At 42.9% G+C, this 144179-nt stretch overlaps 1 protein-coding gene and 1 pseudogene across 1 annotated transcript; one reads left to right on the plus strand and one right to left on the minus strand.

Moving 5' to 3' along the window:
• Positions 1–13858: 13858 nt before the first annotated feature.
• LOC124619692 lies at positions 13859–87496 on the plus strand. The gene is made up of 8 exons (XM_047146243.1): positions 13859–13946; positions 28232–28515; positions 34900–35043; positions 46581–47077; positions 61566–61665; positions 72907–73020; positions 81676–81831; positions 87014–87496. The coding sequence occupies exons 2-8, from the start codon at positions 28261–28263 to the stop codon at positions 87071–87073; spliced, it is 1326 nt and encodes a 441-aa protein (XP_047002199.1). The 5' UTR covers positions 13859–13946; positions 28232–28260; the 3' UTR covers positions 87074–87496.
• Positions 74611–74728, minus strand: LOC124620599 (annotated as a pseudogene).
• Positions 87497–144179: the final 56683 nt, after the last annotated feature.

Raw genomic sequence — 144179 nt, forward strand, 5'->3', positions numbered from 1 at the left:
TAAGTGTATGAAAAAATGTGACGTCTGTGCGAATGTATGTTTGTGTCCGATACTGGTATTCGTTATTTAGAAAATAACGAAGATGTTTCCGACCTGATCGTCTCAGTTCAACAAGAAAATAATCATCAACGGTTTATTATGCTCTCAACAAACATAACGTGGGGATTAGGAGTCTGGTGCATGTGGTTAGCAAACGCTGTACGTTGTCATTCTTTTTAACCTTCCAGGCCGAATTCAGAGGTATACTGTACGTCCACTGGGGGAAGTGGATATCTTCGAACTGCATTCTGGAAGTCAGACAGCTTGAGCTGTCTTTAGTGACACCATATTTCGACAGTCTTTCTTTTCCACACAGACAGAAAAAGAAGTAGCGTAACATGAATCACCTCGAAGGGAACGATCTATTGATACGTAATCAGCATGGTTTCAGAAAACATCGTTCTTGTGTAACGCAGCTAGCTCTTTATTCGCACGAAGTAATGGACGCTATCGACAGGGGATCTAGAGTTGATTCCATATTTCTAGATTTCCGGAAGGCTTTTGACACCGTTCCTCACAAGCGACTTCTAATCAAGCTGCGGGCCTATGGGGTATCGTCTCAGTTGTGCGACTGGATTCGTGATTTCCTGTCAGGAAGGTCGCAGTTCGTAGTAATAGACGCAAATCATCGAGTAAAATTGAAGTGATATCAGGTGTTCCCCAGGGAAGGGTCCTGGGACCTCTGCTGCTCCTTATCTATATAAATGACCTGGGTGACAATCTGAGCAGTTCTCTTAGGTTGTTCGCAGAGATGCTGTAATTTACCGTCTAGTAGGGTCAACCGAAGACCAGTATCAGTTGCAAAGCGATTTAGAAAAGATTACTGTATGGTATGGCAGGTCCAGTTGACGCTAAATAACGAAAAGTGTGAGGTGATCCACATGAGTTCCAAAAGAAATCCGCTGGAATTCGATTTATCGATAAATAATACAATTCTCAAGGCTGTCAATTCAACTAAATACCTGGGTGTTAAAATTACGAACAACCTCAGTTGGAAACACCACATAGATAATATTGTGGGGAAGGCGAGCCAAAAGTTGCGTTTCATTGACAGGACACTTAGAAGATGCAAAAAGTCCACTAAAGAGACAGCTTACACTACACTCGTTCGTCCTCTGTTAGAATATTGCTGCGCGGTGTGGGATCCTTACTAGGTGGGATTGACGGAGGACATCGAAAGGGTGCAAAAAGGGCAACTCGTTTAGTATTATCACGTAATAGGGGAGAGAGTGTGGCAGATATGATACGCGAGTTGGGATGGAAGTCATTAAAGCAAAGACGTTTTTCGTCACGGCGAGATCTATTTACGAAATTTCAGTCACCAATTTTCTCTTCCGAGTGCAAAAATATTTCGTTGAGCCCAAACTACATAGGTAGGAATGACCATCAAAATAAAATAAGAGAAATCAGAGCTCGAACAGAAAGGTTTAGGTGTTCGTTTTTCCCGCGCGCTGTTCGGGAGTGGAATGGTAGAGAGATAGTATGATTGTGGTTCGATGAACCCTCTGCCAAGCACTTAAATGTGAATTGCAGAGTAATCATGTAGATGTCATTACGCAGCTTAAGAAGATGCAACGACTTGAGCTTTGACGCAGCCTATTTCAGTCACTGATTACTGGTGATCTAGCACACATAGCTTGAAGTAAGAGTTGCTTAAGCTAAGGATAACTTGGTTTGTACAGCGCTCCTGCACATGTTATTCACCTTCACTAGATATCAGAGTGTTTTCCATGATATCAGTACAAAATTTCCTTGTTGGTAGGCAATGCGCAATCCCACAAAAAGTCCTGTTGAAAGATGGTGTCGTGTCACGAAACGAAATCAGCAGAAGCGAGGGCTAAAATGATGAAGACTGACCCGTTTTCACATTTGGGGGTCATGGACCCTGGTACATGTGCTGGCTGGTTCAAGTCGACAAGAATGACATCCTGATGGTGACAGCATTTTGGGTACTTACGTTTTGATGGTAACATGTTGGCACTGATGGCTGGACAAAGTTACCCCTCAGATGCAAACCTGAGAACTAAGTCGACGTTTCCATCTCGTTCAAGCGAAGAGACGATGAACAGGCCACTCGTTGGATGGGCACGAGGTATGAGCAAGAAGTGGGCTGCGTTTTCAGTGACAATAAATGTACGTTTAACATGGAAAAAAATTACCGTGATAGTAGTAAATAACATTGTTAAGAACTAAAGCAAGGGTTGAGTGTTGTCCCTGTTAATTTTAATTGTGAACTCGTAACGTTTCTCTCTAGGGATCCATGGGCAATCATCAAGAAAGTTAACTGACGAGAACAAACGATGTGTACCATCTCATTCGCGATCAGACGTAACAATGTTTCTGAATGCAAGCAGGTAGCGAAGATTCAGTCTCCCGTGCGGTGTAAAGGCCAATATGGCCGGTAAAACGTGCGGCAATTACGTCGCGTTGCTCCATATTTGAACAATGTGGATTATCATTGTGGTCGTATTTCAGTATCGTGGAAAGAATGAATGTTTCATCAGGCAAATTCTTCTTGGTGGAAACTAACATAGGCGCTGAAATGTAAAAAGCTAAAATGAGCTGTCATTGTTATCGCGAGGTCCTTATTTGAGGCCACGTAAAAAGTACCTTCTATTTAGAATTAACAGTGACACCAAACAAGGCAGTGATGAATTCCCTCTTTACGAGTGCACACAATACAGGAGAAACACCTGATAAAAGCAAAGGAAACAAGGTTTTGATTCAGTGGGATTTAAACTGTGTAGCAGAAATCGAAGCAAAAAACGATCGCCATAAAGAAAGCAGAACTGGGGAGGAAGACGCAGCTACATTTTACAGTCGGTAACAAAAGTCTGGCGTAGCCTGCTATCATTATGGGTGCAGTCACAACTTTCGCAAGCATTGTAAAGTCAGCAGAGTATCAGAAAGGCAGGAAACAAGAAAGAATGAATCGGGGGGAAGTGAGTTACGAGCGGACGGAACAAATTCGCCGTTTAAATAAGCCAGCGGCCCACAAAATCTGAGAGTAATATTAATGTAACACGGAAGCATGGGCGATAATTCGAGGTATAGGCTTCCTCGATGCTTTGTAAAATTGCCTCGTGATGTAAGTCAGATTCCAACAAAAACTTTCACTTGTGAGTAAGACTGAAGATGGTCGAAACGGTTGCCATTATGAATACCACACTATCTAGTTTAGTCGACAAATAGCAACTATGTACGGCTGAGAGAAGTTTTCCAAATGATTTTAAGAAATAAACGCACTTATGTTACCAATAACGTGAAATTTATACATTTGAAGAAATAGAAAATAAAATAATGTTCAATATGGTTAGAAAGTGCTGAATTTTGTCGTTCGGTTCGACATAAAAACTATTCGTTCTAACACCTTACTCCCTGAGGCACATTCACACTGTAAGGATTGCTTTATAGTTAGCAAAAATAATTACAGCAGTCGAGCTTGAAGGGGATATAGTAGGACGTTTGCGCTTCTATACATTAGCAAAGCTAACGTGTGACAGATGGATTCACTCACGAAGCTGATGAACACCACTATGAAGAGTTACAGTACAACACAGCTATCAATAATCAACATTAGGCCTAGCCAGCAGTATGTAGATCAGACGGAACCAGCCGTAAGACTGACGGATCATTAATGTAAAACTTGAACTGACACCATAAATAAATTTCCTGGATGTGTCTCTTAGTGCTCAAAAACTCATGATAATGATGTTTGGTTTGTGGGCCTTCAACTGCGTAGCTACGAGCGCCCGTAGAAATTCCCATACTTTTCACTGTCCAGTAACGATATATTTCCGAATGATGATGAAATGACGAGGACAATACAAACACTGAGGCCTCTGGTGGAGAAAATCCCTGACCCGGTTGGGAATCGAACCTGGGGCCCCGTGATTCAGAGACAGCAATGCTAACCACTTCTTTTTGCGATCTCATTTTGTTCCTTTACGTCCGTTGGATTTGTTCGGAGCGGACGTCCCATGACACCCGATGAAGTTCATGGATGATCCATTAACTCAGTTTTTTTATTATTACAGAGGGCAGCTAACCCTCTGACCGAACACGCTGAGCTACCGTGCCGGCGACCGCAAACCACTAGGTGTGGACTCAAAAACTTTGTGTTTTCCATGTGTTGCTTTCTTCACCTATTGTGTGGAGAACTTCTTCATTTCGTTTTCGTACCAATCCAACAAACTGTCAACGTCCTTCCATAGCAGCACATGTAAAAGCTCGGTTTTCTAGTTTTCTGGTTTTGCCACAATCTATGATTCACTACGACACAATTCTGTGTTTCAAACTTACATTCTCAGGAATTTCATCATGAGATTAAGTCCGACGGTGATACTAAAAGACTTCTCACGACCGGGAATATCCTCGTTGCATCTGCTAATCTGTTATTTTAGAGTGTTGCAAGTTTAATAGTGATAACCATTTATTTCCAACTTATAAAAAAGAGATGTATGTTTCAAAGTAAACTTTTATTCAAAGCGGTCACCAGCGTTGTGAATAACTCGTTTCCAGCGACATATAAGTCGTAGGATAACATTAGCAACTAAAATGTGTTGATAGTTCGAATAAAGCTGTCTGTTGCCCGACGAATCTCTGCAGCACTGCTGAAGCGAATGCCATGTGTGCTTCCCCTTAGTAATGAAACAATGAGGAGTGTGGTGAGTGGTACAACACTTCCCAGCCCAACAGATCGAATAAATCAGTCACAAATTGCATCATATGCGCCCGAGCACTGTGATGCAGATGGATGTCCTTATCTATGTCTACGTCATACTCCGCAAGCAACCTAATAGGGTGAGAGGGGGGGGGGAGGGTACTTTCCGTACCACTAACTGAGCCCTCCAACACTGTTACACTGTCGATCAGCGTGCGGGTTGAATGACTGTCGGTAAGCCTCTGTATTGTCTCTAATATCTCGAATTTTCTCCGCATGGTCATTACGTGAGACTTATGTGGGGGGGAAGTAATATGTTGTCCGACTCTTCCCAGAAAGTGCTCTCTCGAAATTTTAATAGTAAATCTCTTCATGATGCTTAACATCTCTCTTGTTACGTCTGCCAATTGAGTTTGTTGAGCATCTCCGAAACGCTCTCGCGACAGTTAAACCGTCCCTTGACGAAACGTGCCGTTCTTCGTTGGATCTTCTCTGTCTCTTGTATCATACCTACATGGTAGGGATTCGAGACTGTTGAAGAATACTCAAGAATCGGCCGAACAAGCGCCTTATAAGCCACAGGTTCATTTCCTTAAAATTCTTCCTATGAATATGAGTCTGGCATCTTATTTTCCCACTACTTGTTTTATGTGCTTATTCCACTTAATGTCGCTGCGGATAGCTACTCCTAGATATTTTACGGTAGATACTATTTCCAGCTGTTTGTCATCAATAGCTGTACACTAGTGGATTCCTTTTGCTATGTAAGCGCAATATTTTATATTTATTTACGTTCAGGGTTAACTGCCAGAGCCTGTACCATTAGTCATTTCTCTGGAGGACATTCTGCAAATCGTCACTGTGTCCTGGCGTTTGTTGTATGCAACCGCATCATTTGCGAACAGCCTTAAAGAGCATCCCACGCTTTCTACCGGATCATCTATATCTCTATTGCAAATAGTAACGGTCCTATCACACTTCCCTGGGGTACTCCGGAAATTACATTTACATCTGCCAATTTTATTCCGTTAAGAGCAGCGTGTTGAGTTCTACTGCACCTGCAAGGAAGTCTTGAATCCAATCGAATATCTGCTCCGACCCTAGGTAAGCTCGAATTTTTGTCACTAAACAGCAGTGCGGGACTGTGCCAAATGCCTTCCTGAAGTCAAAGAACACGGCATAAACCTGAGCACCATTGTCTACGGCACTGTGGAACACATGGAGGAACAGAGTGAACTCACTTTCATGTTGATCTTTGTAGAAGAGATTTTTATTCTCAAAAAAGTCCTATTTTTTTAACAAAAAACATGTTCCATAGTTCTACAAGATATTGACATTAATGTTTTAGGTCTATAATTGTGTGCATCTCTCCTGCTGCACTTCTTGAAAACGAGAATGACCTGCGCTTTTTTCCAGTCGTTAGGTATCTACCGTTGATCAAGCGATCTACGATAAATTACTGCTAGAAGAGGAGCAAGTTCTTTCACATAATCTTTTTAGAATCTTATAGGTATCTCATCCGCTGCTGACTCCTTTCCACTACTAAGCGATTGTAGTTGCACTTCTGTCCTGGCCGTTGTGGCCGAGCGGTTCTAGGCGCTTCAGTCCGGAACCGCGGTGCTTCTACGGTCGCAGGTGCGAATGTTCGAATCCTGCCTCGGGCATGGATGTGTGTAATGTCCTTAGGTTAGTCAGGTTTAAGTAGTTCTAAGTGTAGGGGACTGACGACCTCAGATGTTAAGTCCCATAGTGCGTAGAGCCATTTGAAACATTTTGCATTTCTGTTCCACGGTCGGATATTCAACATCTGCCATTTCGACGTTAGTACGACGAATGAAAGGAGGGACCGTGTTATGATCTGTGGTGATACAATTTCGGTAGACCGAATTCAGTATTTCGGCCTCCTCTCTTTTATCTTCCATTTCGGCCCCAGTATGGTCACTGAGTGAATTAATAGATGATTTTGAACCTCTTACTGATTTTCCTTACGACCAAAACCTCTTGTAACACGTCTGTTAAGCCATAGTATGAGATCCGGGCCTTAGAGTGGACGAGGAAGAGCACTTCCATGAGGTTAACGAGCCCCTCTTGCGTGCGCAGACTTGCGTGAGACCATGCATTATTACGGTGAAGGAGGTGTTCGTTTGCATTTTGATGGCGACGAACACACCGCAGGAACTACAGCTGCTTGTGGCAGGTAGTCATGGAGGGGATCGACATGTTGGCGTGACCTTTTTACGGTGATGACAGACCGCCTCGTGCAACAACTCAACGTCCTTTTCTTGACTGCCAGGTCTCCGCTGGCATTCTGCAAGAGCCTATGACTATCTGCGATGCTCTGGTTTTCCCCCAAAAGAAACTCAATGACAGATGTCTTCTTGGACCGCATCTCCCATACAGACGACATCTTGAAGCCTACATATAGCGCAGCCATCTATTAGAACTTCATGAAACTATTGGGACTGAAGTGGGAATATTCCACCATGTCTCACAACGAATTCAAAATTTTTTAAACAGAAACTAGCACAGAAAGAAGTATTTTGTATTGCTTACTGAACGACCCTCTCACTATAAAAGTGTATGTACGTATGCTCCACATCACCTTCTAAAACACTGGTCGATTTCAACCACCCGTGGTACACATACCACTTACTGCCCGGAAAGAACCGCGTTGGGAGTAAGAACCATCTGCCTATCTGCCTGTCTCAAGGGTGGATGGGGGGGGTGGTGAGGGGGTGCGAAAGAAGAGTAGCCCTCGACGAGTGAATACCCTGAATTTATTACTCCAGTATTTGAGAAAAAGAGTTTTTTGTGACTTACAACAACATTTACACACGACTTTTGTTCTTTCTGACAACCTCCACAAAATGATGGAAGGGAAGGAGTCATCGCTTGCTGCATTTTCGCTGTTCATAAAGTAAAACTGACTCATGAAGCATGATGTTTTAATTGTTTACTATTAACTCTATTCGTGTCACTTACTGGAGACAGAATTCAAGCACACCACTTAATGTACCTGCAAAATTATATCATTGTAAGCCACATAGTTTAGGAGGTATGGCGTCATAAGCACTGAGATGTGTGAAAATCAGGGTGCATGACGTTTAGATGTTTTCTGTCTTTACTAGTAGTTCTATTCGCAACACATTTCGCATACAGTACCCACATATGCCCCTGAATGTATCTACAAAATTATATCATTGTACGACACATAGTTCAGAAGATATGTCTGAATAAATATTTAGCCGCTTGTAAACGAAACTGCAAACCGAAATTCGCTACAGAGACACTTGAAACATGTGTGAAATATGTGTGAAATAAATTAAATACATGTGAACAATACATGACATGTGCACATGCGAGCAAATTTACGGGGTAAGAACCAGCAATCTTCTATTGTGCCGCGCGGGGTTAGCCGAGCGGTCTGGGGCGCTGCAGTCATGAACTGTGCGGCTGATCCCGGCGGAAGTTCGAGTCCTCCCTCGGGCATAGGTGTGTGTGTTTGTCCTAACGATAATTTAGGTTAAGTAGTGTGTAAGCTTAGGGACTGATGACCTTAGCAGTTAAGTCCCATAAGGTTTCAAAATGCATTTTAACATTTGAACTTCTATTGTGGTGGCGGTGATAAAACAGAGAGAAAAAGGGACTGGAAGACACGACACGTAAAACTGAGGCAGCCCGACGCATTACAACACATTTAACAAAAGCGGACGATGGCTGCAATTTACAAAACTAATGGAGTTTCACAAACTGTTTAATCATTTGTGGGGGTTTTTACTCTGTCTGTCGCAGTCACACTACACGTTCAGTTCTACATCTACATTTTCATCTACATACCGCAGGGAGCCTAATGTTGTAAAGAAATAAGTACCTTGAGCAACAGTGATATTTCACAAATTTCCCACTCCAAACCACCCCCCCCCCCCCCCCCCCCCCCCCCCCCCCCCCCCCCCCCCCCCCCCCCGCGGGCACCAGAGAGAACGACTGCAGCAAACCCCTGTGCAGGCCCCACATCTCCGTGATTATCCCGATGGGCTTTCCGGAAAGCAACATATTGACTGCTTTAGGAACGTACGGTGCAAAATGCCTCTCTTGCAGAATCTACCAGTGACGCCTTACTAAATGAACCTATAACGAAAGGTAGATTCTTTGCATCTTCTCTACTTCTTGCCACTGAGGCTTGTGGCCAAATTTTGGGTGAATACTAAAGACCTAGTAAAACATCACTATCATTCGATATAATACCTTTTATAATGCATCAGTTGAAAAGTATCGCGTATAAAAATATATATGTGTAGAGATAAAGGCTTCCAATACGAAGATGTAGGGATACTTTTTCGTGTCCCTACGTGTCAGTCTCACACACAGCAGCGCAGAGACGGATCCATTTATTATGGAGTACGAAAAGTCTAATTTGCACCACGAAAAGAGGAAGAATGTGCCACAATACGAGACTTCCAGTTCCTTTGTAGAATGATTCTCATCTTACATTAATGATTCTCATCGTACATTGGTCTGAAGAGTAGTGGTATCAGGTAGTGTCGCAGAAATATCGATGAGGCAGACCAGATGGGTGATGGTTGCCTCTTGGTGTGGAGAGTTACATGGAGCTTCACACTTTCGTTAGTGGTCAAAGATATATCTCCAACAGAGTTGACGAAGTACAGCATGTGCGGCTTTTCAGAAATTAAATTATGCCAGACGTCCTCCACATGTACGACAATATTCGTCTGACGCAGGTTGACCTCCACCGTATGTGCAGGAAGTGCGTAATGTAATTCGAAGACGGAAGTCTGCCAGCTTTCTGCCGTTGACTGCTACGTCGCTGGCGTGTATGTCCAGTAGGGAAAATCGCATCCTTTCAGAACTATTTTTTCTTCTATTGGAGAGTTTCCAGGATTGTTGCTTTGCTCTTTAAAAGGATTATTTATGATTCCAGATACATTTAGGCTGAATGCTTTGGAACCTATGAATGGCTTTTGATTGAGCTACATCTTGATGTCTATCGTTTCTGAGCTCCCTGTTCAAGAAACACGCTTTTATATGTTTAACTCTTGGAACGTAGCTTGACAAATTATGAAGAGTATGAAACAGAGAAGCTGTGTGAGTGTTCGAGATCTTAAAAGTAAACCTCCACTCGTAGTTCTTTAAAGAATCGGATTCCTTGTATACAACGTCATATCTTGCGAACTATGTCTTGAATAACGATAGAATTTTGAAGGTGCATTTAGTTGTATATGTAGATGCTGACTGAAAAATGTATAGCGAATACAGATAGTAACAAAGAAGTAATGTATTAAAACGTCGTGCCTGATGCTCGAGCTTTACTGCACGAACAGCGAAAACAGAGTAAGCGATGTTCTTCATTCATTTGGGTGCAATATAAGCGAGAAAAATTTTCGAAACATTTAAAATTACGTGTAAATTTTGTTGGATGACAATAAGTTCTGTAATTCTCAAAAGCTGGACGACTCATCAAAGACTAATGAATGAAGAGTAATGAAATGTGTCTTGAAAGGAGGATATAAGATGAACATCAACGAAAGCAAAACGAGGATAATGGAACGTAGTCGAATTAAGTCGGGTGATGCTGAGGGAATTAGATTAGGAAATGAGACACGTAGAGTAGTAAATAAGTTTTGCTATTTGGGGAGCAAAATAACTGATGATGGTCGAAGCAGAGAGGATATAAAATGTAGACTGGCAATAGCAAGGAAAGCGTTTCTGAAGAAGATAAATTTGTTAACATCGAGTATAGATTTAAGTGTCAGGAAGTCTTTTCTGAACGTATTTGTATGGAGTGTAGCCATGTATGGAAGTGAAACGTGGACGATAAATAGTTTAGACAAAAAGAGAATAGAAGCTTTCTAAATGTGGTGTTACAGAAGAATGCCGAAGGTTATATGGATAGATCACATAACTAATGAGGAGGTATTGAATAGAATTGGAGAGAAGAGAAATTTGTGTCACAACTTGACTACAAGAAGAGATCGGTTGGTAGGACACATTCTGAGACATCAAAGGATCACCAGTTTAATACTGGGGGAAACTGTGGGTGGAAAAAATCGTAGAGGGGGAGATGAAGAGATGAATACAGCAAGCAGATTCAGAAGGATGTAGGCTACAGTAGTTATTCGGAGATGAAGACACTTTCACAGGATAGAGTAACATGGAGAGCTGCATCAAACCAGTCTCTGGACTGTAGACCATGTCTGGCAAACATATTTAAGTTCTTAAGAATGCAAATTCACAGGTTAATGTAAGCGCTAGATAAGCCATTGAAAATGTGAAATGCTGGAGCATTTATAAACGGAGTAACCGCCAGAATGTCGAATGCAAGCATGAAAACGTTCATGCCGGATGTCAGTTTTTGGGACGGAGTTCCATGCCTGTTGCACTTGGTCGCTCAATACAGGAACGGCTAATGCTGGTTGTGGATGACGCTGGAGTTGTCGTCGGATGATGCGGCATGGATGCTCGATTGGAGACAGATTTGCTCTTCGAGGAGGCCAAGGCAATATGTCGACACTCTATAGAGCATACTGGATTACAACAGCGGTATGTGGGGTAGCGTTATTCTGATGGACAGTACCTTCCGAAGGACTGTTCGTAATTGGCAGCAAAACAGGTTGAATCACAAGTCTGGTGTTTAGTTTTGGAGTCACGGTGTACGGGATAACGACGAGACCGCTCCTGTGGTACCCCAGACCATAACTCCAGACGCAGGTCCAATGTAGCTAGCACACAGACTGCTTGGTTGCAGGTCCTAAACTAGCCTCCTTCTAACCAACAAACTGCCATCACTGGCATCGAGGCAGAATCAGATTTCATCTAAAAGCACAACAGATATCCACCCTGCCCTCCATTAAGCTCCCGCTTGACACCACCGAGGTAGCAAAAGGCGTTACAAAAAGTAGTTCGCCACCGGCAATGGAGTGTGAACCTTTGACAATGCCAGCCACACGTGCTGGCAAAACGTCAGTAAAATCATTAGATGAACGTCGGCCGAAAAACCAGAGACAGAAGCAAATATGCAGTTTGTCAAAAGGTGTTAGTTTGGGGTCAGTGGGATGAACGCTACAGGGCTTCTTGCAGGGTGCTGTCCTTCGAGTAACCGATTTATAACAGTTCATCGTGTCACTGTAGTGACAACTGCTGCTCAAATTCCTGTTACAAATGCAATACGATGCAACGGAACCAGACGCCGACCACGATGGTCTTCCCTTTCGGTAGTGCCTCGTGGCCATCCGGGTTCCGGTCTTCTTGCATCTGTACAGTCTCGCGAACATGCTTGCCAACCGTCACATACAGTGGCCGCATTCCTGCCATGCCTTTCTGCAATATTTTGGAAGGAAAACCCAGTTTCTCGTAGTCCTATTACATGACCTCGTTCCAATTCAGTGAGGTGTTGATAACGGCGTCTTTGTCGCCTTGAAGGCGCTCCTGAGTAACATCACTCACCATGTCTAATCTCAAGGATGATGATGATGTTCGGTTTGTGGGACGCTCAACTGCTTGGTCATCAGCGCTAAACATAATCTCAATTTTTACACAGTCTAATTTTTCACGCAATCCAATCGAGCCACTGTCACGAATGATGATGATGATGATGATAGAATGATGAGGACAACACAAACACCCAGTCCCCCGGCAGAGAAAATACCCAACCCGGCCGGGAATCGAACTCGGGATCCATTGATCCAGAGGCAGCAACGCTAGCCACTAGCCCACGAGCTGCAGACATTACTAGGATAACTGACGCGCACGACTGATACAATGTTAAAGCAAACCTGATTTGCATCCTCATAGTTGTGGCACTAGCGATACTCTTAAGCAACAGGCGAGGAACTGGAACAGACATCACGTTTCAGACGTTGAAACACCTACCAACTTTCGTTAAAGTCGCACAGCTCCTCGGTGTTGCGCTTTTTTCCCATCAGTGTATACGCATATTTGGGCAATGGCCTTGCCGCAGTGGATACACCGGTTCACGTCAGATCACAGAAGTTAAACGCTGTCGGGCGTGGCCGGCACTTGGATGGGTGACCATCCGGGCCGTCATGCGCTGTTGCCATTTTACGGGGTGCACAGCCTCGTGATGCCAATTGAGGAGCTACTCGACCGAATAGTAGCGGCTCCGGTCATGGAAAACCATCGTAACGACCGGGAGAGCTGTGTGCTGACCACACGCCCCTCCTAACCGCATCCTTAGCTGAGGATGACACGGCGGACGGATGGTCCCGATGGGCCAATTGTGGGCTGAAGACGGATTGCTATACACATATTTAGTAAACATAATACTTGTCTTCCTGTGCTGAACTTTACATAAGATTATACCTCATAATGAGTACACCATGACAGCATTTTAAACCTTTAAATTCAGTCAATAACTATACGAACCTTTGAACATTAAATTTTTGCTTATCTGGTATCCGCTAGATATGCATCCTGCAACTGGCACCGTGTACCGAGTTAACCATTTGGTCAAAAAACCCTAATTCAGAATGACCCACATCATCAGAGTCAAAATCGTATAGACGGTACATGTGGGATAATTCTAAACAGAGATGGAGTGCTCCGTAATGAGCGTTTCAGGCTGGCCAGAGTCTTTAATGAGTAATGCGTGCGTGCGTGAAACTGTAGCTGCAGAAAGAGAGGAAGAGAGATTCTTTTGACACAAAAAGAAGTCAGAAACAGGGAAATGTGAACGCGATAAACCAGTAGCTCCTCACAGTTGTAAATATTAATAGCACCAATTACGGGAGATCATAATGAAGACTGCTTGTTACGAGACAGAACCCACAATAAACGTAATTGCTGTTTAAAAGTTAACGTGGAACTACTTAATAAGTATAGCCGAAACTCCAGTGTTTACTCCGAAAATTAATGCTGTCCGTCACTGGAAACAGAAACGAGCAGACTAGTGGCTCAGAAATGCTCAATAATAAGAGTCATTCGATATTTGAATGACGTTTCCCTGAACTCTCCGCTTGTCAGCCATTAATACAGCACAGTACTTTGCAAGTTCTTAGCTGGGACGTGTTCATTTGTCATACATCTGTGGAATGACAACACGGAATTATTTAGACCAGCACTTAATGGGAGAAGGCACACCAACGCAGACATTTGTAGGTGTGTTACCCCTGGCCACAGATACCTCGCTCGGTCGTACGTCGACTGACATCAGCGAGCAGTAGCGCCCATCCATCGTACGTTAACATCTTCGAGCTGCAGCACTTGAAAGGTACGACGATTTTTTTGCGATACCTGTCGCTATTGTTTTCTGACATACGTCTAATTCTATATTAGAAAATGAAATTCACTTATATCCATTTTCAATTGAAATTACAAATTATTAGAATCATTTATAACATACTGACATTCTTCTTCAGTTTTGCAGGATTTAATCTTCCGTCATTACACTGATTTATCTAGATTATTAAGGCATGTATAGTTGAATGTACGACTTTTCAATAATCTGTGGCAATGTCTGGTAGCAGGAAACAAAAAGCAAAGCACAGTTTTAGGAGAAGGTTTAACATGGAAGATGCTGATTTCATATACAAAAAGTTGTCGTTTTCTTCTCTTATGCTAGTAGACAGTGCCACAGAGTTTCATATGTCGTACAAACAGTATTTGCATGCCTCGTTGATGCACACAGATCATTTGGTCGTGGAAGTTGAGCGCTCCAAAATGCTTAGAAAATATATTGTGACTGGTTACAGTAATTTGTAGTTTCCATTACTGTCCATAAAAGACACAGTAATGCTTAACCTAAGATTCAAAATAACCATTTCCTCTTACTACCTGATAATATTACTTTCCGCTTCGATATTTATTGTAGACAAAAGTTAGAGAACGCGTTTTTAAGCTCGAAAGGTTGCAGCCATACAACGTTCAGCATGATAGTCTAAATATTAGGTTACTCATGCTACCACGATATTACAATCCGAAATAATTTTACTAATTTCGACTTATAATAATGGTATTATTATTATTTAACACAACAAATATTAAATTTGTGATTTTCAGGTAATTTTATCCGTACATTTAGTCCATGAGCATAATTGAGCGTAGAAAGCATCAGAAATCCACTGATTTTTATTTTTAGTTATCTTCAGTGCTTGAAAAATTTTGCTCATGATTTCATTTTAAAATTAATAAGCCTACAAATGTTTGCACTTGTCAGGGCATTTATTACTTCTATTTCCATTCAATTATACCAACACCGTTTGAAATAATATTTTTATATATTCACTAATCAAAACTGAATGCTGCATGCTGAAAAACATTATCTAGAGCGTTCTGAAAGTAATAAATTCTGTTGCCGGCTAACTTAAATTACTAACTGGCACAACTGCTGCATGTTACTGCCGACGTGAACTTCAGTTGGCAGGAGTAACCACAGTGATATACATAAGGAAATGCTATTTCAGTATTATACAGTATCATCAAAATGTTAATAAAATTTAAGTTATAATTCAATTTCATGATTCTACAAAAGTCCAGGTACAGAGTGAAGCTTTACTAAATACAGAGATATGTTTTAAATAGGAATTAGGCTAAATATGTCTTTTACATAAAGTTTTGGAAAATAAAATGATCAACAATTAATTCCAAAAGACATTTATGTTTCACTATTTGCAACACTAATTTAAATGATAACATAGTGATGCCTAACTCAGATAACTTTCTGGTGACAAAAGAATGAAAACTCGTCTCTACATACTACTGTCGGCTCTGTAGCAATCTGATTACATCCCATTCCATCAGTAAAGGAAACTTCTCAGGATCAATATTCAAAACAAGAAAAGCTAGCAGTCACAAGCAATGAAACAGATCAGTTCTAGTGGAAACAATAAAGTTCTTTTTCTTTCTAAGCGATCTAAAAACCTTAGTCCGTTATGTGATAAAGCTGCCTTCTGTTAATAACACCTGCTTTTTATGTATTGCGCACTCTACTTCTGTACTAAATAGCTACACTGGCCTTCAAAAGTCGGAAACTGTTGCTGAACCACCGCACACGCGCACAGCAACTTAATTTAGAGTTCATTATATTATTATTGTAACCAAAACATCACTTCTTCATTCTCCATGGACGACAAAAGTGTAGTGAAACCGAGATTTTGCAGAAATTAACCACTACGCTGTGCGTCTTTCTGAACGTTAAGACCTCTCTTATAGCCTATATTCGCGCGTATGTGTGTGCGTGCGTGCGTGCGTGCGTGTGTGTGTGTGTGTGTGTGTGTGTGTGTGTGAGGGAGATGATGAGGGTAAGGGAGAAAGAGGGGGGAGGGTGGCAGAGAGAGAGAGAGAGAGAGAGAGAGAGAGAGAGAGAGAGAGAGAAAGAGGGAGATGGTAAGGAAGAAGTGAGGGAGATGACAAAGAATACGAAGAAGGTTGTAACCACAAAACACAATAATGAAAAAACATTACCACAAGGAAGAAGTACTGCGCCGTAACACGCTCTTTCGCAAATCGACGGCGCTTCTGCAACTTTTTTTTTTTTTTTTTTTTTTTTGTGGTTTTAGGGCGCACAACTTCAACGGTCATTAGCGCCCAGACTACGTTAGGAATGCACCGCGAGTCACAAGTTTAAAACAGCAACGAAACGGAAAACACGATAAAAGACAGACTGACATGCATAGGATTAAAAAAAAGAAAACAGCATAATCAAATGTCCTTTGAGAGGGTTGTCAAATTGATAAAATGAAGAACGCGAGCAGCTGCTCGTGGGTCGTCCGCTAAAATGGTTTCTACAGTACACGGCAGGCCAAGATCAAGACGCAGGGTGCTAAAATCCGGACAGGACGTTAAAATGTGGCGGACCGTCAGCAATTGCCCACATGGGCAGAACGGCGCCGGCGCAGCCGTCAGCAGATGGCGATGGCTGAACCGGCAGTGTCCAATTCGTAACCGGGCCAAAACTACCTCCTCCCGCCGAGAAGGGCGTGAGGAGGACGTCCAAGCCACGGGAAGAGGTTTCAAGGCCCGAAGCTTGTTGTCTGTAAGTGCAGCCCAATCGGCATGCCACAGCGATAAAATGCGCCGACAAATGACCCTGCTACAATCTGACGAAGGGACACAACAAGAAGCTGTCCAAGGCCGCAGGACAGCAGCCTTGGCCGCGGCATCTGCAGCTTCGTTCCCAGGGATACCGACATGGCCAGGAACCCACATAAAGCTAACCGGAGAACCGACGTCCACCAGCTGCTGAAGAGAGCGTTGGATCCGGTGCACGAAAGGGTGAACCGGATACGGATCACTGAGGCTCTGGATAGCGCTCAGGGAATCGGAGCAGATGACATATGCAGAATGTCGGTGGCGGCAGATGTAGAGAACAGCCTGGTAGAGGGCAAAGAGCTCAGCTGTGAAGACCGAACAATGGCCATGGAGCCGGTATTTGAAACTTTGTGCCCCGACAATAAAAGAACACCCGACCCCGTCATTGGTCTTAGAGCCATCTGTATAAATGAAGGTCATATTAATGAACTTCGAAGAAGATCGACAAAACGGGAGTGGTAGACTGAACCGGGGGTAACCTCCTTCGGGAGCGAGCAGAGGTCAAGGTGGACGCGAACCTGAGCCTGGAGCCAAGGTGGCGTGTGGCTCTCGCCCACTCGAAAGGTTGCAGGGAGTGAAAAATTAAGGTGTTGAAGGAGGCGACGAAAGCGAACTCCAGGGGGTAGCAGGGCAGAGACATACAACCCGTATTGACTGTCGACAGAGTCATCAAAAAAGGAACGATAAGACGGGTGGTCGGGCATTGCCAGTAGCCGACAGGCATACCGACAAAGCAGTATATCGCGCCGGTAGGTGAGTGGCAACTCACCAGTGTCAGCATGAAGACTCTCGACGGGACTAGTATAAAACGCTTCGATCGCAAGTTGTAAACCCCGATGTTGTATGGAGTTGAGGCGGCGTAAGATGGATGGCCGTGCAGAGGAGTATACGAAGCTCCCATAATCCAGCTTGGAGCGGACGATCGACCGATATAGGCGAAGTAGGACGGTTCGATCCGCTCCCCACGACATACCACTGAGAACACGGAGGACATTTAGAGAACGGGTACAACGGGCAGCCAAATATGACACATGTGGAGACCAACTAAGTTTCCTGTCAAATGTAAGACCTAAAAATTTTGTTGTCTCCACGAATGGGAGAGCAATGGGACCGAGTCGTAAGAACGGTGGGAGAAACTCTTTGTAGCGCCAGAAGTTAATACAGACCGTCTTCTCGGCAGAAAAACGGAAGCCATTGGCGACACTCCAGGAGTAAAGACGGTCAAGAGAACGCTGAAGACAGCGCTCCAGGAAACACGTACGCTGCGCGCTGCAATAGATGGTAAAATCGTCCACGAAAAGGGAGCCTGATACATCAGCTGGGAGGCAATCCATTATTGGATTGTTCGCTATGGCGAAGAGAGCGACGCTCAAAACTGAGCCCTGTGGCACCCCATTCTCCTGGCGAAAGGTGTCTGACAGGACAGAACCCACACGTACCCTGAACTGTTGATTCATTAAAAAGGAACAAATAAAAAGAGGGAGGCGACCGCGAAGGCCCCATGTATGCATGGTGCGGAGAATGCCCGCCCTCCAACAGGTGTCGTAAGCCTTCTCCAAATCAAAGAACACAGCCGCGGTCGGGCGCTTCCGCAAGAAGTTATTCATAATGAAGGTCGAGAAGGTAACCAGATAGTCAACAGCAGAGCGGCGCCTACGAAATCCACATTGTACATTGGTAAGTAGGCGTCGAGACTCGAGCAGCCAAACCAATCGAGAGTTAACCATTCGCTCCATCACTTTACAGACACAGCTGGTAAGCGAGCTGGGTCGATAACTGGAAGGCAAGTGCTTGTCCTTCCCCGGCTTAGGAATCGGGACAACAATAGACTCACGCCAGCATGCGTGAACATGTCCCTCAATCCAGATGCGATTGTAAGTACGAAAAAGAAAACCTTTACCCGCAGGAGAAAGGTTCTTCAGCATCTGAATATGAATAGAATCAGGCCCTGGAGCGGAGGACCGTGATCGGCCAAGTGCGCTTTCGAGTTCCCGCATGGTGAATGGGGCATTATAACTTTCACGATTCGAGGAGCGGAAGTTAGGTGGCCAGCCTCCTCTGCCTGTTTGCGGGGGAGGAAGGCAGGGTGGTAATGAGCGGTGCTCGAAACCTCTGCGAAAAAGCGGCCGAAGGCATTGGAGACAGCCTCAGGGGCCACAAGGACGTCATTCGCGACCGTCAAGCCAGAAACTGGTGAGTGGACCTTAGTGGCAGATAGCCGGCGCAGGCTACCCCAGACAACAGAAGAAGGAGCAAAACTGTTGTAGGTGCTTGTGAAAGCAGCCCAGCTGGCTTTCTTGCTTTCTTTAACAATACGACGACACTGTGCACGTAATCGTTTATAATTGATACAATTCGCCACTGTAGGGTGGCGTTTAAAGGTGCGTAAAGCGCGTCGACGAGCACGTAAAGCGTCTCTACATGCTGCGGTCCACCAGGGGACCGGTACGCGACGTGGAGAGGAAGTAGGGTGAGGGATGGAATATTCAGCAGCAGTGAGAATGACTTCCGTGAGGTGTGCGACCCGACTATCGCAGCTTGTGAAGGTTTGATCCGGAAAGGTCGCCCTGGAAGAGAAGAGCCCCCAGTCTGCTTTGGAGATGGTCCAACTAGATGAGCACGGAGTGGGGGTATGCTGCAGGAGATGGATAACACACGGGAAGTAGTCGCTCGAATATGTATCAGAAAGTGCATACCACTCAAACCGGTGTGCAAGTTGGGGAGTACATATAGTGAGGTCTAAATGGGAATAGGTGTGAGATGTGTCCGAAAGAAAATAGGGGCGCCAGTATTGAGGCAGACAAGATTGAGCTGGTTGAAAAGGTCTGCTAACAGGGAGCCCCTCGGGCAGGATGCTGGAGAGCCCCAAAGGGGATGGTGAGCATTGAAGTCTCCAGTTAACAAAAATGGTGCAGGTAGCTGAGCAATAAGTTGCATCATGTCTGCCCTGGTAACGGCAGACGACGACGGAGTGTAAACGGTACAAATGGAAAATGTAAAAGTGGGGAGAGTAATGCGGATGGCAACTGCCTGCAGGCCGGTGTGCAACGTGATGGGATCGTAGTAAATATCATCCCGGACCAGCAACATAACCCCTCCATGAGCCGGGATACCTACCACAGGGGGTAGGTCAAAACGCACAGAGGTGTAGTGTGCCAAGGCAATTTGATCGCATGGGCGTAGCTTCGTTTCCTGGAGGGCTACGACGAGCGGACGGTGCAAGCGGAGCAGCAACTTCAAGCCCTCTCGGTTGGAGCGAACGCTGCGAATATTCCAGTGAATAAGTGCCATCGTAAGAAAAAAAGGAAGATGAAAGAAGGGGTCACCTTGAAGGCCGCTGAGGGCCTGGCTTCGAGTGAGCACTGCCTCCGCTATCAGTAGGCAGACAGTCATCGTCCATTGGGTCTATAGGTTCATCGGCCATCTTGGGAAGATGGCCGGGAGGGGGAGCTTCCTCCGCCGGTGAACGGGCAGATGTTCGGCTACCAGCGGTGCGGCCAGACGAAACGGATGACGGCCTGGGGCGGCAACCGCTGGGTGGCGCAGGAGAAGAAATGCGCCGTGGCGGAGAACTGTGGTTCCTATGAGCCTTCTTGGAAGGTCGTTTGGTGGAAGTACCGGTCGAAGGCTGGGAGGTCGAGGTACGTAGGAAGTCTGCACGGGACGGTTCCTTCTTGAAGGCCCGTGCATCTGACTTCGGGGTCTTCGTCTTAGCAGAAGCTGATGAAGGGGCTGGTGGCCCGAAGCAGTTTTTGTGCCTGAAAGGCGCTCTCAGTTTCTAGTAATAAGGTACCGTTACACAACCTGGTACAAGATTTGACAGATCCGGCTATGGCATCTACGCCCTTCTGGATAACGAAAGGGTTGACAGACGAAAAATCCTTTCCGTCCTCAGATCGAGAAACGACGAGGAACTGTGGGGCAGGCGGTAGTACTTTTGTCACTGGTGGCTGGTCAAGTTTCCGATTTTGGGCAGAAGTCGAGAGAGATGGAGTGAAATCCATTGCGGAGGAATCCCCCATGATTGCCAGCGTCTCTGATGGCGCGCTCTTTCCTTGTGGGGACCCTCTCAGAGGGCACTCCCGCCTTAGGTGAATGTTTACACCACAGGTCACACCTCCCGAGAAACAGACGGAGGGACCAATCGGCATGGTCAGAAGGTATCAGCTCAGGCAATCACCCCTCCCTGGGCCTGGCCTTTACCAGGGGGTACATGCGAGCCTTACTGTCTACCCAGGGCGGGGAATTACGCGTTACCCCGTCACCGGCTACGCGTGCGAACGCGTGGGTCGGCCTTCAGGCACGCACAGGGCGGAAGGAAGAAGAGGAAAAAGATGAGAGAGAGGGAGAGAGAGGACAGGCTGTCTCAAACGCCGAGGCGGAGACCAGAGAAGGCAAGGAGAAGAAGGCAATGAGAAGGCAAGGCAAGGAGAAGAAGGCAATGAGAAGGCAAGGAGAAGAAGGCAATGAGAAGGCAAGGAGAAGAAGGCAATGAGAAGGCAAGGAGAAGAAGGCAAAGAGATGGCAAGGAGAAGAAGACAAGGGAAAGAGTAAGGAAGACAGTGAGGTGGAGAAGAGCAAACCAAAGGAAGGAAGAAACGAGAAGTGAAAAAGCAAAATGACCGCAAATAGAGATCGTGGAACCGTCCGTCTCCGGACGCAGGCGCTAACTACCCCCTTGAGGGGGAGGGACTCCTTTTAGTCGCCTCTTACGACAGGCAGGAATACCTCGGGCCTATTCTAATCCCCGGACCCGCATGGGGAGGTTCTGCAACATGTGTTGTCCAACTACTGCTGCAGATCTGCACACGTAACCCCTGACTGCATCTACTTAAGAGATCTCAGAAAAGCAGTGGTGAAGAAACTAAGATTTCATAACTACACGTCGTAGGCCGCTATAAGTATAAAAAACTGAAAATAGTCTTGTGAACTCAAAAGAATAAATCGGAAATGGGTTGCTGTTCAAATTTCTAAGTTCAAAGGTCCTTTTAAACTTGCATTAGGATTTTTTTAATTGCTATTAACCAAGATCATCAGGCAACGTGTTTAAATCATTAAAGTTCCTGTTCACAGACCTCATCACACACAAACAGCCAGAGCTTTTCCTATCCAATTCCGAAATCATTTACTTTGGCACTCGGCATTCAGTGGTGGTCTTTAAATAAAGTTGTAGCTCGCCATAAACACTCAGTAAACAAAAATTTACTTAGTACCGCCACACTTTTAGTCCAAAGCTTACACACGCGATTTTCTCCAGAGCAAAGTATCTCTCGACTCTTTAAATTTCGCAAATAGTTAATGGTAAACACCAGCTACCTTTACCACAGTACCGAAACGCCGAAGACACAATGTCACTTCATTTTACACATAATGCGTTCGGACACTTTCAGCAGGACCGGCTCCTTCGAAAGCTAGTCCACCGGCTCCTCCTCCTCTCTACCTCTGCAAGCCCCTCTATCTCAAGCGTTAGGTGGCAAACCGTCTCACCTCTTATTGGCTGTGCAGAATTACGGACAATCAGAACTGACTTTCAGGGCACGGCTCGCGCCAAAATCTAGCAAGAACCAACCACTGCTCTCAGCTCATTGACGCCATTAAAATAAGCAACTCAAAACTCTCTTGTTAAACCAATAAAATGAAATAAACCTTAAGCTGTACTTTACGTCTGGAATTTAACTATATATTCGCGAACATTCTGGCTGTCTCTTACATATTCAAACATACTTGGACATCCGTCTCCACTAGTAAGAGAACCACTGGTGGATTCGTTCCCACGATACAAAGCTGGAACACTTGCAAGTTCCTATAGAGATTTACAAACTGAAAATCTCTGATATTTGCGAATGTCCCACATACACTCACACAAGTACTCTCTTTCACACTCACCCTAACACATAATTACGAAAGGATTTCTAAAATGAGAACTTTACAAATTTGAATCTAAACACTGAAGGTGTTAACATATCTTTTCAAATAGTCACAGTTGGTGAACTATTAACATATATATATATATATATATATATATATATATATATATATATTGATTTAGTTTTTTAAGTGTCGTGGATAGTCACGTTTTTTACTGACTTTTCCTTTTTTTTTTGTAACTTCCAAATTATGACAGTTATTGTCTTCAGATTTTGAAAGATTGTTCCTTTACACAACAGAAGGTTATGTACCTAATATGAAGTTCCTCACGCTATTTCTAGATCAGTGATTAATTTTTATAGTTCCAGAGAATGTAACTACTCTGTAACCGCTTCTCCGCTACTTTCACACGCTGCAGTCACGCCATATGGTCATGACGCATGTCTGCAGGACACAGCTCGCCCGTTTCAGATCGAATAAGATTCTGACTGCTTACACTGGAGCTCACATACATTCATACAAGAAAGCTTTCATAGACTAATTCGCAATCGCGCCCTAGCTGTGACACCTCAGTATGTCATAGCTCCATTTATGATTGGGAGAAAAGGATACAAGGCGTGAAAGTTTTGAGAACGAAGAGTGAGTTATGAAACAGACCATTTAAAATTGGACTATTTCGTAGATTTCGGGATTAATGACAGAGAACGAAAGTAAAAGAGTGGAAAGAGAGGGAGATTGCTAATTAAGAGGAAAAGGGTAATCTAAACGAAATCCACTTGATATTTTTTATTAGTTTTGGGAGGGCAGAGTTAAAGGGAGAAACAGAGAGAGAGAGAGAGAGAGAGAGAGAGAAAGAAAGAGAGAGAGAGAGAGAGAGAGAGAGTGGGGTGGCAAAGGGGGGGGGGGGGAGGGGGGTAAAGAGGAGGAACTAAAGTTCGGTTCCTTCTTTTGAGAATCACTATCCCAACATTTATTTTCTTGGTAATTTGAGAATCATTCCCCGATAAATTTATTTTAGCGGTTCGAAATCTCTTCTGACGAAGTATCTTTCGCTATTTTTTGAAATGCGGAACTATTCGAATAACAGGGTAGGCTACATGCAGTAAGGCTAGCTATTTCGTTACTCTCAAGCCTGTTAGTGGGGGTAAACATTCTTCTAAATACTATGGTCGTTTTCTTTCTGGTGAATTGGTTCGTTGGTAATATAAAAAAGGTTGCTTATTCGGATCACCACACCACACAAAAAACTAATATATGTCGAGAAAATTGACGAGAGAGTGCTCCCGATGATGGTATGAATCCATATACCTGCGGCTGGCAACTTTCTAGCATCAATCTGCATTTAAAAACTTGTAAACCTATGATTTCATTTTGCAAAAGACGAACATTTTAGCAAAAAACTTCTGCATGGAATATGACTTTCATTTGCAGCTATTTTGTATTAAACAGTTAAACAAAAGCCGTTTTATTGCCTTCGTGCTTCATATACAGACTGTAATGGGTATACGTGCAGAAATTCCTATTGGTGACTCACGACGGTGTGCTGAACACCAGAACTTCAGAATAATCTTTCTGGCTATTATAAGTCTTTGTTTTTTAGATTGGGTAGTACCCCCAACTACATGTGGCAAGAGAACGCCATTAATAATTATTTTCCCCTGGGCGGCAAGTCAGATGTTAAAGTGTGGACGCGTGGAAGAAAAACGGTTAGTCTATACTGACAATGGTAGTTAACTTAGTGATTCCGTTATGACCGTGAAGAAAAAATCACGTAGTAAATTATGTGGCTTGTTCCCGGGAAGACGGTTCGACGCAGAGGAAAAACAACCAACACACGTATTAGGGTTCCACATAAAAAAATATCTGCGCGTTACCAGTTACAAAAAAGTAGTTCAAATGGCTCTGAGCACTATGGGACTTAACTTCTGAGGTCATCAGTCCCCTAGAACTTTGAACTACCTAAAACTAACTAACCTAAGGACATCGCACACATCCATGCCTGAAGCAGGATTCGAACCTGCGACCGCAGTGGTCGCGCGGTTCCAGACTGAAGCGCCTAGAACCGCTCGGCCACTCCAGACAGCATACCAGTTACAGCCTGTGTCTTGATATCCAGCTGCTGTCGCCGCTTTTCGAACCATCAGTCTGATGCACAATCTGTCTCATAGGCAGCAGGCGTACTAGGGCGTACTTTCCCAGAAACTAAACAATCCTGAGACCTGGGGCATAGGAAGTTTCAGAGTGAACGTCAGCTATGTCACATTTCATAATTATATGCCTCGTTTCCTCTGACTTCAAACCCAGGATCAGATTTTCTGCTGCCGTTGCCAAATGGTCTGAATTTTCTGCCGTTTCATCTACAGTGGCCCTATCCCTTTGCTGTCGAGTGTAAAGTGCAACTTTATTTCAGTGAAATAAGGTTTTTAGAATATGAGTGTATTTCATAACTTGCGGGACGTTATTGGAAGCTCCTTTGCTACCTACACATTTACCATTTTAAGGTGCTTTCTCTAACTCGCTCTAGGCAAATGCAAGGTTGGTTTCTCTGAAACAGTACAGTCGATTTCCTTCCCCGTCCTTCCATCCTTGACACAATCCGAGCTTGTATTCCGTCTCGTACGACGTCCATAGCCAAAGGGCCTTCCTTCCTTCCTTCGTTACCACTTTAAAGTGTAACCTATTCCAGTGTCGACAGTTAGTGATAGCAGTTCAAAGGTTTTCAAAGACATTAGCTGCAGTGGGCATTGAAATGAGTGAATGGTAACAGGTAAAAATACATGCCAGACCAGGACTCAAACCCGGATCTCCCACATACTACGAGTGGTCACCGCCTCGGTCATCCGAGCATGCTTCCCATCCGTCCGAAATATGCACTGGATATACACGTCATATATTAGTGACTGAAGCCTATGTACCACAGATAGGTGGACTCGCATCTGTGGACTCGCATAACCTATGCGATGCGCCTGTTAGTCATCAGTGAACATACGGGGCATGAGGTGCATTGGCTTCGTAATGCGGCATGTACGTTTATAGACAACACAACAAAAGGCGCTAAGTGTTGGTATAGAGTGTTACCTTATATGGAAATTGAACAAATAGAGTAAAGACAAGAAAAGAATAGATGCTTATGAAACGCAGTGCCACAGAGGAATGCTGCAGATTGAATTGGTAGATGCAATGAAGATGCACCGACTCGAACTGAGGAGAAAAGTTGTCATAGGCTCCCTATAATGGGGCACATGCTAACAGGACGCATCCCGAAGCAATAAGAAACACTTCGCTAAAGGAGGAAAGAGTGGAATGTGAAAACTGTAAAGGGAGACCTAGACTTTATCATAGCAAGGCGGTCCGAGGAAGTAACGGAACCCAGCATGTTGTCCTCGATGCCGAGTATTCATCAGAGACAAGATTATCGTTAGGCGCTCCCCAGGAAAAAGCTATAGGACACTTATTATTTTCGATATGAACAAGTGATGTGGTGGACAGGGTGGGCAGTAATATGCAGTTGTTTGCTGATGATGTTATGATGTATGGGAAGGGCTCAAAGTTGGGTGACTGTATGAGGATTCAAGATCACTCAGACAAAACCTCTAGTCATTGTGCTGAATGGTAGCTAGCTCTAAATGTAGAAAGATGTAAGTTAATGCGAATGAGAAGAAAAAACAAACCTCTAATGTTCGGATACAGCATTAGAAGTGTGCTTCTTGATACAGTCACTTCGTTTAGATATCTGGGTGTAACGTTACAAAACGATTTGAAATGGAACGAGCATGTAAGAATTGTGATAGGGAAGGCAAATAGTCGACTTCGAGTTACTGAGAGAAATTCGGGAAAGCGTGGTTCATCTGTAAAGAAGGCTGCGTATACTGCGATCTATCCTTGACCACTGTGCGAGTGTTTGAGATCCGCACGAGGACGGATTAAACAAAGACGTAGAAGCAATTCACAGGCGGGATACTAGATTCGTTAGCGGAAGTTTCGCACAACACCCAGGTATTACGTAGATCCATTGGAAACTTAAATGGGAATGGCTGGAGGCAAGGCGACATTCTTTTCGAGGAACACTATTAAGAAAATTTAGAGAACCTCCATTAGAAGCCGATGCGGAAGTTTTCTACTGCTACCATCATACATTTCACGTAAGGATCGCGTGGATTAGATACGAGAAATTAGAGCTTGTACGGTGACAAATAGGCAGCCGTTTTTCCCTCGTTGTATTTGCAACTGGAACAGGAAATGAAATGACTAGTACCGTTAGGCGTTATCCTCCGTCACGCACCGCACGGTAGCGTGCGGATTATATTTTTAAATACATGTGAAGTGTGGAGCAAATATGAAGAGTTGGTAAGTCAGACCCAGGAAAGAGTGTAGAGCTGCATCATACACTGCAACAGGTATAGACATGCGTATTCAAATACAGAGATGGGCAAACAGTCAACGTCTTCATAAGACAACAAGTGTCTGGCGCAGTTGTTAGATGGTTACTGTTGCTACAATGGAAGGTTATCAAGATTTAAATGAGTTTTAACTTGGTATTATAGTCGGCGCACAAGCGATGGACACAGCATTTCCGAGGTAGCGATGAGGAGGGAATTTTCCCGTACGACCATTTTACGAGTGTTCCGTGAATACCAGGAATCTGGTAAAATATCAAACCTCCGACATCACTGCGGCCAGGAAAAAATCATGCAAGAACGGGACCAATGACGCCTGAAGGGACTCGTTCAACGTGGCAAGAGCGCAACCCTTCCGCTGCAGATTTCAATGCTGGACCATCAACAAGTGTCAGCGTGCGAACCATTCAACGAAACATCATCGATATGGGGTTTCGGGCCAAAGTCCAATTCGTGTATACTTGATGACTACACGACACAAAGCTTTACGCCTCGCCTGGGCCCGTCAACACCAACATTGGACTGTTGATGACTGCCTGCTCGGAGGGGTCTCGTTTCAAATTGTATCGAGCTGATGGAGTGTACGGGTATGATGACAACCTCATGAATCTATGGAGCCTGCATATCAGCAGAGCGCTCTTCAAGCTTATGGATGCTCTGTAATGGTGTTGGGTGTGTGCAGCTGGAGTGATATGGGACCCTTGATACGTCTAGATACACGGCACTGACAAGTGACACAGTACGTAAGCATCCTGTCTGATAAACTGTATCCATTCATGTCCATTGTGCATTCCAACAGAGTTGGGAAATTCCAGCAAGACAGTAAGACACCCTGCACGACCAGAATTGCTACAGAGTCGCTCCAAGAACACTCTTCTGAGTTTAAACACTTGTGCTGGTCACCAAACCACCTAGACATGAACATTATTCAGCATATCCATTTAACGTGCTGTTCAGAAGAGACCTCCACCCTCTTGTACTCTTACAGATTTATGGACAGCACTGCAGGATTCATGGTGTCAGTTTCCTCCAGCACTACTTCAGACATTAGCCGAGTCCATTGGATGCTCGCGGTGCTCTACTCGATATTAGGCAGGAGTACAACTTTCTTTGGCTCTTCAGAGTGTAAGTTAGTGTATAAACTACAACAGTGATTACGGCGTTTCGTCTGTCACTTTACGGCACCCCTGTTCCATTGTAGATCCGTTGGCGGCCCTACTGGTGCTTGGGATGGCGGACACGGCTCGCCAGAGCCAAGAGCTGCTCGGTCCCAGCTCGGTGGCGCTGTCGTGGATTGGGGTCTGGATGCCCCCTGGCGGACGCAGGCCGGGCTTCCGGCTTCTGGGCGCCATCTTCATCGTCACCACCGAAATCGTCATCAGCTCGCTCACTGCCGTCCAGATGCTCATCGACACGCCGACTGACCCCGAAGTCTTCCGTGAGGTTTTCTTCATCTGCACCTGTGGCTTCTCGTGGTTTGTGAAGGTGAGCCAACCTAAGGGTATCTGCGCGCCAACTAATTTCCAACCTGCTGATCGCAGTGTGTTGTGTATTGTTGCACATTTTTTGTCCCTAGCTGAACACGCGTGCAGCCAAGTGAGACGTGAGTAGGAGGTAGTGCGAAACTTTGTGAGCACCTCCCTCGTCGACCACAGATGGCAAGATGCATAGAGAACACAGTTAGCTTACGTTGGCAAAACGAGACTGCACAGGAGTCGGAGAAGCTGATGGAACAACGGAGCTGTAGGAATGCAATGGTCAGCGTTGGGTGTGGGCGGATGCCACACAGATATCGTTTTGCTGGGGCATCCAAAATAAATGGGTCCTGGCATCCAGGCAGGACTAGTGCAAGGGGGTTTCGATTATGACGATTCTAAAGCAGGGCATAAGAGTGATTTGTGCCATTCAGTGTCCCCAGAACTGCATTTGTGCTGGCATTTATTACGTCTGCCACAGACGGCCCCTGCCAGGCAGACTACACTCAGGACCCCTATGTACCATAAAACATACACAAGCACTGGCAGGCGCAACCAAGAGGAAAGCAATTCTTCAAAACAAACAGAACTTGCTAGAGAGTAATGCGAACTTTTTTCTACAGAGGTCGCCTCACAGATACAGGGAAAGTTGGAGTACTCCGCCGACCTCCGCCGACTATAAGGCCAGCGCAGCAGCAGTACAGCCAGTTCCTCGCCGAGCTAGGACCAGCTCTGACAGACCTCACCGACACAGTTGATTAATGGTCGTCTACATATTATTTTGCTTTTTTGTGTATGTAGAGATTGTTCGAGAAGTGTAGTTCAGTTTCAATAAACGACATTATGCTGAATGTTCTACAATACTGAGTATTCTACAGCATTAGTGTGTGAGAAGGATGGGAACTGTCAAAACACTGTGGTACCATGTTGCACATGTATTGGTACAGGAGTACTCAAATAGCAGTACTTGATTTGAATAGGCTTGATGACACTGTGGTGTGGTCTGATTGTGTTACAACTCCAACTGAATCGAAAAGACACAGTGATGGGACATAGAGATAGGTTTTGTAATAGTATATCCTTGACTGTATGCTAGCTTGTTGTGTCAGTGTAGAATGTTTTATTTACATGTGTTGACTGCCCGGTGTGTGCTTAAGGCTTCGGTTGTAGTTGGTTGTGATCGTATTTCCTGATAAGCTAGCATTGTGGTCCAGCATTATTTTTTCTCAGGGATAAATGCAGGGTTATTGTCAATAATACATATAAGTTACTTGAATAGTAAGGCAAAGAGAGCATGGCCTGACATTGCAGGTTGCCTACATCAGGAGCAAATATACATTCAGGGGCAAACCTGTTATTCTTTTTTGACTGACAGGACCTTCACCTACTGTTCTGCTAAGTGGGTTATGACCACATGGAGAAAATCCGTCTTTCTGATTGACAGGTCCTTAGCCTATTGTTGGATTAATTGGTTTTCCATGTCACACCCCTCTCCTCCCCCCCCCCTGCCCATCCTCCTCAGAATACTGCTTCCCCACCCCTTTGGGAACTCCCCTCGTCGATACTAGCACATTATACATATCAATTTGATTGTCTAATTAATTAAATCGATCAATTAATTAGCTCCTGCCACTCTGGAGAACCTCCCAGACCTCCCCCTCCTCCTCCCCCACCTTGACATATGTGGGATGAAGACTCAGATCACTGGTGATTTTGTGGTAGACCGACTGCAGTGTATAGCATATTGTTTACAAACAGTTTATAAAATACAAGGCGGTGCCTGGAATATAGTTTATTTAGGGAACTTGTCTGGAAATAGATCGCTGTGTGTTGAGTATTTAAACAATTTCGGCGCTTTTTCCATTCCGATCGGGTAAGGAACACGTAAATACACTGTCACAGACCGCCTAAACGTATCTGCACCAGTGTTGTTCGCGCTGTAAGAGGCCATTTGCAAGGCTCGTAGCGCATGTGATCCCAAAATCGCCTCACTGCAGCTGAAACCAGTTAAATCTTGTTGATTCACCTGTAAAATTTCATAAATGGGTGTTCGAGTGGTCAACAGAATCTCTGTCCACAATAATAGAGATCCTCCTCGATATCGGTCTCTTTCCACAATGTTTGTGTCCTGAAATCGTGTTCCCCGTGCCCTCCAGATGCGAATCCAGCATGAATCGCTCTCCAGACCAAGTAGGGACTCATCTGTGAAAAGAACATTGACGCACTGTTCAGTCGTCCACGAGGCAAGCTGACGTCTCCCCTCTATACGTTCTCTTCTGTGAAGACACGTTAGAGGCACACATACAGCATATCGCCGTTAATAAAGGCCAGTCGGTCGATGCCTTTTCTACACCATTTGCTCGATACAACACGTCCAGAGGATGCTGCGAGGTCAGATAACAGTTGCAGTGCAGTACTAAGGCGGTACCGTCGTGCCCTTACAGCCAAATAGCGGTCCACTCCTTCTGACGTCACATGAAGTCGGCCCTGTCCTGGTCTCCAGGATACAGTTTCGGTCTCTATAAACTGTAGCCTCATCCGAGAAACAACAGAACGATTCACATTAAGCCATCCGGCCACATCAGTTTGCGACTCTCCTGTTTTCATTTTTCTTACGTCCCTTCACAGCAAACAGCCTGTAGGCTTCTTCTCTCTGTCATACTGCATTGTCTGTGACTGTACGCAGCGATTGTGGGTGTGGGACTAACCTGCAAACATTACCCGCTTGATATGTGCCCTGACGTAACTGTTGGCGTGGTTGTCCGTTGATCGGAATGCCATCTTCCGTGCAGAACACGATTGTAACGACATCTGTTGACAGTTTGTAAGGTTATATCATGAATTGGACACAGGACGGGGAAATAGCAGTTTGTTGCTTTGGTTTTGGACCCCTGTGTGAATGTACACTACTGGCCACTAAAATTTCTACACCGCGAAGATGACGTGCTACAGACGCGAAATTTAGCCGACAGGAAGAACAAGCTGTGATATGCAGATGGGTAGCTCTTCAGAGCATTCACACAAGGTTGACGCCGGTGGCGACACCTACAACGTGCTGACATGAGGAAAGTTTCCAACCGATTTCTCATACACAAAGAGCAGCTGACCGGCGTTGCCTGGTGAAACGTTGTTGTGCTGCCTCGTGTAAGGAGGACAAATGCGTACCATCACGTTTCCGACTTTGATAAAGATCGGATTGTAGCCTATCGCGATTGCTGTTTATCGTATCGCGTTGGACGAGATCCAATGACTGTTAGCAGAATATGGAATCTGTGGGTTCAGGAGGGTAATACGGAACGCTGTGCTGGATCCCAGCGGCATTTCATCACTAAAAGTCGAGATGACAGGCATCTTATCCGCATGGCTGTAACGGATCGTGCAGCCACGCTTCGATCCCTGAGGCAACAGATGGGGACGTTTTCAAGACAACAACCATCTGCACGAACAGTTCGACGACGTTTTCAGCAGCATGGACTATCAGTTCGGAGACCATGGCTGCGGTTACCCTTAACGCTGCATCACAGACAGGAGCTCCTGCGATGGTGTACTCAACGACGAACCTGGGTGCACGAATGGCAAAACGTCATTTTTTCGGATGAATCCAGGTTCTGTTTACAGTATCATGATGGTCGCATCCGTATTTGGCGACATCGCGGTGAACGCACATTGGAAGCGTGTATTTGTCATCGCCATACTGGCGTATCAGCTTGCGTGATGGTATGGGGTGCCATTGGTTACACGTTTCGGTCACCTCTTGTTCGCATTGTCGGCACTTTGAACATTGGACGGTACATTTCAGATGTGTTACGACCCATGGCCCTACCCTACATTCGATCCCTGCGAAACCCTACATTTCAGCAGGATAATGCACGACCGCATGTTGCAGGTCCTGTACGCGCCTTTCTGGATACAGAAAATGTTCGACTGCTGTCCTGGCCAGCACGTTCTCCAGATCTCTCACCAATTCAAAAGGTCTGGTCAATGGTGGCCGAGCAACTGGCTCGTCACAATACGCCAGTCACTACTTTTGATGAACTGTGGTATCGTGTTGAAGCTGCATGGGCAGCTGTACCTGCACACGCCATCCAAGCTCTGTTTGACTCAAAGCCGAGGCGTATCAAGGTCGTTATTACGGCCAGAGGTGATTGTTCTGGGTACTGATTTGTAAGGATATATGCACCCAAATTGTGTGAAAATATAATCACATCTCAGTTCTAGTATAATATATTTGTCCAATGAATACCCGTTTATCATCTGCATTTCTTCTTGGTGTAGCAATTTTAATGGCCAGTAGTGTATAATGTGTGGATCCTGTCATTCTATGGAACCAGCCCGGTTCGAAACTGGGACATCTGTTAGTGTTTTTACTTTGCGTTAAGAACTTACCTTGGAAAAGACGTCGTTATCCAGCCTTTAGTTACATGTCCGTGTGGTTGTCGTCCTCCTCTGGGACTGATCCACTGGGAACCCTGGATCGTAACTTTGTGTTTTTAATTTGTGTAACGAACCTGTCTTTGTACTTCACACTTTTATCGTTGCTCTATTGTGAAAACTGCTCTGACGTTATTTTGGTACTGTTATAGCTACTGGTGGTTGTCTGTAATTGTCTGGTGTTACTCTTTTAGTGTTTTTATTTTATAATGTATTTCAGTATACGCGCTCGTGGTAGCGTTTAAGATGTTAATTTTTATTTTTAAACGGCTGCTTTCGATCTTGTAAGAAATCACCTTCAGATCTTACATCCTGTGGAGTAGAATATAACTTAATGACTTAGTTACAATCGGAACGGGCACTAAAATAGAATAATGTAGTCACGAAGTGCATCTGGTACGCCCTTGATGACTGCAGGAACCGTTGGCGTGGAGCAGGTCCATCTGTGCAGGCGTCGAGAATATTGCTAAATACCGCTCGCCTGCCGGAGGTTAAAATGGCTGTAGCCACGCCTATTGTCTCTTGGATAACGTTACTGGTAAGCAGTGGCCGTGAGAACTGTTTATATTGTAGGAAGAACATGTAGTAAGAGTCTAGTCCTTGAGAAAACACCGAAGAAATTTGATGTTAAAAGACGACGAAATAAACAGTCAGCACCCAATGACAGTGCTCGTTTAAACGTGAGCTGCCTTCTGGTAAACGTAAATGTGCCAAAGACAGTCGGTTGGTCATCAGCTTGATAACTAAGGAGACGATATACGTTACACCATTACTCAAAGATATTATGAATTTCCATGGCAAGAGGGACACCAGCTACTAACTAAGGCAATGCCGTGGAATCCGTAAGTACCGTCAGCTGTCAACACGGGTGCGTGCGTACTGAAATAAATTGTAATATGTTCCTGAAGTTCGCTGTCAAAAATTGGCAACTGCATTCGGATTAACACAAAATATTTATAATAAGAAACGGCGTTCTAATTTCAGTAAACTAGGGCATAATAGCACTGTAATAATACCTGATTGTGTTTACGGAGCAGAAACTTTAATTTGAAACAGAAAGAGGGATACTGAAGAAATTCAAAAGAAAGAAAGATTATTAGGAAAATATTAGACCCCAAAATTACCGATGAAGAAACTTATAGGCCGAGAAGCAATAAGGAAATAGAAGAATGCACTGTCATACATGGTGACATGAGAAAATGAAGACTTACATTTTATGGGAACATTAAAAGAATGGCACCCATTAGGTTGACAAAACAAACAGCAGAATTCTACAAAGGCAGACCTAGCCAATTAAATGGATCGCTGAAATTAACGATGATCTTAAAATAGCCGGCTTTCGTAGATTCAGACAAAAGATATGTGTCTGGATAGTTGGTCAGAGGGAAATTACAAAACGGATTAGAGCACCGTGGTCTGATGAGACAAAGAGACTTCATTCTGAAAGGATGAAACAAATTTGGACACTAAGAAAGGCAAGCCATCAAACACGACATCTATTGATTGTACCTCGCGTGGTCCTTCCTGTTGGGCCCATACGTCAATAGTATTGATAATATTCCCGGAACAACACCCCGAAAAAAGTTTGTATTTTATATTAAGAACTTACATTTGTACATCGAACCACTTTTGTTATTTTACTGTGGAAATTGTAACTACATTAATATGGCACTATTCGTTACCCAAAGCCACAAATAAAAAACTTTAAATTTTTTAAATGAAAAAAAAAAAATCACAACGGCGTCTAGACAAACGGCCGTGTGCTCAAACAAAACCCAGTCCCGAGCCACCTCGGAGCTCTTTTCAGTCTGTCGTGTCACACACTGGACACACTTAGACCCTTATTGCTTCTAGCTAACGCATCATATTTGAAGACTGGTTGAATTCTATCATCTATTTATTGCAGACTGGTTATAATTGATAGTGTTTAGATATTATCTAATACGCCGTATTATGTTGGCAGTTGGTGTCGTTCGTGGCGCAGTGGAGGCGACTGCAGCGAATGGTGTTGAGTCTGCTGGATGCGAAGATACGGTTTCCCGACAATGGAACAGGCGTCCGGGAGAGATACGCCAGGACCGCCTACAGAGTCTGGATGTGGTGGCAGGTCAGTGCTCTCAAACGTTAGTAGTCAGTATCCGTCCAGAGGCGCGACAGCACTATCAGATGATAGCGGTGTGCCCACACACAGATGGTAGCTGTATCGCGGACACAAGGTATAAAAGGGAAACACATGGGCGGAGCTATCATTTGCACTTATGTGATTAATGTAAAAAGGTCTCCTACATGATTATGGGAGCAAGACCGGAATTAACAGGCTTAACGTGGAATGCTAGTTGGAGCTAAACCCAGGGGACATTCCATTTCGGAATTCGTTAGGTAATTCAATATTCCAAGATCCACAGTGTCAAGAGTACAGTGTCTCGAGAATACTAAATTTCAGGCTTTACCTCTGACAACGGACAACGCGGTGACTGGGGTCCTTGACTTAAGGACGGAGTGCAGAGATGTTTGAGTAGTTGTCAGTGCTAACAGACAAACAGCTCTGAGTGACACAACCACAGAAATCAATGTGGGACATAGAATGAACGTATCCCTTAGGACAGTGCATCGGAATTCGGTCTTAATGAGCTGTGGCAGTAGACGACTGGCTCGAGTACATTTGCTAGCAGCACTACATTGCCTGTAGTGCCTATCCTGGTCTCGTGGTCATATCGGCTCGACCATAGACGACTGGAAAACCGTGATATGATCAGATTAGTCCCGACTTCAGTTGGTAAGAGCTGGTGGTATGGTTCGAATGTGGCGCAGTCCCCACAAAGTCATGGACCAAAATTGTCAACAAGTCACTGTGCAAGCTGATGGTGGCTCCATAATGTTGTGGTATGGTGTGAACCGATCATTGAATGGAAATGGTTGTTTTCGGCTACTTGGAGACAATATGCAGCCATTCATGGATTTCGCTTTCCCAAACAGCGATGGAATTTTTATGGATGACATTGCCACATGCCACTGGACCTCAACTGTTAGCAATTGACTTGAAGAACGTTCTGGACGATTCGAGCTACTGATTTGGTCATCCACATCGCCCGACATGAGTCCCATTGAACATTTATGGAACATAATCAAGAGATCAGTTTGTGCACAAAATTCTGCACTGGAAACGTTTAGCAGTTATGGACGGCTATAGAGGCAGAACGGCTCATTATTTCTGTAGAGGGCTTCCAACGACTTGTCGAGTCCCTGTCATGTCGAATTGCTGCGCTACAATGGGGAATCGGAGGTCTGAAACGAGATTCGGAGGGACCCCGTGACTTCCGTCACCTCACTGTACCACTACAATCGTAGACGAATACACGAAAACAGCAACACATCTCGATTCCTCACTGTGTCATTCTGCTTTTTGCGGGAGTCCAAGTAATGATGCGAGCCATATATGATAAATTTAGTGGACTACGATGTCGACAGTGTGAAATAGGGAACTTCGTGTTGGACCATGGATCGCATGCGGATGGCCGAAGTGATTATGATTACAGCTCACTATAAGCTGGACATCAGGGTTCGAGTCCCAGTACAGCATAAATTTTCCTGTGTCACTGTAGGGTCATGGATCTATGAGGTGCGACGATAAAGTAATGAGACTGATTTTCTTTGCAAGATGTGGCAACCCTGCAGGCTTGCGTAGGCACAATATCTTTGACCTTGGTCTATAAGCTGCTTCCAGTCCAAGCGGCACATCGATGCAACTACTCAGTCATGCTGTGATAAGTTAACACGAGTTTGTGTCTCTAGTAACGGAAATGGTACCGCATAATATTGCGCAACGGTATGCCATTTCCTTTTGTGTTAAACTGGGTAAAAACGTGACGACAACTTACGGTAAGCTTCAGAAGGCTTTTGGAGAGGAGGTTACGTCAAGAGCTCAAGTCTTTCGTTGGCATAAAATGTTTAACGAAGGCAGAACGAATGTTGGAGATGAAGACTGCAGTGGACGACCATCAACCTCACGGACGGATGTCAACTTGGCCAGGATGCGTGAACTCGTACAATCTGATCAAAGATTATCCGTGAAAATGATTGCAGAAGAACTGAACACCAATCAAGAAATGGTTCGTCTAATAATATCTGGAGATTTTGGTATGAGAATGTGCCATCCCATACTGCTCTGTCAGTATAGTAATTTTTCACATCAAAACAAATTTCAGTACTACCACAGCCAGCTTATTCACCAGATATCGCCCTGTGCGACTTTTCTCTATTTCAAAGAGTCAAAATGGCGGCCTAGGGACACCATTTTCAAGATGTCCAAAAAGCTGTAACGAGGGTCTTGGAGGATATTACAGAAGATGACTTTCAGAAATGTTGACATCAATGGCAGAATCGCTGGAAAAAGTGTGTGCAATCAGAAGGGAAATACATTGAAGGAGATAACACTAAACTTGACTAAAACGGTAAGCAACATTTTTTTCACATCAGTCGCATTACTTCATTGTCGCACCTCGTATACCTATACAGCTGACGGCGAGGAATTCACTGTCAGCGAATTAACTTCGAAGTGTTTCTTATAGCGGTGGATCCTCAACAGTGTCACCACTTTGAGACATGCATATCAGTCTCTTAGACAAAGGCAGGCTCATGACGATAACAGACCCCTAGATTCTTAGGTATCTCGTTATCCCTAATGTGGGAATCCAAGTGATATACCGAGCATTGGGTGCATTTTAAAGATGTACACTGTGTGACCACGAGACCAGGATAGGCACTACAGGCAATGTAGTGCTGCTAGCAAATGTACTCGAGCCAGTCGTCTACTTCCACAGCTCATTAAGACCGAATTCCGATGCACTGTCCTAAGGGATGCGTTCATTCTATGTCCTATATTGATTTCTGTGGTTGTGTCATTCAGAGCTGTTTGTCTGTTAGCACTGTGTGACATATGGAAGTTTGGGTTGGTCCTCGGAACATGTACGGATAACTGTAGTGGTAAGTGGGAAATCCGGGTTTGAGTCCCGCTACGTCACAACTTTTCAAATTTCACTACTGGGTAATAGATCTATACGTAATACAGTTGATGTCAAGGAATCGCAGACAGTGTCTTAATTTAAAAAAAAATCTTTTTCACATAGCAGGGCAGCTGCTTCTCGCGGCATTCCGAGGTGTTTGTCTTCAACTGACTGCCTTTCACACAGAATTTCCATAAGGCGAGTTATCGGCGAAAAAGAAAGTTCCCTTGAGGTTTGTTTGGCTCGGGGCCCATACTCGTTAAATTTGCGGCCGCCTGCCGAGAAAACGTTTTCGTCACGCCACGTTATTTCTAGGAATCCTGTCCAGGGTGTGCGTATCTCAGAGCGCGTAACATTGTGTGACACTGGCAGGAAGGCACCTGGCCATTGCCGGTATTGAAAACAGCAGTGAAGGCGCCAACCACCCGCCTTTAGCATCGCTCCAGCTTGCGGTGTTTCCTATAAAAGTCGTCCTAGAGCCCCCAAGGCGGTCTTCTTAACATTGGGTAACTGATTATGCTCATGTGGCTTGGCTCTTCATACACTCTTCTAAGCAAAAGAGAAAATTACACTACTGGCCATTAAAATTGCTACACCAAGAAGAAATGCAGATGATAAACGGATATTCATTGGACAAATATATTGTACTAGAACTGACATGTGATTACCTTTTCACGCAATTTGGGTGCATAGATACTGAGAAATGAGTACCCAGAACAACCACCTCTGGCCGTAAGAACGGCCTTGATACGCCGGGGCATTGTGTCAAACAGAGCTTGGATGGTGTGTACATGTACAGCTGCCCATGCAGCTTCAACTCGATACCACAGTTCATCAAGAGTAGTGACTAGCGTATTGTGATGAGCCAGTTGCTCGGCCACCACTGACCAGATGTTTTCAGTTGGTGAGAGATCTGGAGAATGTGCTGGCCAGGGCAGCAGTCGAACATTTTATGTATCCAGAAAGGACCCTAAAGGACCTGCAACATGCGTTCACCGCGATGTCGCCAAACACGGATGTGAACATCATGATACTGTAAACAGAACCTGGATTCATCGAAAAAACGACGTTTTGCCATTCGTGCACCCAGGTTCCTCGTTGAGTACACCATCGCAGGCGCTCCTCTCTATGATGCAGCGTCAAGGGCAACCGCAGCCATGATTTCCGAGATGATAGCCCATGCTGCTGTATAGGTCGTCGAACTGTTTGTGTAGATGGTTGTTGTCTTGTAAACGTCCCCATCTGTTGACTGAGGGATCGAGAAGCGGCTGCACGATCCGTTACAGCCACGCGGATAAGATGTCTGTCATCTCGACTGCGAGTGACACGAGGCCGTTGGGACCCAACGTGGCGTTCCATATTACCCTCCTGACCTACCTATTCCAAGTTCTGCTGACAGTCATTGGATCTCGACCAACGCGAGCAGTAATGTCGCGATACGATAAACCGCAATCGCGATAGGCTAGAATCCGACCTTTATCAAAGTGGAAACATGATGGTACGCATTTCTCCTCCTTACACGAAGCATCACAACAACGTGTCACGAGGCAACGCCGGTCAACTGCTGTTTGTATATGAGAAATCGGTTGGAAACTTTCCTCATGTCAGCACGTTGTAGGTGTCGCCACCGGCGCCAACCTTGTGTGAATGCTCTGAAGAACTAATCATTTGCATATCACAGCATGTTCTTCCTGTCGGTAAAATTTCGCGTCTGTAGCACGTCATCTTCGTTGTGTAGCAATTTTAATGGCCAGTAGTGTACAAGCAAAACCTCCACCATTAAAGAGAAGTAATTAATATAGAGGTAGATTTATTTCTGACAATCGCCGGTGTTATTCACTGCAGCCATTTATTAAATGACGGGAATTAAATTCACACAGTAATGAATGCAAATCATATTATGATTAGCACATGAGCCGCACCTGCACGGCAACAGACTGCAGTTTATCAATATGTTCATTCTTTCGCGTGGTAAGAATGATTGTTCGGAAACTTCCGTTTTAGGTCTAATTTCCCGTTGCGGTCGTTTTGCGAGATGTAAATGATAATAAACATGTTGCCTGACACGTAATGTCTCTAATTTTCAACTGTAAACCTCCGTAACACACAACGCCTCTCACAGCACCTGCTACAAAAAATGGCTCTGAGCACTATGGAACTTAACTGCTGAAGTCACCAGTCCCCTAGAACTTAGAACTACTTAAACCTAACTAACCCAAGGACATGCCACACACCCATGCCCGAGTCAGTATTCGAACCTGCGTCGGTAGCGGTCGCGCGGTTCCAGACTGTAGCGCCTAGAACCGTTCGGCTACTCCGGCCAGCGCACCTGCTACAGGAGATGCTCTGAGTAACCGATTATGTGCATATCACTAGCTTTGAATCTTCCATTAACGTAGCCTTGTTACGCGCCCACGCTGCAGAGCAATATTCGCAAAGAAGTCGGTCGAACAAGTGCTTCCTTCGTGGATGGAATATATTTTCTTAAGATTCATCCAAACGAATACGGCCCCTTGGCATATGAATTTCGTTTATGAAGTCCTTCCACTTTCAATCGCTCCTGAGGATACTCCTAGAAATTCAATACTGTTACTGTTTCCACTAGTAGCGTTAATCATACAGTACAGGATTTGTTCTCCTTTGTATATGCAGTACGCTATATTTGTTCACACTAAGCCTCTGTAACAATCGCGTATCCTCTGGAATTCGCTACGGTCTTCTGGTGTTACTATCACCTTGGGGATACCGGCATCGACCACGAACATCCTGCATCTGCATCTTAACAGACACTCCGCAAGCCACTGAACAGTGTATGGCGGAGGGTACATCGGAACAGTATCAATGAATTGTTTTCTTATTCCATTCGCAGGTACTGATAGAGTGAAAAATGACTGCCCATATGCCTCTGCAAGTGCCATAACCTCTCTTATCTCATTCTTCGAAACGCTGCGTCAGGTATACGATGATGGAGGCATAATGTTATCACAGAATTCGTTTAAAGTAGATGATGTTGTGGTCTTCAGTCCTGAGACTGGTTTGATGCAGCTCTCCATGCTACTCTATCCTGTGCAAGCTTCTTCATCTTCCAGTACTTACTGCAACCTACATCCTTCTGAATCTGCTTAGTGTATTCATCTCTTGGTCTCCATCTACGATTTTTACCCTCCACGCTGCCCTCCAATATTAAATTTGCGATCCCTTGATGCCTCAGAAGAGGACCTACCAACCGGTCCCTTCTTCTTGTCAATTTGTGCCACAAACTCCTCCCCTATTCTACTCAATACCTCCTCATTAGTTACGTGATCTACCCATTTAATCTTCAGCATTCTTCTGTAGCACCACATTTCGAAAGCTTCTATCCTCTTCTTGTCCTAACTACTTATCGTCCATGTTTCACATCAATACATGGCTACACTCCATACAAATACTTTCAGAAACGACTTCCTGACACTTAAATCAATACTCGATGTCAACAAATTCCTCTTCTTCAGAAACGCTTTCCTTGCCGTTGCCAGTGTACATTTTATATCCTCTCTATTTCGACCATCATCAGTTATTTTGCTCCCCAAATAGCAAAACTCCTTAACTACTTTAAGTGTCTCATTTCCTGATCTAATTCCCTCACCATCACCTGACTTTATTCGACTACATTCCATTATCCTCGTTTTGCTTTTGTTGATGTTCATCTTATATCCTCCTTTCAAGACACTGTCCATTCCGTTCAACTGCTCTTCCAAGTCCTTTGCTGTCTCTGACAGAATTACAATGTCATCGGCGAACCTCAAAGTTTTTATTTCTTCTCCATGGATTTTAATATCTACTCCGAATTTTTCTTTTGTTTCCTTCACTGCTTGCTCAATATACAGATTGAATAACATCGGGGAGAGGCTACAGCCCTGTCTCACTCCCTTTCCAACTACTGCTTCCCTTTGATGCCCCTCGACTCTTATAACTGCCATCTGGTTTCTGTACAAATTGTAAATAACCTTTCGCTCCTTGTATTTTATCCCTGCCACCTTTAGAAATTGAAAGTGAGTATTCCAGTCAACATTGTCAAAAGCTTTCTCTAAGTCCACAAATGCTAGAAACGTAGGTTTGTCTTTCCTTAATCTTTCTTCTAAGATAAGGCGTAAGGTCAGTATTGCCTCACGTGTTCCGATATTTCTACGGAATCCAAACTGATCCTCCCCGAGGTCGGCATCTACCAGTTTTCCCATTCGTCTCTAAAGAATTCACGTTAGTATTTTGCAGCTTTGACTTATTAAACTGATAGTTCGGTAATTTTCACATCTGTCAACACCTTTTTTGGGATTGGAATTATTATATTCTTCTTGAAGTCTGAGGATATTTCGCCTGTCTCATACATCTTGCTCACCAGATGGTAGAGTTTTGTCAGGACTGGCTCTCCCAAGGCAGTTAGTAGTTCTAATGGAGTGTTGTCTACTCCGGGGGCCTCGTTTCGACTCAGGTCTTTCAGTGCTGTGTCAAACTCTTCACGCAGTATTGTATCTCGCATTTCATCTTCATCTACATCCTCTTCCATTTCCATAATATTGTCCTCAAGTACATTGCCCTTGTATAGACCTCCTATATACTCCTTCCACGTTTCTGCTTTCCCTTCTTTGCTTAGAATTGGGTATCCACCTGAGCTCTTGATGTTCATACAAGTGGCTCTCTTTTCTCCAAAGGTCTCTTTAATTTTCCTGTAGGCAGTATCTATCGTGCCCCTAGTGAGATAAGCCTCTACATCCTTACGTTTGTCCACTAACCACCCTGCTTAGACATTTTGCACTTCCTGTCGATCTAATTTTTGAGATGTTTGTATTGCTTTTTGCCTGCTTCATTTACTGCATTTTTATATTTTCTACTTTCATCAATTAAACTCAATATTTCTTCTGTTACCCACGGATTTCTACTAGCCCTCGTCTCTTTACTTACTTGATTGTCTGCTGCCTTCACTACTTCATCCCTCAGAGCTACCCATTCTTCTTCTACTGTATTTCTCTCCCCCATTCCTGTCAATTGTTCCCTTATTCTGTATTAAAGTACTTTCTTTAAATTTACCCTCTAGTGTTTCGAGAGAAATACGTCGGATTTTTTTACAGGGATTCCCCAAGCTTCTCTGTTAAATTTTTCGAGTGGGGTGTACCAACTTTATATGACCCTTTCTGTATTAGGGCGCTTCCAGCACTATCCAGTGGATCACTTACATCGATGCAGCTACTTCGCAGGCCAAACAAGACCATCCGCAGCAAAGCGATTTCATCAGTAGTAGTGTTTCGTAAACTACATCTTTTTCGTAGCAGTTATAATTCCTAAAGTGTCCGACTACGAGTAAAAGTGCGGAATCTGCTTTTCTTACATTCTGTTATGTAGTCATTCCTCATTAGACAGTTACTGTTTGCAGTGATTTCTCTGCAACAATGTAACAGAAGAGTACTGGATTTATTCTTCAATGTATGCACTATGCTACATTTATTTACATCCAGTGTCAACTTCCAGTCTCTCTGCCAATCTTCGATCCTCTGCAATTCGCTACAGTCAGCCGGTACTCTATTTCGCTTATCTGTGACCAGCCTTAGCATACTACAATGAGCAACCTGCATGTGTCTTGTAGACATACCATTACTTTCGTATAGATAGAAATTGCTTTCAAAACATTACTAAAGGTATAAATGTCGTGTGACTAGGGCCTCCCGTTGGGTAGACCGTTAGCCGGGTACAAGTCTTGCGATTTTACGCCACTTCGGCGACTTGCGCGTCAATGGGGATGAAATGATGATGATGACGACAACACAACACCCAATCCCTGAGCGAAGAAACTCTCCAACCCAGCAGGGAATCGAACCCGGGCCCTTAGGATTGACATTCTGTCGCGCTGACCACTCAGCTACCGGGGGCGGACATTACCGCTTTACGTGATTGGTTGTGGCTGCCATGCAAGCAGCTGCATTCACGTAAGTGATCCACTGGATAGTCTTTATAGCTCCATGATGCTGTGAGGCTCATATCAGATAGATAGATTCATTTCTTAAAAGTGACAGAAAAGCTCGTGGAATTGCTGGAAAAAAAGATTTCTGCAAATACCTATTCGGTGGATTTAAATAAACTGCTTTAAAGGAAGACTGTGATAGCATTGTGCCACCACCGTCGTATGTCTGACGTACCATTCTTGAGAATGAGATAAGAGTGGTTAAAGCATGTAGAGAGACATACAGACAACTATTTTCTTCCTGTACCAGTACATGAGAGTGGAATATCAGAAAAAAACCATTACACTTTTGTTACGTACCCTCTGCCATACACCGTACACCGTGGAGTATGTGATTAGTTTTGTAGTTGTAGGCTGTTCGTGGACGGTGTTGTTTCCTATAAGGGGATAACAGCATCAGAAAACTGTAGTGAGGTGCAGAGGATCAACGACTGGTGCCGAGACTGAATGTAAACAAATGTGAAGTACTGCACATAGGGAGAAGAAGACATCCTGCACTGTACGACTCACAATATGGTTGAAACAATGACTGCCACATTATGCGTAAGGGCAATCGTCAGGAGCGATCTAAAGTGGACTGACTTTATAAGCGAAAAGCCTATGCCATGGGCTCAGATTCGTTTGGTTGAATCATAATGAAATATAATCCATTCACGAAAGAACAGGGTTACAGAACACTTGTTCAACCGACTTCTTTGCGAAAATTGCTTGTCTGCTTGGAACCATTATCAGGTCACCTTAATAGACCCAAAGTTAACGACATACACACAATTATGTATTCAGGGGGTCTCCTGTAGTAGATTCTGCGAGAGAAGCGTTCTGCATCATGGAGACGACTTACTTTTGAAAATCCGATAGAGTATGTTCCAAGCAACACAGTACTTCCTCCCACATGCATCCCACACCAGGAAATAAGAGCTGCTAATACGGAGGTTTACCTCATATCATTCCTTCCACGCAAAGGGAGTGTGGGCACGTGGTTGTGTGGCTGTGTGACGCAGGTACCCTCAAACACATATTGTAAGGAGGTATGCGGGTGTTACACATCTGATTTTCGGTACAACCTTTGTATAGACACTAGAATCGACAAGAGAATGCTTTATGGAGCTTCCAGTGTTACAATATGCACATTTGTTTAGTTCCTAACTACTGCAAAAGTAAAGAATTATTTTGTGACTCCGTGTTATCTTTTACACATAAGTTGTAAATATAATCCTTTCTTCCATGTTTCTTGAGGAATAACGTACAGTTAATATGATTTGTAATGAAATCTCCTATTGCGTGCACGTGCACTGTCAGAGGAGATGTACGCTACTGTATCTGAAATCCGATATAAAAGGAAATCATATAGACCATTCCGCTACAAAAATGGCTCAAATGGCTCTGAGGACTATGGGACTTAGCTTCTGAGGTCATCAGTCCCCTAGAACTAAGAACTACTTAAACCTAACTAACCTAAGGACATCACACAGATCCATGCCCGGGGCAGAATTCGAACCTGCGACCGTAGCGGTCGCAGATTCCAGACTGTAGCGCCTAGAACCGCTCGGCCACCATTCCGCTACCAAACAGCACATGAACAAAATGTATATATTAAAACCGTAAATCTTTACATACTGTTAAAGCATCTTTGCACTGTGTGTGAAGAACCTCGTAAGAAGATACTTTAAGACTAAGTAATGCTCATCTCAGATGTTATACTAACCAATGTCTATTTATTAGTAACCTAAATTTCTGTACAATCCCCTATTAACTACAGGATATGCTCTAAATAGAATTGTGTAATTTCTTTTATAGATCTCATTCAGTTTTGTACCCCGTCACCCTCTGCCGGTCAGACAATGCAATAACAATTATTATTACAGTTTAAAAATGTCTGTATGCGTCTGTGCAGAAGAAACTTGGTGGGTTTACTGCCGTGCAACTGCTAGTTGTAATATGTAAGCCTGTGAGGACAATGCTACAGATTCATTGTGCTTAAATAATGTGTAAACATAACACTACATGACGTAAGAACATTTTGTCAAAGAGGATTATGTTCCGTTGTAAGTGGGAGATGACACCATTTATTTGTACTTTGAGAGAGACATTCTACGAGCATTGTGATTTCTACACTCAGATACATCGCAGAAGTCGATCATACACAAGAAAGTAGACGTTTACTGTGCAAGTATTTCATCCTCTTACCGTTTGTGACTGAAATGTGTGTAATTCTTTGTACAGGGATACAGGGATACTGAGTCATAAATTTTATATCAATGACATAAATATAGAGACACTCATGTTTTGATTGCAGCTTACATCCTGGTTTAATGAACTGTCACCATTATGGGACATAGATTTCTAGCCATTAAGATTGAAAATCTGGCAGCCATGCTGGCTGGGTCACTACCTGCAGTATCATCATTCGTACGTCACTCCAGTGCTGTAGAAGATGGGGGCACGTTGAATCCTTGATCCTGTCTATTTGGGATTTCTGGCAGACATGCAGTCTGTGCCAGCTTGTACTGCGTCCCCATACGACAGATTGGGTACATTTCGAGAGCTGGCACTAGACGTTAGGTTTACAAAAGAGTGGAGAATTCGACAGAACTATGTCAGACTTCTTGTACTGGATCTGAAGTTGAAAAGCGAACCTCTGTGTTTCAGTCAATGCCAGCGGTGACGGTGATGCTGTGGATGGCAGACCCATTCATACAGAACCTCACGTCGCCACCAGCCGAGAACGGCACCAGGCCGCTCATCTTCTGGATTCCCGTAGAAGTGCAACATTCGCCTGCCTACGAAATAACCTACGCCATCGAGGCGTTTTGCATAGGATCTGCTACGGAGACGAGCATCCTGATAGACATAATTCTGATAGTTCTCTTAGTCTATGCAGCAGGTGAAATAGCTGTTCTGAATGAGAATATCGCTGGAATGAGGCTTTCGAACACTCGTGAGCGAGAAAAAGTAGAGCCAGACAAGGGGCTACAAGCTCTGGAAAGGAGTATTGATGAAGTGAGCATATCACAAACAGCCTACGTGTTCAGCGAGTACAGTTCAGACAGTAAGCGCAATCTTTTCGTTCTGGATAGACATGACACGTACTGGAAACTACACAGCAGTTTAGTGAAGAACATACAACATCATGAAGTTATTCTAACGTAAGTATCTGTTTCATTTAAGGTCTAAAATATATTCTAACATTTGTGACAACTCACTCATATAAACCATATAAAATGTCTGAAAACCAGTTATGTCACATGCATAATTGTAAACATGTCTGGTGCCGGCCGGAGTGGCCGTGCGGTTCTAGGCGCTACAGTCTGGAACCGCAAGACCGCTACGGTCGCAGGTTCGAATCCTGCCTCGGGCATGGATGTGTGTGATGTCCTTAGGTTAGTTAGGTTTAAGTAGTTCTAAGTTCTAGGGGACTGATGACCTCAGAAGTTGAGTCCCATTGTACTCAGAGCCAAACATATCTGGAGGGGGGGGGAGAAGAAGGTGGGGGGACGAGCAGTGCTGAAAATATGAGCCTTCTTAAAATCACGAGTATTTAATGCTTAAATGCTGTCTATCAGGTATTCGAGATGTTGCTTCTCAACCCTGTTCCGATGTTCGAAGTGGCTCTCCTAAGGTCATCAAGTGTGCGATGATGCTTTCTGCAAGCAAGTGTTAACCGGTCACAAGCTGGATCAATCTGGCTGTTATCTGCAGAGGTCACAGCCCACTCCATTTAGTGGGTTACTTCCTTTTTGTGGAAAGCATTCGCTTGGTGAGCATGGTGTGCTTTATCGTGTTTTATCGCCTAAATATGGTCTGCAGGACTGGACAAATGCATACAGAATCATGTTGTGATACTGTACTGCATCTTAAAATACCCCCAACATCCTACAAGGTTGGCTCCGTATTCTACGACTACGATCCGGCGACACGTAAACCTTGCATTCTCCAGTGGTGAGAACCCAACGCCATCAATCCAGCTTATATTTCCAGGGTTTTCTTGTCCACCTTTTATACGAACGATGGTTCTGTGGATTCGCAAAGACACCTAGGAACCCAATTGACCGTGGAGCCTGCTGGGTACTGGCTGGCGCGTTACAGCCCGAGAAAACTAACCAGTAATTCTGTCACATTCTGTTGGGGTTACCTGCGAGTATTAGTCGGCGGGTAGCAAACAACTACTGACAAGCACTACTAGACACGTACATAGCGTTGTTGCAGCGTGTGCAAATTTTGTATTTGCGTCCTCTTCTCGTTCCAAATGATCTGTTAACACTCTAAAAGCGAGCCATTCGGTCAGTATATGCAGGACAGGGATTTCAGCCATATGGGGGCTTTCCCACATAGGTAGCCATAGGCTGCACAAACTAGAACCGGAACAAAAATGGTACAGAAAATTGAGACGTGTATCACTGTCATTTGCTGGTCGTACCTACTGAGAACTACTGTATTTATTGAAATATTTTGCCATGCAATTGTACACCCCTTATGTGCTGCTGTAAACTGGTCTAGAGAACTGAAGGGGTAAGAGATTGAAGGTGTTGTGCAGGAACTTCAAGCTCTGAGCAGGTATAAAGTGCTAAATAAACTGGTATAGGCATGCATATTTAATTTCAGAATATGTAAACAGGCGGAAAATGGTGCTGCGGTCGGCAACGTCTATATAAAACGACAAATCTCTGGCGCTGCTGTTAAATCGGTTACTGCTGCTGGTGTTATAGTCGGCGCACGAGCGATGGGACACAGCATTTCTGAGGTAGCGATGAAGTGGGGATTTTCCCGTACGACCACTTCGAGAGTGTACCGTGAATATGAGGAATTCGGTAAAATATGAAATCTCCAACATCGCTGCGGCCGGAAAAGGATCCTGCAAGTACAGGACCAACGACAACTGAAGATAATCGTTCAACGTAACAGAAGTGCAACCCTTCCGCAAATTGCTACAGATTTAAATGCTGGACCACCAACAGATGTCAGCGTGCGAACCATTCAGCGGAACATCATCGACATGGGCCTTCGGAGCCGAAGACCTACTGGTGTACCGAAGATGACTACACGACACAAAGCTTTAGGCCTAGCCTGGGTCTGTGAACATCGACATTGGCCTGTTCATGACTGGAATCGTATTGCCTGGCCGGACGAGTGCCATTTCAAACTGTATCGAGCGGAAGGACGTGTACGGGTACGAAGACAACCTCATGAATCCATGGACCCTGCATGTCCGCAGGGGACTGTTCAAACTGGTGGAGGTTCTGCAATGGTGTGGGGCGAGTCCAGTTGGAGTGGTACGGGACCCCTGATACGTCTCGATACGATTCTGACAGGTGACACGTACGTAAGCATCCTGTCTGATCACCTGCATCCATTCATCTCAACTGTGCATTCCGAGGGACGTGGGCAATTCCAGCAGGACAACACGACACTCCACAGGTTCAGAATTGCTACAAAGTGGCTCCAGAAACACTCTTCTGTGTTTAAACTCTTCCGCTGGCCACCAAACTCCCCAGGCATGAACATTATTGAGCATAGCTAGGATGCCTTACAACGTGTTCTTCAGAAGAGACCTACGCCCCCTCGTTCTCTTACGGATTTACGGAATTCGTGGCGTCAGTTCCCTCCATCACTACTTCAGACATTAGTCAAGTCCATGTCACGTCGTGTTGCGTGCTCGCGAGGGGCCCTACACGATATTAGGTGGATGTACGAGTTTCTTTGGCTCTTGAGTGTACTTACAAAAGCCTTGTTGGGAAGGTACAGCAGTGAATGTATCGGGCTCAGTACTGCTGTTATAGATGCTTGAAGCCGTAAACATGGCCCCAAAATCTTACCAGTTGTCAGTATTCTCCTACCTTGCAGGTCCAAAGGTTCTGCAGCCTTAGATCGCCTTTGCCCTTAGAATTCATGATAACTGCCACCTAATCGTATACTGAGTACAACCAGTGTGTATCTGCCTTTTAGACATATGGTATGGTGCGAGGATGTCCTGCTGACATCCCTCCGCTGTGGCCCCTGCATTTCACACAGCGCTGTGGAACTCTCGATCGTCCTAGTTAGCGTTACACACTATTCTACGTGCCATTGTTCTTGCAGATATGGTTACGATATTCCCTTCCTAAATCAGTATACCATTAATTGCAACATACATTTCATCACTTTTGTTGCTGTTGTTGGTACTGTTGTGATTATCATTCCGAAGAGTGGTTTAATCAAGTTTTCCTTACTGCTTTAACCTGTAACAGCCTCATCATCTCCGAATAACTACTGCAACCTACATCATTCTGACTCTGCTTACTAAAGGCATCTCTTGGCCTCCCTCTACGGTTTTTACCCCCCACACTTCCCTCTAACACTAAATTGGTGATCCCTTGAGATCTCATATTGTGTCCTGTCATCCGATACCTTCTTGTAGTCAGGTTGTACCACAAATTTCTTTTCTCACCAATTCTATTCAGTATTACCTAATCAGTCGTGTGACCTATCCATGAAATCATCACCATTTTTCTGTAGCAGCACATTTCGGAAGCTTCTATTCTCTTTTTGTCTAAACTGTTTCACTTTTATGCATGGCTACACTCCATTCAAATAGGTTCCGTAAGGCAATCCCGATACTTAATTCTATATTCGATTTCAGTCAAGTTTTATTCTTCTGAAACGCTTTTCTTACCATTTTCAGTCTGCATTACATATACTCTCTACTTCAGCCATAATCTGTTAATATCGGTGTCCAAGTAACAAAACTCATCTACTCCTTAACTGTCTCGCTTCCTAATGTAATTCCTTCAGCGTCGCCTGATTTAATTCGGCTGTACTTGATTATTCCTGTTTTGCTTTTATTGATGTTCATATTACATGCTCCTTTCAAGACATTGTCCATTCCTTTCAACTACTTTTCATGGTCCTTTGCTGTCTCTTACAGGATTACAATGCCAGCAGCAAAGCCCATAATTTTCATTTCTTCTTCCTGATCTTTAATTCCTACTGTAGGTTTTTATTTTTCCGTATACTTTTCATTTTTCCAAATACTTTGTAAATATATTCTTTCCTCTTTATTTGCTGCTTTCGCAAAATAAAGATGTTGTTTCCACAGCTGTGACCACAGTCATACCACCAGAAAACACTCGACGCCTTACTACACCACATTCATACGATAAGGTAAATAAAAAACACATAATCTTCAACACACTGCGAATCTAAACAAAACAAATCCACACCTCACTGCACTACCAAGACAAATCTGTAAAGTATTGTTGTTCATCATCTCCTCAGAAACTACTCTATGGATTTCAGCCAAACTTGGTATACACATCATTTGCTATCTGGAAAGAAGTGTGAGAGTAATAACCATCTATCTCTCAAAGGGGCGGGTGTAAGGCTGATAAGACCGTGTAACGCAATGCGCGCAAATACGCATCATATATTCATCCCGTCTTTGAGAATGAGAACACTTAGCGACTTTGCACATTATTTGAAAGCTTAATGGAACTTTTCCTCGCTGACACATATCAGAAAATGAAGAAACAAAGGAAGTTTGTCGCTTACTACGTTATCGCCGTTCGTGCAGTAAAACTGCCCATCGCGCACGACGTTTCAATTTTTACTTAATTTACTGCTAAGTCAATTGGCAACACATTTTGCAGAAACTATCCACTCTACCACGGAATGTACCTACAATATTATTTCACTGTCCGTCACATAGTTCAGGGGATATGATGTCGTAAACACTGAGATGCGTGAGAAACAGCCGCATTATACATGACGGTCTGTTTCTTTCTTACAACTAACTCTGTTCGCAACATATTTCGAAGACAGTATCCACACAGACACCTGAATTTTTAGATATTTATTCGCTGAATGATAACCACTTGAAGTCGGCTGTTTGGGTATACATCCACTAGCCAGTAGTGAAAGTTGAAAATTTGTACCAGATCGCGACTCTAGTCCGGATTTCCCGCTTATGACCATCGGTCGCCTTAACAACTTTGGCCATCAGCACCAGAGTTCCATGTGTCAAATTTTCTATGTAGTCCTTTGCATCGACTGCCTCCAACCAGCGCAGCGCCGCAAAACAATATCAAGCAGGCACTGACCGCGCGCCAATGGGAAGAGCGAGCAGCGTCACGCCAGTCCACGCTGGTGTTTGTGAAAAAGGCCCTAAAATATCCACTAAAATCATCTGAAAAGGGTTACTGGCAACCGGTAGCCTTTGCAGTGGAATATGCTGATCGTTTTTGACATCCCATCAGTGGGTACATTCCTCAATGACACTGTGTCCTAATTGCTCATCAGTGTACTGCTCCATCAGTAGCTGTAGTTGATGGGGCACCTGATGTAGCTTGTGGCATAATGGTCATTCATTCATTCAGAGTTGTGATTCTGTGTTGCATCACCAGGGTAGCTGGTAAATACCCATGAGGACTAAATAACCCCTTAAACTCTATTAATGATTAGTCCATCACTGTTTCCTCTGTTCATTACGAGTGCTTCACTTTCTGAAGTTATACTGGTGGCTTGCTTATAGTTAGGGTCCAAATTGATCCTACCAAGATCACCTTTATCTAGAACATTTAAATTAGCGACCGACAATCTTTAGAGAAATCCATGCCCTTGGTCCCAAAACTATCAACACCGACTGGTACTAACCAGTCACTGCCTGCCATCCATAGAAGTAAAATGCTCTGGTGGAAAAAATAAAATCCTGCTTTATGTAATTCGTGTTTTTCTCCCAGTGGCACAACTACACACACTACCTTATAGGGTACTTTGTTACTACGCTAATCCTTGCAGTTTCCATGTATCCTGCAGTACTGTATTACGCAAAGTGAACCTTAGTGTGCTTGGATACAGCCTAATTGGTTCATCTTTTAAGATAGGTGAACCTTGTTGTAATGTGTCACTGATGACTGTTTTCCCCGGATGGAACAATGTCCCACGAAGTCCTGTGACACGCTTCCCAAGTTCAATTTAAGTCATAAAGAAAATGTAACTTCAAGATGGCGCAGTCACCTATGTGAGATAAAATTTCAATACATTCGTAGAACATTTTGCCCCCAACTGAAAACATAATATTGTGAAACCTAGCGAATGTGCACCGTACCCACAACGCCACATAACATATACTGAAGAGGGTTTAACTGGCTCTTGCCCACGACGTCCCAACCTACCACAAACACGTGTGCATCTGTTTGTATTAAAAACTTCCATCCACTATGCCAATCAAGCAAGATTCCGTTTCTGCATACACTACAGTCACGTTAAAAATTACTAGGAGCACCGATCAGCGCTTCTGGCGTTATCATTGTTGTTCAACAACTGATTATTCCTAATAAGTCCTACCATATTATGCCCTTCACTTTGTCTACAGCCCCATTCTCCATGTCCAACTTTCCCACAATTCTTACAGATGGCCGGCCGGTGTGGTCGAGCGGTTCTAGGCGCCTCAGTCTGCAACTGTGCGACCGCTGCGGTCGCAGGTTCGAATCCTGCCTCGGGCAAGGATGTGTGTGATGTCCCTAGGTTAGTTAAGTTTAGGTAGTTCTAAGTTTTAGGGAATTGATGACGTCAGCTGTTAAGTCCCATAGTGCTCAGAGCCATTTGAACCATCTTACAGTTTCGCTGTACGTCAGGGAAAAATATTTTTCTCCTATCACGGACTCGAGTTACCGCCACTATTTCTCCTAAAACCGTTGCTGTGCCTATGGCCCCAGCTAACTATTTCGGAATTTCCGCCTGCAGTTTGCTTGACAAAAATATGTTCAATTGTGTGAATTCCTTGGGAACCAAACTGCTGAGGTCAGCGGTTCCGCAGCTTACACACTAAACTTTAACTTACGCTAACAAGGGAACCTCCCCATCGCACCCCCCTCAGATTTAGTTATAAGTTGGCACAGTGGATAGGTCTTGAAAAACTGAACACAGATCAATCGATAAAACAGGAAGAAGTTGTGTGGAACTATGAAAAAAATAAGCAAAATATATAAACTGAGTAGTCGATGGGCAACATAAGCAACATCACAGGTACCAGTGAGCCCAGGAGCGCCGTGGTCCCGTGGTTAGCGTGAGCGGCTGGAGAACGAGAGGTCCTTGGTTCAATTCTACCCTCGAGTGACAAGATTAATTTTTAATTTTCAGACAATTACCAAAGTTCAGGCATTCACACATAATCAACTTCGCTCTCCAAAACTCCAGGACATGTTCAGATTTGCTTGGACATATGCAGGATTTGACGGTCTACGCACGGAAAAATTTGAAAACGTTAAAAACATGTGTTTTGACAGAACACAGGGAAAACAGTGCGACTGTGAAACTGTTGCATTCATTTGTTGCAATTTATGTGACAAACTCTTATGTTTTCATCACTTTTTTGGGAGTGATTGTCACATCCACAAGAAAACCTAAATCGGGCAAGGTAGAAGGATCTTTTTACCCATTCGGCAAGTGTACAAGTTAGGTGGGTCGATAAAATATTCCTGTCATGTGACGCACATACCGCCAACAGTGTCGTATAGAATATATCAGACGTGTTTTACTGTGGAGGAATCGGTTGACCTATGACCCTGCGATCAAATGCTAATCGCACGGTTTTGCGGTGCGGTCGCAAAACACATACACTAAACTTATTACAGTGTACAGAGACGTCAATGAACGAACGGCAGATCATAACTTTGCGAAAATAAAGAAAGAAAAATTTTTCACTGAAGTGAAGACTTGAACCTAGGACCTCTCGTATCGCACTTGCTCACGCTATCCACGTGACCACGGCGCTTTTAAGCTTGCGCTTTCCTGTGATGTTGCATATTTTGCAAAAGGGACTACTCAGTTTGTATATTTTGCTTATTTTTTTCATAGTTCCACACAACTTCTTCCTGTTTTCTCGATTGATCTGTGTTCAGTTTTTCCAAGACCTATTGACTGTGCCAACTTATAACTAAATCTGAGGGGGGTGCGATGGGGAGGTTCCCTTGTAAGAACAATACACACACTCATATCCGAGGGAGGACTCAAATCTCCGGCGGGAGGGGCAGCACAATCCATTAGATGGTGCCTCAAACTGCACGGTCACTCAGTTGGCTTTTGCTCGACACATCTGCTGATAATCCCCGGAATGACTCTGGTCATTCCCTGAAAGCTGGTTGGACAGAGGGGGTACTGTTCGTGGCCAGTACGTTCACCAGGTCTCGCCGTACTTGTTTCTTTTGTGAAGCCGTGTGAAAAGTCAGGTTTACAAGACTCCTGTCGAGACTGAAGAGGATCTCCTGGGAAGAACTTTCGCTGCTGGCGACACTGTTCAAACGACATCAGGGACATTAGAACCAGCAGAAAAACTATCCTTTCTGAGAAGAGAAAGGCGAGTATGCTCCTGTTCAAAACATTCTGACTGAAAAGTGGGTTGCCTCATCCTACTTCCTCAGCATCTATAAAAATTTTCCAAAAAAATTTGGCACATACTAGCCCTCTTTTTAACACACAACTATCACTCCCACAAGCTCCCCAAACTGTAACTCAGTCATATCCACTAGTCCATTGCTGTAAGCCCCTAATACCCATCCACTCTAACTTGTCAGTCCTTGCTCAGTCAGTTATTCAGCCCAACTCGTTGTCATCATCTCTATGAATCTCTCTAACTTCCACTGTCGCTTGTCTCTCAGCCAAAACCTCCTCCGTTCTGTCCTGCTACTACTGTCTTCTCTCACTGTCACTGTCTCTCTCTTACTGCTGCAATCTCATTCATTCACTCCCACTGTTGCTGTGTCTTCTCACTGCCATTATCTCTCTCTTCCTCATAGTCGTTGTGGTAGAGCCTGTCTCTCATTGTTACTGGTTCTCACCTACTTCAGCTTTCACCTTCTCTTTATTTCTCTCCCACAGGTACTGCGCCATTCACTACTTTCGTAGGACTGTTCTGTCCCTGTCAACCAAGCTCCACAATCATGGTTTCGCTCTCTTTCTCTCATACTGCCATTGCCTCCTACACACTCTCTAAAGTACAAACACTGTCTACTATCTTCCAGTATTTATTACCTCTCTGTCTCTTTCCCACTGCCATTATCTCCTTCTCCATCAGTAAAAAAAAAGCGCAACTATGTTCACACGTCAAAATTTTTGGGAACATTCTTAAAGGTGACGAGGAACCTAGAATCAAGCAGCTGCTACCGCAATTTTCAGTCTATTAAAAAGGAGCATATTCGCCTTTTTGTGCTCTAAGGGGAGCATTTCTCCCATGGTTCCGTTTTTTCCTTGAAACACCAGGATATGTCGTTCACATTAAAAGAATTTTATGGGTCAGTAAAATTTTGATAGTTTACTAACGTGGAATAGAAATAACCAAAATTAATTTTAAACCTAAGAGTGTATTTCACATGCAAAAAAATTTTGCCTTTGGCTGTATTACAACATGGGATTAGAGAACCTTATAACGGTAATGGAGACACATTAAAGCAAGTTTCTTCCCCCTAAAGTGTCTTTATAAATTAATTTTTCGTCTCACATTTTATGTGTGTAAGTAGTAGGACAACTTTGAATCTCTGTGTCCCGGAAACGGATAAAAATATCAAGACAGTTCTCAAGGGTGCTTGAGATACGGATCTTAGGGAATATTTTAAGATAAATGCCTGGACAGAACATGCCGTTAAAATTTGAGCGTTTGTTATTTAGATATCCACTGATAACACCGAAAAAAATATGAAAAACACTTGTTTCGGGTTTTCCTAGAAAGCGCCAATGAACTAAATGATGCCGCCTTAAGCCCTTTAAGGTGAACTGTAGGCCACATCTATTGCAGAAAGAACCAACTGATTCGCTTCATTTACCTAAGGTGTAGTATTCAGACTTTCACCTCGTTCTGCGGGATAGTTACCATAATACGATCCTTCTGTGGGATGTACAAATGGTCTGTAGCACAAGGTCTATTGAAAACAACTGACCGTATCTTTTTGTCACCAACAGAATCCGCCTTATGAACCACACAAAAGTTCGATTTTTTAGTGTGACATTTTGGAACATAATGGCAGCACATACTGTCGCATGCGTACCATTGGGTACGACAGAAATTTGTGATAACATGCCATGCCCGCACAGACTCTGCTGGTCGTTATTCTGAACAAATGTAAATGTAGCAACATGTGAAACTTGTGCAGGTAAGTAAAATTCATTGTTACTCAGAATTTTTGGTCTCTCTGATATCGAGTTAGTGCTCCGTTACTGGTCCATCAACAGTCTTTATCACCTAAGGGTATTGCTGAGTATTCAAAGGGAATTCTGTACCTCATGATCATGGTTCGGAAGTTGGGGCCCTTAGTCTAGGTTCTGCACTAGGCTAAGGTGGAACATGAGTAAATTATCGCTCATACTTTTCGACTTGGTCGTTTCCAAACTGTGGTTCCTCATCTTAGATTGCTACATTTTTACCGAATTGCCGTATATATTGACTTTGAACATCCTCAAATTATCGTCCGCACTCGAAAACCAAAGCTTCCAAGTCAGCAGGAGACGCTAAAAGTTATCCTAGCATGGGACGCCACAATGAAAGCTAACCCTTGGGGTGACTATATAAATTGATTCAGAAGGTATGCAAAATTTAGTTTACTAACAACATTTGTTTTTCAAAAGAAAAAACAGACATAAATCATAGTCATTGATTGAATGCTGTAAACAACTAACATTTGAGTTAAGAGAAAAGTGGACACGGATCCTGGGTGGCTGAAATGAGTCAGGTACTCTGGCCCTAAAATGTGGATTACGCAATCAGAATTGATCTGACACTGAGCTGACTTTGATTGATAATCTACAGAAGTTTCTCAATATACGAGGTGCGACAGTAAAGTAATGAGACTGGTTTTCTTTGCAAGATGTGGCAACCTTGCGGGCTTGCATAGGCACAATATCTTTGACCTTGGTCTATAAGCTGCTTCTAGTCCAAGAAGCACACTTTTGCAACTGCTCAGTTGTGAGTTGTGCTGTAATAAGTTAAAACGTGTTTGTGTCTATCGTCACGGAAATGGAACGGCATAATACTGCGCAAAGGTATTCCATTTCTTTTTGCGTTACATTGGGTGAAAACGCGACGACAACTTACGGTAAGCTTCAGAAGGCTTTTGGAGAGGTGGTTATGTCAAGAGCTCACGTTTTTCGTTGGCATAAAATGTTTAGTGAAGGCAGAACGAATGCTGAAGATGAAGACCGCAGTGGACGACCATCAACGTCAAGGACGGATGTCAACTTGGCCAGGGTGCGTGATATCGTACGATCTGATCGAAGATTATCCGTGAAAATGATTGCAGAAGAAGTGAACATCAATCGAGAAACGGTTCGTCTAATAATAACTGAAGATCTTGGTACGAGAAAGATTTGTGCAAATATGGTCCCCAAAAATCTCACACCACAACAGCGAGAAACACGGAAAAATATGGCAGCCGATCTGTTAGAGCAAACGGAAATCAATCCGGAATTGTTGAGCCGTGTTATCACTGGTGATCAAAGTTGGTTTTTTCAGTACGATCCAGAGACAAAACGCCAAAGTTCTCAATGGTGCTAAAAGGGATCACTCAGACCATAAAAAGCTCGCATGCCAAAGTCAAAAGTGAATGCATGCCTGTGTGCTTCTTTGATTCCAAGGGAATTGTTCATAAAGAGTGGGTGCCTCCTGGACAAACAGATAACCAATATTACTACAAAGAAATTTTAGAAAGTCTTCGTAAAAGAGTTCTTCGTCTCCGTGACTACATTGCTGATAATTGGATTCTGCATCACGATAATGCACTGCTCTGTCAGTAGAGCAATTTTTAACCTCATAACTTATTATTCATCAAATATCGCTCCGTGCGACATTTTTCTATTTGCAAAAGTCAAAACGGCGGTCAAGGGACACCATTTTCAAACAACTCAAGATGTCCAAAAAGCTGTGACGAAGGTCTTGGAGGATATTACAGAAGATTAGTTCGAGAAATGTTACCATCAATGGCAAAAGCGCTGGAAAAAGCGTGTGCAATCAGAAGTGAACTAATTTGAAGGAGACAAGACTAAACTTGACTAAAACGGTAATCAACATTTTTTTTTCACATCAATTTCATTACTGTCACACCTCGTAGGTGTAGCTGAGAGCAAGTGGTGTTCGAGATCTGTACTCCCCGATAAGGCCAGTGCAGCAGTATGTTACCCTGTTTACTTTGTGCGGTGAAGTTCCAGCTGTCGAGCAATGCACGGCGGTGACGAGACATTGAGGCAGCACCTGTGAATCGACCGCAGCCACGGAAGAAATGAAAAAAATGTCACAGTCCAGCTATCAGGCAGACGGATCGCAATTCACTCTCTACCAGAGTCCTGAAATCACGGTAGATATCAGTGTGTGACACACCCGTTCGCTGGTCGTGCCAAGAACCAATTTGGCTCACTTATACAACAGAGGGCACAAGGATACCAAACGTCGAGACTGGTAAACCAAAAACAAATAAGTGTGCCCTCAGCAAACGAACAGTCCGAGAAGTTTGAAGCCACAGTGTTGGTACAGTAAGAAATTCGCCACAGGCTCTCCAGTCTAACTACTTGCAAGTGAAGTCAGTCTCAGCACAGGTCCCAAGCACTAACCACACATTCCAGAGCTTCGACCAGAAGATGCTTCTATACCGTTATGCAGTACAGACCTGTTATGCACTGCATTTTATACATTGAAGGATTACTTAGATAAAACAGAGCAGGGGTTTGATAAAAAATGTTATACATGAAATGAAATGAAATGAAATGATGGTATGGTATTAAGGCTGGGAGGCCCCATTCGGGGAGTTCGGCCGCTATATTGCAAGTCCTCTTTAGTTGTCGCCACTTCGGCGACTTGCGAGTCAATGATGATGAAGAACACACAACACCCAGTCCCCTGCAGGGATTCGAACCCGGGCCTCCTGCGTAGTAGGCGGTAACACTACCGCTACGCTCCGTAGACGGACAATGTTATACAAATAAATAATAATAATAATGATTATAAAGCGTCCAACATTCCACATAACACCTTCACTTTATTTATTTATTTTTTCCTTCTTCTTTCCTTTCTAGAAATATTTACCCCCAAGCTATGCACAGCACTATACTAACACCCCTTCCTCTTTCTGAGCTCAATATCTTACTCATTATGCAGGGATACTGACTCAATTTTTCAGGATAGCAAATGGGAAGTTGGGGTACAGAAAAAGGCCCAGAGATCACCAATGTGTGTGTGTGTGTGTGTGTGTGTGTGTGTGTGTGTAGTGAGTGAAGTGTTATGAAACAATGTGTGTATAGTGTGTGCAGTGACTGATTGTAAGATATGAGTGAACAGTCTGACATTACATTATTTAATAAGTCATTTGTAAGAAAAGTATAGCATACCAGGAGTAAATCTAATGACTGCCTTCGCACCTATCTAGATAAAAAATTTCCGTTTTCCCGCAAAGTGAACGAACGACACTGCCTTCACCACGTCTTGCGCCAATCACAGGGCTTTAGAGGCGCTAAATCTTCCATTCCAGACGACAGCACAAATCCTGTCGAACCAGGGCAAGAGTTAAGAAACCTTCATCTCCGTAAAAAAAAAGAAACTGCCAATTGCTGGCTTTTTTTTAAGTTTTCGCACAGGTGGATGATGTTTTTCCCCGAAGTTGTGTCGCTTCCAATGGCAACAAGCGAACAGATATAACCTTAAAGATCTTTATTTAAATCGCCTGTGCCTTGGAGCATGTCAGTCCTAGCTATGGGCTGTGATAAAGATTCTCTCAACGTTTCTCAGACGCTGGAGTTTCTTATACAACCGAGGCGGCTAATGGAAGTGGGTCACAGGCATATTTCCAATACTGGCGAAAACGAAATCTTGTGAATTTTTATCATGCATAGCTCTACACACAATGCCCGGTTCACGACTCCACTATGTAGACGCATCCCTACAGTCCATTGCCCCCAGCCCAGCCTTCCACTGGCGCCATGGCAGGTAGCTCAGCAATTTTTCTGCTAGAGAACTGTCTCGACTAGGGGCCGCTCTGTCTGCCCTGTCTGGCTGTGGACCTGTCCGGTAAGATTTACTGAGGTATGGGCTCGCCGTCAATTGCATTCAACTTCCAACATGCTGTTTCTGAGAGCTAAGAACCATAAAAGTACCTCATGCTTTTATCGCCCTACCAGGCTCCATCAACATCTGCTCAGTCGTTAACTTTCTAGAGTCTCGCTCAAGGTGTGTAAGGTTGTAACTAAATCTTTAATAGTTTTCCGTATACAAAAGAGAAGTGAGAGAGTAAGTTGTCCCCTCCCAGCCCCAGCAGATGGCACCAGTTCAGATCCCGGCACCATCAAATTCTAGGCATGACCCTAGGCCAGCGGATCGAGGAAGCAGTGAACAGTTACATTATTAGTATCGGTTATTATACAAAGTTTGATGATGAGCGATGATAGAACTAGTTGTGATACATACCAATAAAGTATACATCAGGTGCCATTGGTTCAAATGGCTCTGAGCACTATGGGACTTAACATCTATGGTCATCAGTCCCCTTGAACTTAGAACTACTTAAACCTAACTAACCTAAGCACATCACGCAACACCCAGTCATCACGAGGCAGAGATCAGATGTCATCGCATAATGTGTATCTTATAGATAAATGAAGCACAGCAGTAAAATACGTTATTATTTTCAGGTACATCAATGACCTGGAAATCGTGCTGAGCGCATCTGTCTATGTCCTGTTGCTTACGAATGCACTAAATATTTGTTTGCATTCTTTTGGAATTGTAGCGGTAAGTGTGTATGTCTTGCTATTTCGATCAAGGTGGCTTGTAATATGGTTTTTGTATGCATGCGTTCAAGTGAGTAAGTTGGTAAGGAAGTTAAACTTCAATACCGTTAATATGTCTGTATACTGAATATATGTTCCGACTGGCAAACACGTTTTTAGAACTCATATCAGGTGGAAAAATGTAGTTAGAACATGTGTATGTGTTTTCTTTTCAGGATTCACAACTAAATGAAATGGCTGAAAACCGAAATCTGGAATTAGTACACATGTGTTATGGGGAATTTAGAACTCTGTGGCACCAAAATAAACAAGATTTAGCTGGTTTTATTTTAGTAAAGTGTTGTGTGTTGAACAGTGTCATTACTTGCCCTCTACGAACGGTGTCAGTAAAATATCTATGAAGAGAACATCATTGTATACGGAATTTCTACCACTCTGCCAGTTGTACACATTGGTTCACTCTTTGAAGAACAGTGACGTGATACTGTCCACTGAAACTGGCATCATATAGAACCTGTTGATGGAGAGCCCATCGCCCGGGGTGGCTGCACCCCTATATCACGGCATACAGTAGTTAGGAACCCTAAACATGACTACTCTTAGGAGTGACACAACTGGTAGCTGTCGTTACAGAGGCAACTCTTCGTATGGACGTCGACCAAGGCAGTGCCAGAGTAGTAATCTGATGCAAACAGCGTAAATAAGTACACTTAGGAGACGCAATCACTACTCTTGTCCACTCTGTTATGGGGTATTACTGTGTATGGGGTACTTTCCAGACGGGATTAAATGTGTACGTTGAAATAATTAAAAGACCGGCAGCTCGTTTTGGTCTTGTCGTGAAACAAGGGATACAGTTTCACAGACATGATGCAACTGAGGTGACAATAACTACAGATCCCTTCTAGGAACCTTTCAGCTATTGATGACAACATCTAGATGCATTATTGAGCAATCTCAGACAGTTGGTAGTTGTGGAGGTTTCAGTTTAGACAGTTAGTAGTTTGTGGAGATTTCAATGTAGATTTCTCAAAGATACCGACAGAAAAAATGAACTAGAATTATTAAATGAGTGCCTCAAACTAATTTCAATAGTCATTTTTCCAACTCGTGTGCAACAAGATAGTAGGACACTGATTGATAACATTTCTGTAGACAGTGCTCAGACTAAGAAAATTAATGTGTTCTCTATTGTTAATCGACTATTGCTCATACTGCACAGTTAATGGAAGTAAACAACATGGCACCGTGCAGGCCTAAGGAAGGTTCATAAAGAAGCAGTGAGGCTTATTAATGAGAACAGGATAAAATGTTTTAAGAGTATGTTGAGACAGGTGGTATGTGATGAGATGTACATACAAATAGATGCTAATGTCAGAGTCAATTTTCTCCCAATTTATGTCAACATTTGGAAGCTGCTTTGTTAGAAAGTTAGACGGAAGTTCAATTAACAACAAGTAAGTCACCGAAACTAAAGGAATCAGAATCTCGCGGAAGGAGGAGAGGGAACCTTATATAAATGGCAGACTAAGTCAAGATCAGAAATTGCTTGTATACTACAAAAATTAGCGTAGTGCTTTAAGGAAAGTAAAAAAAAAAACAGAAATATGAACGTCTCAACAGAAATAAATAATGCATATAACAACATAAAAATTATACAGGATATTGTAAAAAGGAACAATCAGTCAATGTAGAACATTCCATAACAAACTAAATGTCAATGTTGTGACAGATAATTCACAAGTTGCAAGCAATTTTTACAATCACTTTCTAAATGTAGCAGCAAAAATATAATTCAATGGCTCAGCTGAAAAACCAAGACAATATATTAAAAATGTAATTCCACAACTAACTATAAGTAGCACCAACATCCTTCACTGAAGTTAATACGATTACAAAAATTCTAAAAAGCAAAAGCAAATGTGGTTTTGATGAAATTTCAGACAGAATTCTCGGAAGTTGTTTAACTTAATATGTAAAATCTAACAATTACTACAGAATTTCTTACCTTTTCCCAAGATATTCGAAAAGCAATGTACTCAAGAGTAGTAGTAGGCTTAAGTAGGAACAGTTAGCGTATCAATGGATTTCAGGAGGGTTGCTCAAATAAGAATCATAGTTATTCATTCACTCATAAAATAGTGCAGACTTTACGTAATGAAATCTCGCCAGCTGATACTTTTGTTATCTTTTAAAGAGGGTTTGAGTACATCTCACGTTACTCGCTTACAAAAGCTTAAGTTTTATGAAATTAATGGCTTTACATACAGCTGGTTTGAATCACGTCAGTACTTGCAGGTAGTTTCACAAACCCTTACAGTTTCCATCGTTTTTCATTTTCATTTTAATGTATATTATGGAAAGAAGTGTTTCTTAATAAGTAGTATCATTACCAATCACTCTACTACATATTTTAAAAGAAAAATTCTGCATTTTGGACAAAAACATTGAAACACCCGCAAAACCTGCTGGGAAGAACAGGTGATTATGATTGTGGAAAGGGCCAAATAAGGTGCCGGTCAGTTTCACATCAAACTGTAATTTACTGTAATTTAATAACACATATGCAACCAAAGCGGCACATAGTCGAACTTTTACAACTACGAGTTTCAAACTCCAATTCCTTCATGGCTGAAGGCCTCCAAACAAGAAAAATTAAAAATCAAGTGGCTGAAAACTCACAGTTCAAATTACAAATAAAGTAATATATATATATATATATATATATATATATATATATATATATATATAGGAGATGACCAAATTTATAATGTTATTATTACAGCCCATGCATTTGTAATAATTTTCTTTATAGTAATACCTATTATAATTGGTGGATTTGGTAATTGACTTGTTCCATCAATAATTGGTGCACCAGATATAGCATTCCCACGACTAAATAATATAAGTTTTTGATTACTACCACCTTCATTAACCCTTCTTCTTATATCTTCTATAGTAGATAATGGTGCTGGTACAGGATGAACAGTTTACCCTCCTCTAGCAGGAGCTATCGCACACGGGGGGTGCATCTGTAGACCTAGCTATTTTCTCACTCCACTTAGCAGGTGTATCATCTATTCTTGGTGCAGTAAACTTCATTACAACAGCAATTAATATACGATCAGAAAGTATAACTTTAGATCGAACACCTTTATTTGTATGATCTGTAGCTATTACAGTCCTGCTCCTCCTTCTTTCACTTCCAGTTTTAGCCGGAGCTATCACTATACTATTAACAGATCGAAATTTAAATACATCGTTCTTTGACCCTGCAGGAGGGGGTGACCCAATTTTATATCAACACCTATTTTGATTCTTTGGACACCCAGAAGTTTACATTTTAATTCTACCAGGATTTGGGATTATCTCTCACATTGTATGTCAAGAAAGAGGAAAAATTGAATCATTTGGAACATTAGGTATAATTTATGCTATATTATCAATTGGACTAATGGGATTTATTGTATGAGCACATCACATATTCACAGTAGGAATGGATGTTGACACACGAGCATACTTTACATCGGCAACAATAATTATTGCCGTACCTACAGGAATTAAGGTATTCAGATGATTAGCCACACTATATGGAACTAAATTCAAGTTCAATCCACAATTATTATGAGCTTTAGGATTTATTTTTCTATTCACGATTGGTGGATTAACTATAAATAATACATGATTAAAAATCCAATTTACAATTATATTCATTGGAGTAAACTTGACATTCTTCCCTCAACACTTCTTAGGGTTAGCAGGAATACCACGACGATATTCAGACTACCCAGATGCATATACATCATGAAATGTAGTATCAAGAATTGGGTCTACAATTTCTATTGTAGGAATCATTATATTCATTGTAATTATATGAGAAAGAATGGTTACAAACCGAGCAATCATATTTAGAGCTAATATAAGATGATCAACAGAATGGCTACAAAATAACCCTCCTGTAGAACACAGTTACTCAGAATTACCATTAATTTCTAGATTCTAATATGGCAGATTAGTGCAGTAGATTTAAGCTCTACAGATATAGGTTTGACCATTTATTAGAAAAATTAATTAATGGCAACATGATCAAATTTATCCCTTCAAGACGGAGCTTCACCATTAATGGAGCAACTATCATTCTTCCATGATCATACTATGGTCGTATTACTATTAATTACAGTAATTGTAGGTAATGCCCTAAGTTATATATTATTTATTGCCTATACAAACCGAAACTTACTTCATGGACACTTAATTGAAACAATCTGAATAGCATTACCAGCAATTAAGCTAATTTTTATTGCACATCCATCATTACGACTATTATATTTACTTGATGATTTAGTAGATGCAATAATCACAATCAAAACCATTGGACGACAATGATACTGAAGATATGAATATTCAGACTTTATAGACGTAGAATTTGACACTTATATAACACCAGAACAAGACCTAGAAAATGACAGATTTCGACTTCTAGATGTAGATAACCGAACAATTCTACCAATAGATACAGAAGTACGAGTATTAACAAGAGCATCAGACATTCTACACTCATGAGCAGTTCCTGCATTAGGAGTTAAAATTGATGCAACGCCAGGTCGACTAAACCAAGGAACATTTACAATAAACTGACCTGGCTTATTCTTTGGACAATGCTCAGAAATTTGTGGAGCAAACCACAGATTTATACCAATTGCAATTGAAAGAACTTCAGAAACTTATTTATCAAGTGATTATCTAAGATAATCCAAGGAGTTGGTTAAAATATATAACATTAGAGTGTAAATCTAAAATAACTAAACAATTAGTACACCTTGAAATACATCAGATGGCTGAAAGTAAGTAATGGTCTCTTAAACCAAACAATAGTAAATTAACAACTACTTCTGATGGGGAAATTTAATCCAAATCCCTCAAATATCCCCTCTCATATGATTCTCCCTATTCATCATATTTTCGGCTACATTAATTCTATTCAATCAAATAAACTTTTTCTCATTTAAGCCAAATCTTATTAAAAGAGCAGAAAAAAGAACAATTGAGATAAAAAACTTAAATTGAAAATGATAACAAACTTATTCTCAACATTTGACCCATCAACGAACATCTTCAATTTATCATTAAATTGAAATAGAACATTCTTAGGACTATTATTAATCCCATCAATGTTTTGACTTACACCATCACGAATTAATATTATTTGAAATAAACTAAACTTAACCTTACACAATGAATTTAAAACATTACTATGACCAAAATCATTTAATGGAACAACATTCATCTTTATCTCAATTTTTATTATAATACTATTTAATAATTTTATAGGATTATTCCCTTACATCTTTACTAGAACGAGACATTTAGCATTAACATTTGCAATCGCTCTACCTATATGATTAAGATTCATGTTATTTGGATGAATTAATCATACCAATCACATATTTACACACCTTGTTCCACAAGGAACACCTCCTGCATTAATATCACTTATAGTTTTAATTGAAACAATTAGAAATGTCATTCGACCAGGTACACTAGCAGTACGACTAGCAGCAAATATAATTGCAGGACACTTACTATTAACATTACTAAGAAATACAGGACCATCTATAGCAATAAACTTAATTTCAATATTAATTATTGGACAAATACTTCTATTAATTCTAGAATCAGCAGTAGCAATAATTCAAGCTTATGTTTTCTCAATTTTAAGAACTTTACATTCTAGAGAAGTATACTAAACCTATGTTAACAACTCACTCAAATCACCCATTCCACCTAGTAGATTATAGACCTTGACCATTAACAGGAGCAATTGGAGCAATAGTTCTAGTATCAGGATTAGCAAAATGATTTCACCTATTTAACATTAACTTATTTATAACTGGATTTGGAATTACCCTACTAACTATGACGAGATGTAGTATGAGAAGGGACATATCAAGTGCTACATACAGGATTTGTATCAATTGGATTACGGTGAGGAATAATTTTATTTATTGCATCAGAAGTATTATTCTTTGTTTCATTTTTCTGAGCATTTTTTAGAAGAAGACAAGCACCAACTATTGAACTAGGAATACTATGACCTCCAATAGGAATCCAACCTTTTAATCCTATACGAATTCCATTACTTAATACAGCTATTCTTTTGGCATCAGGAGTAACAGTAACATGAGCACATCATAGTTTAATAGAATCTAATCATACTCAAGCATTACAAGGACTGTTCTTCACAGTATTACTAGGACTATATTTCACTATACTTCAAGCATACGAATATTGAGAAGCACCTTTCACCATTGCAGACGCAGTTTATGGGCCAACATTCTTTGTTGCAACAGGTTTCCACAGTCTACACGTAATTATTGGAACAATTTTCTTATCAACATGTCTACTTCGACATTCAATAAACCAATTCTTACCAAGACACCACTTTGGATTTGAAGCAGCAGCATGATACTGACACTTTGTAGACGTAGTATGATTATTCCTATACATCTCCATTTATTGATGAGGTAGATAATTGTTTTTCTAGTATAAATAGTACATTTGACTTCCAATCAGAAAGCTTGATATAAATCAAGAAAAACAATCCTAATTCTATTCACAAGAATTTTTATTAGATTTATCATCCCAATAATTGTTATAATCTTTGCAACAACATTATCAAAAAAATTAATTAATGACCGAGAAAAAAGATCACCATTTGAGTGTGGGTTTGACCCAAAAAGATCAGCATGAATACCACTCTCACTGCCATTCTTCTTAATTGCAGTAACTTTTTTAATTTTTGATGTAGAAATCGCATTAATCCTTCCAATTGTAATTATTTTCAAAACCTCAAACATTATAATCTGAACAGTATCAACAATATTTTTTATCCTAGTATTAATAGGTGGACTATACCATGAATGCAATCAAGGAGCATTACAATGAGCAGAATGAAGGGTTGTAGTTAATTATAACATTTGGGTTGCATTCAAAAAGTATTGATATAATCAATCAACCTTAAATAGAATAAGAAGCGAAATATTTGCAGTCAGTTTCGACCTGGAAGATTGGTAAATAAAATACCCTTATTCTTATTAATTGATGCCAAAAAGAGGCGTATTACTGTTAATAATATAATTGAACTATAAAGTTCCAATTAAGGAAATGTAAAGCCAATATGAAAGCTACTAACTTTTTATATTAGCGGTTAAACTCCGTTAACATTTCTAAAATTTATATAGTTAAAATAAAACATTGTATTTTCACTGTAAAAATAATATATCTATATTTATAAATACCTAAAAGTAAAAATACTTCCTTAACATCTTCAGTGTCACACTCTAATTTTAAGCTATTTAAGTAAACGAAAAATAATATCAGCAAAATAAATATTAAAAAATAAAAGTTAAAAGATAAATCTTAAAATTAGAATCATATCAACCCTGAATATAACCAATTAAATAAATAAATAGTCTATATAAACCTTGACCACCAAATAATTCACCTCAACCATAATCAAATGATTTAGATGAATAATAACCTAATTTTAAAGGAATATATCTAATAAACTTAGTTGAAAGAAAAGGTGTAAACCATATAGCACCAGCAAATCTGACAAAAGAAAGTATACTTGAAGAAAATAAATTTTGAGAAAAATCAAAATTAGAAATACGATAACCCAAATAAGAACCTAAAACAACTACAGTAATAGTTAAAAACTTTAAATAATAAGGTAAAACAATCACATGAGGAATAGGAAAAATTAACCAAGACAAAAGACTACCACCAAAAACAGCAACAACCAATTATACCAAACGAAATATAATAAGCTTTATATATATATATATATATATATATATATATATATATATATATATATATTACTGATAGTGACCGGGCCAAATATCTCACGAAATAAGCATCAAACGAAAAAACTACAAAGGACTAAACTCGTCTAGCTTGAAGGGGGAAACCAGAAGGCGCTATGGTTGGCCCTCTAGATGGCCTGCCATAGGTCAAACGGATATCGACTGCGTTTATTAAAATAGGAACCCACATTTTATTACATATTCGTGTAGTACATAAAGAAATATGAATGTTGTAGTTCGACCACTTATTTCGCTTTGTGATGGATGGCGCTGAAACAGTCACACGCGTGTAAGTACGTGGTATCATGTAACATTCCGCCAGTGCAGACGGTATTTGCTTCGTGATTCATTACCCGTGTTAAAATGGATCGTTTACCAACTGTGGAAAAGGTCGATATCGGGTTGATGTATGGCTATTCTGATCAAAATGCCCAACAGGCCAGTGCTATGTATGCTGCTCGGTATCATGGACGACATCATCCAAGTGTCCGGACCGTTTGCCGGATATTTACGTTATGTAAGGAAACAGGAAGTGTTCAGCCACATGTGAAACGTCAGCCACGACCTGCAACAAATGACGATGCCCAAATAGGTGTTTTAGCTGCTGTCGCTGCTAATCCGCACATCAGTAGCAGACAAATTGCTCGAGAATCGGTAATCTCAAAAACGTCAGTGTTGAGAATGCTACATCAACATCGATTGCACCCGTACCATATTTATATGCACCAGGAATTGCATGCCGAAGACTTTGAACATCGTGTACAGTTCTGCCACTGGGCACAAGAGAAATTACGGGACAATGGCAGATTTTTTGCATGCGTTCCATTTAGCGACGAGGCACGTTAAGTTATTTTGAACTGCAAGCTCAGAGCGGTCGTGCAAACCGTATATTTAGCGGCGTCTCGTGTGGCTGCGATCAGTAAAGCTAACGTCAATTGTTAAGGTGTTTGTGTAGTGAGGCTCCGTCATATTAAGTACACGTATGTACTGACGGTCGAATGAGAGTCTGCACAGCTTGTACCGATAGCTGTTATCAAAATAATACGCGTATTCAGTGGAATACTTGGTGGATACAGTCTTGGCATACAGGAACAAAATTTTCAAGGAAAATTTATTTCTTTCAATTTTTAAAAACATATCTAGTTTTCTTGTTTTTACTTTTTCAGTCCACACTTCATTCTCGAGAGGTCACAGTTAATTCCACTTCAGAGATTTTAACACAACAGATTTCTACAATTCTTTCATTTACCTTGTTGGCGAAGTTTTTGACATTATTTTTTGCGTAAAATGGTCTGGCAGAAGAGCAAAAGAAAGATGCCTAAAAATTCTCTTCTTCTCAGTTGTTCTTTCGTATTCCTGTTGAAAAATAATAGACATTGAAAAGTTAGCTTCTTGGAAGCAATTGTCAAACGTTGTATCAATATGAAAATATTCTCTGGCTTACAAACCCCCTGCATCTACTGACGGGTTAACAAACAGAATGAAAAGGAGGGTTCTGAATAATTACAATAATGTTGGAAGCGCACACCCAAAGTCTGAGTCATACCCTCCTCGGAATGTTATTTTATAATAACAAATTTTTTTTCTAGAATTATTTTGTTTGAGATTTTCTCCTTCGTGCCCCCTTTGTAATACGTACATTTGTGCTTCATGCAAGTAAACATTGCACAGAAATAAGAGATCTTATTTGGCAGTCCGTTGGTGGATTTAACATACATCACCTCTGCATCTGGGCCACCAAACCACACACTGACGTGAGGAGGTGTCTTTCACAGAGATGTTAGTTACCTGTTGTGCTGGGCGTCTCTGACGCTCGCTCTCTCTCTCTCTCTCTCTCTCTCTCTCTCTCCCTCTCTCTCGGTCATCCAGCTAGAGGCTGCAGTGATATCCATAATATGTCTCTCAAATGTTTGCGTGTGTGTGTTTGTGAGCGCATGTGTGTAACGAAGAAAAGCAAACAAAACTTTTGGAAAATGGTTGGATTTTCATAAAAACAGAAACTCAGTTGTTGGATTACATAGCAAGAGAAAGACGTAAGGTGTAAGGAGACGGTATTTGACGTGAACATTTTTATAAATGAGCGCGAAACACAGAGGTGCGTGCGTGCGTGCGTGTGTGTATGTGGGGGAGGGGGGGGGGGTGGGCGGGGGCGCTCGCGCACATGTGTGCTAAATGACACTACTGTTCCAAATTCAGGTGAAGGTGCTGAAGTAATTATCTTTATCATAGCACAAATTCAAGTTAAAATTACATGTCGTTTGGCATGGAAATAGTATAATATTGCCAATACTGCTTTGGAACATGATGCCATTTGACACAATCAGGTAATACTTTTGGAAACAGTATAGTTTTGTCGAATATGTTCAAATATGGCACCATTTTTGCAGTTCACTTGAAGTTTACGTAATTTTTCTACATGGATATACTACAGTACTGCCAACATTTTCTGAACAGGGTACTGATTTATGCAATTCAGGACAAGTTTATGTATGTCTTTTAAGCTGTGTGTGCACATGTGAGATGACAGGTACAACATTTTACATAAACATTTGATAAGTTATACAGGTCAATCGGATAATTTTGAACATCACACTTCTTGGACTAATATCAATCGGTCTGTTAAGCGTAACTTGGCTACGTGCAACGTCTTGGATTATTTTTAAAATCTCCCACCAGCGCCATCTTTTCTAATTTCCCATCACCACCATGTCCCATATCTAAATTTCCCACCAGTGTAATTCGCATTTCCTAATTTCCCTCCAGCGCCATCATGTATTTTCAAATTTCTCATTTGTGCTGTCCTGGATTTTTCGGCATCTACACCGCTGACTAGCGGCAAAAGCTCGAACTTTTTGCAAGGTAATACTTCGCTATACCACTTCCAGATCAAAGCAAGTTCGTCTCTAAAGAATACTATGCTCAACAAATGAAACGAACAAAGTTGGAAACAGCTCCCAGAAACACATCTGAGAAGCTAATTCAGCCTAAAACAGAAAATAAAACAAATACGAAACTGTTTATTTCTGATCAGTACATCAGAATGAAACCGAAGCATAACATACACTTCGAAATATATTTTCACGTATTTATATTTGATTCGTAAGAGATGAAGTGACGCACCAACAGAATCCTTCTTGTAGAGTGTTAGGTGTAACTGCCTGAATCATGTTTATGTTACGAATCTCCTTGAACTTTGTGTAGTGATTAAAATTAACTACCATTTCCGTTGAATGAAGTATTCTCACGTTTTTGTACCTTTTACCTTACTTTATCACATGCGTTACATAACGGCATTCAATTAAAATTTTGTGTTATTGGTAGCTATGTTCATTAATTTTGCATAGTGTTCTTATTTTAAAATTCCGCCCTTATAGCTGTTCCAGGAGGGAGCAACAAGCTCGACCGTATTTAAGGAAGTGATCTCGTTTGCATCTTTCCTGGCCCAGACAGGCTTATTCTGCTTCATCGGACAGCTAATAATCGATCAGGTATTTAACGTTTGCTATTATAACTTTCCACTATTTGTACTGCCTAGAATAAGAACTTTGACGTTTTTCAGTGTCGTTATATTTCTGTAAGAGACATCAAAGTACTTGGAAGAGAAATTGAATGGAATGAATAGTGTATTGAAAAAGAGGTAATTAGATGAACATCAAGGAAAAAGTGTGAGGTAACGGAACTTAGTCGAAATAAATGACGTCCTAATGAGTGAATTAGATCAGGAAATGAGGCACTAGACATAGTAGTTGTGTTTTGCCAGTGGCATAGCAAAATAACTGATGAGGCCCGAAACTGAGATGATATTTAAATGCAGACAGGCCATATGACGAAAAGCATTTCCGAAAAATAGGATTTTTTCCAGAAGAGTACTCTTCTTTGATATCACAGTCACAATTCGTAATTTAAAACCAGCAATCAAAGAACATGCTCATACTAACACGTACCGAGCCTCAACACGTCACCATCACCGTCGTCATTACTATCTTCATCGCCAGCATTGTTACTTTCATCAACATCGTCAGCATAATCAAAAGGATTAGGCACGTTAAGACTGATCCATCTCCGTGATTTCGAAATTGATCTGTGCAAATTTTCGATGCTCTCTCGGACTCAGATTCCGTCTAACTGCCTGAAGTCATAACCAAGACAGTGTGAAGTACGGTAAATAACCACGTCGACCCCACGTAGGTAATGCGCGTCGGCCAAAGAAGAAAAGACGTTTGGTTTGGTTTGGTTTGCGGGGCGCTCAACCGCGCGGCCATCAGCGCCCGTACAAAGTCACAATTTTTACACAGTCCAGTTTTTACACAGTCCATTCTAGTTACTGTCACGAATGATGATGATGATATGATGAAGACAACACAAATACCCAGTCTCCCGACCGGAATCGAACCCAGGGTCCTGTGATCCAGAGGCAGCAAAAGAAGAATGCATGTATCTTACATTTATATACATATATTTGAAAATTATGTGCTTCATAATAACTACAGATTCAAGGAATAACAATGTAAATAACCATATTTTAATTTTGATGTGATTATTTCGTCGTCTGCAGAGAATAACTTCATTTTTCGTAGCTCAGTAGATCTGTGTTCTCTCAGGACGCCTGACATACAACTTGTAGATAATGGTAGTGAGGGCCGAAACCGGTCGTGGTGGAGACCGCATCACCATGCCTCACAAGCTGGACAAGGAGTTAATTACTTTAGCTGCCATCAATTACGCACAGGCAGGAGGATAGTCCCCTCTAGCTTTCAATACAGCAGCCAGTCACAAGGCAAGTAGTTACTGCTGGCGCAGTTTTCCACAGCGGCTGCATCAAGGAATCAGAACATGCCGTGGTTGCCTCATTCCACCCAGTGACGCCTGCTATTGTGCCCTCCTTAGACCAAGGATATAGCGCTCCGTCTTCAGGCCATCCGACCTCCGTACCATCAGCTGAGGAAGCGTATAGGAGGGGCGTGTGGTCCGCACACCGCTCTCCCGGGCATTATGATGGTTGTCTGTGACCGGAGTCGCTACTATTCGGTCAAGTAGCTCCTCAATTGTCATGAAGAGGCTGAGTGCACCCCGAAAAATGCCAACAGCGCATAGCGGCCCAGATGGTCACCCATCCCAGTGCCGGCCACGCCCAACAGTGCTTAACTTCGGTGATCTGACGGGAACCGTTGTATCCACTGCGGCAAGGCCGATGCCCCCCAATGATATAAGGACGAACAAAAAGTGCTCAAACCTTTTTATTGATAAGAAACTTGATTGAGAGGTAGTTCATCCTAGTAGGAGTGTATGAAAACAATTTCAGACCAAATGAGACACACTTGTCGCAGTAAAGGACACCGAAATAATCGCATCGCATTGAAATAATCGCCCCCTCTGGTGGCATCCTAGGCGTGTATTGTCGCGTATACAAGATCATACGGGTGCCGAGCAACATCCTGCGATAGATTGTCCCAAGTATATTGCACCTCGCTGGAACTCAGCAATGATTCTTGCAGACCCTGAATACCAGTAAGTGTCAACCATGTCTCATACGCGTGCCATAGGCGAGAGATCTGGTGATCTTGTTGCCCGTGGCAACGTTGTAACACAGCGGCCGCATATGAATGTGCGCTGTGTTAATGAAAAAGTGCATCACCTTCCCGTCAAATAAATGGCAGTACCACAGTGATAAAAACCTATCCAAGGTAAGGGCCACTGTTCACTTTATGTTACGGATACACCAGATGCGACTGCGACTTGTAATTGATACCCGCCCCTCCCCCTCCTCCCCCCACCACCAATAAAGCCTGCGGTGGTTGGACTTAATGTGCCGTGGAGGAGTACTCAATAACAGGCCGCTCACCGGGTTTACGCAGTACGACTGTACATTGCATCACTCGGATACAGTGAAAGCCTACTCTCACCACTGAAGAAAACATAGTGTTATTCCACTGTCCATTTGACTCTTTCACGGCACCAGATAACCATACTTGACGGTATTGTGGTAATAGGTGGTATCCTGGCCGAAGAAATTGGTCTGTGCGTATGGAAATGTTCCACAGGCTGAAATCAGCGACAAAGCACTGGTGCATTGTGGCCAACACGTGCAGCAACCCATCGATGCGTCTATCCGGCTTCTCAAAGACCCATTGGGTTCCCCTTCAAATGGTCCACGCTGTTCTACAGTGGCACGTACAAAGGATAGGCAAAATAATGTGAACGGTGGTAGTAATGGGATGGTTGTGTTTGACGGTCAACAACGCAGTTGCTACGCGTGTCCCGCTGGACTGTGTATGTCCAGTACGGACTACGCCTCAGTGCAGGTTGTTTACGAGTAGTGCATACTTCCTATTTGCATTCAGAGGACGAGGTCGACGTGAAATGAAAGACCTAACAGAGTTAAAAGAGGGCAGATTTTGGGGGCCTGGTTAACTGGAGCATCATTAACCCAGCCAGGCAACTTACTGAATGTTGCAAGAGCAACAATGGTCACGACAGGTAAATTAAAAAGTGATCCGACGGGTAGGATCCAGAGGAAAACTGTGGAACTCATCAGGGAGAGCTCGATTCCAGCGAAAGTCGCTAAGGGTTTGCGTCAACAGGCTGCAGTTCCTCCTACACTCTACGGCCTACCCAAGATTCATAAGAATGGGGTGCCTCTCCGTCCCATTGTAAGTAACATAGGAGCACCTACTTATTTTTTTACCAAGTACCTGACATCACTATTGGGACCTCTCGTAAGCAAGTGTGACCATCACATTCGAAACTCTGAAGATTTCATAGGGCGCCTGAAAACCCTTAGATTGCCAGCATTGGATCTGTTAGTAAGTTTCGATGTTGTGTCTTTACTTACAAAGGTGCCTTTGCAGGAGGTCATTAGCAACAACTTTGAGGAGGACATAGTAGCATTATTCAAACACGTGCTTACTTCAACATACTTCTTATTTGAAGACCAATATTTTTTTATGGAGGACTTTGAAGAAAAAGCACTATAATCAGCCACTCTCAAACCCTTTTGTTTTTTGCGGTATGCGGATGATACATTAATGGTGTGGTCACATGGCCTTGATACTCCACCTACGTTTCTTCAGCATCTGAATTCGCTCCATCCGAATATAAACTTCACAATGTAAGTGGAAAAATGTGGTACTTTACCTTTCCCTGGTCTTGGTATGAAGGAAAGCAGATGGAATCTTGGGACACTGCGTCTACCGCAAGTCAACGCGTACTGATCTATATCTGCAGGCCACAAGCTGCCATCATCCTGCACAATGCGGTAGTGCATTGCGTACGTTAGTTCATAGAGCACATGTGGTATCTGATCCTGAGAGCCTGTCGAGTGAAATACAACATTTGAAGATAGTGTTCCGACAAAGCGGTTATTCTGAGAGACAGATACGTAATGCATTCAGGCCCAGAATGAAGATACGAAGACACCCACTACTTTCGCCTTTTTGCCGTATTTTGGCGTCATGTCGTCAAGAATCGGAAGAGTTCTCGGAAGATACGGAATTATTTGTGCTTTTCAACCATCTGCAGAACTGAGAAACCTGTTGGGTTTGGTTAAGAATGGCCTTGGACTGAGGAAATGTGGTGTGTACAAGATTCCTTGTCAGTGTGGGGCAGCATATATAGGCCAGACATGCCGCACAGTACAAGAACGCTGCGCTGAACATCAGCGTCATACACGCCTTCGTCAACTGGAAAAGTCGGCAATTGCGAAACACTGCCTGAATAAAGGACATCATATGATTTATGAAAAGACGGAAGTTTTATCCCCGGCATCATCCTTCTGGGACCGTATCATTAAGGAGGCAATACATATCCGTACAACCGATAATCTCAACAGGGATACGGGATTTCGACTGAGCACAGCCTGGAACCCTGCATTGGCTGCTGTTAAATCACGACCCGAAAACAAGATTCTTCGACAACAGGCCTGCTATGATACCGTCGGTCGTACCTAGCCACGAGCAAGGTTGAACCACCTAAAGATGTCGGACAGTTGCTCCGAAGAAATATTGTGGAATTTGCACAACGTGATCCGGCGGCAAACCCGTGAAGACTATTTACAACACATCCGCCGGGAAAGTCACAACATTTTTCTAATTTCCAACATCGGGTCGGGTTTAAGTCTGGAGAATGCCAAAAGAAGTCTACAATCCTGATCGCTTGATCAAATTGTTAGGCAAGGAGGTGAAAGTATGAAGGTGTGTGCCGCCATATAATGTTATTCCGCAGTTCCCATCATTACACCCATGGCCGTGTTACAGCCAACGATTATGTGAACATTTCCGAAAAACGATGTCATATTTCAGGACGATAATGCACCAACTCACACAGCCAGGACACTACACTCGTGGCATGAGGAGCATGCAACTAAACTGCAGTTTTCCCTTGCCAGCACAGTCCCTTGACTTGAACATTATCGAACCCTTGTGGGTGGTATTGGAGCGCAGACTCCAGAGCGATTTCCGCCTCCCTCGTGACTACAGGAGTTAGAAGAGGTTCTGACCGAAGAGTGGCATAACATTTGACTGGGAACGATGCAATCATTATATGCCGGTATTCCAAGATGAATCGCAGCTGTATTACGGGCAAATGGGGGTCCAACCCCTTATTAATAAACCATTCCCAAGTAAGTACAGTTGTTCACATTATATTTCCTATCCCCTGTAACTGTTGGTGGGGCATGACTACACCCTAGAAATATTGTTGCAAACACCGTTGACCTCTAAACTCATCACAGTTACTGAATTCAGGGTCAAAGCAGAGGGCGCACAGACCGGCGTCCTGAGCGCCATCTGATCACCGACTGTGTAAAGTGAATCACTGTCACTACAACCCCTCAGTATGCACGTATTATACTCTGGTACAACGGAATGTAGACCTTGAGGGTGTTCCATTTTCTTTCTGGCAGTTTACTTATAGAGATTCAGCTGGTCCTACTGCTGGGTTTTATGCAACCAGCAACACCTTCAAATACCAAGTTCAAGATTATGATAGTCTGTCGCTCGCTACTCACAAACTATCAGTCCTACAGAAAAAATCAACATGACCTTTTTGTCGGAAATTTAATGTAGTTAAATTTTTTCCTGGGAGACGTTTTCGCTGGAGACCACGGTTTTCGAGTTATTCAAGAAAAACGTGTATGAAGGCTACTTTTGAACGTTTCTCTTGAATTATTCGGAACCTGTGACCTCTAGCGAACTAGCGAAACGTATACCAGTACAAAATGTAGCTACATTAAATTTTCGGAAAAAAAAACATTTTTTTAGGCTTAAAGTTTGCACATAGCGAGAGAAAGAATATGGAAGTGTTGCATGTGGTATTTGAAGGCGTTGTGGGTTTCACAAAACCGATAGATAGTCAGCTGAATCGAGCTGCAGACCGCGCATACCCCTATCTCTGCCGTGCTTAAGGCAGAAAAAAACACCTAAATACCAGAGTGTGATGGAGGGCAGAAACCAGAGTTTCTCTCATTACGTACTGTGTGAAGTGGAGCCGAGAGTTACATTCTTTCTATTTTATAACGGAAATCAAGCATTGATTTTGACAATTGGACCACCTGTTTCTTTACTACTACGCATGTAGTAATACATCTCACCTAATTTCTACAAAATTCCCAATACTAATGCATTGGTTACCGCTTTTAACATTGGGCCATGTGAAATGGCTACAGTTTGAAACATTGTATTGACAGTTATTTCCTTTTACAAGCGACAGAATTACAGTTCTTCAGTAAACTCCTGTTTTTGACCCATTATGAGTCATTTAGCAAACCGCATTCATAGGGGTAGAAGACAAAATATCAGTGTGGTATGGAGAATTTCGATTTCTGCCTTCCTCTTATTTTCTTTCGGTTCTTAGCACGCGGGAGATTAAAATATTGATGGCACAGCGTAAGCCTTCAGTATATTCCTTATACTAATGACCCGAGGGTAAAACAGATTTGGGAGAAAATTGGGTATAGCTTAGGCTTACAATTTTCATTTTTCAAAGTAAAATTTCAAACTAGTCTTCCTACTTCATTAGTAGGAAAACTATAACTAGTTCCGAGACTATGTAAAAGAAATTATCAATTTTATATTATAGTACAGTATTGGAACTGAATACACCTCTTCAACAAAGTCATGCAGCCAGTGAAAAAAATGACTTTATTACTTAGATTCCTCACTTGACACGTTTCGGATTTATTTCCATCATCATTTATCTGTTACTTCAGCAAATACTTTGCACTTAATACCTCACAAAAACTCACAACATATTTTTAAGAAAATGGTATTAATTACCCTTATCATTGAATTCAAATATTTATACACAAATAAAAACTCTGAAGCCCACGGTAACGGCTTGGCAACGAAATAATTCCATAGTTTCAGGCTATGAATTCACTGACTTATTCTCAATAACTGTGTTCCCAAATTTGGTGGTATTTTTATAAAAACATTGCCTGTGGGAACGAAATGAAGCTCCATTTCAAGCAACTTTAGGTGAAACCAAACACTACACAAGGTTTCGCCATTGTAATAGAGAACCATTTACTAGAAGTACGACGATCAGGCCTCATCCCACATTGTGACGTCGTAGTCTAGTTGTGTAGCCTTACTCTATTCAGGTACAATCTATAGCAATAATGCAATTGGTCAGAGAGGCAGAAATGTTACAAAACGCTCTTAATAAATAAATAAACAAATAAAAAGGACGCCTCACGAAAGATTTAGCCGAGTGAGACGGAAAGCGGTAGATGTGATGAACATGTACAGACATATAAATGATGACAATTCCAGAATAATTGGTTGATTTAGCAAGAGAAACAGTTTCACAATCCGAGAAACAGCTTCACAAGTAGAGAAAGTTGAACAACTCTGGCCCTTGGCATTGATTGGTACAGTTGTTGGATGTTCTCCTGAGAGATATCGTGCCAAGTTCTGGGAAATTGGCACGTTATATCGTCAAAATCCCGAGTTGGTTGGAGGGCCCTGCCCATAATGCTTCAAACGTTCTCAATAAGGGATAGATCCAGTGATCTTTCTGGTCGTGGTAGGGTTTGATAAGCATAGAGCCAAGCAGCAGAAATTCGTAGCGTGTGCAGGCGGGCATTACGTTGCAGAAATGTAAGCCCAGGATGGATTTCCATGAAGGGCATCAAAATGGAGCGTAGAATATCCTCGACATACTGCTGTGCTGCAAGGTTAACGAGGATAACAACCAAAAGTGTCATACAATGAAGAGAAGTGGCATCCGAGGCCACCACTGTTGGGCGATAGCCAGGTTGCTATCCCACCATTGTCAGGGGCGTGCTCCAGCAAGTCTTCGCTGATCGTCTGGTCTATATTCGAAGAGGGACTCATTTAGGAGCGGGACTCGTCACTGAAGACAATTCTACCTCAGTCAAAGCAGTTGCAGGCCGAGGAATGGTCTGGAGACGCCCTGGACAGCAGTGGGACACCAGGGTGACAGTCGCCCACTATACGTACCGACAACCAGGGCTGTTTGTCTGGTATGCCATTTCTTTTCATAGTTGGAACCCTTCGGCTTACAGCACAGCAGGACTTCGACTACATTCCATGTTCCGTTTCGTTGCCCTACATGGCAAGCCTTGCCGGGCTTACATTTCAGCAAGATAGTGCACATGTAAACACTGCGAGAGTTTCTACTGCTTGTCTTCGTGTTTGCCAATCTGTACCTTGACCAGCAAAGTTGACAGATCTCTCCCCACTTGAGAACGGTTGGAGCATTATGGACAGGGCCCTCTAATCGTCTTGGGATTATGACGACCAAACGCGTCAATTGGACAGAATTTGGTACTGTACCCCTGAGGAGGACATGCAACAACTGTTATCAGTCAATACCAACACGAACAAATGCTTGCACGAGGGCAAAGGTGGAACCGACACTTGACTGACTTGATCAATTTGTGAAGCTGTTTCTCTTGAATATATCAACCAGTTTTCCTGAAATTGTAATCATTTGTTTGTCTCTACATGCACGTAACATCTACTAATTTCGGTCCTGTTTCTATAAATCCTTGATCGTACATCCGGTTTTCTTTTTTTTTTTTTGTGTCTTAGCATTATTATGAACATTCAGATGCCATAAAGTGAAGGGGAAGCCTTCTGCTTCCACTTATCACGCCGTACCGTATGGGCTTGCTGTTGCAGGCGGACAGGCTGCAGTTCTCTGCGTTCAGCTGTGACTGGCCACAGGCAGACGAGTCATTCTGCAGATCGCTACGCATCTTCATGCTGCAGGCGGCGCGCCCGCTCAGCGTGAGGGTCGGAAAACTCATCGAGCTGTCAAGGAACTCATTCCTGCAGGTACCTGCTTCAAACACATGTAATCTTAAGTGCTCATTTCCACGTTCTTTTCAGCCCGTGGCAAGAGTCAGAGGAGGTCCAAGGCGTTCCACGGTAGTGACTAAACAACCCCCTCCCCCCATAAACTACCCCCCCCCCCCCCCAGATTGCAGCTGCATGTTGCTTGGACCCGAAGGAAGGTATACAGAATGTAACGGGTAAGATTGTAGATATTTTTATTCGTGGTTGCGAATGGTGTACTGAACAATATTACATCAGTATTTATGTCATTTTCATACTAATCATTGTGGCCATTTCAACTCACATGTTTTTGGGCTGGTGAGTACCTCCAGCCACATGTGGAAAGAGCAGGCCATTGATGTTTATTTTCCGCTGGAGAGCAGGGTAAATGTTTAAGTGTGGAGGTGTTGACGCGGACCTATTAGTCTACACTGACAGGTAATATGACCACGCAGAAAACATCAGATCTTAAAGTTTGTGACATGGCTGTGGGAAGACTGCTCGATGCAGAGGTAAAATGGCCAACAAACTGATGTGTGTACGTATCAAGGCATCATATACAAAAATATCTGAAGGTATACCTGTTACAGACTGTATATTCCTGCACGAAAGCGCACACAATAATACACTAATACTGCGACAGAAGATGAACAGTTCACTAAGACATGGGACTTCTAGAGGTGAAGAAATTTGCAACTCTGCACTTCATAGCTTATAACACTACCGCCTGCCATTTTTGAACATAAGTTACGTCACCTCCAGTGGGTAACACTCAGCCACTCGCTATAATGCCGATCTCTCCCCAAGTAATTATCACGCCTTTGGTCGCCTAGAAAACGCCTTGCAGAGTCTACGACTCCTCTAGGACGAGGATGTGCAGCACGCAGTTACGGACTTCTTCAAGCAGCAGGACACGTTACTTTACCAATCCGGTATCTGCAGCGTGGTACGTCGGTGGTAAGAGTGACACAGTGTTCCTGACAATTTCTTCCGACTGGCATACCGATTCTCGACCTTAGGGCCTTAGAACTTTTTGATCACCCCTTATATTACACCCATCTGACATTAGTTATGAGACAGGATCACAACAAACAAAATTAGTACATGGTCTTAAGCTTCTGGAGCGTATCTAAATAATGGGAGATGTTCCAGTCTATTGCTCTGTTTTCTGAGTAAATGTGCCGATAATTAACGTCCGGAAGCCAAAATAGACAGCGACGTCTGTATAGTCTGAATTTTTTCATAATAATTTTTACATTTAAAAAATAAAGTGAGATTTCCTTGAAAGTAACAACATATTAAATCTGTAGTGATTAAATTTACTGTCATGAAATTACGTGGTCGTATAAGGTAAACGCGTTATATTGTCCTCCCTCACCCCCCCCCCCCCTTTCCATCGCAGCCGAGGCAAATATATCTTCAGAATCCTCTCCAATTTTAAGTGGCTAAGGCTCTTGTAGATTACAAACATATTAAATCTGTATTAGTTCTGTTGTCTGTACCGTGCACAGAAAACGACCACGATAAACATATTAGAGTGCTCCGTGTGTCACTTCTATCTTAACTCGTGAGTTAATGCCGAAACTTTAAACAAAATAACAGTTAAATATAAATACGTACTTTGATAACTCCAGTCGAGGTTGAAACGTGCAGCAACTGCCTTTTGCTGTGCGGCACGCTCTACACGGTAGATGCAACGTACCTGCAAGCAAAACAACATTTATAAGTAAGATATTGAAAGGCTACGAGAAAGCTGCACAGTGCTTACCCAAATGAACCCATAGTCAGGCTCGATTCTTGTGGAGCTCCTCCGGCTCGTGTTTTCAACTGTTTAGTGTAGCTTCTGGTAAACTTTCCGGGATGTAAGGTCGTGGTCCATGAAACTCTTCAGCTCCTAACGTTTCGTCCAGAGCTGCGCTGGACATCTTCAGAGGGGTGTTTCTCCTCCGGTGAGTCTTGCCGGAGGAGAAACACCCCACTGAAGATATCCAGCGCAGCTCTGGACAAAACGTTAGGAGCTGAAGAGTTTCATGGACCACGACCTTACATCCCGGAAGGTTTAGCAGAAGATATGTCATCCGGTCGTGAAAGCCTTCATACTATGTTTAGTGTAGCTTTAGGAAAGGTTTATATACTACTCATGAAATAACTCTCAGCTGTGATTTATAGATTTTTGAGGAGGTCAGTATATCTTCGAAACCACGATTAAAAATTATTTCTGTGAATGAATGTAGCCGATCGTATTGTGTACTAGCTGAGAAACAAGGCACTGCTCCAGTATTTATTTATAGCTGTGCCTGAGGCTTCATACATGTGGAATTTACATTTGGCTTATAAAGTTTCTTTGAATACAACTTTTGAAATAGTGTGATTTGGGTCATGTACGAAGAGCTTGTTTGCTTCATTAACATGGGTGATATCGAAGTACAGCTGACTCTGTGAAAACCAACTGACACTGAGATCCATGGGCGTAACACACAGTATTTGGGTTTGTGCTTTGTTTATGATGATGACATAAAACGAGTTCACTGGGAACTGTATACGTTCAAAGTGAAATGATATATTATTATGAATTCACGGCATTTGGTGTACGATAGCTCACTTGCTTTTGCCACTTTCTATCAAAACTACCGCTTCTATGGTGTTATGTTTGAGAGGAGTAACTTAACGCCTTTGTGAGTGAAGGGTTCTGAGGAGCGAGATAATGCTCGAAGCTCTCTTTCGGAGTTACGTCACACCAAAAGGAGTTTCTAGAGAGCGCGTTAAAGTCTGACGATCTGGAGCTGCAGTTGGTCTCGCTTCGTGATCTTCATTGGATTCGTCAGACCACATAGTCCCCATAAGGCTTTTAGCCATTCCGGTGTATCCAGAAAGGCTCGACCCTTCTCCGGACATTTTTATTCATGAACAAAACGAAATCAGAATGAAATGAGTAGGCACACAAATCACAATGCAAATTTAATAAATTCGTTTTTCATGACGGAGAATATAAATAAAACCTGTCGAGAGAAACAACGCAGTGTCGTTAAGCTTTTAATACACAAAATGAAATCATTAAATCCATACATCCTAGCCAAAGAAATTCAGTGTTAGTTTCTAATGGTAAAGATAAGATTACAATGTTTAATCTGTCACCGATGTAAGATTCCGAAAATACACATGTCACTGAGTTAAAAAAAACTAACAGCACTATCTATTCATTTTTTGTCATACTAAAATACTAACAGTACCATCTATTAGTTCTTTAGTGTACTATGCTGTGATGATTAAACATCTGAAGTACTAAGCTATGCAGGAGATATAAGACAAAATTTTAAATTGCAATATCTATATTTCCATGTTTCGATTTTGATAAAAATAAAGCCTGTATGTTTCGCCAAGCTGCGCTCAGTTTATCTATGAAAATGCAATGAAACTCATCTAGTATTTTTGGATATTAGTGTGTTAAACAGACAGACAATACTTCTACAGTTGGATTATTCCTATAGTGTAAAGACCTTAGAAACAATATTAATAGTAAACTCAAACTTTTTGATGTCATCGCAATTACTTATAACGGTGTTCTAAATAGAGGAAGGTCTGCGATTACAGAGTCCGATCTTGATAAGATTTAAAAGTGGTGCAAAAACTGGTAACTCGGTGCAGTGTTCAGAATAGAAAAATTCAGCAGTTTACAAAATGTACACATGTAGTATCTGATGACTGTAGGACATAATTGGAACCAGTTAATTCTTACAATTACCTATACCTAACAAAACGAGGGGATATCAAGGGGAAGCCGGCCAGTGTGGCCGAGCGGTTCTAGGCACTTCAGTCTGGAACCGCGTGACAGTGAAATGCTCATTTCGAAGAACACAGAATGTGGAGTACTAGTAAGCCTTCAGTTGCGCCGCCATCCTAGAGAAACGTCCAGTCAGAGGATTTTAGCCGGCCGCTGTGACCGAGTGGTTCTAGGTGCTTCAGTCCGGAACCGCGCTGCTGCTACGGCTGCAGGTTCGAATCCTGCCACGGTCATGGATGTGTGTGATGTCCTTAGGTTAGTTACGTTTATGTAGTTAAAAGTTCTATGGGACTGATGTCCTCAGATGTTAAGTCGCTTAGTGCTCAGAGCGTTTTGAATTTGAATCAAGGGGAATGGACATGCAAACTCAGTTGTTGATAAAGCATCAGACTTAAGTTCTTTGGAGGAATACTGGGAAAATTCAATCAGTTTACAAAGGAGATTGCTCGCAAACTTATCCTGCGACCTATAGAATACTTCTGAAATCTCTGGGGCTCGAACGAAATGTGACTAACAGGGCATATTTAGCTCACACACAAAAGAGCTGCACGAATCTCTTAGGGTTGTCTGACAAGTGAGAGGGCGTCGTGAATATGCTCATAATTAATACGATAAGAGATAGACTATTATCTCTCGAAAGCCTGCGTATAAAGTTCCAAACACAGGAATCGAATAAAGACCCTAGCAATATGCTACAGTCACCTACTGTGTCGCTGCAGCATGGACAGCGGAAACAGGGTTTGATTTATTATGGACGGCACAGCAGTACTTACGCAATCATTATTATTGCGCTCCAGAAGAAACCCCAATATGTTGTACTTTGGGAAGCATCCTTTGCCATGTATTTCACACTGTTCGGCAGAGTATAGTTTTCGTTGTAACGAAGTATTTGACAGAAATCATCATGGCACTGGTGACTACGTTTCATACAATGTAGTGTAATATTTGAAAATGTCAAAACTAAATTATGTAACAGATACAGTGAAATGAGTAAGACTTTGATTTTAGATCTGTAAAATTCCCAGTGGGTAATTTAGTTTAGGTTCGTCCCGATAAATGGAGTTAACTTCACTGGAAAAAGACTAAGTCTATGTATGACCATCCAATGCTGTTTCGATAGTAAGTAAACCGTGTGTTCAGATGGAAACACATTGATACTGGATATGAAAACCACTCCATTCCGCTGTACGAATTAGCCATGCTGCGAGGTCGTCTTCAGAAAACACATTCCAGTTGCGTGTAAAATGAATGATGTTGCAAGTCGTAACCTAGTAATTTTGCTATGTGGCAGTATTCTATTGGAATTTTTGTTTTTACTGTTGTTGATGTGCTTCCAAGCTTTCAATCTGAAGTATAATTTCTTTGTTACAGCATTGACTAATGCATTTTCTGTTGTTGCAGGCGATGAATTCTTCGTACACATTATTCAACATGCTGTTCAATCTACAGACAGCAGATTAACACAAGAAAATTTCACGCGACGGCTGCATGTGGACCTTTGGCTGATCACAGACCCTGATAGACAGGAAAGATTTCATCTGCAACAAACATAAACTTTAATGTTAGGAAAAACTATTTATTTGCATTAATGCTCAAGATTAGTACCCTCTTGATTCTGTTGAAACAGTATGGTAGTCACAATACATTATCACAGGAAAATAATCAGTCACACACCATTTCACGAGCCATATTCTTCCTTGTTATAAGACTCATTAGGTGTTCCAAGTTGTAACGGTTACTCTTATCGGTCCAATGTTTGCCACTAAATTATGTTGTGACGCTCTTATCCTATCAGCCGTTTTAATGGCTGCTGCCTGCTGAAAGTAAACCAACAAAAATCTAATTTGTAGACTTGGAAACAGATTGCAATGGTAATACGGAAGCACATTTATTGAAACGAAATGATGGATTATTAATTTATATGTACGAACAAATAAATTAAGCAGTGGCTCAAAATATCACATAACCGATAGCCTGTGAAGACGCTATACTAATAAGCCAAAACATTATGATCACTAACAACTGCGAGACGAGTGCTGTCTGGTAACGTTATGGCGGTAAGTAAAGAATACAAGCAGAACAGGATCCAACAGACAGTAAATCTGAGGGTGATACGGGCAGCAAATGGGGAAATCCACTAAGATAATTAACTCTGAACACAGAATGGACTATAGGATACGTGCTATCACGCTCGATGTTTACTTTGGTTAAAACTTTCTTTAATGATTTCTTCCTTCCTTCATTCCCTTCCTCCTTCTCTCCTTCCTTCCTTTCTTCCTTTAGTTGAAACTTCTGAGTTGAGAGACCATGGTAGATATATAAAACAGCACCTTGATGTTTCGTCTGCGACCATGGAAGACAGCTGCTGTCTTTATCCCAAGATATCTCCCGCACTTAAAGACGAAATGTCAGCGAATAGTGTTGTGCTGCCTGGAACATTTTTTGGTGCGCAGGTACGTACCGTATACACACATATTCCATATCCATGTCACAAGAAACGCCTCTTCCTCTCTCCTACGCCATGTCCCTTTCCTTGAAAATTGACCAATAAGAAAACTTTTAAGGATCTTAAGGCTCTCTCCGTGGCCAGTCAGAGAGCTACTAGGAAAGCATACCTATATTCGGATTTTCCAGTCACGGCCCAGTGTTTTAGCAACTAATAAGATTTTTTTCTGCTTCTTCTTAAGTCACTCCCGTAGGGTAATCAGAGTTTCTAAGACAACAGACATATTAAGTTCTTCCAATGAATACCCAACATTTTACCATTTTTCAACTCCATACTAAACCAATGCTAGGTAGCCAGTAGGAGAATTTTTAAGACAATGGAAGCATCTTTTCCTCTCCTCCAGGCACAATCCAGTGTTCGACGAGCTGTTAAAATGAGACGAACAATCATAGCCTGGCTTTTCTCCAGCTATTAAAACAAAACAGACAATCCCCATCCTGTCCTCTGTACTTACCACTTCTCAGTGAGCAAAGTACGATCTCCGTACTACACTTCTTGCTACGTACATTTAACTATTTGAATTTTTAAATTGCGTGTATTATTTATCAAAATAAGCACAGAATTACTTCTACGACACTAAAAAACACACACATGCTCCGAGTCGTGTAACTTATGGGTTAAACTACACTTGTCTGTGAGTGAAGTCAGATAATCGTACTGCACTCGGTTCAGTCCACAATGTACTTCCAAATTAAGTACTAAAATTTTATTTTTACGTCTATATTGTTCTATAACAGTACACATACACATGGCTCTCTTATTGGCACTACTGACGCACACTTTCTTTCACAGTGTTATTTTTACATCTAGAAGGTTCACCAAAAATATGTTAAAGGAGTTACTTAGAGTATTTCCACATCTATTTTATTTACCGAAAAATGGATTGACAATACTGGTCTAATGTACAGTAATTCCACATCTTTATCATTTATCAAAAATATGTAACCACACACACGTTTACGTCAATGTTATTTTTACGTCTATAATTTCCGCGAAATACATAAAGATATTTTCAGTATTGGTGTAACTTAAAGCATTTCCATTTAAAAAGTGTCTGTATTATGTATAAAAAGGTCAGCAACACACACAACGTTTGTGTTAAATGTCACTATGTTATTTCCGTGTCTAAAATTCATTAAAAAATATGTAAATATATCGACAATAATGGTGTATCTTACAGTATTTCAACAGATGACTATGTTCCACTACCGTGAAAAAATGTTTACAGTTTCTCCATAATCAACTACAAAAAGAAAAGCATGTTTATCCGCCAACGTCACTTTTTATAATATTTTAGTGCAATAGACCGAAGTAGACAACTTCTAACTGCACCAAAGATGATATATGAACACTACAAGCTTTGCTTGTGTTACGGATTACGATGGACAAGGTTCCACGCAGAGAGGAAAATTCGGTATCTCACATATTAGATATTTGTATCATATATTATTTTCTGTATCAGTTATTAAAATAAGTAAAGATTTATTCTGTAACAGTACAAAACACACGTGTCACTTGTCGGAACATGCTGAAACAAGTCTATGCAGTAGGAGCCATGAAGGGGACGGGGGAGTTATGTGGAGATTCTGGCGAGTTAGAAGCTAAATGCAACATGTCTACACAATTGGTAGGGGGGTAAACATCCTGGCAGGGTGAGTTAAGAAAAATTAAATCTATGTGGGGAGGAATCAAATGAAAATATCTGCAGTTGATTCTGCTACTGCTAACAATTTTGATAGAAGGGTCGCCGGATATCACATCATCAATAATTAACACAAAAATAAAGAATTACATCCTATGGCCTGTCAGCTGATAGGGAGCTATCTGATTAGAAGGAAACTTACATCACATGATATATAAGTAGGGCTGATTGCGTTTGTTAATGGATATTCAAGTGATGTGAGGTTAACTAATTATTGAAATAATATCCAGATGAACGCTATTACTGCATATATAGTAACCGAGAACTATACACACGAAGAAAGAATTTAACATTGCGAACGTCTTCATTAAAAAATAACAAGAAATACATGAAGAATCATATTATCTCAGATGCAGGTGATGGACCAGCAGGGTACAGGGAAACACAGTGTAGAAGGGCGTTACTTCCAGAGACCACAACTGACTCAACTTTGAATGATCTGACAGAAACAATTGCATATCATCAAGGTAAGGTTAGACATGCACCAGAATCAGTACATCCAACAGACAAGATGACGATCAAGTCAACGGTAGCTCAAGATTCGCTGTAACGAACGTGAGTACCGAATTGCAAAAGGATGGATGTGAAACGTCTCAAATTGGCCGAAAGATGTTTACACTTCACAGGACACCGACCTCGATTAAATACTAACAGTGCAGCGTGAATGCTCACCACACTGGCTGCTTCCTCGTATCTGGAACGAAGTTCAAGGGTCAACCATCCATCTTAGAACCAGGAGCCGCTATCCTCAGTCACTCTTTTCTCTATCGCCTCAAGAACGAATGTTCGCTGCGCCGCTCTCCAAAACCGAAATACTTCTCTACGCTTTCCGAAATCGAATGTCTTTTTTGTTCGCCCAACAGAACTGAATATCATCTGTACTCGTTCGTTTCACTAACTCTGGCGTGTCAACAAACATTATTTCTCCAAAATGCACGTCAGCCAACCGTGGTTCGTGCTCATTTGTGTCACCTATCAGAAAGGAGGATAAGGCAACTTCCCTTCTCTCGTTATACGAGTCCCAGAAAGCGTCTTAACTCTCCCCACTGTTTTGGTAAACATTCATGACGTCAGGACGTCTGTCGGACCCCGACAGCTTCCTACTGAATCTGCGAGATGTCAACCTTCGACTAACGCCAATATGTCGCCTGGGGGTGTAAAATGATAATTAATTTCTGAGCTGTCTTTTGGGGTTAGTCAGCGAGACTGCAAGGGGCGTGTCTCCAGAGTTCATCAGTAAAGTGCCGTCAATGGTGCATACACGTGGGAACAAGCGTTGATGAACCCGTGCGGGCTAGAAAAGCGACCACGTCAGGTAGTGGTTCTGTTGAGTACCTTAGTTTTCGTTATCCACTAGGAACAACAGGGACATCTTACTGGAAGGAGAGCATGATCCACCTGTTAAATTTGGCAATATAAACATCATTTCATACAAACGAAAAATTGTTATTTAATAAGATTTTACTTTCTTGTTCCTTGACTTGTTAAGAGGAGTATTCTGCTGTCTGTCTAAATTGTATTAAAAGGAGGTAATTACAAGAGTCACTGCAGATGTTTCTTCTCTGTTCGCACTGAGATACTGGTGGAAACCGATGTTAACATACGCTGAAGCACGGCAGGCGGGTGTCGTTCAAAGTAAAAACAGTGAGACGCGCGGCAGAATCTGTTATTACTCTACCCCTTTCTAATCTGTTTCACATACGGTTTTTACATTAGTGGGATTAGGAGGGAACTGAAGAGTTCCGTCGCAGATTATCGTTTAACAAACATGTAAGCCTAAAGAAAACAATGGCACACTTCTATTCATGAGGTTGATTGTATTCACAAGCGTTTAGCAAAAAAGCAAAAAAAGTTAAAGGGATTCGTCGTATCTCCCTCACTGCAAGTAAAACGTCGAACTTTATCAACGACAATAAGTAAACACAATCAAAACGCAAATGTACATATTATTTATCTAAAAACTTAAGATTTCTACTGTGACAATATAAAACACACGCGGAAATGCTGTCTTAACTAAACTGTTATATAACATTTAAATAAATACTTTTGTCTTGCATAGTGGCAGTACTGGTTCAACTTACAGGTTAAGGTGGAGTAGACAATAAAAAATTTTGGTTTATTCTATTACACTTCAATGAAATCATAATTGTCTGCATTACTTATCAAAGTAGGTAAAGATTTGTTCTACGTTATTACAAAACACTCATGGATCTTCTGCTAAGATAACTTTCAGCATAAAGTTAAAAAAAATGGTTCAAATGGCTCTGAGCACTATGGGACTCAACTGCTGTGGTCATTAGTCCCCTAGAACTTAGAACTACTTAAACCTAACTAATCTAAGGACATCACACACATCCATGCCCGAGGCAGGATTCGAACCTGCGACCGTAGCAGTCGCACGGTTCCTGACTGCGCGCCTAGAACCGCGAGACCACCGCGGCCGGCCATAAAGTTCACTTGTCATGTCCTTTAATCGGGTTTCTGCCGGTCATTTGCTTTTTTCCTGCATGATATTTCAACTGAGTGACTCGCAGTCTTCTTCAGGTGCTGTCTGATAGTGATTCCAGTGTGGAACGAGTCCGGTATTTATGCCTACGTTGTGCTAGGCGTTCCCTCTACGGTCCGCGCCTCGTCTGGCGCTCTGTCTGTGGTGTGCCCGACCAATATACAACGGCTGTAGCGTGGGCATAATCACCGGACTCGTTCCACTCTGGAACCGGACATGGGGGTTGCACCCCTCTACCACCATCCACACCCACAAATCCTAAATCCATCCCATCCTCTGTTATGCCAGTCCTGTCTGCATATCTGCCCCCCCCCCCCAAATTCTGTAAGTCCCTCCAGATCCTTGAGCGTCATGCACTCCGCCTCGCGTTCTGTATACGCCTCCCGTCCCCCACGCGGAACCTCTATGACCTCATTCCTTTACTCCATCTGCTCCTACTCCTCGAACTTTCCCAAGGTGGCTTCCATCAACTCCCCCTCCCGGATGATGCCCTCTCTCCCTCCATTTATCCCTCCTATAAACTCTAATCCTCAGCCCCCTCCTTTCCTCCGTCCTATCCCTGGGCTCCCTCTTCCCCCCCTTCCATCCTGTTTTCTCCACGCCAAACCTCGCCCTACCTCTCTTCTCCTCCCTCCTGTGTCCTTTTGTATTCCCCTCCTCTGTCTTCCCCACTCCCTGTCGCGTCTGCCCATCACCTTCCACCACTTGTATGGGTCCTCATCCTCCATTGGCTCCTTTCCCCCCTCCCCTCTTCGTTTTTCCGCTCCTTCCCCCTTCTCCTTTTTTATTTTCCCATCATCTGTCCAGTTTCCCACAACCTGCTCTCGGCTGTGGTATGTCATATTTGCCAACTTTTTAGTGCAGTGTTCAAGTGAATGTTCAGTGTTGTTCATCTTTCCAAAGTGTTGGGAACAGAAGTCATGCTGTCGCTGGGTGTGAATTTTATATCTTTTGCGAACAGAAACCAGACTGTCGCCGTGTTTTTTAATTGTCTGTCTGTTATTTTACCTGTCTGCTTCATATGTATTCTATCAGCATCATCGTCCCTTTGTTCTATGTTTTAAGTTCCACGATTTTTTCGTCATGTTACCATTTAAGTCTCCGATTTTATCGCATGTTTTTATCATTTATTACCTTCATCTTTTTAAAACGAAGTCTGTAGGCTGAAGAGCGGCATACTAAGCTGTTGCCAGCCCACACCATTCGGGGGGAATCGAAACTCAATAAAGAAAAGAAAAACACTCTGGAATCTTGTTACTGACTCGCTGCGGACCACGTCGCTGCTGCTCGCTGCTGCTCTCGCTCGCTGCGCCAACATGCCTGGACGCGGGAAGGGAAGGCGAGGAGAACAAGTAGAAGCGATCGTCAGCCACCTGGGCCAAGCGCTCGGGCTCGACGGCAAGCGGAAGAGGCAGAAGCCTGTACAGTGCTTTCGCTGTCAGAAGCTGGGGCACTTCGCCGCGGATTGCACCGGCGTTTGAAGTGTGCAAAGCCGCATCTCTCACGCGAGTGCACGAAGCCTAGGGAAGCCATCCCAATTGCGGCGGCGCACACTCCGCCAACTACCGTGGCTGTAGTTACCTTAAGAGTTGTAGCCGCGGGAAGGGGCGGCACACACGCCGACGGCGAATCACCGCTCAAGACGAGGTGGCAATGGACCACGCCCTGCCCGCCCAACATGCCATCGCCACTTCCGCCGGTGTAGGCGCGAGTGGAGGGCCGTGCTGCTGCAGTCCCGACAGCATTCGCAAGATCGATGATGCTGTCGCCAACGCTCTCAAACCTGCCATGACAGAGGAAAGGGCTGCACTTCGGGCTGAGGCGGACGAGGTGCGCCTTCAGCTCGCACCACTCCGCGAGTCGCTGGCCTGCAAGTCTCACAAGGGGCGAGACATTACGACCGCCACCATCGCCACGCAGACGGACGCTCTCCCGTCCCCTGTGGTAACGAGGGCGCTGTGGGGGGGGGGGGGGGGGATTCTCATGGAGGTGGCGACAGAAATGTTTGCCCCCACCTCGAAAGGGGAGGGCCTACAGAAACAACATTCAGACCCAGTTCCGCCAGCAATGTGGGGTGACGTGGCCAAAGACAAAGAACTGGCCGCCTGCCCTCCCGAGGACAAGGCGGAACAATCGCTGCTGGGAGATGAAGTAATAACTGCTGCGCCCGGCCAAGAACAGTGTGCAGAAGAGGTAGTCAATACGCAGCCAGCAGAGGAAGAGATGACCGCGCCAGGACTACTGAAGATGGTCGCGAAATCATTGCGTGATAAGACGTACGCGCACCACACTACCTACTCTTTCACCGATTCCAATTTTCCTAAACCTCCTCTGCCCCACAAACCTTATGACGTCAGTTGGGCCATTGCAAATCTGATCTCCGTCGTTCCTAAGAGGGACATGGATCTCATAAACCGCTTCCCTGTCTTTACCGAATACGACTTCATCGCATTATCGCTGGTATAGCAAGAGTCAAGCAGAAGAAGAACAACAAACATTGTTCTTCCTCACACCGCTAGTTCCCTAGCACCCACAGTATTTTATCCTGTCGAGCTCAGACAAGTCTTAGTCAATCCTTTTAATCCACACAAATAATTTTTATCTTATCCTTGTGGAGTAAATGTCAACTGATAAACACTCAGATATTGTAGAAGACCTGAGAGGAGGTTGTCAATACCAGAGAGCAGAGAGAGAGAGAGAGAGAGAGAGAGAGAGAGCGCAGAGAGAGAGAGAGAGAGAGAGAGAGAGAGAGAGAGAGACACTGGAATCAGTATCGGACAGCACCTGAAGAAGACTGCGAGTCACGAAGTTGAAATATCGTGTGAAAACCCGATTAATATACATGACAACTCCTCGCCGGGAAAGCCTGAAGAATTACAATAAAGTTCACTTGTTGTCGACAGTACTTCAACCTTCGTATCACACATTAGTTAGCAGATAGCCCCCCCAAAACGAAATTGTAACATATTACCCCATACATCGCCATTTTATAGACAAGTCTTTTTTTCTCTGCATAGTGAATGGAAATTGCTTTTAACTTGGTTGCCATGTTACCATACAATATCACCAATAACAAAAACAACTGTACTACTGGGAGCTAAATCAGGGTCAGAGAGACCTGGTGGTCAGAGAGCACACAGGATACGCTTAAGATTGTGGATGAAGCCGTAAACAGTTACTGTGAGTTGTGCAAAAAAAAAAAAAAAACACAACATTATTTTTCTAGGAACCACTTATTTACACACTGGCTTTAAAGATGACAATTAAACAATACGGCTGAAGGCTTAGTTAAAGAAAACGTGAGATGCTTTGTGGGCTGAAGGCCCAAAAACACATAGCAAACACAAGAACAGCTGAAGGCCCAGCTTAGAAATGAATTTTTTTTAGAAATGGAATGAAAACAATTAATGGTTGAAGGCCTACACTACACATCTGAATGACAGCTATAATTAAGGCACATTAATAACAATGGGCCGGCCGGTGTGGCCGTGCGGTTCTAAGCGCGTCAGTTTGGAACCGCGTGACCACTACGGTCGCAGGTTCGAATCCTGCCTCGGGCATGGATGTGTGTGATGTCCTTAGGTTAGTTAGGTTTAAGTAGTTCTAAGTTCTAGGGGACTGATGACCTCAGTAGTTAAGTCCCATAGTGCTCAGAGCCATTTGAACCATTTTAATAACAATGTTTCCTAAGCAAGAAAATTTCCATTTAAACTTACAAAGAATGACCGAAGCCTGATTAACGTATTGCACACTGAAGGCCACAAACAAATTTGAAACAACGGCTGAATGCCTGAACAACAAATCAGATAAATAATTTAGAATAAACATCTTGCTTCTGATAAAAAAATTTCCTTTAGAGAATACACTCGACTGAAGGCCTTATTAAGGGTTTCACGCAAATCCTCGGCTGAAGGCCACACATAACACATGGAACAACTAACGGCTTCGGGGCTGGACTACAAACAATTTCAGATAGAACAATTTCTAAGAATAAAAAAATTTGTCTAAAACAATCAATGCTCAAAACTTTAATTTAACTCGGCTGAAGGCCTTTTTGTCAAAAAAAACTGAATTAATATAGGATCAAAGGCCTCGCACAGTGTTTTAACTACAATGAAAATCACAATTTCAAACAAACAGAACAAGTGTTGCTCAGAAGTGTTCCAAGGGTCAGCCTGGAAAGGTAGCTCAAACGTAAGGTGAGGTGATACAGGCAGCCAAGAGTTGAAGTTAGGTAATCAGATGGCAACCCAAACTATAAACAGCCCAAGGACCAACCAATTTAACCAACTCCCTTCCGTCCGATCAACGGCAAAACGATGGAGACTATCAGCCTAGGACGAGAATATGAACAGCACTAAGCATCCAGAAATGGGCGTCTAACGACAGCCAGGGAAACAATAACCACTCTAACCAAATATGAACCAAACAACTTAAAAGTCTGTCAAATTACAACCCATGCTGGACAGCAACAACATGACGAGGAAAAGTCACACTGCCTACAAACTACGCTAACGACCAGGGCAGTAACCAGAGCGTTAACGGCCACAGGGCAGAAAATACCGCTGGTGCACTTCACTGGTAAGTAACAGTCAATTTAATAATTAATCACAACATAGGAAGACGGCTGCAAGATTTCGCTGACTCCAACACATCATACGGTGCTGCTAGCCCTAACGGCCAAGGGGGCAACAAGCCACAAATGAACGAAGAGATGTCACAATAGTTGAGGTTTCATAACAGATTAACTGATCACTCAACTTCAGCGTCCAGGTTCGGTGGACAACGAACTTTTCGCTCTTGCAGCTTGCGCCACACGATCCGACAGCGCGAAGCACACTGCCAGCAGTCCCGGCCTGCCCTCGCGCTGCAGAGACTTGCTTTGCTGCTGGCTCTCTACCGACTCACTGCCACACACAGAGAGAGCATTAATTATAACTGCTCTGTCCAACTACACAAGCTACACACGGTTCGGCGAAAACACTTCCATAAACAACTCGAACAATACTAAAACCAGTGACTCTGGAATAACAAGGACGAATCACAAATCGACACGCACAGAGAACCCAGGAACGGTCGGCGAGCAAATACACGTCGTCCGATAAGAGGACAGACCGAACGACCAACGAGGGTCGTTCCACCCAAGTGATGTGTGTCGGCAACGGTTGGGCGAGTCATAGCTGTCCGGACCTCTCTGCTGCTGCGTCCAGACTCACTTCGGACGCACGCCGACCCAGAGACACTGGCTCGGACCCAACCATGCACAGGGAACACATGGCCATTGGCCACCCGACATCTCTGCACAAGCATCCCGCAAAAATTTTTTTTTTGGTCACGAGTCTACTGACTGGTTTGATGCGGCCCACCACGAATTCCTTTCCAGTACTAACCTCTTCATCTCAGAGTAGCAACCTACGTCCTCAATTATTTCCTTGACGTATTCCAATCTCTGTCTTACTCTACAGTTTTTGCGCTCTACAGCTCCCTCTAGTACCATGGAAGTCATTCCCTCATGTCTTAGCAGATGTCCTATCATAGCCCGCATCTCGTGGTCGTGCGGTAGCGTTCTCGCTTCCCACGCCCGGGTTCCCGGGTTCGATTCCCGGCGGGGTCAGGGATTTTCTCTGCCTCGTGATGGCTGGGTGTTGTGTGCTGTCCTTAGGTTAGTTAGGTTTAAGTAGTTCTAAGTTCTAGGGAACTGATGACCATAGATGTTAAGTCCCATAGTGCTCAGAGCGATTTGAACCATTTTGTCCTATCATCCTGTCCCTTCTCCTTATCAGTGTTTTCCACATATTCCTTTCCTCTCCGATTCAGCGTAGAACCTCCTCATTCCTTACCTTATCAGTCCACCTACTTTTCAACGTTCGTCTATAGCACCACATCTCAAATGCTTCGATTCTCTTCTGTTCCGGTTTTCCCACAGTCCATGTTTCACTACCATACAATGCTGTACTCCAGACGTACATCCGCAGAAATTTCTTCCTCAAATGAAGGCCGGTATTTGATATTAGTAGACTCCTCTTGGCCAGAAATGCCTTTTTTGCCATAGCGAGTCTGCTTTTGATGTCCTCCTTGCTCCGTCCGTCATTGGTTATTTTACTGCCTATGTAGCAGATTTCCTTAACTTCATTGACTTCGTGACCATCAATCCTGATGTGAAGTTTCTCGCTGTTCTCATTTCTACTACTTCGCATTACCTTCGTCTTTCTCCGATAACCAACTAAAGGAGCCCGGAAATGGTCGGGCGAGTACTCGCTGTCTAGACCTCACTGGTGCGCAATCCCGACTGAACTCCCGACACACGACGACCCGGAAATACTAGCGGTCACTTCAAAGATAGTAAGACAGTGTTCTTATCGATAAGCACTGCTGCTGCCACTCACTGGCAGGTGGCCGGCCGGTGTGGCCGTGCGGTTAAAGGCGCTTCAGTCTGCAACCGCGTGACCGCTACGGTCGCAGGTTCGAATCCTGCCTCAGGCATGGATGTGTGTGATGTCCTTAGGTTAGTTAGGTTTAATTAGTTCTAAGTTCTAGGCGACTGATGACCTAAGAAGTTAAGTCGCATAGTGCTCAGAGCCATTTTGCACTGGAAGAATATTTTCGAAATCGCTTTGCAACTGATACTGGTTTTGGGATGACCTTACTGGACGGTAAATTACAGCATCATCTGCGAAAAACCTAAGAGAACTGCTCAGATTGTCACTCAGGTCATTTATATAGATCAGGAACAGCAGAGGACCCAGGACGCTTCCCTGGGGAACACCTAATATCACTTCAGTTTTACTCGATGATTTGCCGTCTATTACTACGAACTGCGACCTTCCTGACAGGAAATCTCGAATCCAGTCGCACAACTGAGACGATACGCCATAGGCCCACAGCTTTATTAGAAGTCGCTTGTGAGGAACGGTACACGAAAGTTTCCTGTTTGTCGGATAAACAATTATTGATCTTGTTGCTCACTATTTACGAGAGTTAGATCATCCAAAATTATTAGGCCACTTGTAATTAAGATCGCGTCTGAGCCTCTGACGCTCATGTTAACGGTAAGGCAACGGCGCCGAACGAGAGCCTTTATCGATGATGGCCCCTCTGTCGTAACGTCTTTGGCCTGTTGTCTGGTAACAGCGGCTTGGGTATGTTTCATGAGGATAAATGCTCGCATGTAAGCTACGGCAATGAGGTTGGTTGAGCGCCTACTGCAGTACTGCAACTTGTGGAAGACGTTTTGCTCATGGCTGTATGTAAAGCCCGAGGGACTAGCTTAGACAGTTAGTTCCGCTGGGAGTACGGAGAAGTGTTGACTGCTAACGGGGCAGCCATGCTGATGGAAGCGGCTGTTTCCTTCCTGCCTGGGCAGCTGCAAGGCGCTGGTTGGAGTCCGAGTCCCAGAATTAGATGCCTTGCCTGGATGACAGGCAGCTTGTGGCGATTCGAGTTTCATCCAGGAACATCGTAGAAACTACGGTGAAAATATGCTTTAGAGATATCGGGTGTGGGGAGGGAAATTTTCAAAAATCCCAGTGTTCTGCCGTAACGTCCCGTCGTACTGGTTACCGAGACACACTATGCTGTAGTACTGTATGGTCCCGATGTGTGTGGTCGCATTGATTATGCTCTGTTCCTCCTCCTTCTTCGCGAATGGATCACTTAGGACTACGCGTAATCAACATTTCTTGGCCTTCCTTTTCGCCCAGTATTCCTTCATAAACAACGAATGGGCTAGCTTTCGTTGCGTGGACCACGTATGTCGGTTCGTTTTCCTCTCTTCTTCCTCAAAACCCCGTGTGTTTGTGATTTTTCTGATTTCATTTCTATCATGTAGATTTGGAGACCCTAATACTCTCTGGTCTTTTTCCGTCTGTTTGTACCAGTTCGGTCTTGTAGTTTTGTTCTTTAAAAATGTATGGATTTTGTGCGTTAACCTGTTTGAGTCCATTCTTTCTAAATGCCCCATGAATTGGATTCTTCTCATGCGCATTGTGTCTGTTACTTTGGAGATATTTTTATATATTTCTGCATTGGGTTTTGGATAATTCACACCATCTTTAGTTCTTGGTCCTAGGATTTTCCTCATTATTTTACGTTCTTTCACTTCTCATTCCTCTTTTAGTGTTCTGTGTAGAAGGTTTAGTGTCTCAGATGCGTAGAGAGCTTCGGGTTTAATTACTGTTATGTAGTGTCGTATTTTGCAGTTCCACGAGAGACTCTTTTTGTTGTAAATGTGTTTTGTTAACTGAAACGCCTTCTCCATTTTCTGGACTCTTGATCTGACAGATTTCTTTCCACTACAATTTTCTGCAATCCATTCACCTAAATATTTAAATTCTTTTAATCGATAGAAGTAGTTATTACCAATTTTGAGATCAGGAGGTGCATCTTTGATGTCAGTCATAAATTTTGTTATTTCAAATGAAATTTCTAATCCTATTTTTGCTGCCTGCTCTTGTAATAATTTTAGCTGTTTCTGTGCATCGGTAATGTGTTGTGAGATCAGTGCTATGTCATCAGCAAATGCTAAACAGTCTAATTCTATGCCCTTTCGTCTTGGTCCCAGTCTGTATGCTGGTGCACCTGCTTTTCTCCATTCTCTAACAACTTTTTCAAGAGCACAATTGAAGAGCACTGGGGACAGTACATCCCCTTGTCGTACTCTTGTGTCTATTTCAAATTCTGTGCTCAATTCTCCCATGAATTTTACTTTTAATTTGGTCTCCGTGAGTGTTTCTTTTATGATGTTTGTTGTCTTTTGATCTAGTCCAAATTCGGCTAATACTTCGAAAAGGGATACTCGGTCTATATTGTCATATGTTTTTTCGTGTCAGATTTATACTAATTTCTGCCTCAAATTTCTCAGAGGATTGCCTTATCAGTATACATGCAGTAGGCTGGAACGCGGACACAGTCAGCGTATAATCGATTTTATTTGCGCTTACATATGAAACTGCCTGTGGTCGGTGCCACTGACAGAAATACTTGTCACATTTATCATTATTTGCATTTCGACTTGTTCTGTGCCACTTCAGCGTTAAGTGGTATTTATATTTTAATTCCTGTGGCTTCTCTCCCTGGTGGCCGTTTGTGACTGTTCTTTATGTACTCTCTACTTTTTTCACTCTCTGAATACTAAATGCTTCAGGCAGCCTCTTACTGTTTATGGGCGTTGACACTGTAAGCATTTTATCTTAGAAGACAGCCACTGGAAAGCCTTGTTTCCTAAAAGTTTTAGTAAAAGACTTTTTATCTAAGTTTGGTAACTCACATAAACGTATTTGGCTACCTGAGGTGAATGTTTGAATTCTGATGATTTTTGTTTCGGTAATTTAATATTACTGCTGTTACATCTAGTTACCAAATGCTATTTGTCTAATTTTATCTTGAATGCCGTCTTAAGCGAGCCACCAATTGTAACTCTTTTCGAAATGTTTTGGAGCATATTAGTCGCGGTAAAGGTGCTTTCTTAATTTACTGTGTTTCTTTTTTCTCTTGCCTTTCAGCCAGCCAATAGTTATAATGGTTCTTCGTATTTTATAGTTTGTACCCAAATTATTCTGAGAGTCTTCCAGAAAAAGTTAATAGTGTGTTAATTGCTTTTCTAAAGTGTCAGCCTGGAATATCATCTCATTGTTAAATAAACTCCTTACCGTCTCAGTAATCTACCATTTCCTACTGCCATGTGCTATCATTAGATAGTCTTTGTCACTCGTCCTCAGTTACGCGTTTTATTTCTTCATTTTGATCGTTTCTTTTTAGTATTTATGTGTGTTTCTCTTGACTGATCTAGCAGTGACGCTGGGCCCAGTAATAATTGCTTTGTATTCAGACATTTTCGCCCCCTATTTCAGTGTCTTTTTACGTGTTCTATCGTGTGAACTTTATTATTAAAATGTTTGATGGTGTTCATCAAAATACACAATATTTGAATCTGTATTTCACTCTTATTTAAGTATAGTTATGACACACCTTCTTTGCTTCATTTATCATCCCGCATGCCCTATACTCTGATCTGGAAACAACGTCGAATTAGGCTAGTAGTTGCATGTGAATTCGATGCTTTAGACTCGGTCAGCGCAGGGAGTAGGGTAGGGGCCTTTCGCTTGCAAGTCACACAGATGGGAACAGGGTCTCAGCTTTTCGCAAGCTCACCGATTTCATTCAGCTTTTTTGAAGGAAAGAAAAACACTTGTTGCACCTTTTACAAAGCTATTCAATTATGCAATATTTTCTGTACGAACTGTCACAAAGAAGGGTTCATTATGCTGTCTGATTCAAACGTGTATTCCGACGTTACACACAGTACCTAGATGTCGGCAGAAATCAATAGGTGACATACACAACCACAATGTAAAATAAAATGAGAAAATCTGGTATAAGGATTCGCTTTCCTCTAAATGGTTCAAATGGCTCTGAGCACTATGGGACTTAACATCTGAGGTCATCAGTCCCCTAGAACTTAGAACTACTTAAACCTAACTAACCTAAGAACATCACACATATCCATGCCCGAGGCAGGATTCGAACCTGCGACCGTAGCAGGCAATCAGACCTATATACGAAGGTCTATCGAATGTCAATTTACTGGAAAGATGTGCTGACGAGAATGCTCAAACTCCAACGAGTCGATAAATTTGCTGATATGGACGCTTTCCCCAAAACACACAAATACCGGTAAAGAAGTAGTCGAAATTACAAAAAATTTGGCTACAGTTATCTTCAACAACTGCTTCGCTGGACTAGAACAGAGAATGAATGTCATGGGCATTCAACTTGGCAACACGGCGTTCGAATTTTGCAGAAGGCGCAACGCGGACCGCCTTGTTTGCTCAGGGCACCGATCGTCTGAGGCCGGTAAAGAAACCAGATCTGCGGCCCGGAAGGAAGCGCTCCACGAGAACGAGATTTACGAGATCGAGGAAGGCTAACTATATGGACCAGGCATTGCAGACTGATGAAAAAAAAAAAACGAAAACTCTTTCCAAAACTTTAATAGCGCTTTCCAAAATATCACATGTCTTTTGCTGGATGTTTTGGTTGCCGAAAACCTACTCGGCCATTTTTTGCCGCTTTTTTGTAGAGAACTAAAATGGCTATGGTTGGAAGTTAAACAATTTTCAAGATATCGAATTTAATGTACGTTTGAATGTCCAAAAAAAGTCGATTTTTCTTACTTTTTTGAAACAGCTGCCATATTGCGAAAAAGTTCTTTTTTTCACCATAGCTACTCTCATATTTTAATAATTTGTTGGTCTGGTCTGTTTCAGACTACACAGTTACCAGAACCAGGTCCACCAGCTTACCGGTGCCACGGCATGCACTACGATCTTCGGAGTCATTTTGTTTGAAAACATTTTAATATTTTTGGACAAAAATTTTTTTTGATGCAGTTAAAAGATGGATGAATGATATGTTATAAGCATTGTTTGACTTACCTTTTGATTTCACCTAAAATGTTTAAAATGAGGTAAAAATCGAACCTCTAGACGAGAAAACCGCCTTAAATACGGTAACAGGAATGAAACTGGTCCTCAAAGATTAAATTTTTAGTACACTGTTATTTCATACCCCACTCAGCTGTTTTAAAAATGGTTCAAATGGCTCTAAGCACTATGGGACTTAACATCTTAGGTCATCAGCCCGCTAGAACTTAGAACTACTAAAACCTAACTAACCTAAGGACATCACACACTTCCATGGCCGAGGTAGGATTCGAACCTGCGACCGTAGCAGTCCCGCGGTTCCGGACTGCAGCGCCTAGAACCGCTCGGCCACAAAGGCCGGCGTCAGCTGTTTTAATGATGATGTTAAATCACATAATCGATTTCAAAATTTTACAGTGTGATGCCATCCATCATTAGGCAATGCTTCCCAGTCACTGTATCATTCCAAACACACGTTTTTGTTATTGCACGCATGGGACAGTAATTCCCGTTTGTAGCCCCCGATCATGGTGGCAGATAATACAGAAGGTTGCAGGGGGTGCGTTACTTGTTTTTGAATGGCAAACGACGATGTGAAGGGGTTATGACGTGCATGGTGCATGATATGGAGATATTCCATTGTAGCGGTCAGACGAGGAGACGGATACCTTGAAGACCAGTGTATCTGGCCTCACTTCCTCAGTTAGGTCAACATCGGGCAGCTGTCACACACGAAATGTCCCACAAATACGTACACCTGTAGGACCCCCTTCCCCCAACACATTTTTTTTTTTTTTTTTTTTTTTTTTTTTGCTTAACTTCCACTTTACTTACAAGGGGAGGCCACGACGTTTGGAACGCAGATTTACTGCAAACTTCGCACACTCGTAGTACTCCACGAGGACAACAAAATGTGTAGGCAGTAGCGCGTACTTCTCAAGCGTTATTGAAAAAATCGAAAGATAATTTCGGTCGTCGAATATGTATACCAGTGCGTGGCCATTATTACCACGAAGCGCCGGCAGTCGAGTGATAGCTGGCACGGTAGCTCAGCGTGTTCGGTCAGAGGGCCGGTTGGCCTCTGTAAAATAAAACTAAGTGGAAGGATCAACAAACGAACTTGAAGGATGTTATTTGACGTCCGCAACGACCAAACACACACACAAAAAAAGTGGTTAGCGTTCAAGCCCCGAATCGATGGGTCGCTGGATCGAGTCCCGCTAGTTAGTTATTTTTATTTCGTAGTTTTTTTATTTCTTTAGTTTTTTTTATTTCTAACACAGTCATTTTCTTTACTATTTATGTTACAATTGATGTAATGGGAAAAAAACCTGTAATAAGATGTTTTCACAAATAATATAATATTCGTAACTACCCACTATTAAACGGCCAAACGCATAAAGTGATACTGAAAATGTATGCTTGTCTGTGATTTGAGAAATCCCTTATACCTGGAAGGAGCCCGAAACGATTTGTTACCTCCAAGTTTTGACCGACACAGATGGCTTTCGAAAGATGTACAATTAATCGTCGCTTTCGACGTTACGAGTACAAGTTGCAGGGTGGTATTTTTCGTAAAAACACAAAAACAAAGTTAAACAGCACCACCTGAACTGAATAAATGCTATGTTTCCGCACACGCAAGGTTCTTTTGAGGTTTTCCGTGGAAAAACAAACCTCGTCAACATTTTCAAAAACCTCTCTTTCAGCCGATAATTTAGAAGCAAACCATACATAACGCAGCATTTCCAAAACATCGGCACTGATCATTGATCATGCAGTATCGAGCGTATTTTAACAGCGTCTTCACGAGAAGCAATTTCTTTTTCTCTTTCGATTAAATACGATCAATTTTGAGGAAACGGACAAGCTTACATTTTCAGTATCACTTAATTCGTTTGGTCGTTTACTAGTCGGTAGTTATGAATATTATATTATTCGTGGTAATAAAAATTTGTAGACAGCCAAATAACATTGTAAATTTAATAGTTCATCTGATTACACGTATTTTTCCGATTACATAAATTGTAATATAAATAGCAAAGAAAATGACTGTGTTAGAAATAAAAATAAAAAAACTGACGAGCGAGACTCGATCCAACAACGCATCGATTACGGGCTTGAACGCTAACCACTCGGCTGCCGGCGCTTCATGGCAAAAACGGCCACGCACAGGTATATATTTGACGACCGAAATTATCTTGCGATTTTCTCAATAACGCTTGAGAAGTACGCTCTACTGCTTACACATTTTGTTGTCCTCGTGGAGTACTACGAGTGTACGAAGTTTGCATTAAATCAGCGTTCCAAACGTCGGGCCTCCCCTTGTTAGTGAGTCCATAGAGGATGACATAAAGAGGGGTACAGCAGGAATATGAGTGGTTGTGCTTTTACAACCGGCATTTACACAAATAAAGACAACCCGACCAGGGATTATTTTAGCGAGTCGTCGCTTACGACCTGTTTTGCCGCAAAGCTCTCCTACTTGATATTCCTCGCAGAAGCAGTAAGTTCCATGGGAGTCTCTAAGAAGTGCTATTTTATTTCTAAGTAAGTAAACGGGAAGCTATATTTGTTGAAATGATGTTCTTAGATGCCCTCATGATGAGTTCCTTTACCCGAAAATGCCGTTCTCTGACAATAATGAATTAATTCATCACTTTTATCTTGAAACTAGCTATTTCCTCAGAGCATGGTCCTACGACAGAACTGGATCGAAAGGCATCCTATTGGTGACTGGCGACTATGACCTGCAGTCTATATTTCGTACTTACAATCGTGGAAAATCATAACTGTTCGTACAACTTCGTTATATTAAACATTGCCCATTTGTTTATTGAAATGACTACTTCCTTTCGTCGTAATGTTGTTGTAAGAAAGTTTTTATGATAAATAGGCTTCTCCTAGTATCTGGAGTGGACAAAAGTGGCTTTTATCAGTAAATACGTATCGTGCACTGGTGTAAGGCTCGTTTCACACCGGGACACTTGCGACGGTCACCGGTGACTGTGGCGAACACTCCTGGGTCACTGGCGTCCCACACTGCAGCTGTTGCCAACTGACTAGTTGGTGAAATGGACTCGAGAGAGGAGGAACTGTTGTTAGTACTTGTAATGAGGAGGAGCAGGAGGAGGAGGAGAATGAAGACAAAACGTTCATTACACATACATCCACTGCTACGTGATCGGCTGGAGAAACGATTGTATTACACCCTTTATGACGATCTGAGACGATCTGAGAAGAAGTTTTTCAGTATTTTCGAATGTCAAAAACTTCATTTGATGAACTACTAGCAAATGTGAAAGAAGCAATCACAGGAAAAGACACTATACTAAGGAAGGCTATCCCACCAGAGGAGAAACTTGCTCTTACATAAAGGTAGGTACTGTAGTATTATTTCATTTTATTGAAAGCACATTTTACAGATTTTAACTGGTATTAATATACATTACAAAATATTGTAAAACTTTCACTGATAGTTTTAAGTTCATTGTTTCTCTGCCTGTGCTGTTGAAAAGTATATTAAGGACTCGTCACTGTACTCGCAGGCCGCTGGCGAGTACACAGCTGGTAACTGATCGGACAACCTCGACTGTCCTCCAGTGTAGCCTTGAACTGTTCCATGATATGCACGGTCGTGATGCGGATCCCCCGTAGCGTAATTTGGTACCGGCGCAAATCCTATTTGGGACGAAGAGGAAGCAGAAGCGCTGTAATATTGTTGGGCATTAATAATGACATTCATCAAATCTGATTTCACTTTCAGTCTTGTATGACTGGGTAATTTTTTTAATTCAGGTACTAAAGACTGCGTAAACAAGCTATCTTCGTCGGCTTGCTGTGATGAATTGTCTTTTCTGGCGTACTTTTCCTTCAAAATGTTATATAGGATATCTTCTTCTTCAAGACTTCTTTTCACGTGGCCTTTTTTGCCGTCGCTCAGCAGTTTTTTCACGTGCCTCCTGCTCTAAATTTTCTCCTTCATCAAATTCATTTCTGTCTTCATCATCATCATCATTGTCAATACTAGAAGTAGTGTTCTTACAGTCAGTTGTTAGGAATCGCAGCTGATCGAAGTAGATATACTTCTTCCTACCAGTTGCTGCAGAACCACTCTTTTCTGCTTTTTGCCTTAATAACTTTCTGGTATAACTGGCTCTTAAGCTCTTCCATTTCCTTTGAAGGATTGTCCCTGCAACAAACAAAATCCACCATAGTATTGTAATATATAATATATAAAAATGAATGTTTGTTTGGTTTTGTTCGTATTTTATGCGCAGCCGTACCGTTCATCCGATTGCGATGAAACTTTGTCACTTGCGCGAAAGTTATAGGCATAGTACAATTATTAACATTTATTAAAATTATAGTTGCCGGGTGTTTCAGCTGGTTATCTATAATGTCTACGTGTGCGTCCGTGTGTATGCGTGTGTGTAACCCGCATAATTTTGTAGTTTTGCTCCATATGCTTTATCTTTTTTTTACAGGTACTTGGGGGCCGGATCATCCAAGATAGACTTACATTTTCAGTACAGAATTGGAGTATCAATTATCTCGTATATTATACGAGACGTTTGCTCTGCCATATGGCGTAAAATGAAGTCAAAATGCTTTCCCCACCTCTCGAAAGATCTATGGCTTGCCTTAGCTGAAGGATTCCATAAGAGGGCCAACTTTCCTCATTGTGTGGGTGCAGTGGACGGGAAGCACATCAGAATCGTAAAACCCACTTCCAGTGGTTCACTCTACTATAATAATAAGAACTATTTTTCCATTCTGTTGTTAGCTGTTTGTGATTCGACGTACAAATTCTTATTTATAGACGTTGGAGCATATGGGAAATCGTCCGACTCAAATGTGTTTCGTAATACAGTGTTAAATAACAAACTACAAGATGGTACACTAGATTTATCTGCACCAAAACAACTGTCATTATCGTTTGAAAGACCTATGCCATTCATGTTAGTAGGAGATGAACGTTTCGGATTGTCAAAATTCATTTTACACCCTAATGGTGGAAAGTATTTAGACATTAAAAAACGTGTGTTTAACTATAGACTGTGCAGAGCTAAAAGGTACATCTAGTGTACTTTTGGAATTCTTGCAAACAAGTGGCGCATTTTCTATCGACCACTGGATGTTAAGTTAGATTTGGCAGAGTCTATTGTGAAGATATGTTGCCTCCTCCATAACTTTGTGCGTGATCGTGATGGAATACAGTTTGAGGATACGTTAACTATTCAGGGATTGCAAGACATGTCACCTTGCTTGGTGCGTGGAGGAAATATTGCGAACGGTATCAGAGCAGATTTCGCAAACTGCTTCATCAGCCCTGAAGGCGAAGTGCCATGGCAGCTGCAAAAAATTTAAGTGCTAGAAATGTTTTGTGAACATTAATGTCGTTAGGTCTAAATGTTCATTGGAATTGTATTTGAAATGTGCAGTGTTCTATTATTACCACGTTAATTTTAACAAACCATATTGTTGCGTTCACTGAACTGATTACAACTTGCAATTAAAATTATAATTACAATGCACTTTTTTGTATTACAGTTCTGTGTACCTAATTGAACAGAACCCAAGCACGAGCACTGTTCTCATTCGGGTGTCAAAAACTTGTGTAAGTCAATAGTATTATGGTAAATAAATAAAATTCATTATTATAGTAACAACATATGCATAAATTATTGTTGTTTTGAATAATATTTTAACTGTATTTTTCGGACCATAAGGCGAAGCGCCTTATTAGACTACGAAAAGACGTACCCTTAATTTTGTTATGAAAATGTTGAAATAAAACTATTTATTTTATTTTACTTTCATTCGCCCTGTAGGGGTGAGTACATGGTTTCTGCGCTCATCCATTTTGTCCATTCTTCTCGCATTGAGACTGCATAACAGCACACTTGCTATTGGTAATGCAAAAGAAAAGGGGTGAGGGATAGCATTCTCCTTGTAGGTTATTAACCTCCTAGCCTCGTGCAGGGGTAGAAAATATATTTCGCTATTCTTGTGGTCCGAAAAATACGGTATTAAAGTGAAAAAAGAATATAAAACTTACCAATTTTCTTTCTTTCATCTATGCTCTTTTCATCGAAATCAGGCACAAACTTCGTAATAATTTCTTGCCAAGCTTTCATTTTGATGACTTTGTTACTGTAGTCATCGCTTTTCATATCCCAAATAACGGGACGACTTTCCACTTCACTTATAATAAAATCTTCTGTGTTGATGAACTCTAAACTGATGGCTGCACTGTGTGGAGAACCACTGGGCTCAGCAACGGCTGCCTGCCTGTTGGCAACTCTGCACTGCTGTGTCTGTGATCTGTGTCCCAGTGTGAACACTCCAATACAAGCTAATGCATGTCCGGCGGTGACCGCAGCGAACACAGTGCCGGTGTCCGTCACATGTGGCGAGGGTGAGTCACTGCTGGGTCACCGTGACTCGGTGACTCAGTGCAGTGTCCCGGTGTGAATGCTCCAATTCAAACGAATGTATGTCTATCAGTGACCGTCACCGATGACCGTCACAAGTGTCCCAGTGTGAAACGAGCCCAACTCTTTCTCACAGCTAGCCTCAGCACCCCACCCCACCATCTACTAACAACGCCAGATGGTTCAGCGGCTACTTCAGCCAGCGTGGGAACGGTAATCTCAGTGCCTGTCATGCGTTTTGCAGTGCTGCCTGAGCTTAAATGATGCTTCCAATATCTACGGACACGATACAGAATGCAAATCTGGAAAACAGGGAAATGAAATGTGATCTGAAGAAATAAAATTTCGTTTGAAAACAAGGGGCACCTTACACACGGTACGATTCGACAAGCTGGCCAACTGTAGACCCACAATGAGGTTCTTTTCAAACACCGTCAGGTACTCATAATGCTATCCCAGACTAGTACGTGGCATCTCTGTGTCCTACGTTCACAGACATCACTCAACATCTGATGCTGATCGCACCTCTTACAAGCCCAACCACCTCTGTTAAAGTTAGCTAGTGAGTTGTTGGTTGGTTGATTCAGGGGAGGGCACCAAACAGCGAGGTCATCGGCCCAATTGGATTAAGAAAGGATCTGGAAGGAAGCCGGCCGTGCCCTTTCAAAGGAACCATCCAGGCATTTGCCTGAAGCGATTTAGGGACATCAAGGAAAACCTGAATCAGGATGGCCGACGCGGGTTTGAACCGTCGTCCTCCCGAATGCGAGTCCAGTGAGCTAACCACCGCCACCTCGCTCGGTCGTGAGTTGTAAAACATTAAACCTCGACTGGGAACGTTGCTGCTGTGCTTCCGAGTAAATCGAACTTTTAATTATTGCCGACTGTGCCCATAATTAAGCACTCATCAGTAAGAGGTCACGACTTCGTTCTGTTTTGAATCGAAGATAAATTCACCAATATATCGCGGAAAGTCATTTCAGAAACGAGCCTGCATTTCTATAATATTCAATTACAGTTCAGATACCTGCAAACAAGCGATTTCAGGAACATATTTGGCTGAATGATGGTCGCCCTTTGACAGTCAACGAGCCGCATTTGAAGTCAATAACCTTTTATTCTTCCACCGACCTCTTCGCAGGTTTCAAGGTAGGCAGTTGTATTACAGGGTGTAGTATTTAACACTAGGGGTCAGCACGCCCTAGTCGGGGACAACACAGCTGACCATGTGCCCTTGCACTTGACAAGTTCAGTGGCGATACTCGTCAGCCCGTGCTAAACTCTGTCCCCTGTCACACTTGCGTATCAGAGGCACACCTATGAGATGGTGACTATATACCTCAGATTTAATGAGCACTCCAAATATGCAGATGTAAGCAATTTCTTGCATTGGTATAAGACAGAAATAAGTAAGCTAAGGAAAACAAAGAGTTATGGATTCAGGTGTTTCTCATCTACCACAAAACCTGAAGTACGTTTTGTACATTCAATATATTGAGTGCTTCCAGAAGTGCACCAAATGTTTTTCGTTGTCCTAGCTAGGGCAATGCGAAGAAAATGTTTAAAACAATACAGTACGATTTTCAATTATTTCGCAGTTAAAATTACTGTTTCTACATGTTGTGGCATTGCATCACAATCGTTTCTGAGACAAATGTATGACCACCCAATACCAGACTTCAGCTACATTGTTTGGTGAGTCAAGATTTGTGAACTATATGAACATGTCAGCACTCTTCATTTTTATTATTTGGTTGTTTGATGATGTAATGTTCACTCGTCACATCATCAACGTCATACACAATTCACATCGACGCCACGATGAACTCCCACTACTTGCTTTAGAGTACACGCGTGGCATTTCTTCAAAGAAGTACATGTATACTCTACATCGGGATTCCTGAAAATACCATTTCTGGTAGAGGAGACAGTGGCCAGGAATCAGAAGTAACTTTGTCGAAAGACGTCTCTTGCAGCTAAATAACGTCTGATGGAACAGAATCGATATCTACCCCTCAAGAAGTCCACCAAGTCTGCCGTCGCTGCACATACTGAAAAAGATGGACAAGGTGTAAGTCTAGCTAAATTTCGTGTTTTAGGAAAAGCACTATGTGCGGATGTGGAGTCTTGGATGCAGTCGAGGTTTACTAAACGCTTGAAGAGCTTAAATTTTGACGAAGGGTTCCGGCTGCTACGATGACGTCACCGGCTTATGCTAACATAAATCTACAGCTACAGACAAATAATGTGCACTCAACGTCTCGCACGTCGCCACTTCTAAAAGAACGAAAGTTTTCATTGGTTACTGCGCTGCCATTCAACAGCCACTCATCAAAAGTTCATGGGAATGAACATGGTACATACTGCCCTTAAATTAGCAAAATGTGTCTGTATGCCACAAGGCGCAGCCAGCTTCCAGCAGAAGGCATAATCAAGAAGATCGAAACGTCGTGTCAAAGACTGCAAGAATGACGCTGTACCCAAGAACTTTTAATATCATCGACAACATCTACATAAGAACATAACCTCACTATACCACACTTTTTCTTACACATAGTGTTCAAACATATACTGTGGTGGCTCCTCTACCTAAAAGTTTGTTGAATAAAGTTTATAAACAAAGTTAAAATTTGAATGTTTAAGTTTGGTTTGATTCGAATGAGCCGCCGCAATTGGGAGCTTAAAATAAAAACGTCCTGGAAAAATGAACTCACTAGCATACAAATATGAATGGAATCATACTATACTCACCTGTATCACCATGCTTCGCCGATACAGCACTGGCTCAAATCCTAAGAACACTAATTAATAAAATTAAGAATGAGCAATGGTCCGAGCTTCGTGCCACAATTACCGAACTGCACACACTATAGTTAACCGAAAGCAAAGTAATCTCTGTTTCACTTCATTTAGTTTGTAAATGGTCGGCCACTGCGGCCGAGTGGTTCTACGCGCTTCAGTCCGGAACCGCGCTGCTGCTACGGTCGCCAGTTCGAATCCTGCCTCGGGCATGGATGTGTGTGATGTCCTTAGGTTCGTTAGGCTTAGTAGTTCTAAGTATAGGGGACTGATGACCTCAAATGTTAAGTCCCATAGTGCTTGAGCCTTTTGAAACATTTTTAGTTTGTAAATGAAAATGACGAGTTACTGAGAACAAATATAATGAACTTTCTGTACATTGAATTATTGTGAGTAAGTGCACTTATAGCTCCTGGGTAAAGTTAGGAATATATAAGGCATTATGAATTCTTAAAACTATTGAGCAACTTTTGTTTAAAATTAAAGCCCAGAAGGAAACAGTAGCATGAAATGGCTATAATGTGATTTTTATTGTAGTGTGTGGAACCATATCAATCAAGCTCTTTCTTCATTAAAACGTGTAGAAGATAACTAGTACAAATTGATGTCATTTATAAAACTGTTTAGAATTGTATCATTACTATTTGTTGATAAAGTAAAAGAATACACTTTGCAGGCAAGTAGTATGAGTTAACTATCAGGTTTAAAAGTGTGACAAATTATATGAACGCTAGAGAACCCTGCACCTAAGAACGAAGTTTAATGTTTTCAATTTATGGGTATTATTATTCTGCATAGCTTTCCTTTTGTTGTCTATCTCCAATTAACGTCTGTATGTAGAGTCTATTTTGAGAAAATATTTACTGATAAGTCGAAAACAATGTTCATTGCCAGGGATGTACACTCCTGGAAATGGAAAAAAGAACACATTGACACCGGTGTGTCAGACCCACCATACTTGCTCCGGACACTGCGAGACGGCTGTACAAGCAATGATCACACGCATGGCACAGCGGACACACCAGGAACCGCGGTGTTGGCCGTCGAATGGCGCTAGCTGCGCAGCATTTGTGCACCGCCGCCATCAGTGTCAGCCAGTTTGCCGTGGCATACGGAGCTCCATCGCAGTCTTTAACACTGGTGGCATGCCGCGACAGCGTGGACGTGAACCGTATGTGCAGTTGACGGACTTTGAGCGAGGGCGTATAGTGGGCATGCGGGAGGCCGGGTGGACGTACCGCCGAATTGCTCAACACGTGGGGCGTGAGGTCTCCACAGTACATCGATGTTGTCGCCAGTGGTCGGCGGAAGGTGCACATGCCCGTCGACCTGGGACCGGACCGCAGCGACGCACGGATGCACGCCAAGACCGTAGGATCCTACGCAGTGCCGTAGGGGACCGCACCGCCACTTCCCAGCAAATTAGGGACACTGTTGCTCCTGGGGTATCGGCGAGGACCATTCGCAATCGTCTCCATGAAGCTGGGCTACGGTCCCGCACGCCGTTAGGCCGTCTTCCGCTCACGCCCCAACATCGTGCAGCCCGCCTCCAGTGGTGTCGCGACAGGCGTGAATGGAGGGACGAATGGAGACGTGTCGTCTTCAGCGATGAGAGTCGCTTCTGCCTTGGTGCCAATGATGGTCGTTGCGTGTTTGGCGCCGTGCAGGTGAGCGCCACAATCAGGACTGCATACGACCGAGGCGCACAGGGCCAACACCCGGCATCACGGTGTGGTGAGCGATCTCCTACACTGACCGTACACCACTGGTGATCGTCGAGGGGACACTGAATAGTGCACGGTACATCCAAACCGTCATCGAACCCATCGTTCTACCATTCCTAGACCGGCAAGGGAACTTGCTGTTCCAACAGGACAATGCACGTCCGCATGTATCCCGTGCCACCCAACGTGCTCTAGAAGGTGTAAGTCAACTACCCTGGCCAGCAAGATCTCCGGATCTGTCCCCCATTGAGCATGTTTGGGACTGGATGAAGCGTCGTCTCACGCGGTCTGCACGTCCAGCACGAACGCTGGTCCAACTGAGGCGCCAGGTGGAAATGGCATGGCAAGCCGTTCTACAGGACTACATCCAGCATCTCTACGATCGTCTCCATGGGAGAATAGCAGCCTGCATTGCTGCGAAAGGTGGATATACACTGTACTAGTGCCGACATTGTGCATGCTCTGTTGCCTGTGTCTATGTGCCTGTGGTTCTGTCAGTGTGATCATGTGATGTATCTGACCCCAGGAATGTGTCAATAAAGTTTCCCCTTCCTGGGACAATGAATTCACGGTGTTCTTATTTCAATTTCCAGGAGTATATATATATATATATATATATATATATATATATATATATATATATATATACTGCGACGGTATAATATTATTTGTCAAAACTATTGATATTTCCGGTATATTAATGTTTCGCTGCCATCCCCCTGAGTTGAAACCGTCATGTGCTATCCTATATGAGTCATACATACAACTAGATTCAGTATATTGAAAAGTGTCCGTAAAAAGGCCATCAGAGTATACAAATTAGACTGTCTCGAGTTGAGAAAAAACATTGTGGGCACTTTGCATCACTATAAATCAAAAGAAGGGAACCCACAGGAGTGCTTAGAAGGAGTACGATTTCCAGAATCAGTTTCTCTATTATACGACACCTCACGATAAATCCGAGCATATCTCTAGCTCTCTTTAGCAAAATTTCATTTCGAGTTTTTCGCGTGGATTTTGTCTGTGCGTCCAGGGAGAACCATACAGTACAAATGTGTAAAACAATGGAACATTCGTTAACATTCTCTATAATTCTTATCGCTTTGCATTAAATAGTTAGAGCTGTTTGTAATCGCTGTACACAGTTGGAATTCTTACGTTCTTAAGGAGCACACTTAACTTTTAAAGTCGCAATTGTTCATGCAAATAAGTGAACACATCTTATGTCGTGAAATTTGCTCCAGAAAGTGAGACTGGCCAATTGATAACGCTATCTGGCCATCGGGTCAAGAAAAGCATAAGTGTGAGGGCTGGTGGTCGGGGGAGTGTAGGGGCTGTGGTGGAAGAATTTATTCAGCAGTAACACAATGCTCACTTGAGATTACTCATGCTGAGTATGAAGGGGCGATCTGTACTTATTTTCTTAGCAGAAGAAAAACTTCTTAGGCAATATTTCAATAAAACACTGTATTGTGGAAACCGGTCACCCACAGTACGGTGTTTTATTGCGATCTCGGCTACGAAGTTTTTCTTCTCCTAATGATGCCCGTTATAATGGCATGACATTGTTTCCAGTTAACTAACGGGTTTGCAAGGCTTGTTGCTGTAATGTTGTCAGAGTTCCAATACTTGCTGGTGAGAAGCCGCCATATTCACACTAGACAATATGCCCCTTGGCGAGTGTTGACAATGGTGGGCCAATAACTACACCGGATACACGTGCGGTACCACATCTTCTTTTCAGATTAGCCCAGGTTCTGCATACAGCATCACGTGGACAACGGTGCTTAACTCGTGATTCACAATATTACGCCATAATCCGACGCTGAATAAAGGCGAGAAAACAATTTTTTCTGGATATTCAACAATCGTTACGGTGTGAATGTGCTTATAGAAAGATTTTCCCAGGAACACCTTTTTTAAGAAAAATATTGTACAGAAAGGAAAAATCAGCAATCTCTAACCATCTTTAGCATCACCTGATTTCCTGTTTCCGCAAATTTATAAATATCGTAATGATGATACCGTTAACTGCGTTCATTTCTTAAAGTCTTCAGGAAAATTTCTCTCTGCTAAGAGAGGACAAGTCACTTTGTTACTATTTTTCGTATTCAAGTCTACCTTTTAATACTGATTTTACACCCAAGACATCATTTTTGTGAGATGACAGGAAGTTACCAACATGAGCAGGCAGTGATGGGAGCATGTACGCTGTTAATGCATGCAGGATATTTATGGTGGTTCTCCTTCAAATATCAGTTTCTGGAGTTGAGAACAAGCGGGCAATTTAGTCATTTAACAGTGATTCTGCAGTGGACATTTGGGACTTCGAACCCAAGTGCAGCTATTAGGGAAAGGAAAATCTCGAAGCATTTACAGGGGACAGAACGATTGTTCCAAGAATTTCTCGCAGTGGCGAGCAGACAATGTTTTCAACCGAAGAGACGGAAACACTGCCTGCTTCGATCTGCCTGTTAGGCGCCTCTAGCCATGGCAGGGGCAGGGATGCCAAGGCGTTTCGACCCGAACATAAACGTCCTTTATGTAGGGGGATGGTGCCCATAAAAATTCGCGAGTTTCCATGTTCACCACGGACCGATGCTACCGAGAGAGCCGTCAGGTTGTGCCCACCCCCAGCCTGCCGAGTTTTTTTGAAAAGCCTCAGGCCTTCCAAAGAATTTTAGAATGGAATACTTTTTTGATGAATCCGGAACGGTCTATGTTGGGACGCAAAAGCACTTCTCTTAGATTAGCTGATGCTCCTGGTTGGACTCACTGTTCAAAAATGGCTCTGAGCACTATGGGATTTAACTTCGGAGGTCATCAGTCCCCTAGAACTTAGAACTACTTCAACCCAACTAACCTGACATCACACACATCCATGCACGAAGCAGAATTCGAACCTGCGACCGCAGCGGTCATGCGGTTCCAGACTGTAGCGCCTAGAACCACTCGCCCACTGAGGCCGGCAAAAAGTTTTTGAGTATGTACGAGGTGCATTCAAGTTCTAATGCCTCCGATTTTTTTTCTCCGGACTGGAAAGAAATAGAAACATGCACATTGTTTTAAAATGAGGCCGCGTTCATTGTCAATATGTCGCAGAGATGGCAGCACCGTATGGCAGATGGAAGTTTACCGCCAGCGGCGAGAATGAGACATGTTTTAAATACTTAAAATGGCGACGTTTTCCTTACTTGAACAGCGCGCAATCATTCGTTTTATGAATTTGCGTGGTGTGAAGCCAATTGAAATTCATCGACAGTTGAAGGAGACATGTGGTGATGGAGTTATGGATGTGTCAAAAGTGCGTTCGTGGGTGCGACAGTTTAATGAAGGCAGAACATCGTGTGACAACAAACCGAAACAACTTCGGGCTCGCACAAGCCGGTCTGACGACACGATCGAGAAAGTGGAGAGAATTGTTTTGTGGGATCGCCTCCAGAGTTGGCATTTCTGTGGGGATCTGTGCACACAATCCTGCATGACGACCTGAAAATGCGAAAAGTGTCATCCAGGTGGGTGCCACGAATGCTGTCGGACGACCACACGGCTGCCCGTGTGGCACATTGCCAAGCAATGTTGATGCACAACGACAGCATGAAGGGGACTTTCTTTTCGTCGGTTGTGACAATGGATGAGACGTGGATGCCATTTTTCAATCCAGAAACAAAGCGCCAGTCAGCTCATTGGAAGCACACAGATTCACCGCCACCAAAAAAATTTCGGGTAACCGCCAGTGCTGAAAAAGTGATGGTGTCCATGTTCTGGGACAGCGAGGGCGTAACCCTTACCCATTGCGTTCCAAATGGCACTACTGTAACAGGTGCATCCTACGAAAATGTTTTGATGAACAAATTCCTTCCTGCACTGCAACAAAAACTTCCGGTAAGGGCTGCGCGTGTGCTGTTTCACCTAGACAACGCACCCGCACATCGAGCTAACGTTACGCAACAGTTTCTTCGTGATAACAATTTTTAAGTGATTCCTCATGCTCCCTACTCACTTGACCTGGCTGCTAGTGACTTTTGGCTTTTTCCGACAGTCAAAGACACTCTCCATGGCCGCACATTCACCAGCCGTGCTGCTATTGCCTCATCGATTTTCCAGCGGTCAAAACAGACTCCTAAAGAAGCCTTCGCCGCTGCCATGGAATCATGCCGTCAGCGTTGTGAAAAATGTGTACGTCTGCAGGGCGATTACGTCGAGAAGTAACGCCAGTTTCATCGATTTCGGGTGAGTAGTTAATTAGAAAAAAAATCGGAAGCCTTAGAACTTGAATGCACCTCGTATATGAGTATACAATGTAACACATCATAGATGATGCTGCTGATTGTTGGTTGAAGAGGAACAAACTTCTCTGGTGATTACTCTGCTGGTCACTATCGTAATTACTCTCCTGTTCACCCCCAGGACGAAATCATTGTTCAAAATGGTTCAAATGGCTCTGAGCACTATGGGACTTAACATCTATGGTTATCAATCCCCTAGAACTTATAACTACTTAAACCTAACTAACCTAAGGACAGCACACAACACCCAGCCATCACGAGGCAGAGAAAATCCCTGACCCCGCCGGGAATCGAACCCGGGAACCCGGGCGTGGGAAGCGAGAACGCGACCGCACGACCACGAGATGCGAAATCATTGTACTCATGTACCTGCATCTAGACTTAATTCTATGTGGAAGTGTGAGCAGGGTGCCAATTGTTCGCATAGCATGTAAGGGATAGATAACATTCCACCAGAATTTCTAAAATCACTGGGGAAGTGGCAACAAAACTACTATTCACGTTGGTGTGTAGAATATATTAGTCTGGCGATATACCATCTGACTTTCGGAAAAGCATCATCCACACAATTCCGAAGACGGCAAGAGCAGACAAGTGCGAGAATTATCGCACAATCAGCTTAACAGCTCATGCATCGAAGCTGCTTACAAGAATAATATACAGAAGAATGGAAAAGAAAATTGAGAATGCGCTAGGTGACGATCAGTTTGGCTTTAGGAAAAGTAAAGGGACGAGAGAGGCAATTCTCACGTTACGGCTAATAATGGAAGCAAGACTAAAGAAAAATCAAGACACTTTCATAGGATTTGTCGACCTGGAAAAAGCTTTCCACAGTATAAAATGGTGCGAGCTGTTCGAGATTCTGAAAAAAGTAGGGGTAAGCTATAGGGAGAGACGGGTCATATACAATATGTACAACAACCAAGAGGGAATAATAAGAGTGGACGATCAAGAACGAAGTGCTCGTATTAAGAAGGGTGTAAGACAAGGCTGTAGCCTTTCGCCCCAAGTCTTCACTCAGTACATCGAGGAAGCAATGATGGAAATAAAAGAAAGGTTCAGGAGTGGAATTAAAATACAAGGTGAAAGGATATCAATGATACGATTCGCTGATTACATTGCTATCCTGAGTGAAAGTGAAGAAGAATTAAATGATCTGCTGAACGGAATGAACAGTCTAATGAGTACACAGTATGGTTTGAGAGTAAATCGGAGAAAGACGAAGGTAATGAGAAGTAGTAGAAATGAGGACAGCGAGAAACTCAACATCAGGATTGATGGTGACGAAGTCAATGAAGTTAAGGAATTCTGCTACCTAGACAGTAAAATAACCAATGACGGACGGAGCAAGGAGGACATCAAAAGCAGACTCGCTATGGCAAAAAAGGCATTTATGGCCAAGAGAAGTCTACTAATATCAAATACCGGCCCTAATTTGAGGAAGAAATTTCTGCGGATGTACGTCTGGAGTACAGCATTGTATGGTAGTGAAACATGGACTGTGGGGAAACCGGAACAGAAGAGAATCGAAGCATTTGAGATGTGGTGCTATAGACGAATGTTGAAAATTAGGTGGACTGATAAGGTAAGGAATGAGGAGGTTCTACGCAGAATAGGAGGAATATGTGGAAAACACTGATAAGGAGGAGGGACAGGATGATAGGACATCTGCTAAGACATGAGGGATTGACTTCCATGGTACTAGAGGGAGCTGTAGAGGGCAAAAACTGTAGAGGAAGACAGAGATTGGAATACTTCAAGCAAATAATTGAGGACGTAGGTTGCAAGTGCTACTCTGAGATGAAGAGGTTAGCACAGGAAAGGAATTCGTTGCGGGTCGCATCAAACCAGTCAATAGACTGACGACCAAAAAAAAAAAAAAAAAAAAAAAAAAAAAAAAAAAAAAAAAAAAAAAAAAAAAAAAAAAAAAAAAAAAAAAAAGCATTTAAGTGACGCAGGACATGGGTAGCAACCCGCTATTCACCTTGTGAGATGTAGGAAACCGCCTAATTACCAAATCCAGGATGGATGGCACGAGGAGCCTCGTCTTTGCAGCGCCTGGTGGATGCGAGCCGGTGGACCTAACTTAACCTAACCACAGGCACGCCTCCCCCTCACGGAAGCAGACACTCTAATGCGAACGGCTAGTCGGCAGGCTTAGCATGCAATAGAGGAAACTTTACACCCACCGCAATGAGTCCTTATAGGGTAGAAGGAGGATGTGTAAATCTACGTACATACTCCTCAAACCACCATACGATGCATGGTGGAGGGTACATTGTACCACTACTGGTTTGAGGCCGCGCGGGATTAGCCGAGCGGTCTGGACGCTGCAGTCATGGACTGCGCTTCTGGTCCTGGCGGAGGTTCGAGTCCTCCCTAGGGCATGGGTGTAAGTGTTTGTCCTTAGGAAAATTTAGGTTTAGTAGTGTGTAAGCTTAGGGACTTATGACCTTAGGAGTTAAGACCCATAAGATTTCACACACATTTGAACATTTTTTGAACACTACTGGTCATTTTCTCTCCTGTTTCACTCAAAATAGAGAAAGGGAAAAACCTCCATATGAACCCCGATTTTTCGTATTCTATCTTCACGGTCTTTACGCGAAATATACACTGCCAGCAGTAGAATCGCTCTGCAGTCGGCCTCAAATGCCGATTCTCTAAATTTTCGGGTTAGCGCCTTGCGGGAAGAGCACCGTTTTCCCTCAGGGGATTCTCATTTGAATTCACAAAACATTTACTTATTACTTGCGTGCTGATCAAACCTACCAGTAATAAATTTAGAAGCCCGCCTCTGAATTGCTTCAGTGTCTTCCTGTAATACGACCCGGTGGGGATCCAAAACACTCGAACAATGGGTCGCACTAGCGTTCTAAACCCGTTTACGGATGGGATCCACTTTGCCGAAATTCACGCAATAAAACCAAGTCGAGCATTTGTCTTCCCTATTACAAACCTGACGTGCTCATTCCATTTATAGAAATTCTTCCAACCCGTCTGTGGCATGAATCAGTAAACCTGTGTTTAGTAGTATTAGTTGAAAACAGTCTTGATTGCAATTTAATTTTCTTTATTTATCAAGTACGCGTTTCACCTTATTTAGGCCTCTTCATGCTGATCTTGATATGGTATTTGTTAGGACTATCCTTTAGACACAGTAGCTAAATGGCATCGTCGAGTACATCAGGCCTACATCGCCTTCGTTAACCTCAGTAAGTATTTTTCTAGATGGGCGTGAGTGACTGTAAGACCTGCATAGCGCGTACACTTTCACAGGCGCAAATTATAGAATAAGATGGGGCTTTAGTAGTTGGCATAAGCCTAAATAAGGTGAAACGCGTAGTTGATAAATAAGAAACTAAAATTGCAACCAAGACTGTTTTCAACTAATACTAATTCCATTTAATATCACTTTGCAACGTCAGGCTAGATATTTAATCGAAGTGACTGTGTCAACCTGTATCATACTGGTGCTGTATTCGAACGTTACTGGTCTTTTTTTTCTACTCATCTGCATTAACTTATATTTTCTACATTTAAAGCAACCTGTCATTCGTCACACCAACCAGAAATTTTGTCTAAGTCATCTTGTGTATTCCTACAGTCACTGGACGAGCACATTTTCCTGTACACCATAGCGACGTCAACAAACAGCTGCAGATTGCTGTTCACCCTCGTCCATGAAGTTATTCATGTATATAGAGAATAAAAGCGCTCCTGTCACACTTCCCTTGGGCACTCCTGACGATACCCTTGGAACTGATGAACACTCGCAATCTAGACCAAGTACTGTGTTCTGTGGCTTCAAAAGTCTTCGAGTTCTAATTTTTTTTGTCATCAGTCTACTGACTGGTTTGATGCGGCCCGCCACGAATTCCTTTCCTGTGCTAACCTCTTCATCTCAGAGTAGCACTTGCAACCTACGTCCTCAATTATTTGCTTGACGTGTTCCAATCTCTGTCTTCCTTTACAGTTTTTGCCCTCTACAGCTCCCTCTAGTACCATGGAAGTCATTCCCTCATGTCTCAGCAGATGTCCTATCATCCTGTCCCTTCTCCTTATCAGTGTTTTCCACATATTCCTTTCCTCTCCGATTCTGCGTAGAACCTCCTCATTCCTTACCTTATCAGTCCACCTAATTTTCAACATTCGTCTATAGCACCACATCTCAGATGCTTCGATTCTCTTCTGTTCCGGTTTCCCCACAGTCCATGTTTCACTACCATACAATGCTGTACTCCAGACGTACATCCTCAGAAATTTTTTCCTCAAATTAAGGCCGGTATTTGATATTAGTAGACTTCGCTTGGCCAGAAATGCCTTTATTGCCATAGCGAGTCTGCTTTTGATGTCCTCCTTGCTCCGTCCGTCATTGGTTATTTTACTGTCTAGGTAGCAGAATTCCTTAACTTCATTGACTTCGTCACCATCAATCCTGATGTTATGTTTCTCGCTTTTCTCATTTCTACTACTCCTCATTACCTTCGTCTTTCTCCGATTTACGCTCAAACCATACTGTGTACTCATTAGACTGTTCATTCCGTTCAGCAGATCATTTAATTCTTCTTCACTTTCACTCAGGATAGCAATGTCATCAGCGAATCGTATCATTGACATCCTTTCACCTTGTATTTTAATTCCACTCCTGAATCTTTCTTTTATTTCCATCATTGCTTCCTCGATGTACAGATTGGAGAGTAGGGGCGAAAGGCTACAGCCTTGTCTTACACCCTTCTTAATACGAGCACATCGTTCTTGATCGCCCACTCTTATTATTCCCTCTTGGTTGTTGTACATATTGTATATGACCCGTCTCTTCCTATAGCTTACCCCTACTTTTTTCAGAATCTCGAACAGCTTGCACCATTTTATATTGTCGAGCGCTTTTTCCAGGTCGACAAATCCTATGAAAGTGTCTTGATTTTTCTTTATTCTTGCTTCCATTATTAGCCGTAACGTGAGAATTGCCTCTCTCGTCCCTTTACTTTTCCTAAAGCCAAACTGATCGTCACTTAGCGCATTCTCAATTTTCTTTTCCATTCTTCTGTATATTATTCTTGTAAGCAGCTTCGATGCATGAGCTGTTAAGCCGATTGTGCGATAATTTATACACTTGTCAGCTCTTGCCGTCTTTAGAATTGTGTGGATGATGCTTTTCCGAAAGTCAGATGGTATATCGCCAGACTCATATATTCTACACACCAACGTGAATAGTCGTTTTGTTGCCACTTCCCCCAATGATTTTAGAAATTCTGATGGAATGTTATCCATCCCATCTGCCTTATTTGACCGTAAGTCCTCCAAAGCTCTTTTAAATTCCGATTCTAATTTTGGATTCCCTATCTCTTCTAAATCGACTCATGTTTCTTCTTCTATCACATCAGACAAATCTTCACCCTCATAGAGGCTTTCAATGTATTCTTTCCACCTATCTGCTCTTTCCTCTGCATTTAACAGTGGAATTCACGTTGTACTCTTAATGTTACCACCATTGCTTTTAATGTCACCAAAGGTTGTTTTGACTTTCCCGTATGCTGAGTCTGTCCTTCCGACAATCATATCTTTTTCGACGTCTTCACATTTTTCCTGCAGCCATTTCGTCTTAGCTTCCCTGCACTTCCTATTTATTTCATTCCTTAGCGACTTGTATTTCTGTATTCCTGATTTTCCCGGAACATGTTTGTACTTCCTCCTTTCATCAATCAACTGAAGTATTTCTTCTGTTACCCATGGTTTCTTCGCAGCTACCTTCTTTGTACCTATGTTTTCCTTCCCAACTTCTGTGATGGCCCTTTTTAGAGATGTCCATTCCTCTTCTCACATACCTGGAACCTAAACCTATTCTCGGACCGTGGTCAATATTCGGCAGTTGGGTTCCGTTTCAAATACTTTCCGGAAACCTTGGAATAAAAACCAGAGTAAAACCTTTCAACTAAATCCTTGTCAGAAACTACACTCCTGGAAATTGAAATAAGAACACCGTGAATTCATTGTCCCAGGAAGGGGAAACTTTATTGACACATTCCTGGGGTCAGATACATCACATGATCACACTGACAGAACCACAGGCACATAGACACAGGCAACAGAGCATGCACAATGTCGGCACTAGTACAGTGTATATCCACCTTTCGCAGCAATGCAGGCTGCTATTCTCCCATGGAGACGATCGTAGAGATGCTGGATGTAGTCCTGTGGAACGGCTTGCCATGCCATTTCCACCTGGCGCCTCAGTTGGACCAGCGTTCGTGCTGGACGTGCAGACCGCGTGAGACGACGCTTCATCCAGTCCCAAACATGCTCAATGGGGGACAGATCCGGAGATCTTGCTGGCCAGGGTAGTTGACTTACACCTTCTAGAGCACGTTGGTTGGCACGGGATTCATGCGGACGTGCATTGTCCTGTTGGAACAGCAAGTTCCCTTGCCGGTCTAGGAATGGTAGAACGATGGGTTCGATGACGGTTTGGATGTACCGTGCACTATTCAGTGTCCCCTCGACGATCACCAGTGGTGTACGGCCAGTGTAGGAGATCGCTCCCCACACCATGATGCCGGGTGTTGGCCCTGTGTGCCTCGGTCGTATGCAGTCCTGATTGTGGCGCTCACCTGCACGGCACCAAACACGCATACGACCATTATTGGCACCAAGGCAGAAGCGACTCTCATCGCTGAAGACGACACGTCTCCATTCGTCCCTCCATTCACGCCTGTCGCGACACCACTGGAGGCGGGCTGCACGATGTTGGGGCGTGAGCGGAAGACGGCCTAACGGTGTGCGGGACCGTAGCCCAGCTTCATGGAGACGGTTGCGAATGGTCCTCGCCGATACCCCAGGAGCAACAGAGTCCCTAATTTGCTGGGAAGTGGCGGTGCGGTCCCCTACGGCACTGCGTAGGATCCTACGGTCTTGGCGTGCATCCGTGCGTCGCTGCGGTCCAGTCCCAGGTCGACGGGCACGTGCACCTTGCGCCGACCACTGGCGACAACATCGATGTACTGTGGAGACCTCACTCCCCACGTGTTGAGCAATTCGGCGGTACGTCCACCCGGCCTCCCGCATGCCCACTATACGCCCTCGCTCAAAGTCCGTCAACTGCACATACGGTTCACGTCCACGCTGTCGCGGCATGCTACCAGTGTTAAAGACTGCGATGGAGCTCCGTATGCCACGGCAAACTGGCTGACACTGACGGCGGCGGTGCACAAATGCTGCGCAGCTAGCGCCATTCGACGGCCACCGTGGTGTGTCCGCTGTGCCGTGCGTGTGATCATTGCTTGTACAGCCCTCTCGCAGTGTCCGGAGCAAGTATGGTGGGTCTGACACACCGGTGTCAATGTGTTCTTTTTTCCATTTCCAGGAGTGTATATGCATTGCGTTTTATTCGTGTTAACCGTTAATCCGTTTTCTAAAAACCATGTGCTGGTGTTACGGATTATCCTAGGCCAAGAAAGTCATTCTCAGATGTTTTTGTCTCGAATTGCGCTACATCATTGTGATATGTTGAGAACCGTCATCGCTTACAACCTGAATAACATACTACAATTAGCTGCTGACGACTTGGTAAGAGATCGAAGCCAATACGATAGCTTCTCAGATAGCAGAGCCTGAAATATTTTTCATATCGAGACGCATTCTTACAGCTATCGCGGAGTCATAACTAGCTTACTACGAACAAATGCAGAGAAATATAACGAGCTACTCGCCCAAGTCGTGAAAGCCGAGTGGGTATCTACTGGCCGTCGTGTCATCCTCTGCGGCCGTTTTGTAGACTTTCCAGACCATGGAGCCGCTACTATTCGACAACGTAGCTCCTCAATTGTCATGCTGAATGCACACCGTACTAGTCTCACCATCAATGAAAAATATCTGGCAGTACGGGAATCGAATCCGGGTCCTCTGTATGGCAGCCAGACATGCTGATTACTCAGTTGCGGAGGCGGACATAGAAATAAAACCTATAGTTGTTACAAAACCCCTTCTGCACACGGTTAAGGAAAAATATTTCATCTGTGAAATCTCGAGTAGTATCTTCTTTGATCCCATAGTAAATCGCGGAGAACAGAGGTATAGTGGAAGCCCGCATCAACTTGTTTATGATATCGAAAATTTATAGCTACAAACTCTTGAGGCTGTTGCGTCATTGAAAATAAACTCTGTATACGAGACGAGAGGCGGCGCTATTTCCGCTGTAAATACTACCAGGAAGCGACAACCACATTTACGAGGTGTCAGGAACGTTTCGCTCCACCCACGACATCGTCAGCAACTACTGCCTTTGCCCCAGGGTTTCTCCCCGTACGCTTCTGCGCGAACAACGTCACACCTGGGACCCAGCGCAAATGAGCATTCCGGCGCACGTACCGATGAGGCCTGACAAAGGAGCAGCGTAGCGAAGCATAGCGCGGCGAATTCTAAACGCGGATTTCACTGGCGCCCCCACCTATCTCGCACCTCATTCTACACGCCTGCTTTGCCGGCTCTTGCCCCAGTTTCACGGAGACGCCCTATATGCCGTTCGTTGTTCGTATGCAAATAAAGTGTTACTCCTAGCTGTTTCTTGTTAGAGAACCGTTACGAAGGCTGAGATTTTGTTCGATTTTTCTAACCCAATCCGGTGCAGGGAGAGGAGGATTCTGATGAAAGCGTTTTAGTTGCCTTTTTTTGAGCGGTGCAGCGAAGGTAATAAAAACTGTAGGCGCTGTGGAGACTTTCGATCATACAGTTTACGTGTTGTTATGTTCCATTTACGCATGTTTATTTTTATTCCCCAGTAAAGTATTAATTTTAAACATAATTGGGGAAAAGTATTAATCCATATTGTTGCTGAGTGATGAGAGAAGGGTGGTGATGGGTAAAAACTCTTATTAGTACGAACTTTCTGTACACAATAATTCAATGTACAGAAAGTTCATGTTACGAAGCACATTGTGAATAACACAAAACGTACAGATTGCTTAATAAGTGCTCAAATGACTCTGAGCACCACTGGACTTAACATCTGAGGTCATCAGTCCCCTACACTTAGAACTACTTAAACCTAACTAACCTAAGGACATCACACACACCCATGCCCGAGGCAGGATTCGAACCTGCGACCGTAGCAGTCCCGCGGTTCCGGACTGCAGCGCCAGAACCGCACGGCCACCGCGGCCGGCTAATAAGTGCTCATAATTAATATTAGTTTACGCATTTGTAGTTCTGTACACTATAAAACGCACTAACTGTATTAATACATAACAATTTAGTCTAAACTAGAGAAACATTTCACCTGTCTAAACAAGTACATAAATGTTACCGTAATTCCATACTTGTACTCGTTTTTCTGTAAGTGTGAATGTTGCTTGTGTGTGCATGTGTGTTTTACATCATCTGTAATAGACGAGAACAGGCGTCAGGATAGCATCGTTCACCAGACGCACTGGTCTAGTACGTAATCAGTTTGGACGGTAGCAAGAGAATAGGTAACGTTTCAAATGTTTGTCATTGACAACGACATCAAGTAGCCATTGAAGCATATTGTAGTGGTGTTCAAGCGTACGAAAGTGGTATCAGTTCCTGTGTTATTTACGCAGGCAGAAGGCACATTATTAATATTAAACCACGGAAAGCAAAATATTTTAACGATTTCCACCAGTTTGATAAATGCTGTTCTGAAAGAATTTGACAGGATGTCCATTATAATTATCCGGGCTGTTATGCCGTGGTCGGTTGATGGATTCTGTGTCGATTCCCAACGTTTCGTCTCGGACTGCGAGAGACATCTTCAAGGGGGTCCGTAGGTCGATGGGAGGTCCAACACACCCACTGGCTCGCTACTGACTGCCGCTAAATTCTGTGTCCGCGCGCTCCCATGTCGCGGCGTGACGTCACGTGTTTTGAAAACGTCAGTGCAATTGGCCGGTGTCCGTCGCCGTCGATCGCCGTTGCCATCACCCAGTAGTGGACGAGTGGTTCACATCTTCTTTAACACCGACATCCATATACCGTTTAATTTCACGCCCTCCTCCTTTCGGTTGAAATTATTTGGGTGTTTAGCGATTTCGATTGCCTCCCTGTAGAGCCTTTCGTAACATCCGCTTGTGGCCGCTAGTACTTGCGTCTCCTCGAAACGAATATTGTGGTTCCCTGGCTGGAAAGCATGCTCCGCAACAGCTGATCGTTCTGTTTCTCCTCTTCTACAATTTCTCTTGTGCTCTTCCAAACGTTTAGAAAGCGTTCTTTTAGTGGTACCCACATAAACATCACCACAGCTGCATGGAATCCTATACACTCCCGCTTTTTCCAATGGTTTGCGAGCGTCCTTGGCAGGCTTAAGGTATTCCTGTATCTTCCTGGTGGACTTGTAAATTACGGTAATATTCCGCTTCGTGAAGATCCTCCCTATTCTTTCCGTTACATTTTTAACAATCGGCAGGAAAACCTTAGATTTTGCAGTACCCTGTACGTCAGTATGATTTCTGCGTGGCTGCCTCAACGCACGTTTTATTTCGGTGGACGAATATCCGTTCTTAATTAGTGCATTGTGGAGATGTTCCATCTCAGCGTCGAGCAACTCAGGTTCACAAATGTTTCTAGTTCTGTCCGCTAACGTCTTGATAACACCCCGCTTCTGTTGTGGGTGGTGGTTCGAATCCCGGTGCAAATAACGGTCCGTGTGCGTGGGTTTGCGGTATACTGAGTGGCCCAAACTACCATTTTCGTTTCTAAAAACAAGCACATCGAGGAAATGTAATTTGCCGTCTACCTCCTCCTCCATTGTAAACTGAATTCTCGTGTTTATACAGTTCATATGTTCGTGTAACCGGCTTAGTTCCTCCCTACCATGTCTCCACAGCACAAACGTGTCATCCACGTATCGGAAACTGAAGTGGACGCAGTAACAGATTTATCAGATGCATTATCGCATGAAAATCGCTGATACTGAACACTATTGATTAGTGTTCCTTTGCGCCAACAGTGATACTAGATGGTAAGCATAACATGACATAAAAACTATTATTGTTGCTGAGTTCCAGATCCTACCGTCCATTCATAAGAATTATTTTCTTTCTTATATTTCACTTGCTATACATTTCGTCCATTAACTAGCAATGTAAATTTTCTTTATTTTGAAAGTAAGGAATATCTTAAAAACTCATCTACACTAATTAAACAAATTTCTTTAAAACACCGCATTTCAGACGTCGTTGTGCAATGCATGAAACTCCATAATACTGAAACTGCATGCATGTTTACCACAGCACACGCTAAAATCCTGGGCACTATCACGTGAGGATGTTAAATGAACGTAACTGGCAATGGAAACTAAATATTCTTCCCATTATTCACTATTATTTTTTGTATCTATTCCATCCTCTGTGTTACCTCACGCTGTTCGTTTTACAGCTCCTTCTACCACCGTGAGAGTAATTACTTGAATTCTTAATATATCTATCTTCTTATCCCATACACTGCACAGTTTTCCATTTGTTCCGTGTCTAGCCTCCTTAGTTCTTATCCGTATGTTTAATTTCAACATACTTACGTACAACGCTTCGATTTTCATTTTTCCTGTGCTTCCCATAGTTCATGATCCACTTCCAGAGATTGCGGTGTGCCAGATACACTTTCTTAGAAATTTCTGCTTTAAATTGAGACCTGTGTCGGAACCAGTAGATTTTATTAAATGAGGAATGCTCTCTTCATCTGTGCTAAACTGACTCTTATATTCACCTTATTTTGTCTGTGCTATTTTGCGTATGTACCCTACAACGGTTGGCTTACTTCGTCTGTCAACAAAAGAACTTCCAGGACATAAAAAATAAAGGTTTTTACATAGATGTTAGTATATATTCTTTGTTTCAGTAAGTAGTTTTAAAATCCCTCCAGCGGAGTAGTCACGTAATTTTTTTTAATTATTTATTTTTTTGTTTTATTTTTTTCTATCTGGACTGGAACTTGGATTCCGTATCATGGACTCACTAAAACCTATGAATACGCAATTTTAGGCCTAGCGCTTAGCAGTCTAGAAAAACGTCAAACTCCACCGTCATAACAAAACGTAATACCTCTGCGTCAAAATATTTATTAAGGGAGGGCTCTAGGAATATGTTACAGCCCCATACACATCACTTCTATATGGACCGCGTAAAGATTAGACATCAGAGATGAGCTCGGTAAACTCGCCGGCGAGTTCTGCTTGCCTGTAGACTCGGGCGCATCTCGTGGTCGTGCGGTAGCGTTCTCGCTTCCCACGCCCGGGTTCCCGTGTTCGATTCCCGGCGGGGTCAGGGATTTTCTCTGCCTCGTGATGGCTGGGTGTTGTGTGCTGTCCTTAGATTAGTTAGGTTTAAGTAGTTCTAAGTTCTAGGGGACTGATGACCATAGATGTTAAGTCCCATAGTGCTCAGAGCCATTTTTGTAGACTCGGACCACAATGAGGTGTCTTTCAAACACTTTTAGATACTGATGAAATAGTTCCACACGAATCCGCGACATCTAAGAGTCTTCCATAAGTGGATAACCAACATCTATCGTCGTTCACGACCCTTACATACCCTACCAGGGCTGGTACCAACACGAATAACACTCGTACACTCCGGTGGCCGTCGTACCTTCAACTCTAATCGGCTACAAACCCTCAGTTGGTGTGAACATGTGCCAAGTTAAAATGTTAACATTCGAAAATTTCTTCTGGCCTTTCATTTTTCTTCGGGCCGTCTATTTAGCTCTTGAACAATGGCGTGACAAATTACGAAGGTGATGAAAGAGAGACACTATGAGGTCTGGTATGGCTTTTGGCGACGTATTTCCAGAGAAAAATTTTTACAAAAAAGTAGAAACTAACAAAATTCTCTCGAGCTCCAAGCCGCCTCAAGAACTATGAAACCATGGATTTGTAGAGAAGAGACTAATTCGAGGATTGCCGAGATCATGTGGATGAAGATAATATAGCCGACAGAGGAGCAAAAACAGGGTCAGAATTGTTGTAAATGATTATTTCATGTGTTACGAGGGCTTCAACTTGCGGTGGGCCTGAGGCACGTGTTTTGAAAGTTGCTTTTGTTTTATAACGAACATCTGCCTGCCGCATTGATTTCGATGACACTACCATGAAAAAATAATTTGTCCGCGATGGAGTTTATCTGTTTACAGTTCTGGACTGGTTTTCAAATATATATTATTTGCTACAGAAATTTGTAACATGCATTAATGACCGATGCAGCAGGGTTTTGAGTTCGGAAAGCCTAAAGAATGGACAGAGAGTATTTTCGCACCGGGCATCAAACGTATTGGAGGAAGTAATACCACGAATATGAACGCACGTGGAGCCGGATTATTGCAGCCATGTTAGGTTGTTGAAGATAACCGTTTTTGTTCATGATAATCTTTGTTGACGATGACGATGATGTTTGGTTTGTGGGGCGCTCAACTGCTCGGTTATCGGCGGCGCCTACAAATTCCCAACCTTTGCTCAGTCCAATCTCGCCACTTTCATAAGTGATGATGAAATGATGAGGACAACACAAACACCCAGTCATCTCGAGGCAGATGAATATCTCTGACCCCGCCGGGAATCGAACCCATAACCCCGTGCTCGGGAAGCGAGAACGCGATCATGAGACCACGAGTTGCGCACTTTGTTGACGAAGTAGAATTTGAGACGACCGCAGAGGACTCATCAGTATCTTACTAATGGAGCAGCCGTCGTATCCTGTTTCAGAAGCAACGAGCGTCATCATTGGGGCGAATGGCTTTGAAATAAGAGTTCAGTTTTATCAAGAAATCATGTTGTAATCTATGTATTGATACTAACGATTCTCGTTATAAACAGTTGCTATGAGCTTAAGTTGTAAGTGTACGCCAGGTAAAAATTAGTCGTTGCTACCCATTAGTTCCTTCTCACAAAGAAGTTACGACTCCCGCGTGATCTGTGTAAATCTGACTTTAAAGGTAGGGTACACACTACATATGAGAAGGTAATGAATCTGATAGAACCACATTGTTAACAAACGTATCAGCTGACTACTAGACAGGAAGCGCAATGAATCGACCAGGGAAGGACAACTGAGTTTTTCTTTATATCGAGGCGGTCGGAGACTTATGGACGAAACGTTAACCTCTTGCTCAGTCACTACTGCGAAACAAAACGACACATCGTATCTGCTATTGTTCACATACTAATTCTTCGGTGGATTTCAAAACCTGCCTTGAATAGTTGACAAAAATGGTTCAAATGGCTCTGAGCACTATGGGACTTAACATCTGTGGATATCAGTCCCCTAGAACTTATAACTACTTAAACCTAACTAACCTAAGGACATCACACACACCCCGAGGCAGGATTCGAACCTGCGACCGTAGCAGTCGCGCGGCTCCGGACTGAGCGCCTAGAACCGCGAGACCACCGCGGCCGGCGAGTAGTTGACAAGTGGCTAGTGGACCATCATGTAATATAACCTAATATTTCGCAGTAGACACAAACATGAAGATCTACTTAATCCATTAAAATATTCGACGATCTTCGAAAAGTCTGTCGTTGTAGAATAGGAAGTTCAGGCTTTAGCGTCCGATCCACGACGAGACTGTTACTGATCGTGGGATAATATTTACAAGAAATGCCTTGTAACTTCTCTAAAGAGACCATTTCTGTATTTTCCCGTTTACAGAAACCTAAACGAGGATTCCGGGACGGGGCCTTAAATCTTTCTTAGCGAATTCACTCGGGTGTTGTTACTGAAGAAAATTCAGCAGACGTAAGTAGTATCGAATGCAGCGGCCAATACATAACATATGAAAAGATGTGTGGAAAGAGTACTGGTATATGAACTAAGACATCGGTGACAGAATGTAACGCTGCACATTACTATTGTTTCTCTGGCCTTCGACGTCTTGTTTGATGAAACATTCCACGTGCTAGTGTGTCCTGTGATAGTCAGTTTATCTCTCTAGAAGCTGGTTACTGGTTACTGTAGTCAATCCTTGTAATTTTTATCTCACCCCCCCCCCCCCTCTCTTCCCCCTCCAACAGTTCCATCCAGGTCAACCATCCATAGTCATGTCGTACCACAAATTCATTTTCTCCCCGATTAGATTTATTATCTCTTCGATAATTATCTGATCTACCGATCTAATCATAAACGTTTTTCAGTAGTGCTACACCCGAGAAATGCATGTTCTTCCTTGTCTACGCTTTTTTTATTCTCTACATTTTTCTTCCATATTACGCTACTCTCCGAACAAACACGTTCATAACGTACTTCGAAACGCATAAATTTATATTCAGTGTTTACAAACTACTCTTGCCATAATAATTAAACTAAATGAAAATACTGTGACTGATAATTCACAAATTGGAGGTATTCTTAACAACCACTTCACAAACATAACAGAAAACATAGGATTTAATGGTTCAGTGAAGAAGCAAGTGGGTGTATTAAAATGACATTTTACAGAACTTTGACCAACTACAAGTAGCACCAGCATCCTTCATCTAAATTAATGGAAGTATAAAAAATATCAAAAAACAAAAGCTCATACGGTTTTGATGGAATTTCAAACAAAATTTTAAAAATTGGTTCTAACTTAAGTGATGACCTTAGTGAAGTAATTTGTGTGTTGCATCACAGCCATAGCAAATTTTCCCAGACATTAAAATATGTAATTGTTAAATCTCTTCATAAGAAAGGTGACAAGAAATTTCATTATTGGCATCTTTTTCGAAAACATTCGAAAGTATACTCAAGACTAGTCTTACAATGAAGTTTATTAGCATATCAAAAAACGGTTTCCAGAAGGGTTGCTCGATTGAGAATACTATTTTTACATTCACTCACCTAATATTACAATACCCTTTGTGATATTTCTATGTTGTTTTATTGTGCAGATCTTGTTACTTTCGGAGAAGAACCCAAGTTTTATGAAATCGATGGTTTTCTGTACAGCTGGTTTGATTCATACTTAACAAACAGAATACAAAATGTTCTGCTGAACTATTCAAATTATGTTGGAGGGGTAGAAAATTTTAATTATTGGTGAGTCACACAGGATTCACTTTTGCGTCCACTCCTAATTCCTCATGCATATAAATGACTTCTGCTTAACATTCAACAAGTACAACTGTTACTCTGACAGACGGTACTAGGTTATAATAAACTGCGTAAGCTAAAAACCAACAGAAGTGATTTTATGATATTTACAAGGAAATACCAAATGGTTCTCAGAAAATGGACTTCCCCTAAAATAAAAAAATCACACTTCATTCCGTTCTGTACAACAAACAGTTGATGTACCACAGTCAGTAGCAGGAGTCAGTAAATGAGGTAGAATATCCGTCATTTTTGTTTATGGAGACTGATGAAAACTTCAACTAGCAGAAGCGTATTACTGACATCTCAAAATATTTAAGTTCATCTACTTTTGCTTTTCGTGTAATTTCTAATCTTGGAAATGAAGGAATTAACCTCATGATGCACTATGAGACTTAACATCGGATGTCATCAGTCCCCTAGAACTTAGAACTACTTAAACCTAACTAACCTAAGGACATCACACAAATCCACGCCCGAGGCGGGATTCGAACCTGCGTCCGTAGCGGTCGCGCGGTTCCAGACCGCAGCGCCTAGAACCGCTCGGCCACTCCGGCCGGCTATACTTTGCATATTTCCAATCAATAATATCTTATGTAATTATTTTCTGGTGTAGCTCATAACTTAGAAAGGAAGTACTGCTTGCATAAAAGCACCCATAGATGTCATATAGGTACTTCTTCAAGGTGCTAGATACTTTATATATGATCTCGCACTACTAACATTCGATAATGAATTTCGTCATAAATACACTACTGGCTACTAAAATTGCTACACCACGAAGATGACGTGCTACAGACGCGAAATTTAACCGACAGGAAGAAGATGCTGTGATATGCAAATGATTAGCTTTTCAGAGCATTTACTCAAGGCTGGCGAAAGTGGCGACACCTACAACGTGCTGACATGAGAAAAGTTTCCAACTGATTTCTCATACACCGGCGTTGCCTGGTGAAACGTTGTTGTGATACCTCGTGTAAGGAGGAAAAATGCGTACCATCGCATTTCCAACTTTGATAAAGATCGGATTGTAGCCTATCGCGATTACGGTTTATGGTATCGCGACATTGCTGCTCGCGTTGGTCGAGATCCAATGACTGTTAGCGGAATATGGAATCGGTGGGTTAAGGAGAGTAATACGGAACGCAGTGCTGGATCCTAACGGCCTTGTATCACTAGCAGTCGAGATGACAGGCATCTTATCCGCGTGGCTGTAACAAATCGTGGAGCCACGTCTCGATCCCTGAGTCAACCGATGGGGACGTTTGCAAGACAACAACCATCTGCACGAATTCGACGACGTTTTCAGCAGCATGGACTATCAGCTCGGAGACCATGGCTGCGGTTGCCCTTGACGCTGCATCACATACAGGAGCGCCGCCGATGGTGTATTCAACGACGAACCTGGGTGGACGAATGGCAAAACGTCATTTTTCGGATGAATCCAGGTTCTGTTTACAGCATCATGATGGTCGCACCCTTGTTTGGGGACATCGCGGTGAACGCACATTGGAAGCATGATTTCGTCATCACCATACTGGCGAATCACCTGGCGTGATGCCCGCATCTCGTGGTCGTGCGGTAGCGTTCTCGCTTCCCACGCCCGGGTTCCCGGGTTCGATTCCCGGCGGGGTCAGGGATTTTCTCTGCCTCGTGATGGCTGGGTGTTGTGTGCTGTCCTTAGGTTAGTTAGGTTTAAGTAGTTCTAAGTTCTAGGGGACTGATGACCATAGCTGTTAAGTCCCATAGTGCTCAGAGCCATTTGAACCATTTGAACCTGGCGTGATGGGTGCCACTGGTTACACGTCTCGGACACCTCTTGTTCGCATTGACGGCACTCTGAACAGTGGACGTTACATTTCAGATGGGTTACAACCCATAGCTCTACCCTTAATTCGATCCCTGCGAAACCCTACATTTCAGCAGGGTAATGCACGACCTCATGTTGCGGTTCGTGTACGGGCCTTTCTGGATGCAGAAAATGTTCGACTGCTGCCCTGGCCAGGACATTCTCCAGATCGCTCACCAACTGAAAACGTCTTGTCAATGGTGGCCGAACAACTGGCTCGTCACAATACGCCAGTCACTGCTCTGGATGAACTGTGGTATCGTGTTTTTTTTTTTGTATTATATGTGTATTTTTGTAGATAAATTCTGGTTAAATACGAGTTAATTAACTCATATTTGATTAATTTCATATTTAAATGATTCAGTTATTCAAAACGAAAAAAAAAATAAAATTGTGGCCCACAACGAGACTCAAACTGCTGCTTCAAAGGAACGCATGAATATCGTTCTACTTCGCTACCCATTACGCCACACACTTAAATTGATGGTGATTAACTATCACGGCACTGTTTGTTTTTCCCGTACGCTTGTGAAAAACATTAAGAACATTTTGTTTTTCACCATTAACGGTGTTCCGCGCGCATGTTTCACTATGAAGCAGGAAGCGGTGTAATCCAATATCACAGACAGAGTACAAGTAGCGTTTATGGAGACACTGACTGTACGAGATTTTTGAAATAAATATTACGTATCTAAAGTATGATTAAGACAAACATTGATGGCTGTTAATGCAACAGAATGTCTTAAAGTTTCATTTACAATGGCACAGTAATAAGGTATCTAATACATAAGTTGGGCCTACTTCCAGTGACACCAACGTACGAGAGTTATGGCTGCTGACCAATCATCGCGCTTGTGTCTTTTCACATCAGGTTTACTCTTATGATGAACGACGTATAATAATAAGTCACCATACGTAATGATATCAAGTTGATTTTAGAAAACAGGGCAGTTGTCACCTCGACAACAACCAAACTTTGGCGACCGTGAACAACAGAACCTATTTTCACATTGTCTGAGTACCCATCTGATGGAGTCTGAGTTCCTATGGAGTATCGTTTCGGCCGTGCAACGGTATTCGTGATTTCATGTCAGAAAGGCCACAACCCGTAATAACTACCAGGAAGTCATCGGGTGAAACAAGTTATATCTGGGGGTTCCCCAAAAGAAATGTAACATTCCCTATGCTGCTCCTAATCTATATGAACGTCTTAGTAGCACTATTAAATCGTTTGCAGAAGATTCTGGCAGAAATACAGTGGACATTCTGCATAATTTTCACGTCGTACGCTTCTGCACAACGAGGGTCCAAGCTTTTGAATGACGTCACCGTTATTACTAGTGACATCATCAGTCTTATCAGTGACTCAATTTTCCCATGTTGAGAAATGAGAAGCAGATATCAGTTTCAACAGGCAAAAAAAAAAAAATTTCTAAAGCCAAGATCACATTCATACGCTATGTGATCAAAAGTATCCGCACACCGCCAAAAATATACGTTCCTCATATTAGGTGCAACGTGCTGCCACCTACTGCCAGGTACTCCATATCAGCATACTCAGTAGTCATTAGACATCGCGAGAGAGAAGAACGGGGCACTCCGCATAGCTCAAGGACTTCGCCCGTGGTCAGGTGATTGGGCATCACTTGTGTCCTACATCTGTACGTGAGATTTCCACACTCCTAAACATCCCTAGGTCACTGTTTCCTATGTGATAGTGAAGTGGAAACTTGAATGGACACATAACTATTGGGGCAAGGGGGGTATGGCCCAAAAAGTACCATTATACAAGATGGCGGCGATGACGCCATCAACTGACATCAGTTGATGACGTCATCCAATATGGCGTCCGTGACGTCAGTTGATGACGTCATTCAAGATGGCGTCTGTGATGTCAGCTGACGACGCAACAACCGTTGTCCAAGATGGCGGGAAAGTGCCATGCCCCTCTGCCACGCCCCCCCCCCCCCTGGCAGGAAGCTCAAATTCCATCGTGACAATGCAACCTTTTCTAATCTAAGAGAACGGCGCGAAAGAAGGGCATTTGGACTACCTCCACTAACCTAAATCACCCAACCGCCACCTCCTAATATGAACTAGCGCCACATTTGAATTTTGGCAGTAAAGAAAGGTCACTTGGGCTATCTCTACTAACCCAAGAAAATGGCTGGAAGAAAGGAAACTTGGGCTACCTCCACTAACCAAGAAATGGCTGGGAGGGGACTCAGCCTGTGCTGGGCTGCTGGAGAGAGGAAGGAGTGTACTCTATTTATTTCAGAACAATTTATTGAGGGATCGAGTATTTTTATCACGATGATACAGAACACTGCTCTGACATGCTTGGAGTCAAGACACACGGCATACAGACATGCAAACTACTCCTAAGTAACCCATGTATAATGCTCTGCATACACACTGGCTATGTAAAGACCCAAAATAATACATGGCACAGCTTACACACATGAAAACCGCTCGTAAAATAATGAAATACATTTATGTCCAGAGACCCAAACAACTCGTAAATCGTCGAAATAATAATCCATCTAAAACATGGCTGATAATCGTCAACTCTCGAAATCATGCACCAGTCTTTATTTAAACAACTGAGGCACTACAACCATCCAGTGTGGTCCTGAGTACAACTGACCGAGTACACAGAACCAGCAGCAGAGGACGCTCTCATCTGTAACGTAATCCAAGGTGGCTGCCATGACGTCAACTGATAACGCAAGTACCGTTATCCAAGATGGCGCGAAACAGTGTGTTCACCACAAGGTCTGAACCTCGTACACAGTACTGCCACCAAAGAGTGCTGTCGTAATCTAAGATGGTGGGGGAAATGGCGGGAAAAGGACTCTGCCTGTGCTGGACATAAGTCTTTATTTTGCAGGAAGTGTCTCCACCACAAGGTCTATAATCCAACTGATCTAGTACACTGTACTGCCACCAGAGGGTGCTGCCATCCCCTTGTGACATAACCCAAGATGGTGGTCTGGAGGGGGAAAATGGCGCGAAAATGTCTCAGTCTGCGCTGGGCTGCTGGAGAGAGTAAGGAAGGTGTAATCTTTATTTATTTTGGAACAATTTATTTAGGGATGGAGTACATTTGTCACACATGCTCTTGCGTACTTGGGGTCACGCCAAACAGCCCACAGACCTGTCAGCTTCTTCTAAATAATGCTCTGCTGACAAGCAAACAACTTCCAAATTAACGAAATAATTTCAGTACAGGCACACAAACTCCTACTAAATAATGAAGTACACAGATGTGCTGACATGAAATCAACTCATAAACTGTCCAAATAACTCATAGCACAGCCTACAGACCTGCTCGCAAAATAATGCAACAGACACAGACACAAAGTGCACAGGCACCACCTGCCACTCCCCTGTCCACTGGACCACGCAGAATGCTATCGCACATGCTGGCAGAAGTGGGGATGTACCAGCACTCCCCCCCCCCCCCCCCCCCCCCCACAAAGTCGTGCACAGGTGCCTGTTTGGGTCCTGCAAGCATGAGGCGGCGATGTCTCTTTCATAATTGGTACCTGAGAAATTCCTCTCGAAATACGTGGTTACATGGGTACCGTTGCTGACGCAACCAGACGAGAGTGAAGACCTATTTGCAGAGTGTGTCGACGCTGGACACAAGCCAAATTGACCCATCGGTCGCACTGTGCTGCCAATGGCATGTGAAAATTCTTCGAATGTTATACTGACATCACATGTCTATCACATTTCCACCAAGTCATCCTCTGGAGCATGCGCGCATGTGTTTGCCATTGATGGCACAATGATGCTTAGCTGTGGTGTGGGTCCAGTGGGACCACCGTTCGCCATTGTTTTGTGAAGACGAGACTTCGAGCGGTAAAATTATTTTGGACAGATTGCTAAATTACACTGACAGTTAAACCCACGAAAATTGTCTCTAGATCATCAAATAGATACGAGACTCACAAGAATATTGGAAGCCAGGAACGTATTTACCAGTGTAACTACAATTAAATACTATGGTTGCTGCTACACTCTGACACCAATCGATGCACAGGTAATGTCTCTTCTGTAACGAATCTCAGTATCTATAGCGCACACAATTCTCCATGTAAAAAAATCTTTCACATACTCTTGCAGTTATCTATGTGCTGAATCTATACGTGTGGCAGATCCACACTCGAATGCTAACTCTGGCCTACTGCAGGTCCTCGGAGCCGTCCAAAACACGTGCATATACACAGATATAGAGAAAACAGAGCAAACGCTCTACAAATGTGGGAGTGATTGCATACAATCGATTATAGTTCTATACTAATCCTCCCGATCATTTGGGCTAGGTGTTGGCAGCTGTGCTACATTTACGAGCAGCTTTAGAACACAGAATGAGATGTCATGATCGCATGGAGAGAACCGACATAAAAAATCCACAGAATTGCGAAAAATGACGGGGAATAGGTTTAAATTGACCGAATATACACCAAAATGAGGTGAAATTTAGGAAGTACTTGCGTATCTTCTGGTTCGCACAGAACAGATTGTACATGGGGACAAGTATGTGGCAGCAGGAGGCATCTCAGGAAAAGTCGACATGGAAGTGAAGGGAATCAGTGAAGCAGTCATTTTTTTCTCCGTCGAGATAGCATTATAGTGTATGTCTATTGAGGCAGTTTCCCACCATCATGGATAACAATACTTGCATCATCAGCTGACATCACAGACGCCATCTTGGATTATGACAAACTAATGTCACAGACGCCATCTTGGATGACGTCATCAACTGACGTCAGTTGATGACGTCATTGTCGCCATCTTGGATAGCAGTACTTTGGGGCCATACCCCCTAGCCCCAATACAAAAATATACAGGCCGACCTCATCTGTTGATGGTCTGAGACAGCCGACAGTTGAAGAGCGTTGTATGTGTAATAGGAAGACATCTAACCAGATCATCAGACAGGATCCACTGCAAGTGGGATTCCAGACTGCATCAGGATCCACTGCAAGTACTATGACAGTTAGGCAGGAGGTGAGAAAGCTTGGATGTCATGGTGGAGTGACTGCTCGTAAGCCACCCATCGCACTGGTAAGAGCAAAACGACGCCTCGCTTAGTGTAAGGAGCGTAAAAATTGGACGATTGAACAGTGCAAAAACGTTGTATGGAGTGACGAATGATGGTACACAGTGTGATGAACCGATGGCAGGGTGTGGGTATGGTGAATACCTGGTGAACGTCATCTGCCAGTGCGTGTAGCGCCAACAGTACAATTTGTAGGCGGTGATGTTATGGTATGATCGTGTTTTTCATGGAGGGGGCTTGTATCCCTAGTTGTTTTGCCTGGCACTATCACAGCACAGGCTTACATTGATGTTTGAAGCACCTCCTTGCTTCCAACTGTTGAAGAGTAATTCGGGGATGGCGATTGCATCTTTCAACACGACCGAGCACCTGTTCATAATGCACAGCCTGTGACGGAATGGTTACACGATAATAACATCCTTGTAATGGACTGGTCTGCACCAAGTCCTGACCTGTATGCTACAGAACACTTTTGGGATGTTTTGGAACGCCGACTTCGTGCCGGGCCTCACCGACTGACATCGACATCTGTCCTCAGTGCAGCACTCCGTGAAGAATGGACTGCTATTCCCCAAGAATCCTCCCTGCCCCTGATTATACGTACGTCTGCGAGAGTGGAAGCTGTCATCAAGGCTAAGGGTGTGGCAACACCACATTGAATTCCAGCATTTCCGATGGAGTGCGTCACGAACTTGTAAGTCATTTTCAGCCAGGTGCCCGGATACTTTTTATCACATAGTATATTTCTTTATTTTGAACGATTTCTTTCGATGTAGGGTAACATAATAGTTATTGACAGAATATATTTCACTTGCGGGTTATGACGTAATATTTCAGAAATATTTTTCTTTGACTTTACAAGAAACAGAAAAGGAAACTGTACATTAGTATACCTTCAATATCTTGTTAAAAACGTTTTCGTTGTGAGCTGTAATTTCTTGCCAAGCTGTCATGATAGTGAATAAAACGAAGCAACTTATACAAAGGTTGTCAGTAATACAAAATTTGCAATCAAAAGGCACCTTGTGTTCATGGTGGTGTGTATATGCACTGACGTGCAAAAACATTATGACCACCTACCTAATAGCTTGTTTGTCCACCTTTGGAACGAAATACATCAATGATTTTGCGTAACAGGGATCCGGTAGTTTGTTAGTAAGTTTTTTTGTAGTGTGTGGCATTAGACTTATACGCACAGGTCATGTGATTCGTGTAAGAAACAGGCCGCTGATTTGCGTACGCGGTGATGCCTTCCTTTAGAGAGCAAGATGGGTCTCACAGGATTTACATCAGGCAATGTTGGAAGCCTAGACATCGACCTGAGTTCACTATAGTGCTCCTCAAAACACTGTTGCAAGGTTCTGTCTCCGAGACACTGCTGAGAAATGACACCGCCGCGGGGAAGATATCAGGCTTGAAGGGGTTGCAGGTAGTTCGCACCTGCCAAGGTGTGTTCGAATACTGTCACAGGTCCCATGCAAGAATTGAAGAATTTCTTCCATATCATAATACAGCCTGCGTCCGTGGCGCGCTGCACTTTTCGGGACGCCGTTTACCTCGATGACGGCTTTTGTGGAGACGAACATCGAGCTATTGTGGCAAAAACGTGATTCACCCAAGACCTGACACGTTTCTGTTCATGAACGGTCGAATGCCGATGGTCCCATGCCTGCTGCAATCGTAACTGACAATGTCGTTGCGTCAACATGTGCATACGTAAGAGTCGTCTGCTACGGAACTCCACATTCAACAGTATACAATGAACGGTGTGGTCCAAAACAGTTGTGTGTTCGGCAGCAATGTGCTCTTTTGGCAGAGATGCCACAGATCACCATCTGTGCTGCTTTACCTAGCAGACAAGCGTCTGAACTCTACGTTGTGTGAAGAGCAGTGGACATCCTAGTGACAGTTTCACTGTCCTTCTACCCCTTTCCGTAGATGCTCACGACAGTAGCTCGTGGAAATTCGACAAGTTTCGCCGTTTTCGAGATACTCGTTCTCAGGCTCTGCGTAATAATGACCTGCCATTTGTCAAAGCCGCTTATCTTAATGGATTACCCCATTTGCAGCCCGTATCTTCGCTAGGGTAAGCCCCCGTCCGTGTCTGCTCCGCTTACACACTTGTGTTACCGCGTCACGAGGCCGCAACGCCACCATGCGGCACTCACGGTCGAGGTGGTCGGTGGTCGTA

This window comes from Schistocerca americana, chromosome 6 (assembly GCF_021461395.2).
Source record: "Schistocerca americana isolate TAMUIC-IGC-003095 chromosome 6, iqSchAmer2.1, whole genome shotgun sequence".
Taxonomy (NCBI): Eukaryota; Metazoa; Arthropoda; class Insecta; order Orthoptera; family Acrididae; genus Schistocerca; species Schistocerca americana.

Excerpts from the sequence above, each read along its gene's own strand:
- LOC124619692 (XM_047146243.1), top strand. The coding sequence starts at position 28,261 with ATGGCGGACACGGCTCGCCAGAGCCAAGAGCTGCTCGGTCCCAGCTCG. Across the intron at positions 47,078-61,565 it reads CATCATGAAGTTATTCTAAC|GTACATCAATGACCTGGAAA; the intron begins GTAAGTATCTGT and ends TATTATTTTCAG. Across the intron at positions 81,832-87,013 it reads CAAGGAACTCATTCCTGCAG|GCGATGAATTCTTCGTACAC; the intron begins GTACCTGCTTCA and ends CTGTTGTTGCAG.